The 144,179-nt window shown below is 38.0% G+C and overlaps 4 protein-coding genes and 1 long non-coding RNA gene across 11 annotated transcripts; 3 read left to right on the top strand and 2 right to left on the bottom strand.

Annotated features, from left to right (window-relative positions):
- Nucleotides 1-24,971: 24,971 nt before the first annotated feature.
- LOC131737044 (uncharacterized) lies at nt 24,972-31,022 on the bottom strand. The gene is made up of 3 exons (XR_009328617.1): nt 30,893-31,022; nt 27,896-28,006; nt 24,972-25,558 (listed from the first exon to the last, which is right to left on the bottom strand). It is a non-coding gene; the product is annotated as an uncharacterized LOC131737044 (long non-coding RNA).
- A 17,497-nt stretch (nt 31,023-48,519) lies between these two features.
- Nucleotides 48,520-76,194, top strand: LOC117400271 (protein LYRIC-like). Of its 4 annotated transcripts, none has more exons than XR_004544200.3 (13): nt 48,521-49,173; nt 50,113-50,208; nt 50,451-50,532; nt 50,664-50,819; nt 51,456-51,506; nt 55,352-55,519; nt 60,250-60,339; nt 61,125-61,249; nt 66,689-66,811; nt 67,276-67,389; nt 69,423-69,576; nt 71,966-72,059; nt 75,998-76,194. XR_004544200.3 is itself a non-coding variant. In XM_059022447.1 (13 exons), exons 2-13 carry the CDS (start codon nt 48,829-48,831, stop codon nt 76,066-76,068), a joined length of 1,575 nt encoding a protein of 524 aa, XP_058878430.1. In that variant the 5' UTR covers nt 48,523-48,663; nt 48,816-48,828; the 3' UTR covers nt 76,069-76,194. The 4 variants fall into 4 exon arrangements, 2 of the variants coding, with proteins under 2 accessions (XP_058878431.1, XP_058878430.1); XR_004544201.3 differs by having other exon boundaries at nt 71,966-72,114; XM_059022447.1 differs by lacking the exon at nt 71,966-72,059 and having other exon boundaries at nt 48,523-48,663; nt 48,816-49,173.
- A 13,545-nt stretch (nt 76,195-89,739) lies between these two features.
- Nucleotides 89,740-112,757, top strand: LOC117400023 (lysosomal-associated transmembrane protein 4B-like; the record flags this gene model as incomplete). The annotated part of the gene is made up of 8 exons (XM_059023423.1): nt 89,740-89,820; nt 94,091-94,187; nt 101,369-101,442; nt 101,596-101,647; nt 102,676-102,746; nt 103,092-103,190; nt 107,952-108,047; nt 112,680-112,757. Coding segments are annotated over 8 exons (648 nt in total), but the record flags the coding sequence as incomplete, so codon positions are not given.
- Nucleotides 112,758-114,272: 1,515 nt separating this feature from the next.
- On the top strand, nt 114,273-139,745 carry LOC117400021 (matrilin-2-like). Of its 4 annotated transcripts, XM_034920680.2 has the most exons (17): nt 114,273-114,444; nt 115,020-115,089; nt 118,308-118,462; nt 119,507-120,079; nt 121,186-121,308; nt 121,532-121,654; nt 122,010-122,132; nt 124,545-124,667; nt 125,872-125,994; nt 129,755-129,877; nt 130,280-130,402; nt 131,532-131,654; nt 133,251-133,373; nt 134,554-134,961; nt 135,452-135,604; nt 137,733-137,825; nt 138,935-139,745. In XM_034920680.2, the coding sequence occupies exons 3-17, from the start codon at nt 118,342-118,344 to the stop codon at nt 138,988-138,990; spliced, it is 2,511 nt and encodes an 836-aa protein (XP_034776571.2). In that variant the 5' UTR covers nt 114,273-114,444; nt 115,020-115,089; nt 118,308-118,341; the 3' UTR covers nt 138,991-139,745. The 4 variants fall into 4 exon arrangements, with proteins under 4 accessions (XP_034776571.2, XP_058878427.1, XP_058878428.1 ...); XM_059022444.1 differs by lacking the exons at nt 129,755-129,877; nt 130,280-130,402 and having other exon boundaries at nt 114,274-114,444; XM_059022445.1 differs by lacking the exons at nt 130,280-130,402; nt 131,532-131,654 and having other exon boundaries at nt 114,274-114,444.
- A 955-nt stretch (nt 139,746-140,700) lies between these two features.
- On the bottom strand, nt 140,701-143,583 carry LOC117399871 (large ribosomal subunit protein eL30). The gene is made up of 5 exons (XM_033999287.2): nt 143,477-143,583; nt 143,315-143,363; nt 142,385-142,530; nt 141,569-141,699; nt 140,701-140,801 (listed from the first exon to the last, which is right to left on the bottom strand). Exons 2-5 carry the CDS (start codon nt 143,333-143,335, stop codon nt 140,752-140,754), a joined length of 348 nt encoding a protein of 115 aa, XP_033855178.1. The 5' UTR covers nt 143,336-143,363; nt 143,477-143,583; the 3' UTR covers nt 140,701-140,751.
- Between the last annotated feature and the right edge of the window lie 596 nt (nt 143,584-144,179).

The following is a 144,179-nucleotide window of genomic DNA, read 5'->3' as shown; positions in this document are numbered from 1 at the left end:
ATGTGTATTAGTATGTGGGCACGGGTATTGCACAAACGTGCTGGGACGCAAGTGAATGATTAAGTAGTAATTGAATCCCAGCACAGTTGTATATATAGATGCATGAATAACTTAGGATTGGGTGTTCAGAGTGGAGAACAGGAGAGAACTAAACTAATAATAACAATTACTATTCGTGCTGGAGGACCAGCACGATACTGGTTGTGGGGTTAGTTCAATGTTTTTTGTTTGTCTGTTTATTTTGGCCAATGTGCCGTTTTGTTTTTTCGTGTGCAGTGTTTTGTTTTGTTCCTGTTTTTTTTTTTTTGTATTAATTTAGTCGTCGCCAATTTTTTTTTTCTTTTTTTTTTTTTTACCCCGGTTTTCACCCCAATTTAGCATGCCCAATTATTATCTGTATCCTCGGCTCACCGCTCGCAACCCCCCTGCCGACTCGGGAAACGGCGGCTGGAACACGCGTCCTCCGAAACGTGCTCCTGCCAAGCCGTCATTATTCGCACTGCAGATCCACAGCAATGCCACCAGACCTATAGTGCCGGAGGACAACACAGATCTGGCGGCTCCACTGCAGAACCACAGGCGCCCTATCGGCCACAGGGGTCACGGATGCGCAGTGAGCCGTGGATTACCCTGCCGACCTAAGCCCTCCCTACTCGGGCAGCGCTTAGGCCAATTGTGCGCCGCCCCCTAGGACAGGGATGGCGAACCTTTTTTAGCTGGAGTGCCCAAAGTTGGATTTTTTTTTTTGATATACGTCACTAAGTGCCAAGGGTGCCAATGATTAATTAGGGGTGTAAAAGATTATATGGCGGCTAAACGGTAACTTTTTAAAACAATATTTACTTTCCTTTTTTTGTAATTAAGTTTTTATTAAGCAAACATACCAAAAAAACAGCAATCCACAATACAAAATAATCAAGAACATTACATGAACTAGGACAGAACCCTTCCATCCGCCCTCATCCCCTCGCAACCTCCCCAAACCCTGAACCCCCCTCCCCCCTCTGTTGTCTGGACAGCAGGTGTGGGGGAACAATATTTACATTCCTATGACTAATGGGACTTCTGCTGCTGAATATCCCCTGACATTTTTTCAACCCGTGGTTCATAGTCAGTCATTTTTAGAGCAACACATGCAGTACTCATGTCATCTGTCAGCCTGTTGCGCATGTCTGATTTGATCAAATTCATGCCAGAAAAAAGCTGCTCACAAAAATATGATGAGCCAAAAAAAGTTAGAAGTGAAATTCCAAGAGTTTTCATTGCTTTGAAAGAATTTGGCAAAGAATTCCAGACTTTCAATATCTCATGTTCTGCACTTTCTGCTTTTTCCCCATCTACTCTGTCACACTCAATCTGCTGTAATGTTACATGCAGATCAGTGAATTTTCTTTTCCACACTGCACTTTCTTGAAATTCCAACAATTCCATTTCCAAACTTTCAAGTCCCAGCCATTCCAACTGGGAAATATTCAGCTGGTCAAACATGGCTGTGTCAGGACTGCTCATGAAAGACAGTGTTGCCTCCATGTTGCGGAACTGAATAAACCTGGCTGCAAATGCTTCTCTAGAAGCCCCCACGATTTTGGAAAACTGGTGGTAAACTTCCTGCAGATTACTGGGACTGTCTGCAAAGTGTGCAGATTTCTGCAAATGTGTTTTCAGGTTTGGGAAGTATTTGAGCTGTCCACAGTTAATGTCTCTTTCAAACACCTCTAACTTTCTTTCAAAAGCCCTGATATCCCCAAACATACTTTCAGCTGTTTTGCCAAAACCCTGCAATTTTTTGTTCACGTCATTAAAATGTTTGGTGAAGTCAGTGAAAAACATAAGGTTGTTAAGCCACACAATATCAGTGAGCTGTGGATAGTATTCCCCTTTTTCATCCATGAACAGCCTTATTTCATCTAAACAGGCCACAAATCTCTCCAGCACTCGTCCTCGGCTTAGCCACCTGACGTTATTATACATCAATAACGTTGAGTACTGTGACTGAACCTCATCAAGAAGCATCTGGAATTGGGGGAAATTTAGAGCTCGTGCCATGATGTAATTTACAATCTTTGTGACTATCTTAAGGATGTCATCCAGTTTCTTGCTGCTATCTCTAGCTGACAAGGCTTCCTGATGGATCAAACAGTGAAACTGGACAACTGGATGTTTTGCCTCCTGCACAAGGTACTGAATGAAACCTGATGTTGCACCAGCCATGCTAGGTGCACCATCAGTTGTAACAGAAACTACTTTTTCCAAGCTGATATTTTCAGCCAAAAATGCCCCTCTGACAGCATTAAAGATATCATTCCCTGTTGTCCTCCCTGGCAGAGATAACAGTTTCACTAATTCTTCCCGGATCTATTCACCACCTGCATAATGCACGATTACTGCTAACCTTGCATGGTTACTGACATCAGTACTTTCATCCAGACACAGTGAATAAAACTCTGACTTTTGCAACTCAGCGGTGAGCTGCTGGCTAACATCTTCAGCCATGCGCAGGATTCTGTCTTTGACAGTATTTCTACTGAGTGGCATATCTGTGATGCGCTGCACAATCTTATCCTTGTTAGGGAAGTCATGAAATAAAGAACCAGCACTAGCCAGCATGGCACTCTTGATATATCCACCATCGGACAAGGGTTTGCCATGCTTTGCAATGCAATGAGATAATTTGAAGCTTGCAGCCACCAAATGGTTTGTTTTTTTAAGATAATTACTAAAAACAAGAGTCTGGTTTTGATACCTCCTCACTGCCCTTTGAAGGAATTATTTCCTTTCACTCTCATTAAGATCTGTAATGTTTTTGTGGTTGGTGTCAAAATGGCGTTTTACACTTGAGGTTTGATAAACAACACTTTCATTACAAATAACACACAGCGCTTTCCCTTTACTGTCAACCATTCCAAATGTTTCTGTCCAACCCTCCTGGAAGGATCTACCACTATCTGTCTGAAGTTTAGCTTTTTTGATTGTGCTAATTTTCTTAACCTTCACTTCACTTTTCAGTTAACTGACGAGAATGTTTTTCTTCAGAAGCACGTTGAAACAGGTTGTCTTACTATCTCCCCAGAAGAGGTCTCTATACAACAGCAGCTTTCAGCATGAACAGCTATCCCACTATTGCAGATATTTGCTGGGTGCCATACCTAACAAAAAATGGCCACAGTTAATATTGTCCACCACATCCCCTCCCCCCATCCCATCCATATCCCCATCCCCATCATAACTGCCAGACCAAACATACACTCTCTCTCTCTTCAACCCCATCCCACTCCTGTTCCCCTTTATACTTCACTGAGCACTTAATGCTGGTCTCCCCTCACCTCCCATAATTTCCGCTTGTCCCTGAGAACTCGCAATCTGCTCTAAGCAATTCCCTTACATTCCCCATTCCCTGTCCCTAAGTACACTGCACATTCTAATCTACACTCACATGCTGTTCTTGCTGGACACTGCAGACGGGGAGCGTGGCTGTGGTAGAAGGCAGTGGAAGACTACTTCGCTGCAGACCAGTGGGAGGCAAAGTGAGGCAGCAAGACTGATTAAATTCAGACAAAAAATGAATAATTATGAATATGCATGTTCTTTCCGTCCCTAGATCCATTTTTGCTCACAGATTATATTATATTTTTTTGTAAATTTACAATAGTGATAGTGCACCTCACAGGGACCCATCAACTTTTGCATATGCCCCTCTATATATTTTGGACAATGACTCTTTAATCCTTATTCAAGTAAGATCAATCAATCTTAATTTTATATAGCGCCTTTCATAGTGGAACATCATCTCAAAGCACTTCACAGCTTGTAAAAGAATAACAGTGCATCATACAATAAATACATAATTTGAATATTATATTGCTAAACTACAGTAAAATACATAAATCACATTTCATGACGCATTAAGTTTAGAATTATAATGCTAAACATCAGTAAAAGCAACAATCACAGTGCATCATACAATAAATATCAGACTCAATTGGCGCGCTGCACCAGTAACCCTGGCCATAATTGCTTTGTTTTTTTTGTTTGCAGTTGCACAGTGGCAGCCATTACCGCTGTACCGTCATTTTTTACCAACTGTATATTTACTTACATAAAACATATCTACTTTTTTTACATTTTGTAAAATAAATATTTAAAAGATGAGTAACAGATAACATACTTATTAGAAAAAGATTTCTGTGGTGTCAAACTACCTTGAAAAAAAAGGAGTATCCACAAATGTACTCTGCATATCAGAGGCATAATTTATTTTGAGACGATTGTTTTTTGAGAATTTACAACCTGCTTTTCCCCACTGTATGAAGAGGGGTAACATACCACAGTATGACCCGTAATTAAGATTAAAATAGTATTTAAAAAACAAAAAAACAGTACATCAAACAAAGAATACATACAGTGCCTTGCGAAAGTATTCGGCTCCCTTGAACTTTGCGACCTTTTGCCACATTTCAGGCTTCAAACATAAAGATATGAAACTGTAATTTTTTTGTGAAGAATCAACAACAAGTGGGACACAATCATGAAGTGGAACGAAATTTATTGGATATTTCAAACTTTTTTAACAAATAAAAAACTGAAAAATTGGGCGTGCAAAATTATTCAGCCCCCTTAAGTTAATACTTTGTAGCGCCACCTTTTGCTGCGATTACAGCTGTAAGTCACTTGGGGTATGTCTCTATCAGTTTTGCACATCGAGAGACTGAAATTTTTGCCCATTCCTCCTTGCAAAACAGCTCGAGCTCAGTGAGGTTGGATGGAGAGCATTTGTGAACAGCAGTTTTCAGTTCTTTCCACAGATTTCCGATTGGATTCAGGTCTGGACTTTGACTTGGCCATTCTAACACCTGGATATGTTTATTTGTGAACCATTCCATTGTAGATTTTGCTTTATGTTTTGGATCATTGTCTTGTTGGAAGACAAATCTCCGTCCTAGTCTCAGGTCTTTTGCAGACTCCATCAGGTTTTCTTCCAGAATGGTCCTGTATTTGGCTCCATCCATCTTCCCATCAATTTTAACCATCTTCCCTGTCCCTGCTGAAGAAAAGCAGGCCCAAACCATGATGCTGCCACCACCATGTTTGACAGTGGGGATGGTGTGTTCAGGGTGATGAGCTGTGTTGCTTTTACGCCAAACATAACGTTTTGCATTGTTGCCAAAAAGTTCGATTTTGGTTTCATCTGACCAGAGCACCTTCTTCAACATGTTTGGTGTGTCTCCCAGGAGGCTTGTGGCAAACTGTAAACGACACTTTTTATGGATATCTATGGATATCTATGGATATTTATGCAGTATACGACTGATTGTTGTCCTATGGACAGAGTCTCCCACCTCAGCTGTAGATCTCTGCAGTTCATCCAGAGTGATCATGGGCCTCTTGGCTGCATATCTGATCAGTCTTCTCCTTGTATGAGCTGAAAGTTTAGAGGGACGGCCAGGTCTTGGTAGATTTGCAGTGGTCTGATACTCCTTCCATTTCAATATTATCGCTTGCACAGTGCTCCTTGGGATGTTTAAAGCTTGGGAAATCTTTTTGTATACAAATCCGGCTTTAAACTTCTCCACAACAGTATCTCGGACCTGCCTGGTGTGTTACTTGTTCTTCATGATGCTCTCTGCGCTTTAAACGGACCTCTGAGACTATCACAGTGCAGGTGCATTTATACGGAGACTTGATTACACACAGGAGGATTCTATTTATCATCATTAGTCATTTAGGTCAACATTGGATCATTCAGAGATCCTCACTGAACTTCTGGAGAGAGTTTGCTGCACTGAAAGTAAAGGGGCTGAATAATTTTGCACGCCCAATTTTTCAGTTTTTTATTTGTTAAAAAAGTTTGAAATATCCAATAAATTTCGTTCCACTTCATGATTGTGTCCCACTTGTTGTTGATTCTTCACAAAAAATTACAGTTTCATATCTTTATGTTTGAAGCCTGAAATGTGGCAAAAGGTCGCAAAGTTCAAGGGGGCCGAATACTTTCGCAAGGCACTGTAGTTTGAGATACGAGTATGTGACAGTGAAATATATTTCCGGTATGTATGACAAGGGAAAGGTTTGACAATCAAAACTGCGTGGGACATTTGCTTTAAAGTTCAATGCACAAATACACGTGTTGCCGCCAGTGACACCTGCAGACCTTGCACTGCACGTTAACATGTGTGCGAAAAGCTGTACATCTTTTTAGAAAAGACGTAAGCCAAAAGTGCTTGGTTATGTAATTTCAACCTATTTTAGGCTCGCAGACCCCCGACCCCGAGTGTAAAGTATGAAAGATTGTGGCCATTTCTCCATTTAGTACAGGAGATGACGCTCAGTAAAATGCTACGAGCATCAGGCTAACGATCCCTTCCTCCCCGCGTGTCCCGCTGACACATCCATAGCTGACCACAATTACATGGGACAGACTTACTGTTTTTGATCAGCTTTTTGTTCCCAGGGTACTTGAATAAAGCAGCTCAGCAGCATAAACAGCCAACCATGAACGTGTAGATTATAACGCCCACAGTTAGCACTGCTTAATTACTGGGGGCGGGGCCGTCCTTGCAAATCAAACTGACTGGCTTTCCAAAGTGCCACTCAGAGGGCGTGCAAAAAAAAATAAATAAAAAAAAGCAGATAGCTGCTCACTCGGCGTGCCAACAAATACGACTCTGCGTGCCACTCTGGGCACACGTGCCATAGGTTCGCTATCACTGCCCTAGGAACTCCCGGTCGGCTGTGACATAGCCTGGATTCGAACCTGCGATCTCCAGGCTATAGGGCACATCCTGCATGGAGCGCCTTTACTGGATGCACCACTCAGGAGCCCTTGTTCAACTGTTTTAGTTGTTTATTTATTAAAACACGCAAGCAGAGCATTCATTTCACTCGCAGTGCTGTGTGTTTCTTCCAGGTCTGACGTCACTGCACAAGCCAGCTTGCCACAAGCCAGCTTGCCATAAGCAGTGAAATAAGTTTGATGCCAGCTGGCTCTGATCTAAATGTTCTCATCTGTTAGAATGTTAATGCAGTTTGGCTGCTCATTGATACAGTACAAGAGCTAAGAAGCAGATGTCAGGCCAACATCTCTTTGATCCAGCTGCCCAGTGCTGCTGTTTTAGGAAACTGTCTCCGGTTTTGCTTTTCTTGCCAGCTGCATGATAAATTAAGGAGAAGAAGAAGAGCAAGTCCTGTCTTGTCAGGAGAGGTTGGCCATAGCTACACAAGATGATCTTTCAATGTTTTCCCACATGGAAGTGTGAAATCTTCAAAGGTGTCTTCCTGCCAGTAATATTAAGTGCTTCTTAGCAGCAGAGTGCCGGCCATCAGAAGGGATCAAACAGGGAACTGAGAAGGTGAAAGAATTGAAGAGAACCTCAGTAAAATCACATAAAAGGCAATGATTTGTTTGTTATAGGAATTTATGTGAGCAATTTTGGGATCAACTCAGGTATTTATATACAGTGAGGATCAGTAAAAAGGAGAGATAAACAAACACACTGAAATAAAAACTTGTAAACTTTCAATGTCAACTAGAAAAAAGTACAGTATGTACATTGTGAATAGGGGGAAGTTCAACATACAGTAAATTAATTCTTACTCTCTACGGCAATCCTTCTACAATCTACATGACAGAAAAGGTCGTCCTTTTGACTAGAACCACTAGACCAATCAGAAGATCTCCCATTATTATATCCATAAAAGGACCTTTTCTGGTCAGGATTAAGGAATTGAACAGTGTTTTTTAACCGTTTCCAACCCTGTTTTCCAGTGTGCCTTTCTGGCTCTTTGGTTTCAAACTCTCTCTTCTCTAGTTGGTCAGGCTGAGTTCTGGCAGGCACCTCCGTAAAAATATTTTTTTTTTCTTTTTAGCATTATAATTCATCACGCACTTAATAATACAGTACCTTGTCTCAAAACTAGCTGTTTTGTTTTTTTTTCCATATGATTTATTGTGCTTCAATGGGAAAAATAGTGCTTTGAACCAATAGCAATCTGGTGTTTACTACAGTTTGTAGGCCTTTCTGGACAGATGTAGAACTATGCAAAACATTTAAAAAATGTTTTCTTTTTTTTTATGTACGAACTTGTTTGGCAAATATTCCGGTACTTGAACATCGCCATGGTGTGGCGGAGTGTCCCGCCCCTATATATATGTGCACTGTTTATTATTATTTGTATTATTGTTTGCGGCGCGGATAAAAGCGCCGCGTATTTGTTATTGTTTTTATATTTTAAAAACCTTGTGAGGATGCGTGACTGATCAACTAGTGATTTATTTAGCTGGCTGACAGTCACGCATCCTTACTAAACTCGTGCAGACGGTGACCATCTCCCGAGTTAATTCATTGATTCATTGTTGCTAATCGGGAGATGGTCACTGTATATAAACCTCCAGCTCTCTACCCTCGGTGGGAGTGTATTAGGAGTGAGAGTGGAGAGAACGAGGAAAGAGAAAACAAAACTTACAAATAACTGCTAAACTGTTTACACCAGCACGATATTTATTTGTTTGGCCAACGTGCCCTTTTGTTTCTGTGTTGTTTGTTTAAATCTTTTGTTTATTCATTTAATAAATACGCTGAGCACCGAAGCATTCAGCTTTACCACCATCCATTCCTTGTTTTGGTTCCTGTTTCTGGTCCGTCATCGCAGCAACAGCTCGGCCACACATGGTTACTGTTGTGAATGAAAAACCTTTAGCTCAGCCTGGATGAATAAAAACATGATGGTGACATCACAATCGCCTGTCCAACCATATTTTCCAATGGAGCTGGACTCCTATTCATGAAAAGATTTCCACGGATCTCTAAGAACTGGAATAAATTATATTGTTACAAGAAAAAGGGATCCAAAAACACTGAAGTGGTTATATAAACATCACTAATGGTATTTCTGGATTTTATGCTAATAGAAGATTTTCCTCTACAACTAACTACCAACTAACTGTGTTGGGGGTTAATGTAGGCATGTTTGCAAATGCATTTCCAAAACGAAGTTCTCAAATGTATTTTTTTCCTTCAAGAAACTATTTACAACCATAAAAAAAGATTGTTTGCAAAGTTTGGGTCCACCCTCCCCTATCTCAAAACAATTACATTTTGATTGATTTATTTGTCATGTGGGCTTACCATGGCAGTTATTTGAAATTCAGTAAATCATTACTTTGATAGAAAAACTGAAGTGAAATGTGTCATGTTCTTATTTATGATTCATAGAAATGCTGGTATCCAGCTCCAAATCTTCATTCTAAAATAAAATTGATACTTTTGCTAGTACAATTTTAAACATCCCAATAAAACCTGACGCTGTACAAGAAATGTGAACACATAGGTACAGATAATATACTTGTTCTTGTTCATCCATAAGTAGGTGGTAGGATGTATTCACAATGGGATGTGGAACCTTTCCGTTTAAGGGAGGAAGATAATTGTATGTAAAATAGCTAAAAAATAATGTAATTGTATGTAAAAATAATGTGATATCTTGTAACAATTGCAAGTCGCCCTGGATAAGTGTGTCTGCTAAAAAATAAATAATAATAATAATAATAATAATAATAATAATAATAATAATAATAATAATAATAAAACACTATGAACATGTGTTTTAAATTAACCCCCTAAGTACCAAATTATTTTTTATTTGAAAACATGCTGTATTTATTTTGTTTGATACATTACATTGGACTTAACCTTTGAGATTAACACAGAGTAAGTTATCATAACAATATAGTTCAAGAGAGCATTTAAATAAAAAATGCTCCAAAAAAAGTAGCCTATCCTCAAATGGAGACACAGCTAAATATTACAAACATTTTATTTATTTATAGAAGGCCGTGTGGTCTGGTGGTCAAAGAAAAGTGCTGCTTGGAACCTTAGGAACATATGTTAATAAAGGTAAAAACATCTGATATGGCACCTCAATATAAGCACACACACACATACATTGAAGCAACTGTAATTTATTTCTTCCCATTCACAGCTGTCTACAAGGAATGTCTTTCTATCTGCACCAGATGGTTCTCAGTGGGCCAGCCCATGGCAGTGGGAACATCTGAACAAAGACCAGCTTTATGTCTCCAAATGGAGTGAGATATACAAAGTGGGTAGTGTCTGAAACCCAGCCTTTGCAGGTGCAGCTTCAGCCCACACATGAAATTCTCATCAGGAGCCAAGGAAATAGACCGCTCTAATTCATCTGTCACAAGAACCTGAAAGAGAAGACTACTGCCGCAGGCCAGGAAGTTTCACACACACCCTCATACACAGCATTCTTGTGTTTACAATAGGTACATGTCACATGAAGGGTTACGTCAATCCTGCTCTTTCCTTCTCTGCTGTTTTAATAATGTGACTAGGCTGAACTTAATGAAACCTTGTCATGTGTGACGGAAATACATAAAATGTCACTGATGCTCTGCGTTGTGTAAAAGTGTGTAGATTGGGTTAACACGATACTCCCAAGCTTGCTGGTCAGTTCAATGGCTCTTTATTTTGTCCTCCTGCAACGGAGTGAGATCTCCGTTGTCCAAGCAGTTTACTTTCACTTTTAACACACAGAAACAAAAGCATGACGTGAAATACAAGCTCTCTGCTAGACTATTGTTACAGAATTTCAAGCAATATTAACTAATAAATCATTGTTATCCCCTCTTACTCAAGGAACATGTCACAAATTATGCTTTCGTTGTTTACTATTTGGTCTGCGAGTCCTCCGTGCGAACGCCATTATCCTGAACACATATTTCAATCGCATTCACAAATGCGATATAACACATTATAACAATATCCCCGTCCCCAAAACACCTCAGCATGCCTTCGCTATATTAAATTACGTTCTCACCTGCAATTCATAAGGAGGGATGTTTAACAGGGCTTCTCATAATAGCACAGTACAGGAAAACACTGCACATAGCTTATACATTAACATTCTCGCAAGATCCCCTAAGTGAGATCTCGCACCCTCCAGCTAGCTACGGGGTCGTAAAGAAAACCAGACCTGGAATTAGAACGATAGGCTGGTAACTATAAATACAGCAGTAAACTATGCTGCCTACAACGAAGGTCCTGTACTGCTTCCCCACATGTCAGCATTCATATATTCAACTTAAACTACCCTTGTTACACTAACACTAACAAAAGGTTTTTCTAGAGGCCAGGAAAGATGGTGAGGGAAATGAACCACAGTCTATGCATGTAGAAATGGTTCTTCTCATCTCAGTTTTGGAAAATTAGGGACCTATACTGTGCAGGGGAGAAAACACCTTTTAGAATCTAGTGCGTTATTTTGTGAAATGCACAAAATACAGTTTATGCATATCCACATTTATTTTATTACTTTATAAGACATGGGGAAAAAAAAAAAAAAAACTCCTGGTAAATTCCACTTCAGTCTCAATGGGTTTTGTCCTGGTTAAATAAATAAATAAATAAATACACATACTGGGTCCTGTTTGGTCAAGTGAAAAGGCAAGACAGATCTTTTTTAAATGCTAATTAATTGCCAAACATATGGATCTCCTGTGAACCTTCTCCTGTGAGCGGTCACATAAATTGCAACAGTAACACATAGTACATGTAGTTTAACAACTGTTAAATGAATAATGTCAAATAATAGGGGTCAGTTGCAAACTGATTAATTATGTTAATTTACCGTCATTTACTTTCTTTTTTATAAGACATAAAAAAGTAATGAACTTATAATCTTATAAACATTGACTTTCCCTGTATGTTTGGATTTTAACAATGGTTGACTATGTTTGTGTTTCTATTGTCTCTAGCAGCTAATTATAAAAAGTGTGTCCTCTGCCTGGGTAGACCTCTTGTTTAGCTTAGTAGAGGGGGAATACAATAAAGTTATTTTTTAAATTTTTATTTATGTAGCAGGGCAGAGGATAGGACGCGAACCGGCAACCCTGTGCACAAAGCCAAACAGCTGGACTTGTCTGCATTTGTAGTGTTACCATTCAAGCCCATTCAAATGCAGCACACTGTTGCTGTCTACAGGGTGAAACAACTATAATATACATATATTCGTAGAAACTGATTAAATCAAAAAGATTGAAAAAGTCCATCAAGACTGTGGTACTAACAAGCACTGATGAGCTGACCTTTAGTTTTTAACATTGTCCAATGAACTTTATCTTAGAATAAGGCAAGCACGTGTTTTTCAACATTTGTGACTGTGGGGGGCTCCCGAGTGGCGCATCCAGTAAAGGCGCTCCTCTCAGGATGTGCCCTATAGCCTGGAGATCGCTGGTTCGAATCCAGGCTATGTCACAGCTGACCGTGACCGAGAGTTCCTAGGGGGCGGCGCACAATTGGCTGAGCGCTGCCCGGGTAGGGAGGGCTTAGGTCGGCAGGGTAATCCACGGCTCACCGCGCATCAGCGACCCCTGTGGCCGATAGGGCGCCTGTGGCTCTGCAGCGGAGCCGCCAGATCTGTGTTGTCCTCCGGCACTATAGGTCTGGTAGCATTGCTGTGGATCTGCAGTGCGAAAAATGACGGCTTGGAAGGAGCACGTTTCGGAGGACGCGTGTTTCAGCCTCCGTTTCCTGAGTCAGCGGGGGGGTTGCGAGCGGTGAGCCGGGGATACAGATAATAATTGGGCATGCTAAATTGGGGTGAAAACCGGGGGTAAAAATAATTGGCGACGACTAAATTATTAAAAAAAAACAAAAAACATTTGTGACTGTGGTGCCATTCAACTCACTGCTTAAATTGCATGAGACATAGATAAAACTGTTAGATAATTAGTGTTGTAGCAATTCCCATGCTACATAATGTGGGTGTAAGTCTCACCCACCTGTCCCTTTAATTAGGGTCAGTAGCCTGGCCAGGTTAAAACTTCATTTCCCATAGTTCCTTGCAACCACCCTCTGTTCATCCTCCATCCCCATTGGCTCATTCAGATTTCCACCCCTCCAATCTCAGAGCTCTTTAGTAGCCATCACTTGTATTAAAGCTGGCTAATCAGGCCTGAGGGAGACTCCCTTTCTCAGAGGAATCCATTAAACTACAGCATTTTCTCTACTTAAATTTCAGTGAATCCATTACCATCCTTAGATAATTCCAGTGCATCTGTTCATTTTCTTTTGTTGCTGCGCTTTGTCTAAACTGCTCTTTTTGTTTTCACTGTTACTTGTTTAAGTTTAGCTGTTTTTCTAGGTCTGTTTAGTGTTTGTTGTTTTATGTGTGACAGCCTCCATTTTTTCCTGATCCTCCTGATTTTTTCCAAACAACTGTTCACCATTCAACTCAACACTACTGGACAGTCTCAACAATTTCAACGTACTCAATGTTTTCAACCTTCTACAATCGCCATCATTTCGGGACACATTGCTGGACTGCCTTATTTGTGGGTGAGATATATATTTTTTTTGTTTGTTTTTTTTCTACTTTAATTTGATACTTTGTTTCCTGTATTTTTTCTGATACTTTATTTTGTTACTTTGTATGGATTTCAATTACCCTGCCATTACTGGACTTGTTGGGCCTACCTGTCATTCTCCCATCATTGCCACAGAGACTGTTAAATGTAATTGTTTCCACAAGACACTGTTTTCATCTGTATCTATTTATTTATCTTTTGCCTATCTGTGTGGGTTGTGTTTGTGAGTGTGGGTTTATTGGAGACCCTCCGGACACCATTCATTTCTACTTTGTGAAACTGTTTAGCCTTCTATTTGTCCCTACATACTTATCTGTACCATCTTATTTCTTACCTGTTACCTACAATTATTTGAATTCCTGTCTTATCATTATTCATTTAATTCAGTTGTTCATTTTTTCATTTGTTGACATTATTGTTCAGAATAATAAACCGGTTGTTCGTGAAATTGACACCTCTGACGTCCCTGCTTTTGATGTCTGTCACTCTTGCTGATTTATTTAGCTATAGGAATAGGGCCAGTAGTATCTCCTTAGGGAGGACAGTGCAACTGCTTCTCAGTTGTGCAGAGTGATCGTTGCAGTGTCATGAAGCATAATGTAAGAAATTAATATATTTACTGCCTCCTGTTGCCTGAAGTGGGTAAAAACATCCTGTCACTGTGTTCAAATGTCATCAAGTTTAAACTTTGCTTAGCAAAAGTTGCCAAGTGCATCACATATTAATGTGGGACCACATTGACAATGACTTTTCAATAAAGGTGGGTTATTTACTTATAGACATGTAAGTCAATATCTTTATCTATCAAACATTGCAATAAATGTAGAAATACTAAAAAGAAACTAGCACAATTCTGACAAATGCTTTGACGAGAATTCTTTCTTGTACATTGAACAAGACTGATATTGATAGCATGTAGAATTGAATCTCATAACTTCCCAAGGACAGATTTCAAAATCAGACCGGCTGGTATCTTTCCTAACACACTACAGTAGGTCAAGTTTCAATGAGGTGAAAAGAAAGTGACAACTTTATTTCACAGTATGTGGAACATCCATGCGATCTTTAATCAAATCCAGGTGAAATGTTACAAATGATACGCCATCACAAACTTTACAACCAATCAGATCAAAGGGTATATAGTGGAGGCAGTTGTACATGCATCATTCCATTTATATGTCACGCTTACATTTTTGCATTTTTATCCAATTGTCATGCAAATGGGTATTAACATTTGGCTTAAGTTATTCAGAGAATCAGATTTGGGGAATATAAGGGGGGCGTCTTTCTGTCCATCAACACTTTCATTTTTGTATATATTTGGACCATCGCTTATCAAATTGTCATGAAACTTGGTAATTCTTGTTCTGTACTACTCTGTACATAATGTTAATATATGTCATGGTCATCAACTGTTTTTTACTGAATTTGCACCCGAGGCATAATACAGTAATGTTACTGACATATTTGTTTCTTCAGTAGTACATCACACAAGCACAAAAAGAAAATCACTTAATATTCCAACGAGAGAAAAAACAGAATTACAGAATAATGAGTACTTTAAATAAGTCTTTCTGTATAAGGGAAGTTACAATTCCACAGGCATGCTTGTTAGTTTATTTTTCTGCAGAAATGTGAATACTGTCATGAAGGTTCAGACATTTATATTGATATCTTGCAGTAACGGAGGGTTTACACAGTTATCTGTAAACTTTTTATGAAATGCTGCCTAATGTATCATTTATGAAGGTTTTTATTTTCAAGCGCTGAAGAGCACTTTGAATTACAGGCGGTCTTGTGTATAGCAGTACACAATGTAATGAGCTGACATGTACTGGACTTACTGTTCAAAAGATGCTCAGATTTTTCTAGCCACTTTGAAGTTACCTCAGTTTTAAGTAAGCCGATTGCTATCATTCTGTATATGTCAGTGTTAGCAGGTCCCTTAACATCTCTTATCCATGACATACTGTGGGCAGGTTTACTAATCATAATGGACACACGTCACTGACCACTCTCCCTTCTCTCCCACGAAACCGCTACAACAAATAAACAGTGCTTTCTTGTATTCATAAAACATGTGTGAGACATCCACTGATTCTTTGATCAAAGTCAAAATACTCTAGATTCATAAAAGAAATGCCACTACAGTGTGTGAGCCTGTCTACCTCAGGCAATGGATGTGAGAAAGTATACGTGTAGGAAACATTTTGTGACTGATTATCAAAGGGAAAATGTGCTTTTGAATGATTCAGTGCTGAGGTTAGTTGCCATTGATTGGTACTCAATTGTAAAGGAAATGGCAGCTTTTCTTGTTAAAGGGAATGACTCTGAAATTCCAAGTTTGTAAACTTGCCTATATTGACGAGAAAGTTATGGCTTAAAGTAATTGTAGCTAAGAAAATACCTCCATGAATCTTAACTGTTTAATTTAATTTAATTATTTAAATACTGTACTACTATCATTTATTTATTGTCAAAGTTAACTGCTTTGGAACACAATTTCCAGCAGATGGGTTGTTTAAAGGCAAATTACATAGTCCTAAAAATATCACAAAGGTGAGCTTATTTTGCTATTAGAAAGAGGTTGGTGTCTCGGAGTTCAGGTTGCAGTTGGCTGCCCAGTAATTTAATTTAATGAATACGATAAGGTTTAGTTTTGTGTGTTTTCTTATATTTTTAGCACTTTAAGTTCCAGCCTTCCTCTGATGTTACTGTTTACAGCAGACCACAGCTAATTGACTAGAAACACTGCTGTTTTAGTTTTTCATTTAGTTTTATCTGTAGAGTGAACACCATATAATCTCCTTCATAATGCAGGTAATGAAGTGAATAACTATCCAGAAGAACTTCCCTTTGATGCAAAATCCACTGACGACCACAAATGAAGAGAGCGAGAATTGACTGCACAATTTATGATGAATTATCTCTACGGAATTCACACCATTTTACCAAAGGTTTCTCCACCTGCATGTAATCAATTTTTCATTCATCTAATTTCTATCCCCTTTTCCTTTCCTTCTTTTCTCACCCATTATTAGTAGTCTAATGATGCCTATTATATAATTCTCACAGGAGGAGGACTGCCCCTTCTAATTGATTTAAATATACCACCAAATACAGTTATTATAGTTTCTCTAGTGTCTTAATACAGTTACTGAAACTGTTATCAAAGATACCAAAACAGGTAACTCAAAAACCAAAACCCTCTTCTCATTTTAAAAACTATGAACAATTTTCACTTTAAGCACAAAAATGCAAACCCAGCTTTGCATATCACTCAATACAATGTTATATCTTTAACACAAGATTCACATGTGAGTGTCTCATTTTCAAAACATACATATCTGTTTGCAATTTAGAGCAATCGGTTCCAATTACATTGACTTAATATTCCACACGTTCAAATGAAAATTGCACAATTCTTCAATCATTCATCAGATCTTAATCATGAATAAAAGGAATTCCAGATGACCTCACACATGTTGTAGAGAAATGGAGCAGGTAGTAGAGGACAAACAAGCTGGTGCTCGTGGAAGACGCGGTAATCATGGTCACGGCGGTGGAGTTTGGCCTCAACATCAGAGACAGCCAAGATAAGTGCGACACCATGTCACTGTTTCTAATGAAATTCAGGCAACAATTGTTGACCATGTTGTGAATCATGGATTAACAATGAGAGAAGCTGGGCTTCATGTGCAACCAAATGTGAAACAATCAACAATTGCATCCATCATTCGTACCTTTAGAAATGAGAATAGGTAAATGAACTTTGCAGAATGTACAGTTTTGTACATAATTATTGTACTTATAACTTGTTTCATTTTTATAATACAGTAATTTACATGTGTTGACATTCCATCAATTTTCAGAATTGAAAGAATTCTTGAAGGCAATGACACATTTTACAACATTAATAATGTTTGCTTGTCCACAATTGACTGTGTTCTTAAAAAAAACATAGTATTCGAATGAAGCAAATCTACAGAGTTCCCTATGAAAGAAATAATGAAAGGATGAAAAACTTACAATATCAGTATGTATTTTATTACTGTAAAATCTATAATACAGTTTTTCTCAATGGCTAAAGCAAAATTCCAGAAACTATCTCAAAACAATTCTCAAAACAGTTAACGCAAACACCAAAACAGAGTTCCAATTTGCTAAGCTATTTATACATTTCACAGGTTTACATTCAAAATGCACAATTCTAAACCATATATTATTATTATTAGTTTATTTAGCAGACGCCTTTATCCAAGGTGACTTACAGAAACTAGGGTGTGTGAACTATGCATCAGCTGCAGAGTCACTTACAAATATGTCTCACCCGAAAGACGGAGCACAAGGAGGTTAAGTGACTTGCTCAGGGTCACACAATGAGTCAGTGGCTGAGGTGGGATTTCAACCGGGGACCTCCTGGTTACAAGCCCTTTTCTTTAACCACTGGACCACATAGCATCCTATTGCCTAAATACAACTGTTATACTTTAATACATTTTTCACATGTGAATATGTTTGCAAATTACATCAATCTCATTGCTGTTGCTAACAATCTCGTTAATTTAAACAACATTCTCCATGTGAAAATAATACATAGCTTAATTGAACAATCATTTATCAAATGGTAACGCTGTGACGAGGATGTGGATGTGGAAGTGGTGGTAGTCGTGGACGTGGACATGGTATTGGAGGCAGACAGCCTGGACTAGTGAGACAAAGGCATGCTGCTGTCTCAAATGAAATACGAGCAACTGTCATTGATCATGTCATAAACAGAGGCTTGACAATGAAAGCAGCTGGGTTGATAGTTCAACCAAACCTGAGACGCTCCATGGTTGCATCTCTCATCCGTACATTTCATACTGAGAATCGGTAAGTCAAGTGCATATTACAGAACATATATATATATATATATATATATATAATATATATTATATATATATATATATATATATATATATATATATATATATATATATATAGTATATACTGTAATTACTGTATGAGCATGTTTTGTGTCACATTAGCATTTCACAGTAAATAACCATTGTCTGCTTTTAGAATTGAAAGGAAATCGAATAGTGGTGGCCGTGGTCGTCTCCTCACTGAACTGCAAGAGTCGACAATAGTTGAGATGCCCGTGCCAGTAATGACATCGCCTTCGTGAAATACAGAGCAGGATTGCTGATGACGATGATGTATTTCATGGTGTGAATAATGTCAGCTTGTCAACCATTGATCGTGTTCTGAAGAGACACCAGGTTCGAATTAAACAAATCTATGCTGTACCTTTTGAAAGGAACAGTGAGAGAGTGAAGGAATTACGGTACCAATATGTACAAGTAAGTTGACTGCTTGTAATGACATTACAGCAGAAGAATGCTAAGCCTGGGTCCGTCACGCCAGATGATTCTTTCCAAGGCGCTTAGCCAGAAAGAACATTTGCTTTGAGTTTAAGTTTAATTTTGTAAATAGTACTGTATTTTGTGCCAATCAAATATGAACAATGCATTCTAAATTTAGTATACATTTCTTTAATGTTTGATTTTGTGAGTTTTATAATTGGGTGAAATATTTGGATTAAATAGAGGTATTTTCTTTAGCTTGAATACTTAAACACAAAAGCTGTAATTATTTATTGATTTGGTGCAAGCATTTGGTTGCAAGATGTATAATACGATTTATTTTGGAGAATTATGGAGCTTGATGCCAGCATTTCACCCCATGAATACATCTTTGTTGATGAGGCAGGTTTCAATTTATCAAAAAAGCGCAGAAGTGGCCGAAATGTCATCGGACAATGTGCTACCATCCACGTCCCTGGTCAGCGTGGAAGAAATGTCACTGTGCGCTGCCATTTCACATAACAGAGTTGTTTTCCACAGCCCTGCTATCCTGGTGACGGGGATATAGTCAATGTGTCTGAGCAGGATTTGTTTAAAATTTCAATACAATTGATCCTTAACAAGAAGACATTTAAACTAATTATCAGTCGAAATGCCAGCTACCAGAAATAAAAGTCTTGAGCATCAATTAACCTCCTAATTAGTGCATGTACTGTACATCCCACAACACACACAAACACATATACATCTTCCTCTCACACCTCTCACAAACACACAAGTAAACATTTCATACACAGGCAAATACATGTAGATGCAACCTTCTATCACTAACTTTAAGTGCTGGCTCTTCAGCTTCAGCATAATGACGCAGTACTTCAGAATCAGCAGTCTGGCCAGATTCTATTCATCACTGAGCTCTGATCCCACAGTAATGTTCAGCACATTATCGGAAAGCAATAGAGCTATTATAGCAGAAAATACAGCAGACAACAACAGACAACTTACCTAACAGTCCTTTACTACATGCAGAGAATTATTACAGTTCTTTTCAATCGCTAAAGCCCAGTTACTGATACTATCGGCACAATTCTCAAAACAGTTTCCACAAACACCAAAACGATTTGCGAAAACATTAAATACAATTGCAAAATGAAATGTCAACATTTATTCATAGATCTTGCAAAACCTAATGTTTCAATCAATTTTTCAAACATTTAGGTTCATATCGTTTAACTCTTCAACCAAAATAAAATAAAAAGCTTTCAATTGTAAATAGATCATGCAATTCAAAGGCTTACATTACCAAACAGAAAACCAGTATACACCAAACTTTTAATGTTTTTGTCATTTCTTGGGCACTATATTTAATCATTAATTTATCATTTTAAAAAATGATAAACTTGCATAATCAATGTCTGGTATTACAATTATATTTTAATTCGCTCGGCTCTGTCTGGCCACATCATTTCTTCTCTGTCGCAGTGGATCTTCTCCTCAGCCACCACGGGCAGCTGTTCTTTCAATCCTAAATAAATAAATAAATGGAATATTGATATACTAGTGTACAATCCATATGCACATTTCCTGTATAAAACAAAGTAGGAGCTGCATCAGCATGCAAGCTACAAACTCTATAAATACATGCAATAGGTTACATAAAATACTGCTATTCACATTTACCTATTCTCAGTTCGAAATGTACAAATTTTAGATGCAACTGTTGATCACCGCAGATTTGGTTCCACTGCCAGCCCTGCTTCCCTCGTTGTCACACCGTGGTTGATGACATGGTCCACAACTGTTGCTCGGATTTCATTTGTTACAGCAATATGCTATGGTCTCACCTGGGCTGATTGTCTCGTCGAACACCACGACCATGACCACGATCACCCCTCTGTCCACGTCTATGACCATGTCCATCAACTTGCCCACCTTCTCCTGCCTGCTCCATATTTCAGCACCATTTGTAACATCAACCTTGTATGCATAAGTGACATTTGATTATAGATTGATAAATTGTAAAATGTGCATTTCCATGTGTGAGCATTAATTGTGAGCAACAGCATAGAGATATATGTGTTTTGAAAACAAGACACTCACTTATGAAACTTGTATTAAAGTGATAGAATTGCATTAAGTGAACCATACAGATGGTTTAGAATTTTGCATTTTGTGTGTTAATCAGAGAAATGTGTTGGTAGTTTTGCAAATGAGGAATCAGTTTCACTGTTTGTCTTAACTGTTTTGAGAATTGTGCTAATAGTTTCAGGAATTTTGCTTTAGCAATTGAGAAAAATTGTAATTGCTTTTTTTTATATATATAATTTAGTAGTCGCAATTCGTTTTTTGTTGTATTCTCCCCAATTTAGTAGTGTCCAATTATTTTGTTTAGCTCAGCTCACCGCTACCACCCCTGCGCTGACTCTGGAGGGGCGAAGACGAACACACGCTGTCCTCTGAAGCATGTGCCATTAGCCGCCCACTTTTTTACACACTGCAGACTCACCATGCAGCCACCCAGAGCTACAGCGTCGGAGGACAATGCAGCCCTGGGCAGCTTACAGGCAAGCCCGCAGGCACCAGGCCAGACCACAGGGGTTGCTGGTACACGTTGAGCTGAGGACAACCTGGCCAACCTAACAATTCCTCCCCCCAAGGGGGCACTCGGCCAATTGTGCACCACCCCCTGGGAGCTCCTGTCATCGGTCAGCGACGTCCAGACTATAGGGCGCATCCTGCACTCTGTGCGAATGCTTTTACTGGATGCGCCACTCGGGAGCCATGTAATTGCTTTTTAACAAAGTAAAAATATGGCAATTGTATGCATATTGCATCTCACTTATTTACTGTTTTAAAAGATTAAATGTATCACCTACCAATGGGATTTAAAGGGTAAAAACATAATTTGAATCTTTTTTTGTAATTGTGAATTATTAAATCAACTTGTTACAGCATTCTACAAAAAATGAGAAGTGAAATTCAAAGAGTTTAATTTGTTTTTTCAAGTCAGCATTTTAAGTGTTTGCAGGCAGTTTTCAGATAGCTTTGCACTTGGTGGCCATGGCGAGTGAAGTCCCCGCCCTTCATAACCTTCTTGCCTGTCAGTGGCCAACCAGCTGCTTTCCCTTGTGACTGACATGCTTTGCATCCAGTCAGTTTCTTGACTTCAAAGACACTGCTGAGGTGAAACGACCTAGAAAGTGAAGCAGCAACATATTTTATAGAGTAGTACCAGAGGTCACATTTTAAAATGAAAATACGTTCCAAGCGTACAACTTTTGTCTTCCAAAATAGATAACTATTTTATTTAGCAAACAGAGTGAACAGCAACACTCACCAGCACTCATCTTAACTGACAGTCAGAGCACACCAGGAGAACTGTATTTGTATTTCTTATTAAACGAGCACCTTTGCGCTTTGAAATGGCAAATTCTGTGTCCGAGTCTCCCTTCCTGCTACACAACAGCATTGCCAGTGACTCCGTCCTGTCACACAATGTCAACTGACATAACTGCTTTATAAAATTGTAAGCTATAACATGTTTTTAGTAAACTTTTAATGATTAAAAACATGCTCTTTGGACCACCTATTACATTTCTAATGCAAAGCCGGACAGTATAAAGTTTTGTTTGTGTTGTTCAATACAACAAGGTAGCCTCTGGACAAACTGTGGACAGATAATATATTGACTCACTACCATCCAATGGAAACTGCATGTTGATTGTAAACATCCAAATTAAAGGCATGTAATGTATTAGCTAATCTGAAACCTTGCCAGTATTGGTATGGATTGATAAGATGACATCTTGTGATCCATCTTTCCAGTACAGAAACATAAATCTATGTGACCCCTCCAACAGCAGAATCTGATGCAATGGCTGGGTTGCTGATTTAGCTGAAGCCTTTCTGCTGGAATGTGCAGTAATTACTTGGGAAATTCCATGCATATCAAATGGCAGATAAACTCTGCACACCCATGGTTGTTCCAATGCATTCAATCTGGGGATGTAGATGATTCTATTTTTTCTTTATGTATATATATTTAAAGGATTTTATTGTGTTTCACAGTTTTAAAGTACTATTGATAAACACTGGGGGCCTAAACATTTGTTTTATCTTTTATCTAATCCTGATCTTTCATTTTATATATATGATTGTTGTAGTTCTGCTGGCTTACCTGGTATATGCTGACAGTCCACAAAAAAATCAAGAATGTAGTAAAATTTTAAAAAATGCCCTAGTCTGCAAATGTATGTGGTCACATGATGTGTCATGTGATCCCCTATACCTACAGTATATACCTACAGTGTGCAATGCTACATTACCATCAAGAGAATCTCTGAGGTACACCTGGAATGGCTAACTTTGCAGAAAACCCCTTTTGGAAGAGAAGGAAAATGAATTTGGAACTCCACTCACAAGCAGTTCAGAGCATCTTTGTCCCAGACTGCAACAGCATCTGGCAAACCAATCAAGGAACACTATATTGGGTGTTTAAACCAAAACAGACTCATTGCTGATCTGGCAGCTACAGTTCCTGAACTCAGGCCAAAGCACCTTAATACAAAGTACATCAACATTGAATAAAATCCATATATTTTAGTATATTTCAGTAATTGCAATAAAACCACTTAGGTAAGAAGAGGTAAGAGGATAACAGAAAACAATATGAAAATGTTATTTGAAGTTACTTACTCTTTAACCAAATGTTTATTATAGATAGATATTTTTTTTTTTTTTCCAAAAATGTAGTGTGTCCATTTCTTTTACCCCCGATTTTCTCCCCAATTTGGAATGTCCAATTATTTTTTTCCTTCACCGCAGCAATTTGATGGGTTCGATGTAGCGCTGAGAGGAGAAGCAGTCCCTGTCGGCTTTGCCTCCCTCACCCACAGGAGCGCCAGAGCCAATGCGACGCTCCCTTAGGAATCCCCAGCAAAGACCAGTGACCCCTCACACCCAGGACGCAAACCTGCGCTGTACGACTCACCCTGTACACCATGCCTCATTTATTCTACAGCTACAGCTATTCTACATGTTTTAGGAGGACTGTAACAGGGGAGATCTGTGCTGAATATCTGGCGCATGTGTCGTTCTGCAGGAGAGGGGCAGCAGCCTCGTAAGATCTGCCTGTCAATCATGGCAATGACACGGAGAGGTTGGGTGGAAGGTGTGTTGGCTTTCCCTCTCTCTGAGTGGTTGAGAGGCGGGCCTTGTGGAGGGTGCTCAGCCCATAAGAACTGCTCTTGGTTGTGCATTGGGGTGGCCATGACCGGGGAAACCCAGTGACGCTAGCTGAGGAGGCGAGCGTAAACAAACATCAGACAGGAACGCCAGTGGTAGAAGCTAGAGAATAAAATCAGGCAAGCACGGCTGAGGAAGACAGCCAGCCTTAAATAAACCTTTTTTGAAAATATATGGTTACGTACCGAGGGGATGTGTGTAGCAATAGGGGAACCTTGGCCATCCCAGTGCACAGCAAAGATTAGGACAGAGACCCGAGCTGACTGGCATAGCGGCAGTGGGGGCACTGTGTTAGCAGCACTTTTGTTTTGTAGTTTTATTACTGTCTTTTATTTTCCCTTTTTCTTTCTCCTTTGGTTTTCATTATTATTTTTGAGCACCTGTGAGTGCGCCTACATATACCTGTGTTGGTAACCTGTGGTCCTGATTACCGTTGCTGGTATACAGGCCACAGACAACAGCACCCTCTGCGTGCTAAAATAAATAAAAAAGAAAATAAATAAAACTGGGCACCCGTGAGGTGTTTTCAAGTACAATCTTCTGTCTCCCATGTCAGTGAATACCCCCACCCTTCCACAAGGACATCGAGGTGTTTTAACTCCTTTATGTGGTTAGTTCGTGTTCTGGCCTACATAACATATTCAGATAACTATTATACAATCAAGAAAAATCACACAGACTCTGTCTCATTTAGTGTTTAACAAATCTGTGTTATATATATATATATATATATATATATATATAGTTTTTATTTTTTATTTTACTCCTTTGATTTATTGTATGCTTAATAATATATCAGGAGGCTACAAGCCACATAAAATCCTAGCTCAAGGACAATCTGGGAAATCCAGTATCCTGTACAAATTATTAGCATCAATTTCATATAGTAAAAATGGTTACAAAATAAATGTTTGAGTTTATAGCACCCAAGGCTAAAATAGCAGCCAATATACCAACTCCTTATAACTAAATATAATATAAATCCTACTATTAATACATACACCAATACATGGAAGATACAGAAGCAAGATACATGCTTAAGTTCAGATTCTCACCTTAGTCAGTCAGATTTCTCAAGGCAGCACTGCAGAAGGTGGATCAGGTTTAGAGCTGATGCCATACTGCCATTTTGCTTGCTCTTTAATAGCAATTTTTCCCTGCTTTGTGTGTCATAAGGCTTAATTAAACTTAAAACATCTGGCTTTTTAGATAGCCCTTATCGCTAAAATTAATAATATGGTTACTGTCCAGTTTACTCCTTTAAGATTAATATTACATGCTCCCTATTTTTTTAAATCCCTAAAATATGTGAGGCAGTCTTTAAACTAACAATATTTTTGTGTATCATGCAGTTCCTTGTACTGAATCTATCTATCTATCGAGAGAGAGAGATTTTCTGATATACATCACCTGCTCAGTCAATTAGTCCTTCCTTGGGTTAAAATGTACTCCCCTCTTTGCAGATAAAGAACAGCAGCCCTTGTGTGACAGGGTGGCTGTGCGGTGACATCAGGTCAGAAGCAGGAAGGGAAAATACTGACACCAGGCAGTACTGCAGTTCAAAACAAAAGATGTGGTGGTGCTGTTTATTTAAATACAAAAAATAAATAAAAGGTTTTAACAAAAAGACTTGCTCACAGAGCGAAAATAAAAAGTTCAAACAAAACAAGTCCGTCCTCCTCTCAAAACACCCACCCGGAACTGAGAGTGCTGCAGGTTTATATGCAGGTTACCATCTCCCGATTTAGCAACAAATTAATCACTTAATTAATTCGGGAGATGGCCACCTTCTGCACAAGGTTTTTAAATTATTCCTGGCAGAGGACGAGCACCAATCTCGCTTCTGCCAGAACACGTTTTAAAAATAAAAACAAAACAAAACCAGCGGCGCTTCGCCGTCATATAAATACATAAATACAAAAACAAATAAATACAAAACAATAAATTGCAGAGGGGCGGAGGGAGAGACCCCATTCTAAAAATAAATAAACAAATCAATGTACAGGGCTCCTCGCCCTGTTACACCTTGCTTTTCAATTTTAAGTAGCTAGGCCTCAGCAAACTTGACGTTGCTAGCAAAAATCCCTCTTCCTGGCATTCTACAGCTAAATATCCGAGAGGCCCCACTTTCTAACTGGAGTTGCTTTTTATTAATAAGAAACTTCAACTGTAAGCACATTCTTAAATTTATTACATTAGATCATAATTCTGCTAGATTCAAGAGACTGTGCGTAAAGGTATTTCTACAGATAATGAGAGGCCCACATCTTAGTTTCAAGCAGCTACCAGTAATTAATGTTCATTCCTTTAAGAGGGGCACACAGGCAAGTTTTTTTTCTAACATTAGATCATTACCATTAGATCATTATAGTATTTCTGCTCACTTCCACATCTTTTAAAACACAGTACAGAATTATTACAATATTTTAACATTGTTACAGTTTCAAAGTCTTTTTAATCACATTCTTCCAGGGGGACTGAGTCTTGGTCAGGCTCTGCTCTTAGCACGTCTGTAAAGCCACTACATGATACTTTATCCATTTCTGCACATCACAGTCTTTAGGGCCTGATACCTGCAAAAAAACTCAAACCCTGTTAGCCGGGCTCCCATCTCTGCATTCTCTTCTCCATCATCAGTGGGGAAATTCCACAGAAGTTAAGCTGGTTCTATCGTAGAGCCATACATCTCTGCCGACTACATCTTTCACTCAAAAAGGTGCTTGCACCTTGTGCAAGGGAGGAAAGGTTTTAGGGTCACTCGTGACTACTTTGTAGTTTTCCATATAATGAAAAACTGACAAATTGAAAAATGTGACATTTCAAAATGTAATATGAAATACTGTACTACTATTATGGCTTCCAGTAGACTTGTCTCATTCTGTAGTTTCTTTGATCACTTGATGTTAAATAAAATATCTAAATTATGTTCATATAGCTTTTTTTATTCTTTTTTTTTAAATTATATCTCAATCCTAAAATTCTTGGTGATGCAAAACTTTTGGCCAGAGTTGTATATTTTAATCTATCCCAGCAATCCATCACAGACTTCATTGTTTGTCTTATATAGCCTCGCCGAACCAGGCCTTATACAACAACGAGTCTGTCTGTAAACAAAACCATAATGTTACATAAAGTATCTTTGAAACGTATGATTGAACTGCAACAGAGACCTTTACTGTACATTACTAAAACACTTGTTTTTCATTCCTTTCTTTCCCAATAACATGAATTCATTTCAGCATGCAGCTGCTAACTTTCTTTCTCTGTGTAGCCTAACACCACACACTTCCTCTTCTACATAAGGGAACATTCTACTGTTGGCATGAAGTTATGTTAAAAATCAGACAAGGTTTTTCTACTAAGAGAATGTTTACAACTAAAATAGAAATAGCATGGTATGATTGCAGTGCTATTATTCCTGAAATAAATTCACAACATGGGTTTACAACAAACCTCTGGGTGCTGTGCCAGGGGCTGTCATTTAATTGGAATTAAGAGGGACTACGCTAATATTTTGTATGTCATGCATCATGAGAACTGTGCTATTAATTAAACGTGCATTGCATTAAAGAGTGTATGGAAGGGTAGCGAGCGATCAAGGCTAGCGTAGGAATAGCAAAGGCAGGAGGATGGCGATAGCAGTTTAAAAACGCTTTTCACACACTTATTTTAACAAAAATAAATCATAAACAAATAAACAGAACAAAAAAGGAAATGAAGCACCCAAGTAAAGGCTAGATTTTGCATTGATCGGATTTAAACCCCATCACTGCTAAACTTAAATTCTAAATACAACAAACTTTATTTACAAAAACACAACACAATGTGTACTTGCATAGGGCCTTAGCCCTGCCACAGAGTGTTTAACTTTTAGTAAGGTTTTAGAATGATATTATAGAAATGTTTGAATTGTACTTACCTAATCTTGAATTTGATTAATTTTGACCCATGGACCGATGTCAGCTGTACCAAAGTGGCATTGGCCTACAGCCTCCAAGTGTTCCGTGCTTGGAACATGCATTTCCAAAATCTAGAAAAAGTACAGTACGATAACATCAAAAGAACCAAAAGCCATTGTAAACATAGCCAATGATTTATCTTTAAAAATAACCAGGTGGCACTATTGGAACTACTGTTTCAAAAGGACATCTGTCTGATTTTTAATGAGCTACAGATTTAGGAAGGGGGTGGAGTTTTCAGGTAGAAATCTAATGTTGTTCATTTTAATTTGTACATTGCAAAGAGGGAGACTGGGCTCAGATACAGTATTTACACCGTTACAGAAAAGTTACTAAAGGATACCATTACATTCCCAGTGTATTGCTATAAATAAACCACAGCACAACCATAAACAGCCAAACAATATTCTATAGTTGCCTTGATACAATGTTGCACTCTGGTACTGGTACAGCCATGGATAACAGCATGTATTTGTCATACCATTATGATATATCATGTATGAGAAATCAACCAATCACCAGAACATCTTATCCTGTTACAGATGTCATCCTGTGCTTAGAACACGTGGTACAGATCTATAGTTTAAATTCAATAACACAGTTTATGTTTAATAGTAATTATTGGATAAAAGCTTAATTTTTGTGATTTATAATATGTTAGTATGTCATGTGTCGAATGTCTCTTTTTCAATGTCGCTTGGTCTGCTTGACACCCTACTTATATGACAGGAGCCTTGGGCACCAGGTAATAGAAATAAATGGAAAATTCCTGTGTTAATTACTTGCAATTTAATATTTTGAGCTGTGGCCAGCAGCACAGCAAATTAAGAATCTGGAACAATGTGCATGTTGCAATGTTGCCAAAATCATTTTTGAGATGCAGACGATCTTAAGGTTCTAGTAAATTACTTATGAAAGAAAAGTTTCAAATAAGCATGGACAGGTCTCCTGTTAAAATGTTTAATCTAAGATTTTAGTGTAACTTAAGGTCAATTTTAATACAAACAGTTTGCTAAGAGGAATACGTGCATCGATATTGTATTACGATTTGCTCTATGAAACAGATACCGCTAAGAGGCTTAACATTATTATTGATTGTGTCCAGCGAGCAGCCTGTGATCAGCAGCTTTTGCTTGAAGGGTAATTCAGTTCAGAAGCGAAACAGACTGGAAAAGTAGTTTTAGACAACCGCTTACATAATGCAAGAAATGCAGTCTGGCATTTCAATAAAATATGTTGTTAATAGCTTTGCGTGTGTGTCTGGCCTTTTTTTGTCACATACACAGCTTTTTATTAAACTGAAATGATTAATTAACCTACTTCACTCTTTTAATTTAGTATTTAGGCCTAAGCATGTTTTTTTCCATGCCTCAATGAGCCACCGCAGACTTAGAAGTTGTCAACCTATACCAAGTTAATATTTTTAAACGTCAGGTCTGTTTCATTAATTGATAAAAAAAGTTAAGGCTAATAAAACATAGTCTGATTGAAACAAAATCCAGCATACTTCTATATTCTGATGATAAATCCTGGCAACGGATCAATAAATCGCACCACGCAATAAAGAAAAACCTATCCCTGACCATAATTTGTACCCTAATCCACCCATCTCCACATTCTAGTGCAAAAACATCTATCTAGAAAAATAATGAGGGATTCAGATGCAAATGGAGTCTGAATCACACCTAATGCATTTGTTAGTCAGCACTCCTCTCTAATGTTGCAAATTAAAACCTAGCAGGAAGCCCAAACACACAACTCTTCAAATAAAAGCTTTTACTGCTTTTCACCAAAATACTCTCCAAGCCTGCAGACTATCTCTTCTTACTCTTTAAAAGGATAGATATACCAATACTGTTGAAGCTGCCATATTTGCCTGCTGTTTTCTATCTTATCACTTTAAAGGGGTTTGAGACAATGCAATACTGTAATTAGTCATAGATCTCACCGATTGTGCACATCACGTATAGGTGTCCCATGTGCAGTTTTGATAGCACATGTTATTATAAAATATGATACCGTACAGGTTAAATTAAGCTCTCCGTTTGTGTGCCTTTCAGACTCTCATATACCCTTTAATTTCAAATTTAGAATAATCCTGAAAACAAATAATTAGTTTTTCTCCCCCTGAGGAGGTAACTGCAGGATTGGAAAAATGAGGGTTAGTATTTGGTCATTTGAGTTTATTGGTTATTTTACAGCTACATATTTTGATGTGACAGAACAATCTGTCTGCAGTGATTTGAAAATATCACCAAGGGAAGAGTTTAGTGTATGGTTGCAGGGTGCAATGATGCTACAAGAACATTTTAATCCAACAGTAAATCTTTGAAAATGTGACCCCACAGTAAAATGTTAACTTTCATAATGAACATTTATAAATGTTACTAAATTAATATTTATTTTTATATAACTTGCTCCAGAATGTGTTGTTCCTTGATAACATAAATCATATCTAATAAACAAAAATGTTTGTTTCTTTTGAAAATGGGACATTAAATATCTGTCCATCAGTGAGAATCCTTGCTGGTTGCTAGGTTACAGGTATCAGAAACTTCATGGATTTGATTGAAGCAACCGGAAATCAACCAGGTTGAGAGTGCACAAACCAAATTACGTTTTTAATATTCGTGGTATAAAGTATAAGTTAACATATTCCAGGCTGTTCAGTGCTATATTTATCTTTTTTTTTCATCACTGGCATACCCTGCAGACCGATATCAACGAATTTTGAACTGGGATTCTGACAGTGCAGATTATAAATACACACTGAAAGAATTCACTCTGGCCTGCAAAAACACACACACACCAAACCACCCCCCCCCCCCCCCAGACATTTAGGCAGAATAGAAAGCTGAGAAATAATTACACAGTTTGATACGAAATGAGAAGTGATACATTTTTAGAGATGTGTTCAATGGTACAAGTGGAAATTGGAATAATGACCCAAGAAATACCTTTGCAAGAGAAGCTGGGAGTTCATTCAGGAGCCAGACAACCAACCAACCATATCCCAGTTGTTGGAGGTGCTATATTCCAGATTAGATAACAAACACCCTGGCTAAATTCCAAAACAGAGAAAATAAAGAATTGTAGGAGGGATGAAACAGGGAAAATTGCTTGTGAAATCTGTATTTTAACAGGAAGATTTGTTTATAGCTACACTGCCATCTCCTGGTGTGAAATATCAAGATAGATCTCTACTGCTATTTATAAATTACATGTCTTGTTTCCAGATACTGGGGCATATTCAATTGATCTGAACAAAGGCAGATCTAAACACTACCGTTCTTAAAATAATTTTAAAAATCAAAAATCCCATAATGATTTCCTTCTGTTAAATTATGATAAATAAAAACACTGGAAGATTTCTGACTGAATGGTTTAGATTTGCCACTACTCAGATCAATTGAATAGAACCCACTGTAGGTTAACTGTGTATATTTTTATAATTATTTGTTTATTTTAGCAGAAACCTTTATCCAAGGCAACTTACAGAGACAGGTGTGTGAACTATTAATCAGCTGCTGAGTCACTTACAACAGACAGAGCAGGAGGTTAAGACAGTGAGTGAGCCGGGATTTGAAACGGAGACTTCCTGGTTACAAGCCCTTTTCTTTGGCCACCGGACCACAGCCTCATAGGGACATGGAAATAGAATGTACAGTATATCCCTGTTGCCATTTCAAACTCCTCTTGTAATATTTTTCCTGGTTAAAAAAAAAAGGTAGAAAGTTAAATTATATTTTCTTTTATGTTGAAGGAATTGCAGTAGGTTTTTTAATAGAAATATTTCACTTTTATAATTAAAAAATGTGAAAATGGAAGCAGTGGTGGTAAAATGGCAGGTGAAATTAATTAAAATTATTGTACCATGGACTAGACATAAGTAAGACATAATATATTACTATATATATATATATATATATATATATATATATATATATATATATATATATATATATATATATATATATATATATACTGTATATATATATATATATATATACTGTATATAACAAATATATAACATTTCATTCAGTATGTCAACAAACTTTTGACTGTCTTCTTCATGTTATTTGTTTTGAGATTGCTGTCTGTCTTCTGTTGATTATTACAATTTTATAGCAGCAGGAATTGTATATTGTTCATTTGTTCCCAAGTATGCTTTTGTGGAGCTGGGTGATGTAAGACAGAAACAGTGCCTGGTGTGGCTTGTTCCTAATAGCAACAAGACATAAATCTCCCCACAAAATAATCAAGGACTACTTGTCTCATATACAGTGGCTCTCAAAAGTATTCACCCCCCTTGGAATTTTCCACATTTTATTGTGTTACAACATGGAATCAAAATGGATTTAATTAGGAGTTTTTGCCACTGATCAACACAAAAAAAGTCCATAATGTCAAAGTGAAAAATAAAATCTACAAATTGTTCTAAATTAATTAATTACAAATACTTTTGAGAGCCACTGTATATATATCCAAGTGCTTCTATTAACAAAAAAACATACTTTGAATAAAAAGCTTTAATTCCAGGGTGTCATTTTGACAGTATTGATACTTCCATATTAAAATGATTAGTTTTTATTCTGTGTCTATCACAATCTGTGTCTGTAACTCTCCCTTAAACTAGAAACTCTCCTAGAAACACATAAACGTATCATGTAATTCCAGTTACATTTTACATTTGGCTTCATGTAAACAAATGGCTTTTTTAGTTTTGGTGTCATGTTATTTCATTGTTATGTTAATGGTATGTTATTGCCTTTCATCTGCATAATGAAAACATGTATCAGCTTGGCAGTCTGCCCGGAATAAGCATTGGCGAAGGAGGTGTATGTGTTTTTCATTTTCCTCAATAATTTATTTTTGATTATTGTATTTGTGAAGTATTTGTTAACACAGACTACGTATTAAATTCTTGTCGTGCCTTTGCCATTTTAATTTGAAAGTGTTTCTCTGTGTTGACAAAGTTGTTTTCGAACATTTTAGAGGTAAGAGTAAGAAAATAAGAACATAAGAAAGTTTACAAACGAGAGGAGGCCATTCAGCCCATCTTGCTCGTTTGGTTGTTAGTAACTTATTGATCCCAGAATCTCATAAAGCAGCTTCTTGAAGGATCCCAGAGTTTCAGCTTCAACAACATTACTGGGGAGTTGGTTCCAGACCCTCACAATTCTCTGTGTAAAAAAGTGCCTCCTATTTTCTGTTCTGAATGCCCCTTTATCTAATCTCCATTTGTGACCCCTGGTCCTTGTTTCTTTTTTCAGGTCAAAGAAGACCCCTGGGCCGACATTGTCTATGCCTTTTAGGATTTTGAATGTTTGAATCACATCACCGCATAGTCTTCTTTGTTCAAGACTGAATAGATTCAATTCTTTTAGCCTGTCTGCATACGACATGCCTTTTAAACCCGGGATAATTCTGGTCGCTCTTCTTTGCACTCTTTCTAGAGCAGCAATATCCTTTATGTAACGAGGTGACCAGAACTGAACACAATATTCTAGGTGAGATCTTACTAATGCATTGTAAAGTTTTAACATTACTTCCCTTGATTTAAATTCAACACTTCTCACAATATATCCAAGCATCTTGTTGGCCTTTTTTATAGCTTCCCCACATTGTCTGAGTCAACATAAACTCCTAGGTCTTTTTCATAGTTCCCTTCTTCAATTTCAGTATCTCCCATATGATATTTATAATGCACATTTATATTGCCTGCATGCAATACTTTACACTTTTCTCTATTAAATTTGCCATGTGTCTGCCCAGTTCTGAATGCTGTCTAGATTTGAATAACCTTTGCTGCTGCAACAGTGTTTGCCACTCCTCCTATTTTTGTGTCGTCTGCAAATTTAACGAGTTTGCTTACTATACCAGAATCTAAATCATTACTATAGATCAGGAATAGCAGAGGACCTAATACTGATCCCTGTGGTACACCACTGGTTACCTCGCTCCATTTTGAGGTTTCTCCTCTAATCAGTACTTTCTGTTTTCTAGATGTTAACCACTCCCTAATCCATGTGCATGCATTTCCTTGAATCCCTGCTGCGTTCAGTTTGAGAATTAATCTTTTATGCGGGACTTTGTCAAAAACTTTCTGGAAATCTAAATAAACCATGTTGTATGCTTTGCAATTATCCATTTTCAATGTTGCATCCTCAAAAAAGTAATGTAGGTTAGTTAAACATGATCTCCCTTTCCTAAAACCATGCTGACTGTCTCCAAGGATATTGTTACCATACAGGTCATTTTCCATTTTGGATCTTATTATAGTTTCCATAAGTTTATATATAATAGAAGTCAGGCTTATTGGTCTGTAGTTACCTGGTTCGGTTTTGTCTCCCTTTTTGTGGATCGGTATTACGTTTGCTATTTTCTGTCGGTACAACCCCTGTGTCAAGAGACTGTTGCATGATCTTGGTTAGCGGTTTGTAAATAACTTCTTTCATTTCTTTGAGTACTATTGGGAGGATCTCATCTGGCCCAGGGGATTTGTTTATTTTTAAGAGCTCCTAGTCCCTTCATCACTTCTGCCTCTGTTATGCTAAAGTTATTTAAAATTGGATAAGAACAGGTCGACATGTGGGGCATGTTGTCTGTGTCCTCCTTTGTAAAAACCTGTGAAAAGTAATCATTTAATATATTTGCTATTTTTTTTTTCTTCATCTATTATTTTGCCATTTGTGTCTCTTAGACATTTAACCTCCTCTTTGGATGTTCTCTTGCTGTTATAATATTGAAAAAACATTTTGGAATTGGTTCTAGCCCCCTTAGCAATAGTGATTTCTATCTCTCTCTTGGCCTTTCTAACTTCCTTTTTGACTTGGGTTTGCAGTTCTAACTACTCTTTCTGTGTACTTTGTTTTTGGTCCCTTTTAAATGCTCTGTAAAGTGCCTTTTTCCACTGAATATTTTTAATTGATCTATTAAACCATTTTGGCCATTTTGTTTTAGATTTAGATTTGTCTACTTTTGGGATATAATTGTTTTGCACATCTAGTATTACATTTTTAAAAACAGCCATCCTTTTTCTGTGGATGTTCTCTCTATTTTACTCCAATCTACTTCTGTTAGTCTCTGTTTCATACCTCCATAGTTTGCTTTTCTAAAATTGTAAACCTTAGCTTTAGTCATTACTTTTGGGGTTTTAAAAAATACTTCAAATGAGACCATGTTGTGGTCTGAGTTTGCCAATGGCTCTCTGACCTCTGTTTTAGTTATTCTGTCTTCATTATTTGAAAAGACTAAGTCAAGGCATGCCTCCCGTCTAGTCGGTGCCTTGACAAATTGCGTTAGGAAGCAGTCATTTGTCATTTCCACCATTTCAATTTTGTCCATCGTGCTCCCCACCGGGTTCTCCCATTTTATACAGGGGAAGTTGAAATCCCCCATTAGTATGGCTTCTCCTTTTCTACACACATTTCGAATGTCATTGTATAACAGATTATTTTGCTCAGCCACCTTATCCTTTGTTGTCAACTTTAACATTAATTTAGTGCAACCTCATATATCAAGCAGCAAGTCTGCATATTGTACAACCTGAAAATACAAGTTTAACTTGTTTAACAAAATACATGAACTTGTTATACTTATTTACATCTGTTCATTGTACAGTAACAACAAATATGCAAAGTGTACTTTAAACCCTCAAGCTGATGGGGGTGCAGAAAATGGAAGCAGGGAACAATTAAATACAGTACTTCATTGTCCATTAGAATAGAGCCGTGTTACCCTTTGATGTGTGAAAGTGTGAAATTGGTTTTTAGTGTTATCTCATACCATGGGTCTACTACATACACCTCCATGTTCCGAGAAGGAAAATAAAATGTTTGTTCACCACTATTCAGAAACACCACAGAAATGTCATAAAAAAAGGTATGCGGCCAGCCAAGCATTTAAATGTATGGACTGCAGGAAGTACAATAATAATAATTTGTGGAGGAATACAGATTAGCTAGTTTACCAGTGCTGTGATGTTATTTTACTGCTCATCTGACTGTCAGGTCTTCACATTCTTGAAGATGATCTTTTCAACAGCTCAACATACTTTCTACAATGTCTTATAACCTTAAAGCCCTGTCCTCTATTACAAAATCTGGTCACGCTTTATTTGAAGAGTCGTTTTTTTGTTAATAAACATGTTAATGTACATTTTTTATTTTCTGTTAACTGTTAGTTAATAATATTTAATAGGCCAGCTAAAACTGCAAACACCAGCGCCCTGTGGATGATCAATACCCAGTCGATCATATGCTTGAAATCGGTTCAAATTGTTACTGTAGTAATGTTTAGCAAATTAAATCAGTTTTTTTATTAACCCTAACCTTAACCCTAACCCTTAGCTAAAAATTAACAATGTTTGTTAACAGTTAATAAACTAAAAAAACGGCCCTTAAAATAAAGTGTGACCTAAAATCCTAGTATTTTTTTGAGACTAACAACAGATTACAGTTAACAAGGTTTGTTTGTTTTTTTTTTCCTGGTGGAGCTAGGCTAAAGATTTGTGCAAAAGGTAAAATTGTGTTATTTGTTGTGACTGTAGTGGTTAGGGAAGACTTGGTTTGGGAACTATTTGCAGAAGCTTGGTGCTATGACTCATAGAGCACAGTGGCACATTCGCATGATTGGGCAGGGCAGTGTCAATTAAGTCCCTGGCTTGCTCAGTCATTTGTTTTGGGTTATGTAACTAGTGAGTGAATGGAGGAGTTTGTGCTCAGTTTGTAGCCGGGAGCAGCTGGGCATGTAAAAGAAGGGGAAGGGGAACATACTGTTTTGAAGCCAGTAATCAGAATTGGAGAAGATTTGAAGATGGTGTGAAAGAACATTCAAAGCCAAGGTAAGACTAGGGCCTTAAAAGTGTTCCACCCTTCTAAATGTAAACAGGATACATGAACTCTTGTGCAAGGTTTCATCACAGCTGTAGCCAGCAATTGAATACAATGGTTTTCCAGATTGCAGAAGTGTAATATAGTTAGTTAATAGCACCACCTAAAATACATTACATATTGCGTCTTATGTGTCCAGGTCCTAATAAATTAAACTCCAATTTTAGCTTCATGTTTAAGCATAACTGAACATCAGCCTTTATTCTTTTCAATAAAGCTGTTACTTACTCTTATGACTTTGGATGGTCTTTTGTATTTTAATAAATGATGATTATGTAGAAACCACCAGTATTTCTTACCCCTGCTGGGGGATAACCTTGAGCACGTCTAAGTGCTGCCTTAGATCAAGTTAAAAGCACCTACTCCTCTAACAGCCTGCCTGCAGGCTATTGAAAAGTCAGCACGCTGTCTGAAAGACATAAATGTGGATACTTAATTAACACCTGGGTGGAAACATCAAGGTCCTGGTCTATAGCCCAGATCTTCAGTTCTGAATCCAGACGAGTATTGCTTGTTGAAGAGGTTGGTAAAAAGTAGACAGTCCTCAAGTATTGAACAGCTGAAACTGATCTCTTCAGATGAGTGCCAGATGATAATCAGATTTGTGCAAATAGCTTGTAAAGTACATGCTGTGACAAGTACTTAAGAGCAAGACTTTTCTTTTTTACCCAAACATATTATTCATAATTTTAGTTAATTTACAAATGTTAATACCATATTTAATTATCCAGGGACAGTACATTCAGAAAAAAAAATTGAGCATCAGAAACCACAGGGTGTCATGCTTATGGGCACCACTGTAAATATCCACCAAACCCAGTTTTATTTTAACAACATTTCCTACCTGCAAGATCTGGTCTGGTCTATCGACAGTGTGTACAGGCAGCTCTCAAACACTGACACCAACAACAACAATATATATATATATATATATATATATATATATATATATATATATATATATATATATATATATATAGGTAGTGTACAAAAAAATGGAAACACCTGGGTAAATGAGGGACACCAAGTATATTGAAAGCAAGGGCTTCCACACAGGTGTGACTCATGTGTTAATTAAGCAAATAACATCCCAGCATGCTTAGAGTCATGTATAAAAATGCTGGACAGGCCTGGTTGCCTATAATTATGGCTAGCATGGCTGCAAGAGGAGACCTCAGTGACTTTGAAAGAGGGGTGATTGTTGGGGCGCGTTTGGCAGGAGCTTCAGTGACCAAGACAGCTCAACTTGCTGATGTTTCACGAGCAACGGTGTCTAAGGTGATGTCGGCATGGAACTCCAAGGGAAAGACATCATCAGCAAAGGGCAACAGTGGGCGGAAGCGCATACTCCAGGATCGTAATATCCGTGCGTTAATTTGTGCATTAATATATATATATATATATATATATATATATATATATGTACCTTTTCCTGATTATAGGGAAGTCTCACTTCCCCTTTTTAACAATGTACCATGCAAATTGGGTATATTTAATTAGTGATCTGTGATGATTCCACTCCCTATGTTTCCGGTTCTTGTGTGGACCTCTGTCCTCTGGTATAGTAAGATAGAGAACTATTGTCTTGGCTTTAAAAAAACTTTAGTGGTAAAAGCTAACCCAAACTATGGGACCATGAACAAAGAACAATAATATGTTTAACCCCTGATTGACAAACATTATATAAGTATTAATGAGACATTGCATCTCTATAAAGCTGTACAAGTTGCTATATAAAAGTTTTTTTGTTTTGTGTATAACTAGGTGGGATTGCTGATTAATCAGAAGTTCCCACTTTGTTTGGGAAAGGCCTTCACTCCACAGAGGAGAGGACAGACCACCATGTATACTCTGTTTCAACTTGTGCACTGCTCTGGCCTGGTTCTCCTCCTACCTCTCCAACCGCACTTACCAGGTAACCTGGCGTGGAGCAACCTCCACACCTCACCCTCTCTTAACTGGAGTCCCCCAAGGGTCAGTCTTGGGTCCTCTCCTGTTCTCTCTCTACACCCGCTCCCTGGGCCCCCTCATCGCATCCTATGGTTTCTCATACCATTTCTATGCTGATGATGCTCAGATTTTCCTCTCCTTCCCCACCTCTGACTCCACCATCTCCTCCCGTATCTCTACCTGTCTGTCTGCTATTTCCTCCTGGATGCACTCGCATCACCTCAAACTCAACCTCTCTAAATCTGACCTCCTTTTCTTTCCCTCCTCCTCCCCCTCCTCTGATCTCTCCATCTCTGTTCCTCTGGAATCTACCACACTCTCTCCCTCTTCCTCAGCTAAGAACCTTGGAGTCACCCTGGACCCCTGCCTCTCTTATTCCCAGCACATCTCCACTCTGGCACGCACTTGCCGATTCTTCCTGAGCAACATCCGAAGAATCCGACCCTTCCTCACCAACTATGCTACCCAGCTCCTGGTCCAGGCCCTGGTACTCTCCCGCCTAGACCACTGCAACTCCCTCCTGGCTGGCCTCCCTGCGTCCGCCACCCGTCCGCTCCAGCTCATCCAGAACTCTGCTGCCCGCCTGGTGTTCTCTCTGCCTCGCTTCGCCCACGCTACTCCACTACTCCGCTCGCTCCACTGGCTCTCGATCACCGCTCGCATCCAGTTCAAGACTCTTGTACTAGCCTACAGATGCCTTGACCAGTCTGCACCCAGCTACCTCCAGACCCTCATCTCTCCCTACACCCCCACTCGACCTCTCCGCTCCGCCTGCACTAGAAGACTAGCTCTACCACCGCTACGCTCCCCTGCCTCCAAAGCCCGCTCCTTCTCCACCCTTGCTCCGCAGTGGTGGAATGACCTTCCTACAGATGTCAGGACTGCCCAGTCCCTGACCACATTCCGGCGCCTCCTTAAGACTCACCTCTTCAAAGAGCACCTGTAGAACTCCTCTGTTTGTATCCTGGGACACTATCACCCTTCATGTAAATGTGCTTTATTTTGCTCTTATCTGCCCCCTATTTTACTGCATTTAATCCTGTACTTCAGAATACTGTAATCTGCCAAGTTTTTAACCTGTAGTACTTTGTATTTACTCACATCCTGATGTAACTATCACTATTTAATCATATCCTGATGTAACTATCACTATTACCTGCTGTATTATTGAATTGTGGTTTGTCAAACTTGTACTTTACTTGAACAAAAGTTATTGTATTTCTTGCTCTTATTGTATTACTTGTATTGTAACGCTTGAAATGTTTTTGCTTACGATTGTAAGTCGCCCTGGATAAGGGTGTCTGCTAAGAAATGAATAATAATAATAATTAGTAGCTCAGGTATTTTACAAGTTCATATAAAGCCCCTTTCACACTGGCACTTCTACCTGGGTCTGGACCCAGGTCCTGGCTTCCCGGGCCACAATCCCATGTAGTGTGAAACCAGGTACCTGGGTCGTACCTGGGTCCCAGCAACTAACTTCAGGATGTGGGTTGACATGCTTTGACCCAGGTTGAGTGAGACAAAATGCATGACAGCCGACGAAATAACAAACAGCCACGACTGCATGAAGGTTTTAATTCCGCAAGGAATGTTTTTGTTTATTCTGTTTTGCCATATTTTTGTTGCTTGAGACACACCATGAGCCAGATCTCAGCAGGGATGAAGAAACATTTGCTCTAATCAACATTTGGGCCTAGGGTTCAATCCAGAGAAGCTTGGGTGGAAGCGTCTGTAAGCTGCTCCCGGTGCATTGATACGCGTGTTGTTTACTTGCGTCTGTCACACAGGTCAACCCTGCCAGTGTGAAAGGTGCTTAAGATGTAGATGTCTAATATCATATGCTCAAATAACACATACTTACAGCCTGACCTCAACTGAATCAGTGGTTCAGCTTGGCGACAGGCAGCTGTCTCTTAGGACCAAACTATACTGTGTCACGTTTTCACAGGAAAACGCTATTTGGAATACCAATAAGAAGGAATGGCTGGTGAACCAATTTTTGGAATAACTGACCCACACCATGAAAGTAAAAATGAATCATTCCAAGAATGAAAACTAATTTAGGTGCTTAGCTTTGCCTGTTTAAAAGCACAAAGCTGCCAGGGATGAACCTTTGTAGACTGCAGGGCAATGAGCATATTTTATTAAATACAAGTGGTTAACTATCTTTAACAAATAGGACATGTCTAGAATACACAGTCATTGCATGGGGTTTGCACTGTTCAATAAAAAACAATACGTGGTCAATTATAATAAACAAAGTGCAGTGCTACAATCGTGGAGACGGGGCTTACTTAAAAAAAAAAAAAAAAAAAAAAAAAACTACTTTAAAAACTGCCCGTCTCCAGCACTCCTCTAAAACCCTAATGCCTTTAAAATAGTAATTTCTAAAACAGTTAAACACACACACACACACGGAGGGAGACAGGAAGCACAGCAGGAGCCTCGCTCTAAATGTCGGGAACTTTTACACCAGGTGCTCAGCTTCATTAAATCAAAAGGTGATAAATCAAAACGTGATCACCGTAATTAAAATGTTAATAAAAGGTGCCTAAAGAAAGTGAAGTGGATCACCCCGTTACATTAAGATAATATAAAATATATGTTTTGTTGGGACCAGGAAGTGGTCAAGTTAACATACTTCTGGATAATTAGCATTTTGGCCTCAAACCGGGTTCTCTGACGCATGATTATCTGGAAGTGTGGATGCGGTAAACTAACCCAATACAAGCCAAGTGGAAGCTGTAAGGGCAGAGAGGGAGGAAGAGAGATGTAAAATGGAACACAGAGAAAGGAAGACACCTGGTTATTTATTATTATTTTTTATTATTAGTCTGTGCTGGGGGGTTTCCCTCCTCTTGAACTTTAGTTTCTAAACTTACTGTTTTATTATGCTTATTAAACTAGTGTGTGTGTGTTTTAGTTGGAGTTATTTATATTACCGTATTACTTCAAATTAATGCCGCCCTCAAATTATTGCCTCACTCAGATATCAGCTTTTTAATAGATGCCGCCCTCGAATAAACGCCGCTCTCAGTAAAGGTATTTTTTTTCTACCCCTGCTCAAAAAATAAAGAAACGCGCAACTCTGCCTATGTACATGACACTGCCGAAGAGACTGCAACCTCAATCCAGCATGTAATACAAACTAATGTACACCCACCTTAGTAAGCAAATGTTATTTTATAGTACAGTCCCGACAGACAACCCAAGATGAACTACTTACAGCACAGCAGTCCATCACATCCCTTGTTTTCCAGCAGAGTTCAGTGCCAACACAGCAGGGGATTAAACAAGGGCTGTCTGTTTACCGAGTCGTCAGCTTGGATGGTGAAAACTTAAACTCAGAGGAACTAGAACTTTGCCAGTCACTCTAAGCACTATCCGAAAGCTGGCTGAAGATATCTTCTTGTAGGGGGTTTAGTTGTTTTGTTTTTTTATTAAATTGGAATTTTACTCAGTCCTGTATAATTATATATATATATATATATATATATATATATATATATATATATATATATATATATATATATATATATATATACAGTACTGTGCAAAAGTTTTAGGCAGGTGTGAAAAAATGCTGTAAAGTAAGAATGCTTTCAAAAATAGACATGTTAATAGATTATATTTATCAATTAACTAAATGCAAAGTGAGTGAACAGAAGAAAAATCTAAATCAAATCCATATTTGGTGTGACCACCCTTTGCCTTCAAAACAGCATCAATTCTGCGTCTCCGTCCCCCACTCAACTCAGCCTAGCTTACTTACCGGTACATCAGCGTTTCTTTCTTTCTATTGTGCTTGAGATCCCCAGCCAGAATCTTTCTGTCTCAACCACAGCCAGTTGCTGCTCCTCTCTGCTGCTTCAGATAAGTTCTTCACTGTGCGACGCAACTCTTGGTCACTGAATCCGATGTCTCTGAGAAACCGGATTGTAGAGTGTGCCACAAATCCTCGACAACCCACCTCGACTGGGTAAACCCAGACTCTCCATCCGCGCTGTTCCGCTTCAGTAGCTAGTTGAGCATACCGCAGTTTCTTCCTCTCATACGCCTCATCTATAGCATCCTCCCATGGCACTGTTAACTCTACCAGGTGAACAAGGCGTGCTGATCCAGACCACAAGACAATATCTGGTCGAAGGTTAGTGGTGGCAATCTCAGGTGGAAAAATAAGCCGTTGACCAACATCTGCCAGCATTTCCTGACGTATGAACTGATTAAAGCTTCCAGCTTCTCTACTGCTGTGTGTGTGTGTATATATGTCGTTGCCCTCGTCTTCCTTCCTTTTTAAATCTATATTTCAGCTGGCCTCTTGCTGCTCTAAGCAACTCTGGGTTCTTTTTTAAGAACTCATGAAAGTCTGCACAGGACATATTGAAGTTCAATTGCACCTGCAGCTCTGCTTTCACAACACTATCACTCAGTTTGTTTCTGTCCTTGCTCCACAGTTGTGCCATTAAACTGAAAACTATCTTGCAGTAGGAATTGGATACAGGAATGGAAAGTGCGAAAGAGACCAATTTCAACATTTGGCTGTCACCACTCTCTGGCATTTGTCTGAAAACCTCCAACCATCTCTGATCTATTTTCTGCTCCTTTGAGACAATCTCTTCTCCTGATTGCTGTAAAACACAGTAGTCATCATACAGCTTGTCAATGTCAGAGTGCTGTAACAAGAGTCTCAAAATCGGATCATTTCACATCATTGTCGAGTGAGACCACTGCCATTTGTTTGAAAAACGATGTTTTGAAATCATACCATTTCTCCAGGTATTCAATGTACCTCGTCAATGTCTTATCCGTTTCCTCTCTAAATTTTCTGTTGCCAGATGGGGAGATGTTGCCCAAAATGACTTGGGCTGATCTTCCATAGAATTTGTCCTCTCTTCTCTTTAGTTTGTGGATTTTTTTTTTTTAAGAAAGTTTACAAACAAGAGGAGGCCAGTAGCTTATTGATCCCAGAATCTCATCAAGCAGATTCTTGAAGGATCCCAGGGTGTCAGCTTCAACAACATTTGTCAGCTTCAACAACATTACATGATTACATGACATTTGCACCCCACTTGTATCAGTCGGTTATTAAGCTGTTTGAGTTTCTGATAGACTGACCTGCGTTTCCCAAAGTTCACAGAGGCATTGTCAGACATGTAAGAAGACACATTGTTAATGCTGAGACCATTCTCTTGTAGAATATTGGAGATCCGTGTTGCAATTGCCTCACTTGTCTCGTTATTGTTGTTGTAAAAATCAAGCAAGCCATGTTTAATTCCCTCTGTCGCAGAAAAGTAACGCACAGTTAAGGGGAAGAATTTCTTATTTCCCTTGTTGGAGGCGTCAGACCCAACTGAAAAAAATGTGCACCATCCAAGTCCTTAAGCAGAAGCACTTGCGATTTTGGTGCCAAAACACTCTGTCTGTTATGCTGGTTGCTTTTGTCCGTCCACAAGACATTTTTCTTGCAATTTCAGAATCAGGTAAAATTCTTGAAAGCATTTTGTTTGCAGTCTTGGCTTGCATAACTTAAATGGTGCAAAATACTGTGGTAAACTTGTCCCACTTCAGCCGCAGTCACCAGATTTTCTTGGGATGAGTTTCTTTTGGTAAAAAAAGATGTGATTTGTGGCGTTCTTTTCTGTTTCTCTGATTCCTTGTGTTTTGTGCTCTCTGCGTGTCTGGTCAGCGCTCCTCTTCCCTCGTATTTCACCGAAAACCCTTGACTACATAGAATGCTTTCTGCTGTAACCGTGTCGATTTTGCGAAGCCAATTTTTGAATGCATTTTCTTTGCACCATTTGTCGTTAAAACAGCAAAAATACTTTTTTTCTTTTTCACTGTGCTACTGTTCAAATGCCCCTCGCCACCATTCATGATTTTTTTTGTAACTGTTAACTAAATAGCTGTTGTAATGTTTCTAATGCTCTGCAACGGCAACGTTCATGAGTGTGATGATAGTACTACCGGTTTAGATTACTGTGACGGTGTGGTGGGGTGGAACAGACGTCACAGAGTCACTGATACAGGTGCAAATACTCCAATACCAACAATGGTAAAGGGTGTACTTTATTAAAGGGGAACACAGTCCAAAGCAACAAAAATATAAATCATAGGTTCCAATAGAGCGAGTCCCTCTCAGCTCTTTTGGTGCACTTTTGGGGTGGTGAAAATTGCAGGTGCTGAAGTGTCCAGTTCAGTTGTGCAAAGTGTGTGATGTCCAAGATAAAAGTGCTGGCAGTAGTGCGGCAGCTCCTTGGCATCAGGGATCACTCTGACACCAGTCCTGATAATAAACCAAAAACACATAGCAAACGCACACACGCACGCACAGCTCAGCAACCCAGGTTCAGTGTTACCTCAAAGGCCCTGCACTTACAAAATGACAGCCCTTATATCCTAGGAGACTCCACCCCATGATCAGCGCAATTCGGCACACCTGCCAGTTGTCTAATGCAGCACAGCTGATCACAGTAATCTTGTCCCCTAATATGGTCATTCCGCCCTGCACTAAGATGGCCGACTTCCTTTTCCGCCCCTCTCTCCAAGTCAGCCCATCTCTGTACAGGCGTGCAAGTACCTCTGCTTAGCGCCCTCTTGGGTCGGGAGGGAGATTTGCAGCTCAGATCCTCACACTCCCTGTCACAATTACGTATTGTAGTGTTTCAGGGGAACAAACAAGAGCCAGACTACCACAGCTAGATCTCATTCAGATGTTTATTCATTTAACGTTAGGACCACTCAACACAGCCCCAAGTTGCTCGCAGGCAGCTCCTAAATAGAGATCCCCTCACACAAGGCTTACACACACAAGGGCACATTTACATACACACTGACCAATTGCTCAGATTCTCGGTCCCGCGCAAGCAGCTGACCGGCAGAACCGAACACAAATCACAGTATAGCACAGACCACATCTACATACAGCTGCACCGTGCACGTGACACCCCAGGGTGACACACAAACGACGGGAAAGACAGGACATCACACGTGCACACACACACTTAGCACAGATCGATACAGTATTGTCATTACGCTGCCAAGGGAAAGAAAAGCTCAATTAGATGACACCGTTATGTTTTAACAATGAATGAACTTCTGTATGAATTACGTGCATTCATTATATTAATTAATTGCTTTTAATAGTCACCGGGAGATCGATTCCGATTCCGGTAGACTCCTGGCCAATCCTGGAGGGTTGGAAACCCTATACGCTAACCGTATTTAGCACTTTTAAGCCGTTTTAAAGGCATAGTGTGGACAGGTCTAAGTGTAGTCTTCGGTTTCTTTCTTGGTTCTCTTAGTCCCACTTCTTTCTGGCTCACTTTTGCTGTTTCTTCTCCAATTATCTTTCTGTTCTTCAGCTCTCTTTCGGCTAACACCACACCATTCGTCTCAGCAGCTCGCTACTTATCCACCTGCCCAGGCCACACCCCCGGTGCACCAGTCACCAATCCCAAGCATGCATGGCTTCCTGCTCTCGATCCTTTGATTGTTGCAACATCTTATCCCCTGATTTGTGAAAACAATGTTACAATCAGGTCCTGTTTGCACGACAAGCCAAGCTGCTGATTTGTGGCAATTTTCCAATCTCTGGCATCCCTGAGCACCTGCTGCAGTTGAGCCTTTGACTCTGTACAATAATAATAATAATAATAATAATAATAATAATAATAATAATAATACAATACAAATTTCACTTATATAGCGCTTTTCATGCAAGCATTCCAGGGTGCTTTACAAAAGAAATATAAAAAATCATGTGTCTAATATATAATCCAGCTACAAATAAACAGACCCAAACAAATATGTTTTGAAACAGAATTCAGATGCAATTGTGCAATTCAAGATGCAATTGTGCTAGCATTCCTGATATGAATTGGGAGCAAGTTCCAAAGACGAGGGACATTATAACTAAATGCCCTAGCTCCAACAAAGTTATATATATATATATATATATATATATATATATATATATATATATATATATATATATATATACAGCTCTGGAAAAAATTAAGAGACCACTGCAAAATTATCAGTTTCTCTGGTTTTACTATTTATAGGTATGTGTTTGGGTAAAATGAACATTTTTGTTTTATTCTATAAACTACTGACAACATTTCTCCCAAATTCCAAATAAAAATATTGTCATTTAGAGCATTTATTTGCAGAAAATGACAACTGGTCAAAATAACAAAAAAGATGCAGTGTTGTCAGACCTCGAATAATGCAAAGAAAATAAGTTCATATTCATTTTTAAACAACACAATACTAATGTTTTAACTTAGGAAGAGTTCAGAAATCAATATTTGGTGGAATAACCCTGATTTTCAAGCACAGCTTTCATGCGTCTTGGCATGCTCTCCACCAGTCTTTCACATTGATGTTGGGTGACTTTATGCCACTCCTGGCGCAAAAATTCAAGCAGCTCGGCTTTGCTTGATGGCTTGTGACCATCCATCTTCCTCTTGATCACATTCCAGAGGTTTTCAATGGGGTTCAGGTCTGGAGATTGGGCTGGCCATGACAGGGTCTTGATCTGGTGGTCCTCCATCCACACCTTGATTGACCTGGCTGTGTGGCATGGAGCATTGTCCTGCTGGAAAAACCAATCCTCAGAGTTGGGGAACATTGTCAGAGCAGAAGGAAGCAAGTTTTCTTCCAGGACAACCTTGTACTTGGCTTGATTCATGCCAAAGCTGCTGTGAAAGACTGCTGGAGAGCATGCCAAGACGCATGAAAGCTGTGCTTGAAAATCAGGGTTATTTCACCAAATATTGATTTCTGAACTCTTCCTAAGTTAAAACATTAGTATTGTGTTGTTTAAAAATGAATATGAACTTATTTTCTTTGCATTATTCGAGGTCTGACAACACTGCATCTTTTTTGTTATTTTGACCAGTTGTCATTTTCTGCAAATAAATGCTCTAAATGACAATATTTTTATTTGGAATTTGGGAGAAATGTTGTCAGTAGTTTATAGAATAAAACAAAAATGTTCATTTTACCCAAACACATACCTAAAAATAGTAAAACCAGAGAAACTGATAATTTTGCAGTGGTCTCTTAATTTTTTCCAGAGCTGTATATATATATCTATATATATCTATATATATATATATATATATATATATATATATATATATATATATATATATATATAAATTGTGACAGCCATTTTGATAGTTACATTTATCGCAGCAACTTCTGCTTTGCAAACCCGAAGCGGGTTTGGTTGCTGATGACATATGAGATCAATGTGTTCACCCATTTTCAAGAAGCACATTTTGAAAGGTTTTTCCAAAAAATGCGTTCAGCCTTCCATCTTGGTTGATGCAAGACCGCAATTTTTTGCATCTGAACTGTAATCTACACTGGATGACACCTACAAGTTTCATGTTGATTGGTTACACCGCGTGCAAACAGGAGCAGTTTGAAGTTGACGGAATAATAATAACACATACTTTTATAAGTATACCATAAATACTATAGCTAAACCACTGTTGAACAAGTTTAACGTACGGTATATGTAAACTTCTCTGATCTTAAATGCACGTGTGGTTTGAAGTTTGTTCAGACAGCCTGCTGCTCCTAATTATTTGTCTAGTCTACTGTGTCCGATTTCTCTCTTTCTCTCTCTCATTTGCGTTTCCATCAAGAGCCTTCCAAAGATTCCCCTTCAAATCCCATCCCATCCATTTTAATGATGACGTTGCACTAATCTGTGAACGAGAGTTTAAGCAGCCTCTCGAGTGGTTTCACGCATTCCTTGTTTAGCTGAAGGCAACATAGCGCAACTTTCGCTTCAGTGTTGGTCATACAAACATGTTGAAAGGAGGAACGGGTGGTATTTAAAACGCGTTGAACAAGCCCGATAAAAAGTAGTTCGCTTTCTTTTTGGTTAATCTATTGTTACAGTCTGTGTCGTATATCATTAATAGCTGTGTCTTGTTTTTCTGACGAGGATGTTGTCAAATTGATCCCCCTCCCCTTTTGGTGTATGTTACTTTATCCTTCCCTCTGTGTCTATCAGTTTCAGTGTTAAAATGGCAGCAAGATGGCAGGACATAGCGGCTCAGCATGCCGATGTGATATCTAGCCATCTGCGAGAGCTGCTATCCACTGGTCTGGACCTGCTGCATTCCAAACTCGGGGTGGACCTGGGGCTGAAGCCCGAACAGTACCCGTCCTGGGTTCTGTTGCTGACGGCCTTCATCGGGTTGCTGGTGATCGTGGTCGTGTGGGCCGCGGCCTGCGTCGGGCTTTGCGCTGGGAGAAAGCGGGGGGCCAGAGCCAGCGACACTGGGAGCCATGCCACAAAAACATCGACAAGCAAGAGTGTAAAAGGAGAAGAGCAAAAGAAAAAGAACAAGAAAAAAACGGTTGAAAAGGTAAGGCTGACTAGTTCGATATATTTTTTTGTATGACACCAAGTAACACATCGCTTGAACGAGAAACAGCACATCGATATTTGCGACCCTTGTACCGTTATTAAGAAATTACGTGGTTTTGATGATTTGCTTGTTCATGCTTTATTTTTAACAAACCAATACATTTAGCTAAGTTAGTATGTGGCAGGTAGCGGTATGCCATATCGTTGCGGTAGGACAGAGGAGATGGTTTTATTCCAGATGTCAGTCATGTTTATTTTAGTGAAATTAAAGTCCTGTTTATTTGTTATACAAAGTGCAAAATAAATGACAGTATTTAGTTACTTATATTGCGGTGCAATAGGCGGTTGAACTCGTGCAGAGGATTGTGCTGGTATACCACGTCACTGCTGTAATTTTAAAATACGTGTCGCTTTGGATTCACAAATCGTAGTTAGTACAGAAAATGAAAGTGTTTTCGTGGTGTGTTTTTTTTTTTTTTTTTTTTTTTTTTTAACTTTACAATATGCATAAGCTAGTTATTTAGCAATATATTTATGCTGAACTGGTTAGACACGTCAACAAAACAATACCAAGGAAAATAAGATATTGACTTGAATACCTATAAAATAACTAGCTAGTCTTCTATTGTACATTTTATAGCACGTTATTTACCCCAAAGCAACCTCATTGATTAAAAAACAAATGTATTATACAATGTTTATTCTAGGGAAATTTTTTTTTTCCAGTCCATGGAGTTTGACTGAATTGATTTGCTCTCATTTAAAGTATAATTTAGAAGAAAGATCAAACCATACAAGTCAAAATCCTAAGACCAGTTCATCATTTCACATTCTGAGCAGTTATTTATCCAAATAATAAAACATGTAAAACGTAAAATAGTAATATTTTGCCTGAAGCGTTGTAGTTCATCCTAATGGTGAATATTTCCACCTACAGAAACCTCAGAATGGATGCACAATACTTGAACTGCAAGAAGATTATGTAAAAGCTACCAGTGAGATTTTGAAACAATCAGAAATGAAGGTTGAAAAGGTTTGTTTGTTTGTTTTAATAAATTGCAACAGGAAAGAGTACATATTGTTAGTAATGGGGGGGGGGGGGGGGGTAAAATCCAGGTAAAAATGCTTTCTTTTTAAATTCTCAACACAGTTGTATCAAGTCTTCAAGTTCCTGCGTGTGTGTCAGATTATTTTTAAAATCACCTTACTACACCCCCCCCCAAAAAAAATCAGTCTAATCCTTGATATACACATTCTGTTCTTAATCTTTGGTAGCAAATAAAGAAGACCAAGAAGACAAAAGCAGGAGTAAAACAAGCCCTTCATATCTCTTCTGGTGGAAAAGAACCTGAGGATGGTATGGAATAAGTATATTCTATCTAGTTTGAATAGTATCTTCACACACACAGACAGGAACTCTTCATGTTTCAGGTTTGCCAGACTGTAAGAAGTGCCTGTTTTGTACATTCTTAATCTTTGTCTGACTAGGTGCATGGGAAACTAAGATCAGTAACCGGGAGAAGAAGCAGCAGCGAAGGAGAGACAAAGTGACTGAGGATTCCAGTCTTCCTGAAACACAAGGAATTGTTGCTACAGAACACCCCACATCACTTGCCTCAGTTCCAGTTCTTAGGAAGATCAAAGGTAATAGGCTTATTTTATTATGATGCAGCTATTTGATCAATAGATCCACACTTTAACACAGTGTAATTGTTCTTGCATAACACAAATTGAGTGTTGTCTAGGACATTTCCCGGCATGCTTTTGGGGAATGGAACAGTCCCAAATGATGTACATGGTTTCTATAAATACCATTACCTGTGTACTAGAAGCATATTGTGGTCTCATGTGAGTTGTTTGTTGTGGGAACGTGTTTGTTTAGCCAAGACTTTACTACTTAAACTGGATGGCTAAGGTCTGGTAAACTGTAATTTTATCATATATGTGCACTGCAAATAAATCAGCATACCCATATTACACACTATTTCTAGTTATTCTTTTATAACAGGGGGAAGTCTGACAATATATTGCTTTAAGAAGATATTGCCTTTAATGTCTAACACGCATCCATTAATACACTGGCACAGCAATCGCTGTTCCTGTAAACTTATATAACAAATTCCTTTAAAATTATTTTTAAAAAACCTATTTGGAGATAGGCAATATTTTATTTAATGCTCTCCATGAAATTCTATACCATAAGAACTATGTTTCAGAAGAAGCACTAGTTCAAATTTCAGCTAAATAGCTAAATGATTTCTTATTCTTTTTTTTACTTAGGGGAACCTGTTCGTATGAAGCCAAGAAAAGGAGAGGCCATAATATCTCAGGGTAAGAGATGAAATCTATTCATTTTCACACTACATTTACTGTTAATTCTTCTTTCTTATTTTCACATCAGGCAAAGAATGACCCATATGGAACAGAGTTTGTTTTCTGCCTTAACCCTTAGCGGTCCATTTATTCAGCGCGTCAGGTCCAATTTATTTTCACACGCGCAGTTTATTTTAGACACACTGTTTAAAAGTATTTTTTTCACAGTAAAACAGGTTTAAAAGGCCCTGCATAACAACAAAGCACTCGCTAGGCATCTCCAGCCCCGCCCCACCCTTTCGTTCGCTATAGCTTTCACCTATGTAAGAAATAAATAATAAGTCGTTGTACATACCGATCAATCATCTCCTGATCACTCGTTTTATCACCAAACAATCCTCAATAATGCGATCCAAGTCATTATTTTATTACTGTAACATCTCAAAAAAGCTCTGCAAATGTCTGTGTTCTCTGTGCACAGCCAGCTTGTTTACTTACGGCCGCCCCGTTATCTGATACCAGGGCCATGTATGACTATTCGTGAGATACGCCTGTTATTTTTTTTTTTTTTTTTCGACTTGTCTCGGCTGCTGTCGCTCCCACTCGGCCATTGAATGGTTTTCTCGGCTTTTTCCGGAGAAAAAACGACTAGAAACCTGTTTTTTGCGTTTCTATAATGATGTCGGACAGGGTCCGACAATGGACCTGATAGGAATAATTGCAATGTCGGACCAGGTCCGACAATGGACCGCAAAGGGTTAGCCATCTTGTTTACTTACGACCGCCCCGTTATCTGATACCAGGGCCATGTATGACTATTCGTGAGATACGCCTGTTATTTTTTTTTTTTTTTTTCGACTTGTCTCGGCTGCTGTCGCTCCCACTCGGCCATTGAATGGTTTTCTCGGCTTTTTCCGGAGAAAAAACGACTAGAAACCTGTTTTTTGCGTTTCTATAATGATGTCGGACAGGGTCCGACAATGGACCGCAAAGGGTTAATGAGATATGCACCTTTTTTTTTTTTTTTGTTCCCCCCCCCCCCCCCGGCTTCTCTAGGCTTCTATCGGTCTCACTTGAATAGTTGTTTTTTCTCCGGAAAAAGCAGAGAGAACCATTCAAGTGAGATTTTCCGACCACACGTAACACCTCGGTTTTCTAGGTGCCTAATAAAGCCATCTTATGAGAATCGTTGTTCAAGATAAAAAGGAAGTCTGTTAAACTTTCATGTTTGGTAATTTTCTTAATTCTATAAATAGGGGCGTTTTTTGAGATACTGACAGCACTTTCAACTGAAAAAAATAATGTTTTTAACTTTAAGGATTGCAGGTTGCATTCAATATTAGGAAAATGCATTTAATAATATTAGCAAGTACGGTTGCTGTCCATTGTCGGACCTGGTCCGACGTTGTAAAAAATCCCATTCCAGTCTGATGTCAGACATCGCAAAAAAACCTGTTTTAACAGGTCATGTGTCGGTTCTGAGCAGAGAAAGCTGACAGAGGGTGATCCCCAATCGTCTCTGATCAGAAAGAAGAGACGGAGAAAAGCGAATAGAACAGAGGAGCACAGACAAAACTGGAGCAAGCAGAGAAAGACTGAGGCAGCCTGAAGAACTTGCAAAGATGATGGAGGAAGAAGTCGGTGACTATTAAAGTAGTTTAGATGAAGATTTCAAAGAATCCAGGGAAGAAGAAATTAATTTCTCAAAGTGACGAGTCAGAGGAGGAAAATGAAGAAAGCATCACGACGAGCCAGGCGTGGGGTGGAGACGCACACCTGTAAGCGCGTATGGTTTTGTGATAGATAGGGGTCTGCTTTGAAAAGTATCACACACTGGATACTTAGATAAATCTGTGAATAGCATGTACATAGTTATATTTGTTCTATAATTGTTGTTGGTTCAAATGTGTGCACTTTCTTTTGTATTTTGCAATTCTCAAATATAGTTATAAAATACATATTATTTTTGGTTTATATTTTTCACTTGTTTTCTTTGTTAGGGGTGTCTTATTGATTTTACAATATGTTTGGAATCTGAGTGATTTGCTCTAAAATCACTAACTCAACAAAACAAAATAATTGTAGTGATTTTTTGGGGGGGCATTTTTTTCTACCCTCACCTCATATAAGGGTGAATAGATGAAAAATAGTTTTTGGTTATTTTCTTTTTCCACTTGTTTTCTTTTATGGGTTTACAGTAAGTTTGGAACCTGAGTGATTGCTCTAAAGTCACTAACCTAAGCAAGACCAATAATTGTGATTTTATATTTATATTTATATATATATATATATATATATATATATATATATATATATATATATATATATATATATATATATATAATTATATATATATATATATATATACACAAACCTTTTTTTTTTTTTTTTTACGGTTTTATTTTGCAATGTTCCCCTCATATAAATAGTAAAAAAAATGAATAAAAACTTGTTTTTTGTTGAAAGAATTGGTATTATTCTTTCCTCGGAGTATCACTTAGATTTATATAGTGATTTGAAACATGTTTTACATAAAGTCCTTTTAATTCAATTTGAACAGCACATGGTCTAAAGTGTTATTTTGTTCCCCCAAATATTAAATAAGAACTGACCAGCATGACAGGGTCAAAATAATTGGACTGCAAAGGGTTAAAAAACAGAGCAATACATCAATAGCTGCCATCTTTCAATATGCCTTACAGGATATTGTAAACATCCGGTTCACACACCATATAAACAAACTGAACTGGCTTGAAAACTGCATTGTGAACACAAACATACTCGGTCCTGCCATCATTATGGTCAAAATGATCACTTTTTCCCCTTTATACACATACCTCTTGTATTGCTATAAAACTTTCATTTTTAAAAATGAAAGTGTTTGCCTGGGTTTGTAAAAATATTTAGTCAGAAACATAACTTCTTGGTATCTCAGCAGGCCCTTAGATGAAACCACACGTTCGTCACTCCCCTGGGGCATGTTTTACACAACACGTGACACACATAGGTCCTTTTTCTGATGAGAATTAGACTCCAAGTCTTTCATGTAAGGAAGGTTTCCAAGTGTGTTTGGCTGTATGATTCTACATATGTCTGACTAACATTATCCTGCAAGATCGCAGTAATTTGGCAAACAATAAAAATAAAAAATTTTGTATTGCAGTGTATCTGTATAACCGGTGTATCGCTGCAACCCTAATATGAAGAAACAAAATTACCTTTCCATTTTTCCAGTTCTATTGTGAAATTAACTGATGGATTTTACAGAATATACAGTGTGTATATATATATATATATATATATATTCTTGTTATTTAGTCGTTGCCAATGATTTTTACCCCAGTTTTCTCCCCAATTTGGAATCTGCAGTTGTGTTATTATTAATTTATTAATCCCTGTTCACCGCTGCAACCCCCCTGGCGACTCGGGAAACGGAGGCTGAAACACACGTCCTCCGAAATGTGTTCATGCTAAGCTGTCATTTTTCGCACTGCGGATCCACAGCGAAGCCACCAGACCTATAGTGCCGGAGGACAACACAGATCTGAATGGCTCCACTGCAGACTCGCAGGCGCCCTATATCATTGCCGTCACGGTCGGCAATGACATAGCCTGGATTCGAACCTGCTATCTCCAGGCTATTGGGCGCATCCTGCACTGCACGCGGAGCGCCTTTACTAGATGCGCCATTCGCAAGCCCCGAAAACATTGATTTTAATGAAGCTGAGTCATCTGCATTAGAACTTTTGCAAAAGAAATGTAATGTTACAGAACGAGAAAAACAAACATAAAAAGGGTAATGCTTTGTGAATTCACTCCATTGGACTAATTAACTGTTAGGTTGCTGTTTTTTCTTGTTGCAGTGTCAGCCAGCTGGAATGAAGCCCCTACAGTGAATGGAGGTGGGTGGAATGACATGGCTATGAAACTTCCCACTCAGATGTCCGGAGGAGATGGCGAGACCTGGACAACGATCACAAAAGCTGCTGCTAAAAGAAACCCAGAGCCAGCTTGGGGTCAGGAACTAGAAGGTACCACTAGGATGACAAAGGGTTGGGTAGAGCTTTTTAAGCATGACCTGCAGTGAACTGATAGTGGTACCTTATTAACAATAATAATTTGGTCAAAAAGATATATATTTTGAAATGTTTCCAAATGATTAAGTGTTCTAGAGTAAAATGTATGGTGTACACTTTTAACACCATGTATCTCTGAATTTAAACATTCAGAAACGGATCTTGGTAATAAATCAAATCCTAATGCAACAGTGAGAGATAAAAGGGGTGAAGAATAATCCTCTTTGATTGAAGTGAGTTGGAGTATACCCTATTACAATAAGTAATGGGGCTACCAAGTAATATGAATGCAATAATGATCAGGAAGCTGTAATGAATAAGGGATTTGTCGTTTTAATATAATGCACTTTTCATTGTCCCTAAACACTCATTTGTTTGTTTTTTAAACAACACAAGAGCTTATGGTTGATGATAAAAAATAAAACACACAGAAACACCTTGGCTGTTACTAGACCCTTGTAGTAATATGGATAAGCCCAAATTGTTTTTGAAAAATGGAGGCATTCAATTAATATTATGCATGCTCTTAAAAAAAACACAAACAAAAAATCCTAAATGATTTAAATATATAAAAGGAAAATATGCTTAGGATATCTGTATGAAACAGCTGTTTTATTTAACTGTCGGGCCTTTATACACTATATGCAAATAAGTAGTAACTTAAGTTCATAACATCATTGTTCTATATACAGGCTAACTTCTCTATAACGAACCCCCACGGGACCTGGAGAAATGCTTGTTTTATCAGGGCGTTCACTATAATAGGGTTTGGCATTTTTCTGTATCGGAATAATGACAAAACTGCAAATTTGAATGTAACATCTATATATAGTACATTTATGAAGATACCTTCACATTGATCAACATTTAAACGGTATTGTGACGAGGTACTCATGTCACTTGTGGTTAATCGCTTTGCAAGACAGAGACATGGGAGTTGAGTTGAACCGCCGCCACAGGCGCGCAGGATTTATTAAACACAAAACAGAAAGTAAACAAACGGGTCATGTGACGCTACCAATGATGGTAACGTACAGAAGACTGTACAAAAGGCAAAAGTAAAACACAATACTAAAACTACAAATAAAATGTGCCACACAGGGTTAGCGCTAGCCTTACTGAACGAGGCGTCCAGCTCCAGGAACCTGCTACACTACGTAACCCTCGCTATAAATTACTTGGGATCAATATACCCAAAGCCTACTTATGAGCTGGTGTTCTTACGACGAGTCCTGCTTCTTCATACGGCCTTGGCTGGGCATTGCCTTCACAAGTACCGTGTTGCAGTTTCAGGGTTGCATAGCTGTAGTTCCTGTAGAGCGGGCGCTCTCCTCCTGAGTGTACGCAGTGCCCCTCTGTGTAGCATGGCTCTGCAGTCGCCCAGAACGATACCCACCGGATGTTTTTATGCTGACGGACATTCGAGACATAACCTAGCAGGCAGCAAGTCTCAATCGAGCGCCCGTCTGTAAACAATCATTTGATCAAACATAATCACTCCAAAAAGCACACAAAACAAACCCGTTTCCATATATAAATTACACCAACACTAATTTCCCCCTGTGGAGGGCAATCGCCCTGCTACAGGTATTTTAAAAGAAAACAGTAAAGGAATGAAAAAGAAAAGAATATACACTTAAATGCTGAATACAGTAATTACATGTGCTTTCTCTTGAAAAAACTATCCAGCGTTGATTGCTCCTCACGCCCGTTGCCTGGTTGCAGTTTGTGTGAAGATGACGGACAGGCAACAATTGCATTCATCACGCATGCTTCGTGCTACAATAGGTCATCTTTGACTTGGCGTTATCGTTGAATTAGTCAACCATGGTCTTTGTTTTCACTGAGAAAATAACACACTTGACACCGGAGAAAGTTCAATGTCAGTCAGTACTGAGATCGTTGTATCCGGGTCGATCCTGTACGTGATTGTTCTAACAGGGCTAATTTGCATTGAAAAAATCGGTTCTTGCTGTTGGGATCGTTAAACAGGTGTTCGTTATAAGAAGGGTTCGTTATAGTGAAGTTAACGTGTAATTGATCACCAATAGCAGAAATCCTTACACCACCTTATTCATCTGAAACAAGATCTGGATTATTCCTTCTAGTTTGGTGCAAAAATGATAAATGGTGCAGTGATATATTTTTTTGGTGTAATTTGCTGTGTTAGTTAAACACCCTTCTCTTTCAATTCGTTGTGGCTTGTAGGATATAAGCCTTACAATTCTTAATTGATAAAGCATTTCGGCAAGGGGGGGTTTATAAGACACGCAATTCTGTTTTGTCCAGGTACTTGGAGTGGATGGAAGGATGAATCCAACTTCCTACTCTACTGGTACTTCTCTTTTTGGAGATTATGTTTTTAATATTGACTAGAAACATTTTTTAAGACCCTATAGTCACTATTAAAAAGTGATTTCTGATTTAAAAAAAAAAAAAAAAAAAAAAGACTTTTTTACCTGATAAATAAACGCATGTCACACATCCATTCAGACAGGAACTTGGGTGTCTTGCAAACAATACACACATTAATACAGTAGAAAATTCTAAAAACCATTTGGTTGCTAAGAGCATTTGGTTCAACTGTTTAAAACATAACTCTGTATATATTCCTATTCATTCTTTGAGATTTAAACAATTCAAAACTTTTAGTTGTTCCAAAAAGCTGTTTTAAATCAAATGGATCCAGAGCTTTGTGTTGTGTGCCTCGGTTGTGGAACTCTATTCCAGTTACCATTAGGCGGGTTGAAATATTGGATTCTTTTAAGTCTAAATTGAAAAACGTATTTTTTGAATGACCTTTTATGTAATTGATTGTAACTGGAGTGTATTATACATATGAGCGGTCTTGTTTTGTTAAACTCTGTACAGTGCTCTGGGATGCCATGGCTTGAAGGGTGCTATATTTAAAATAAGTAAATGATATTGTATTAAATTACATGATTTGCAAATAGTGTACAAATAGATGTAGCAAGATAAATCCACAGTTGCCTCAGTTGAACCCTCGATGAACCTCCTTGCTATTGTCATGAAACTGTTCAATATAATGGCAGATTGTGCTTAACAAATAGGATGTACATTGTGATAAAGCAGTACTGTGTTGGCACATTATGGCACGCTTATCTAATACAGTGTTGTGATTTAGAAAGTCTTGGATAAATTAACAAACACTGTTTGTTCCATTTATACCAGCACAATCACCAACAAGTAGCAGAATTGGAATGTATTATTTCTGAAAGCAAAACGGGTTCCATTATAGAACTAAATTAATTTGTTCAGTTCCCTTTGAACATAGAGCAAAAAGTTAAGGATATATTTAAAAAAATTCTATTGTTTCAAAACTAGTAAAAAGCAAATCCGAAGGTGTACCTTATTTGTTTCTTACTAGATTATAACAATACCCCCCCCCCCCCCAATGTGACACAAGAACACAGAGACATTTATTTTCCCAGTGCTGTTGTCCCACTGTTCCCAGTAAATACATCTCAAAATAGCTGTGTTTGGATTTTTTTTTTTTTTAATATCTGAAGACAACAATAATAGGATAGCGAGTTGTGTGCAGAACAGACTCGATGCTACAATAAATCCAACTATGAACTGCGTAAAAAAAAAAGGTTGAATCCTTATTATTATTATTATTATTATTATTATTATTATTATTGTTTGTATTTTAGAGTACATGTAGCCTGTACAGTTACCAGATTAACATTCACCGTAAGTAATACTTTGCAGTTGGTTTCAGGCTGACAAAACTGTAATAAATGTAGGGGTATTTATTATTCGTAAGAAAATAGTTTTAACCAGGCAAATTATTGTTCAAATGCAGCATCGATGCGCGGCTAGTTACATAACTGCAATGTCTCTGCTCCGTCTACAGTATAAAAATTCACATTATATATTTTTTCTACAAAAGTGTTTTTACTAGTACAAATACAAAGTGTTATTTTTGTGTGACTGTTGTATAAATTGCTGTCAAGCACACAATATTATCCTACGTTATTCTTTGTATTCATTTTCTGAAGTAAATACAACAAGTAAACAATACCTGTTCGTTTTTGTCATAAATACAACAAATAAACGATATCTGTTAATTGTTTAACATTTATAATTATAAAAGTTTAAATATATGTCTTGTTCTAGTAGTTCACAATAGCTTACCTACACTGTCTGTTTATTATCGGTATCGGACGATATGGGCAGATAACCCCTACCATATAGTTATTGTGTTTCTATATGTTGTCAGTTACCACCAATAACTTTCTACAATAAGAGTACATTTAAAACCAATCAGAAATTGGTAGGACTTCAACTAGAACCAAGGTCCAGAACCTTACTGAAAAGCAATTTTAAGTGTTTTTTATTGTCATATGTTGAATAGCTGTCTGTTAGAGACTGCTAACTTTAATTTATACATGTATGAACTCTTCTTAAATGTTTTAGAAAACACACAAAGATGTATTATTTTTATTACGTGTAGTTTTATAATTGGGCCACTAGGTAGAGCTATTTAATTTAAATAGGTGAATCTTGGAAACCCTCATGTAATTTAAAATGCCTAAGTTTCATGTCTATTAAAGGTCGATATATACTGTACTAGCATCTACTTTAAAAACTGCTGCTGTAATGGATATAAATAAATGTATTTTCCTTCTTTATTTCTGACTGTGTGTTTTGTATTGCTTTAGGTCCTGGAGAAGCAGGTCCTCGGACTACAATTGCTGATCTGCAGTTGGAAAGCAGCCGAGCAAAAATTGACGATCAGTGGTCTGGCACAAGTAAGTAGCTTAACAGCCAAAAAACTATTGACACTTCTTCAAATCAGATTTATAAAATTTTAAGCAACTTTTTAGTCAAATGAGGTATTCTTTTTAGTCAAGTGAGGTATGCTGAAATGATCAGTAACATCAGACTTGATCCAGAATTGTTGTTATAGCATTCATTTATACTAATGATTTACTTCTGCATTAAATACCTACTTTTTTTTTTTTTTTGTAATTATTATTTATTATTATTTATTTCTTAGCAGACGCCCTTATCCAGGGCGACTTACAATCGTAAGCAAAAACATTTCAAGCGTTACAATACAAGTACTGAGAATCATTTTTATGAACGCTGACCTAGGATTTAAACCTTTCTTGGTCCCTTCCCCAATATCCAATAGACTTCAGTGCCCACCGATTTTGTTCTACATTCCATATGGTGTAACATTCACAAACTGAGGGGTTGCTTGGTGTCGAGACAGTTTTGTAACAGGATTTGCCCCTGGTATGTTGGTAATATTTTCTGTGTGTGAAGAATTTATCAGATTGGAGAATATTTAAGAACAATTCTTTAATAATAGTTCTCTTCTTTTGTAAGCTGGGTCATAAAATGCAAAAAAATAAATGTGTACTAGTAATATAATTTTGCAGCCCGACAGAAATCTCAAATTGGTTGTAGAAAATGTTAGTCAAGCCATAAATTACCTAACAGTATGTATTTTATGTTTGTAAACTCTCATTTTACAGGTCAAAAAAAGAATGAAGCAGAAACCAATAACTTTAAATGTTCTGTGTTTAAGATGGACTTTCAACAGAAGATCCCAGCTCTGACTGGAATGCTCCTACTGAAGAGTGGGGAAACTGGGACGAGCAGAAAGTCTTGCCACTTCCTCAGCTTGTGGGGCCAGCTACAGAGGTTCAGAAGGTGAGCATGAGGAGCCTTTAAAATAGTGTTTGTGTGATGAAGCTAATGCTATCCAGATTAAGCGTAACAATTTATTAAGTCAGTCGGATGTATGACAGTCACCTGTAAAACCAGTACTGTATGTACAAGTATGCACCATGACCTACATCCACTGCATGCACAAAACTAAAAAAAATTGAACTTTGACACAGGCCTCTAACTCTCATACCCCCACATTCTGAAATTTTCAATAAATAAAGCTAAATAAAGTATTGCATAAGTTTTACTTAGCTTACAGTTTTTTCCAAAAGCTTTTAAGTTGATGTACATCACTTTTTTATTTAATTCCGAGAGAGCCATTGAACTTTTCACAGAACTCAACCCAGGCATCTTCCCCTTTCTTTACTGAAACATTCTGTTCATTTGATCTTTTAAAAAAATTTACCAAAATGTTTATCTATCAGTTCCAAAAATATGTTTCTCAAATGATGAAAAGTTTAATCTATTTGGCTTGTTGAAGCTTCTTAACCTTTCCAACGCAAAACAGAGATCAGTGTTTGCTGTGTCCCACTCAGTTTTCTCACAAGCTCTTGGCCATTTAACTCCAGGCTTGTGCCTGTTGAGGTTCTTTTCTCTCTTATGCTGTTTTGTCTGACCAGGTTCACAAGGATCATTAGGTTCATCACCAGCTGTATCCATGCAAGTCCTCCTCACATCTAGGACAGGGGTGTTGATATCCTGCAAACTGTGGTTTCCTTCCTGTCGCTGGATTTCATTCGACTGACTTTGTAAGAAGTTCTGCTCAATGCAAGGTCCTTCTCCCTTCTCCCATAAGCATTTCATTCGCCCTTGACGAATCTTCAATCTCCTGACCGTTGTCGCCTTGCTCCAGCTGCAGACACAAACGTGGAGTTCCATGTCTTTGCTAACTGAAGATCTTGAACTAGTCTTTTGTGAAGGACTCTCCATTCTCATATCCGTTTCCATTCCTCAGTCATTAACCGTGTTGTCCAATGGGGGGACACACATCTGACTAAAATGCAAAATAAAATAATTTCCTCTCTATAACGTACATATAGTGAAGCAAAAATGTAACTTTCCGTGAATTAACCATGCATAAAGCGGCATGTAATCAACTCTATGGCTGGCTAAACGGCGGTCGGGAGTTCAGTTCGAAGTGATAGACAAGCAAATCAAGTGCGAGAAGAGCGGGTCGGAAGAGGGAATGGGCTTGCCCCAGGTTCAGCTGCCGAAGCGGGGCTGAAGCTCCTCTTGCAGCAAAAAAGTAAATACATTAGGAAAGATAACCATGTAATAGGCCTAATATTTATTTAGTTATAAAACAAATGCTGAAATAAGATGTCTGTGTTATAAAGTGCCAGCGCAGCTTTTCTTCAGTTCAGATACTGTATCAAAAGGGAGAGACAGAAACGGAAGTTAGTCTGAGAAGTTGTTTGTAGTTTGAACAACACCGGTATTGTATTTACTGTAGAAATATTGCATGAATCACTAGTATAGGGAATTGGGGAACATGCTGTAGGAGCATTATAACCGAGGGCCTTATAGCGAGGGAGCACTGTATATAATAAGTAAAATTCATAGGAATTAATATTTCCTTATGCTTGAACTGACCTAAACGTGTGTTTTTTTGTGTGTTGTTTTTTTTTTTACATTTAAATGTGGTGTACACAAATAACACCTAATCAGAAATCTAGGACAACCTTAAAACATAATCCCAGATTAACTAAATTTAGTTTAGCACTAAACACTTCTCTTTTTTTTTTTTTTTTTTTTTTTAAATCCTGGCTGGTGCAATCAACCCTCAATAATTAAAGCTAAATACTGTCCTTCGGAAGTTCCATCACAATTGGAAAAGTGGGTCATCTATTGGTCTATCTGTTACCAGGATGGTGGGGTGTAATACAGTTGTCTGTTTTTAAAATACAAACAAAACGGCTACCCAGGATATCTGCTTTCTCTCTAATTCAGTTAAATGGTGAATGGTTTACTGCTGTATTTCATCAGACTGTACTCATGTGTCTTTTCAATGTTGGATTATATCCAAAGCATTTTAGCAGGGAGCAGCTCCCCTGCCTTTCTTCTCAGCATGGCCTGTCATTGTGTACTACTCTCTTCTGCATTCCAGGGCTCAGCAGAATGTGTCTACAGAGGATCTCCAATTCAGCCTGTTCTAGTTTATCATCTTTTTACATCTCCCAAAACCTAGGAATGTCCCTTGAGACATTAAATTGCCCTCCCAGAGGGTTCACCCTGCTGTTAAGGAAAGTCAGGAGGGAAATGCAGCTGTGGCCTGAAAGCTCATTTGTTAAGACTATATTTTTAGTCTACTGGCACTGCATTGCCATGGTGCATCCAGTATTTTGTTTATGCAATCCCTTTTCTTTGGGTTTATGCCAACATCATTGATGTCTTAATAGCATGTCTGGTTTTGTGCTCAGGTGTTTGCCGTCATGCAAAACGCAGCTCCTGTTTTTTTAAGCAAGCTATTAAGACCCTGCCTTATGGACCCTAGTAGAAAAAATATATTAATTGTTTACTCTGTCAATGCTCTTGCTCTTGTCCTCTAGACCAGGTGTTTGTCAGTACTAATAACGAAGAACACTGAAATCTGAATTTGGTTGGCTTTTTTCCTTTAGAATTTCATTTAGCTGTTATTACAGAGTATGTACAGTTGACTGTATAAATAGAAGGTCTTAAACAAGTGAAACCTGCAATCAGCCGACAGACTGTATTTTAGACAAATGACTTGATAAAGACCTTCCCCATAAAGCAGAGCAGCCAAATCGTAGCCGTTGGCATTAGCAGCTACTACGGCGAAGGGGTATAATACTACGATTTTTATTAAATAAATAAATGATGGATAGTCCCTGAATGTTTGTGAAATATTATTTCAATACCATGTGTCTGTTTTCCTTTTAATTTTTTTTAACGAATTAATGGTTCTTAAATAATACTGTATTTCACTGACAGTTTATCGTGGCATTTTAACTGACATACTAAAAGCTATTGAGTTGCTTGGTAGCAGTTTAGGGGTCCTTCAGAAACCACTGCTCAGATGTCACCGTGCTATCATTTTCAATCGCATGTTTACTTGGTTGCTTGTCAGTAAGGCTGTGTAAGTCACAGTGGACATGGATTCAGTGATTTCAGTAGAGAACATTGAACTTTACCAACACACCTTAACAAAAAAAAAAAAAAACTTTCATGGTTTAGCTAATGATGTTGAACTAGCTCGGTTGCTTTACTTTGCAATGTAGCTGTTCACACTTTGGATTTTTTTCAGCGCTGTCAATTGATTTAAACGTACATGCAGGTGCAACTCTACTGCCCGATTTTGTCAAGCTGAAGCTGCATTTTTCAATGTCTTTGACCCAAATCAAGCGAAGTATCTCGGCATAGCTGAGAAAGCAGTGTTCTTGAGGCCATTCTACTGTTTGAAGATAACTGTGTAGCACAGTGTGAATATCGTGCTTACTACGAAATTGTCAGTGAAATAAAATGCAACGTTTACCAGTTCTGGAAAAACATGGAAACGAGATTCCCAACTGTGATCAAGTGGCTTGTAGTGGTGACGTCACAGACCAGAAACAGGAACCAAAACAAGGAATGGTGGTGGTGAAACTGCAGCACTACAGTGCTCAGTGTATTTATTAAATAATAAATAAGCAAAAGGTTTAAACAAACACAAAACCAAAAGGCGCGTTGGCCAAACAAATAAACAAGCATCATGCTGGTGTAAAAACCAGCACGCTTAGCAGTTGTTTTTACTTTCTCTATCTCTCCACAAAACCTGTCTCGCCTCTGACACTCTCTGTCTTGCGCAGATAGCTGCCGGCTTTTATATTCTGGCCGAGGGGTTAACTAGCTGTTAATTAATTAATACCCCTCGGCCACAGTCTGCACAAGTTTAGTAAGGATGCGTGACTGTCAGCTAGTTAAATAATCAGTAGCTGATCAGTCACGCATCCTCACAAGGTTTTTAAAATACAAAAACAATAACAGATAATGGCGGCAGCTTTTAACCGCGCCACAAACAATAATACAAATAATAATAAAACAGTGCACATATATATAGGGGCGGGACACTGCCTCACCAACTCTTGCTGTAATCATTTTCTGCATTAAAAAAAATGTACTTCGGGATGACCGGCACTCCAGAAAGGCATCAAACACGTACAAACAAACCAAAACCTAAAATAACTGCATACTACCACAGCAGAAGCACCAGATGCACACAGTCTTTCAACTTCTAATGTTATTTTTAAAGGTATGTAAAACCTACAGTTTTTGTTTGCAGTCCTGTAGAAACCCCACCAAATGTGATGTAAAACGAACATTTTTGTTTATAGTTGTATACGCTGTGAAGCTTACCGATTTTTACAGTATTAAAACTTGAACCTGATGTGAAAACCATAATAAATACATTTAGATTAATTTTCCTCTTTTCCTACATCTACAGACAGACACATTTTGTCTTTATGTAGGTACTGTATATTGTATTTATAAAAAAAATAAATAAAAAAAATTCAATTTTCATGCCCGTGACTTCACACACCATTTCCCCCATCCTCTTGTGATTTTGAACAAATTTGCTGTGACTGCTGCGTGATTTTTGGTAGAAATTTTAGTGACCAAATCCCAGCCTTACCAGTTAAGAGGAATCACAAATCAAACAAAAAATGTCACTCTCCTCAATCAGAAAGATTTGAGGTTGGCTTGTCAGAAATATCGAGAGGAATTTACCACAGAATGGTCATTCATTAAAAGAAGTTGAGTGTCTGAATCTCACATCTACTGTGAATACTGCCAGATAGACTTCTCAGTGACTGTCATGACTGTATCACTCACATAGGTATGAAGAAACACCAGCAATAAGCAAAATCTGACACTCCCCATTACTGTATATTTGCGCAAATGGGTTTTGACGTTTAACTCGCTTTAAATAAAGAATTATTGGATACTACACAGCATTCTGTGTTTTGATAGTTGCAGAGTAGTAAAAATGTAAATAAAAAAAAAAATCTGTTTTGAGGTGTTATCTTTATAAAGTTTTGAGGTTGAATATTTCAGTCCAGTTTGTTAGCACTTACTCTTCATTTCTAGTATTTAAATCCAGAATAAATAGAATTGCAAATTTAAAAAAAAATCAGTCTTGAAGTATTTTTATCGGGATTAATTTCTAAATGCCATGCGTTTTACAATTATGGATTGAACAGCAGAAATTAGGGCATTGCCTTGCTAGACCCTAAGAACATTTTAATTTCTAGAGCTAGCAGCCCCTGGCCTTATAAATAAATAAATAAATACATAATCTTTTACTGTATTTCCGCTACTGTGAAACTATTTTCTACTTTAATAAGTTGGCATCTCTGATAAAGGTAGTTTGTCTTTGATCACAGCAGCAAAAGTGAGCACATAAAGGTGTCTTTATGAATTTAGGTATCGGATGAGAAAGAAAAGGTGGACTCTGCTGCTGCTGCTGCTGCTGCTGCTGCAAGTGGAAAATCAAAAAAGAAAAAAAAGAAAAAGAAGCAAGGAGAGGATAGCAGTGCTCCTGTCCAGGTAACAAATATTTAAATAATGTGTCTGAGTATTTTATCCTGCCCTTGAGGACTACCCATTGGAAATAGTTCCAAGCAACAGCAGCCAGATACATTCCATGGTGGTTTTCATTACTATTTATGCTTTTAAATTAAAATCTATTTTCTGGGGAAGTAATTACTTTGACGTGTGAAACAAATAAATGTCAGCAAATTGTTTACAATTATTGCAATTTGTTTTCTAGAAACGTAAATATATGTGCGTTTTCATCCTGAACAATTTTAAATGGACAGTGAAATTTACATTTATTGGTGTGAACGTTTTTGATGCTGGGTCCTTGAATGCGTCCACATAAATCAATTATGGGTCATGTTACAATATATGTAATCCCTACAAAGATTGAGGAGCACATAGCATCTAAGCAATTGCAAACTTTTAACAATATAATGTTTTTAATTAAATTCTATCTCATTTGTTTTCTTAAGGAAACTGGGGAGCCTGAAAAGGAGCCTTCATCTGAATTGGAGGTGCCCAACTCTGAGCCGGAAATGGCTCTGCCTGAAGAGGCTACACCTACTATTGAACTAGTGAAGGTTGAGGTGAATTTCCATTTGTAATGCTTAGTGTTATTGACTTAATTTCTCCCTAACAGCACAGACAATCCGTACACTAATTGCTGTATAGCATAAATTCTGGGAACAAGTACGCTCTATTAACCCTTTGCTGCCTATGCAGAATGACCATATTTGGTCATGAATATGAACACTTTATGTTTAAGCGCTTCTAGTTTTGGAACCTTAAATCAGAAATTAAACCCCAATACATCTACAGAAAAGCATTAAGTAGATCTTTCCAGTGATGTCCATTTATTTATTTATATGTGCTACACTTCCCAAAAAATTATTGAAAAATGTAAAATAATAAAAAATTTAAAAACTGCTAATTTCAACCTCTTTCCAAGTTTTATGTAAAAAAAAAAAAAGAAATGTAGCTTCACAATTCCTCAAGGATTTCAAATCTGAAATCAGAATTGAAATATATTGTACAATTGCAGAGCTGCATAAGGTTTTACAATGCATAGCATTTTAGAAAAATCATAATTATAAACAAACACCCAAGATATTAAGTACAAAAGTGTTTTTTTTTTTTTTTAAAGAAGCAATACAAATATTGGTCTTATTCAAAACTTTTATATGAAGGTTTTTATTTTCAAAACTAGAATAAGTAAAATCAGACTGAAAACCTTTTATTGCAAAACATTTATATTTTATAACACAACAAATAAAGTTTTATGAATGTTATAACATTTTATACAAGATAATGGTCAGTAAACTATTTACAGTAAATTGTCTTACAGAAAGACAATTTACTGTAATTGTCTGGGACTCCTCCAGATCATCATCGTTCTTATCCTCCTGCAGCAGCAGCACTTCATCAAGGAGGTCCTCCGTGGCGTCCATGCCCTTTTGGTCCAAGGAGGATCCTGATCTCCTTCTCAGTCAGGGCCCTCCTCCTCTTCAGTGACTGAATCAGATGCTGGAACTGCTTCTTGTCTCCATCCATACCCTGGCATACACACAAAAAAACATTAAAATAAATACAAATTATTAATAATAGTAATAATGATTGTCTATCCATTTTCACACACAGAAAGTAAATTAAAAATAATAATAAAAAAATAAGTTAAACTAATGATAAAATACATAGCTAAAGAATAATATTGGCTTTTACACACATACACAGAAAGTAAAAGTAAACTAATAATAATGACTAAATATAAATAACGTATCTGTACTTTACACACAAAGTAAAAGTAAACTAATAATAAAATACAAAGCTAACTAATAATAATAAAGACTAAAGCTAAATGACGTCTCTGTCCTTTACACATATATACAAAGTAAAAGTACACTAATAATAAAATACAGTTAAATAATAACTACAGCTAAATAACGTCTCTGTCCTTTACACACATACACAAAGTAAAATAATAATAATAATAATAATAATAATAATAAATGACTACAGCTAAATAATGAATCTTCGTCCTAAAACATGGGAAAAGTAAACAAATAATAAAATACATAGCTAGCTAATAAATATTCGATATCTAGTTAGGCATCACATTTGCCCAAGTCAATCTCCTGAGGAAAAACAAGTTAAAAGTAAAAAAAAAAAAAAAAAAAAAAAGTAAAATAACGTATATAAATAAAACTAAGAAATTAGAAAAAAATTAAATAAAAATTGATGCTGTTAAAGTAGTTTAAAATAAAACTTAAAAAAAGCGAATTATTTCAAATACTTACTGTTTATATGATGTGTGTTGCTTAGCACTCTCTTGCAATTGTAGAACCGTCGTAATGGCGCCGGCAGTGACTCGTCAAAAAAATATTATGTCTGACCCACACAAACAAAAAACAAGATTGCTGGTTGGACGGCTGAGATGTGACATGTTTTGTCATCGATCAAATATGATCGTTTTTAAAGCGCGTTGGCAGCAAGGGGTTAAATGTGATTTTCAAAGTGATTTATTGTATATATAACATTTGTGATGTGGCTTGTATATTTTAAACCTTTCCTTAATTGATTTTTTTTTTTTTTTTTTTTTTTTTTTTTTTTTCTTCATCTGAAGTTGGAGCGACCAGACCCAGTCATGACAGAGCCACCTGTAACTGTATTTGACAGTACTTGTAAGAATATCGCTTCACAAGTGCCACAGAGGCTACTGGAGCCAGAACCTCCAGTTTCCACTACTAAACAAAGCAACGTGCCTTCACTTTCACAGAGTAAGTAGTAATCACAAGCCTTGCAATACAATTTATCAGTCCTGTTTCAGACTCAAATGTGTCAAGAACTGGTGCTCCATGCTGTTCTGAATGCACATGACAAGGATATTAACAAGACTCTGTGTTTGTATTGTATAAAACTATTCTGACAAGAAATACTTTAACCCTTTGCTGTCCTATGTCGGACCTGGTCCGACATTGCAATTATTCCTTTCAGGTCCAATGTCGGACCCTGTCCGACATCATCAAAAAGACGCAAAAAACGGGTTTTTAGTCGTTTTTTCTCCGGAAAAAGCCGAGAAAGCCATTCAATGGCCGAGTGGGAGCAACAGGAGCCAAGACGAGCCTAAAAAAAAAAAAAGGGTGTATCTCATGAATAGTCATACTTGCCCCTGGCATCTGATAATGGAGGCCATAAGGAAACAAGCTGGCTGTGACTGCATCAGCGCTTAGAGAATATCACGGACATTTGCAGAGCTTTTTTCAGATGTTACAGTAATAAAATAATGACTTGGATCGCATTTTTGAGGCGCTTGGTGATAAAATGAGTGATCAGGAGATGATTGATCGGTATGTACGACTATTATTATTATTATTATTATTTATTATTTATTTCTTAGCGTGAAAGCTATAGCGAACGAAAGGGTGGGGCGGGGCTGGAGATGCCTAGTGAGTGCTTTGTTGATATGCAGGGCCTTTTAAACCCTGTTTGACTGGGGAAATAAATACTTTTAAACAGCGCATCTAAAATTAACTGCGGGGTGTGAAAATAAATTGGACCTGACGCGCACTTAATAAATTGACTGCAAAGGGTTAAGATAGAGCATGCTATTTACAAATAGATACTGCAGTAGGTATCTGATTTAACCCTTTGCGGTCCATTTATTCAGTGCCTGTCAGGTGCGTCGGGTCTAATTTATTTTTACACAAGCTGTTTATTTTACACGCACTGTTTAAAAGTAATTTTATTCACAGTAAAACAGGTTTAAAAGGCACTGCATATCAAAAGGACACTCAGTAATGCATCTCCAGCCCTGCCCCACTTCTTGTTCGCTGTATATCGCATATCTCTTCATAGTAGTGCATACTGGTAAATCATCTCCTGATCACTCGATTTATAACCAAACTCCTCATTAATGCTATCCAAGTCTTTATTTTATTACTATGACATCTCAAAAAGCTTGGCAAATGTCCCAGATTTTATTTGCGCGCTAGATGTGGAAGCAGCTATCTTGTTTGTTTATGTTTGTGGTGAAGGGACTATGCATATTTCTCAGATCCGCCTCCGTGGTTTTTTTTTTTTTTTTAAATCTTTTTTCTGCTTTTTCCCGAGAAAAAAAATGTCTAGCGACCTGTGTGATGCCTTTTTGATGATGTCGGACCTGGTCCAACATAGGACCGCAAAGGGTTAATTCCACTATACATTAGTTACTGTAACATGACAGAAGCAGAGATTCCTACAACGTTTGTGGCTGGTGTGCAAGGAATGCTTCAGTACAGAATGTAAACATAGGTATATTTCAGAGAAATTAATTTGTGTCTTCTGATTTGAAGAGTAATCCGCCTCATGTATATATTATAAATATTTTTATTTGCTTTTGGTACTGTAAAAAAGTACTATACTGCCATCCACTTGGTAAAGTCTGTATCCATGTCAGTTACTGTGCGAGCAGATTTCATGGGTGAAAGAGGTTTAGTCTGTAGATGGAATTCCGTCAAAATGGTCCCCTAGGATTTGTGTCAAAATGCCCAAAAAATTTGGGGGGCGGGGGGGCTATATTTATCGTGGAAAACCTCAAATGTTTTCGCACATGCTTTATTTTTGTGACCTTTTAGTATATTATTCTCCTGTTGAACTGTAAGTTGCTTGAGACCATAGACACCTAACCCATAGGGCACAGGGGAGGCAAACCTGTATATTTTGCCACTCTACACACTTTTATGTTTTGTTATGGTTTTGCCTTACATTTTTTAAAATGTAAAAAAGTCACTCAGATGACAACAAAGTCCAACATTGATAAAAACACAATAAAACGCACCCTACACGAACATTGGAAACTACAAAAAATTATTTAATTAAATATAGGCTAGGTATTTTTTTTTGTTGTTATTCTCAATTATATTAATTGGTGGGGAAAAAAAGGCAAGCGATAACTGGACAGTTATTTATGTATTTTTTTTAAATAAGGAAATGTGTAGGTTCATGTTGCTGCGGGGTCATGAATGGGTTTAAGTTCAACAACAACTAAATATGTTACTGTTATTAAGAACTAGTAATAATCTGAAGCAGTGGTATTTCAAAATCACAGAAACCTGTTTTTACTTTAGTGAAGTAGGCTAGAATGTTGTTGTTTTTTTTCATTAAAAACTTCTTCTTTATTGATTTCAGCTTTCATATTGAAGCTTGTTGTGTAGGCTACTACTCATACAATCAAACCAAGCAGGAATTTGCTTGCACCGTTTTAAGACGTTTTTCAAGTCAAGTAAGCTTGCTTGTTTGTGTATAAAACACGTCAATAGTGTTATCTTACTTTAAAGGTATGTACTGGAAATCACAAGGTATTTAAAATATGCTTGCTTATACTTTCCCCATCGTTCTGTGCACCATCAGCCCTTGTTAAAGATATAAAATATTGTACCCGATCCAAAGGAAATGTAAAACTTGCCCAAATATTTAAAGTGAAAAATATAAATATTTAAAAACTAGCAAGAAATGACTTGGTTGCACTAGCAGCAGTTAAATTATTAAGTTATTATTATGGGCAAACTTTGCCCTCTCTAACTCAATGGACCATATTTAGAAGCAAGCACAAAGGCAACTAGACAATTTCTTTGAGGAATAACACCATTTTAATGGTATACAACAAGAAAACTCTTCACTGGTCCTTTCTGCAACTAAGTTTTATACTGCTGAAATGGTTTTATTCAGCAAGTCTTTTTTTATAGTAAACCGGTGCTTCTGTCATAGCAAGTATTTTGAACTGCCTTACTTAGGGAGTAATTACCTTAAAAAGAACACTACTTGCTTTTATTTGTTTGTTTTACATGTTCCTTTTAATAAACTACATGTGGGAATTCTAGGTGTGCAGAGACAGTATTGTAGGGCTACTGATTTTCCATTCTTCGGAATAGCAAATCTTTAAAAAATGGCCAATTCAATTATTTTTATCAACTTATTAATTTTCAATAAGACACTTTGTTGTAATACTAAAGCACCTGAAGACACTTCAAACCTGTCAATGTTTATAGACATCACTTGGCTCATTGCTGGCATTGAAAGGCAGGAAAACCTACAAATTATATTACAACAGTTCAGAAAACAAATGTCCAGCACTGTTGAGAATCATAATTACAACCTTCCATTTTACTGGCACTACAATAACCAGTTACAATAAGACAACAATAGGATAGCAGAGTTGTGTGAAGCAGAACAGACTTGATGCTACATTAAATCCAATGGTGAACTGTGAGTATAATATTATTCTGATGCTTTTAAAAAAAGAAATGTCGGTTGAATCCTAAATAACATTATTATTATTATTATTATTATTATTATACAATGTACTTCAAAATGACATTTTGTAATTTTTGTTCATCTTGCGTAATCTACATTGGTTGTGGGTGTATTCAGTGAAATTATGAAGTAGAAATTGATTACTATGCCGTCTTAAGTAACAGATTCAAGTTTGACTGATTTTTGTAACTGGACATTTAATACTTTTTTTTCGATTTAAGTGAACAATTTAAGTTGTACTAATACAATTAACAAAATACAAATTTAACATTAATACAAATTTAACAAAAGTTGTTGCAGTTGACATTGCGTAGACTACATTTCTTTTGTACTGTACAGTATAGGTAGAAGTTTATAATATGCAGTGTTTGACAGCAAGTGGCTATAAAAGTTAATGTCACATTATATATTTTTCTACAGAAGTGTCTTTACTAGTACAAATGCAAAATGTTTTTTTGTGTGACTTTGTTGTAAAACAAATTGCTGACAAGCACACTAAATACTATGGTATTCTTTGTATTTATTTTCTGAAATAAATGCAACAAGTAAACAATACCTGTTCATTTGTCATAAATACAACAATAAACGATATCTGTTCATTCTTTAACATTTATAATTATAAAACAGTTTAAATATAGGCCCTGTGTCTTGTTCTAGTAGTTTACAGTAGCTTACCTGCACTTTCTATTATCGGTATCGGCCGATATGGGTAGATAACATTAGCTAGTGATATCAGCCAAGAAAATCGGTATCCGTGCATCCCTAGTTTTTATTGCTTTTCTTGCATTCTCTTATTAATATTTGTCAGTGTTTTTATTCATGTCAAGCACTTTGCGGCAATTTATTGTAAAAGGCCCTATAATAAAAATAAAGTATTATTATTATTATTATTATTATTATTATTATTATTATGAGGATTTATTTTGTTTTTGTTGTTGTAGACTATAAAAGGTGTAAATTAAATTAGAAATGCCAATTACATATTTCAGGTATAGCCTATAAAAGCTTAATTTCTCCGCACATCCATACGAAGGCAATCATGGCCAGTAGCCGTGTATTAAATTATACAATGGAGCAAAACATTTCATAGAGTGTATAAAAGATTTTATTGAAACTGGAGGATGGCTGAAAGGATTCCACAGCAATTCTGCAGCACACAACTGCATGGAATACACTGTAAGCAGAATTAATGCTGCCTTCCCTGAGAGGCAACCAGGTACAGCAGCAACTTTTAAAGAATCTGTGGAAGAGGCTGAAAGTAGAGAGACTGGAAAGTTGTACTGAAATTATTTTTTATAAAGCCTACGTTAAGTTGAATAAGTTAAATAAGAACTGGATTTGTTGCAAACGTTTTGACATTTCTTTCCCCCAGATTTCAAATCATTTTATATAATTTTTGCTTATGAATAGTTCAGTTTCATAAGTTGGCAATACATTTTGGGATTTCATATTTGTTCTAGTTGGTACAATACCAGAAGTCTTAGTCTACAGAAATTGCTGGACTAACTTCGTAATGTGTTTTAGTATCCTAGCAGTGGTTCCCAACCCTGGTCCTGAGAACCCCCTGTGTCTGCTGGTTTTCATTCCAACTGAGCTCTCACTTACTTAACTAGTCCCTTAATTGAACTGATAATTTCCTTAATTAGACCTTTTGTAATTGTTTTCAGCTCTTAAACAGTTGCAGATTTCAAGTTAGCCTTAACATTATATAAGTACAGTGCTCCCAGTTTATAAATCTGTTGTCGGGAGCCATAGTTAAGAGACTCTGCTGTAATCACAGTCTCTTAACAGATCCATCTGGGAAAATTACAAATTGTAAGTGAAGTAATTTCTGAATTTATTTTTTTTACAAAGTCAAGTTCAAATTTGCTTCTGAAAGTGGTCCAGAATGGCTCGGAATGCATCTGAGAGCATGTACAACCCCTAACCAAAAGATTGGTTTTGCCCCAGGCGTTTCAGTCAAAATTATCATTGGTCACTTTTTCACCCATGAGAATGGATTGAGTCTATTGAAAACAGAGTAGCTCGCATTATATTTAATCTTTTTAAATATTATTTCGTGAAGGACATTTTCACTCGTGAATTAATAAAATGATCTATATGCTTTTAAGCAGTTTCTGTATTATGCCGGTGATGTCAGAATTTCAGTATGGGAAATTGATTGATCTTAGATCTCTTTTCAAATTTTTTTTTTCTGAAATATTTTTTCACCCACATGCTGTATGTCGTTAAACAGGTTATGTTTTTGTGATTTATGGTTTTGGAGGAAATGGCACAAAGCCCAGCGACTATTAACAGATGTGTGTTTTTTCTGTCTGAATGGCTTTTCCAGCTTCTCTGATTTTATGTGCATGGTTCACTACCTTTATATCCGGCTGGACTTTAACTGTTTCTGTATTCTACTTTATCCAGCAAAGTGAATGAAAAGTAGCATACATTATGTTAAGGTCCATTGTGTGATCTATACTGGAAGACTAATTATGTGAAAATAAAAAAATCCTGTTTCAGAACTTTTTATTTACTTTTTATTAAAACATTTAGCCAATGTGAAACAATTATGCCAAGTAAAGGTGTTATCCTACAAATGAGATATATATATATATAATCAGAAAAGTACATCCTTGACCGTACAATCATATTGCACATTTGATAAGCAATATATAAATAAACAGAAAAGTACATCCTTGACCATACAATCATATTGCACATTTGATAAGCAAGTCGTGTCTGTGCATGCCAAGTTGCTGCTTTAAGAAAAGGTTGATTTTTGTATACGTTCTGATTTTAGAAAGGAGTCATAATTGAAGTTCATGGGATGATGTTTTTTTATTGGTGTTTTTATATTTAAAGTATGTGTATTAAATATGTATAGATGTTACTTGATTCTGTTTGATTTCTTTTTTTCAGCAAAATCTGAAGAGAACTGGGAGTCACCAAAGCAAGTTCAAAAGAAGAAGAAAGCAAGAAGGGAAACATGAGTTTTAACTAGATTTAAGTTTAAGAATATGCAAAATGATTTTGAAGAAATTCATGTTTATGCAATAATTTGAAAGTGTGCAGAATTTTATACAAATTGACTGTACATTAAAAAAAAAAAATCAAAACTGAACAGACATGGTCTTGACTACCTAAATTGCATATAAAAGCAAGTCGCTGTATAATTCACATCTAAACAATGCTGCAGTGTTTTGAAGATATATGTGTGGCATTAGGAAGGATGAATAATTGGATAAATTCAGATGTACATGGTTAATCTCATTCATTTGAGATACGGTTGGCCACAGGGTTAGAAATGTTTTTAATGCATAAAATGTCAAGGAAGGACAGTTCTCCAACTGTTAGGTATTGCGTCACATATTGCACCTGGTTTGGCAATCCAGAAACTAATGGTATTCCAGTAACTAATGCTTCTGAATGCAGATGGCTAAATGTATAGCCAGCATCTAGTAACTGGCTATGTATAGTGCTTGGTTACTAAGTTAAACAACACATTACTGATTTGCTGCTTGTTTTTCTAGTGGTTTACCAATAGGTATGTATTACATACCATGCTTACACTCTGATAATATCCTCCCATCCCACCAACCTGGTCCATTGAATTGATAAGACGGTATAGTTTAATGTTTGCTTTATAATATTTGGAAAAAGCCAAGCCATATGTAAATTAAGCAAGGCCTATTCTTCAATTTAAGAATACAGTGGGTCTGCTGTAGAATATACAATTATTTTAGTTGTGAGTTTTATTCACAAGACCATTTTAGAATGTAAGCCTTTCCTTCCTTTTGCTGTTTATCTAGTGCAATATGTGGTTTTTTTTTTGTTTTTGTTTTTTGTATAGGTGGGGTAGTTCGGGTCAAAAATACAGTATCAGGAATTAAATTCTATTGCCTTAATCTGTAGTATGTAGTGTATGCATTTAGGGAATACTAAGTTTTTTTGTTTTTTTTTTGGTATAAAGAATTTTTATGAAATATTTGGCGGGGGGTGGGGGGATCTCCAGCTCGATATGAACTAAATTGAAATTGATGGACACTGTGATACATTAAAATGAACTGGCAGATTTTTTTTTATTTTTTATTCCAAACCTAGTGCATGCTATGACATGAACACTGTAAATAGCCTTTACCAAACTTCTATGCTTCCAATATGGAACATAAACACCAATCTAAGGTTATACCTGTTGCTATATGCAGGATATTCATTCTGAGGTTTTAAAATGCTTTGTTAGAGAGAGAGAATCAACATGTAAGATCTGTACAAGTGTCCTGTAACTACTTTCAATGCAGTTTTGTCAAAGTGTACGGCATGGGAGTAATCTTGTGTAAGCTTCAGAAAACCTGCCTTATTAACTATCGTGTTTTCTTTTCCTAATTAATAATTATGACAATTTAAGCAGATGTATTTATACCTGTTCTGGGACATGTCAACCTTGTGTTTAAAGGTTTGTCAAATACAATTATATTTCTAAGTTGATTTGTTTAAATAAATTGAGCAACTTGATAATATTGGCATATCATTTGTATTTGATGCTAGTTTTCTAGAAATAAACATTTAGTTAGTGTACAACATTGTCAGGCATACATTGAAAGCCATGCACGCCACTAAAATTGCTCAGCTATTACAATTCACTGAGCGTTACAGCTCCTGTCTTCTTTATTGTATATATTATAAGATTCTGGCTGGGGACAGGTAAGTAAGCTGGGCTGAGTTGAGTGGGGGACGGAGGGGGGTGATGCTGGGACGCCAGAATCACCGTCGAGCCCTCTTGAGGTGTCGTGGGCTAGTCGACGAAACACTGAGGATGGAAGGTGCCCACTTGAAAACCCCAGAGATGTACCCTACTTAGCTCAATCCAGACGGTTGTCATGCTGATGCGCTGGGGAGGCCGCACTTTGGTTGATCCCCGGAGCCAGCATCGCAGCCGTTGTGTGTGCTGATGCGCCAGGGAGGCAAAATAAGCTGATCCCTGGAGCCAGCATTACACTTCAGCCATTAACACCAGACAGAAGGATATCTACATCATCATATGGAAGGAAACGTAAATGGATGGAGACGCATATGGATCACATTAGTTTACTGTAAAGCTACGTCTTAGTTGGTGCTTATCTTAGCGAGAGCCGAGTTCAAATCAGCATGAAGTTTTAACATCTACTCTCGTGTAATGGAAATCATGAAGATCTGGATACGTCCAGTGACTGCTGTGAATAGTGCAGCTGGCAACAAGGGAAAGACCTTGTGACAGCCTGGAGAGACAGCTGACAGGAGGAAAGAGACCCCATTGGGGCTGGTAAGGGTTAGCTACCCTTGTCGGCAGTATCCAGCTCTGTGTTTACAGGATGCTGGAGACACCCGCCCAAGGCTTCTAAGAAATTAAAGAGAAAAATACCCCTAGAGTCTGCGAGAGCGGGGGCGGAAGATGACTCAACGTTGGACAACACGGTTAACGACTTAGGAACGGAAACGGATATGAGTATGGAGAGTACTTCACAAAAGACTAGTTCAAGATCTGCAGTTAACAAAGACATGGAACTCCAGGTTTGTGTCTGCGGCTGGAGCAAGGCGACAACGGTCAGGGGTTTGAAGATTCATCAAGGGAGAATGAAATGCTTGAGGGAGAAGGGACAAGGGCCTCGCATTGATCAGTACTTCTTACGAAGTCAGTCAAGTCAGTCGAATGAAATCCAGCGACAGGAAGCAAACCACAGTTCGCAGGATATCAGCACCCCTGTCATAGATGTGAGGAGGACTTGCATGGACACAGTTAGTGATGAACCTAATGATCCTTGTGAACCCGGTCAGACAAACCAGCATAAGAGAGAAAAGAACCTCAACGGGCACAAGCCTGGAGTTAAATGGCCAAGAGCTTGTGAGAAAACTGCATGGGACACAGTAAACACAGATCTCTGCGTTGCATTGGAAAGATTAAGTGGAACAGTTGAAAAGAAGCTGGATAAATTTGGGGACATCATCTACGCATATGGAAGTGAGAGGTTTGGAGTTGAAAAAAGGAAGGAAAAAGTACAAACTATTCCTGGAAAGTCTAGACAGCAGCAGGAGATTGAACGCTTAGTTAGAGAAAGGAGACAGCTGAGGAACCAATGGAGAAGAGCAGAACAAAGTCAGAAGGAGGGACTCAATCTCTTACAAAGGGTCATAAAAGATAAGCTTGCAACATTGCGCAGAGCTGAGCGCCTACGGAAACGCTACAAAAAGAAGGAGCGTGCGAGAGCTAACTTTTATAAAGACCCATTCAAATTTGTAAAGAAGTTATTCACCAGTGAGAAGAATGGCACACTAAAAGCATCTAAGGTTGAACTGGAGAGATATTTGGAGGAAACACATACAGATTTAAAAAGGCAGGAGCCTATGTCAATTCCGTCAGACATCCCACCTATCAATCCACCAGAATACCAAATGGAGGACTGTGCACCTAAGTGGAAAGAAATAGAGCAAGCTGTGAAAAAAGCAAGGGCTTCATCATCTCCAGGGCCTAATGGAGTTCCGTACAGAGTGTACAAGAGTGCTTCAGGAGTTCTACGAATTCTGTGGAAATTGATGAAAGTGGCATGGGAAAAACAGGTTGTACCAAGAGCATGGCGCCGAGCAGGTGGAGTCTTTATACCTAAAGAAAAAGATTCTACAAGCATCAGTCAGTTTCGTCCTATTTCCCTATTAAACGTAGAAGGCAAGATTTTCTTCAGCATTATTGCTCAGAGATTGTCAGCTTACCTATTAAAGAACTGCTTCATTGACACTTCAATACAAAAAGCGGGCATTCCAGGTTTCCCAGGTTGCTTAGAACACATCAATGTGATCTGGCAACAAATTCAATCAGCTAAAAAGGAGAGGAAGGAGCTCCATGTGACATTCCTGGATTTGGCTAATGCATATGGTTCAGTGCCACATGAACTACTTTGGGCAGCATTTGATTTTTTCAGTGTACCGATGACAATAACAAATTTAGTGAAAGCCTATTTTGGAGATTTGCAATTCAGTTTTTCAACTTCAGAATTCAGCACTACATGGCAATGCCTAGAGGTTGGAATAATGGCAGGATGCACCATTTCTCCACTGGCTTTTACCATGGCAATGGAAGTAATCATTAGGGCATCAAAATGGGTAGTAGGAGGAGAGCGCTTGGCTTCTGGAATGCGACTACCACCAATTCGAGCATACATGGATGACATGACAACCATGACTACAACAGTAGCCTGCACTAATCGATTATTGGGCAAATTAACCAATAACATTGAATGGGCACGAATGCAATTCAAGCCCACTAAATCAAGGAGCATCTCTATAATTAAAGGCAAAGTAGTAGATAAAACATTCTTCATTAATGGTGAGGCAATACCAACAGTGTCTGAGAAGCCAGTGAAGAGTCTTGGGAGATGGTACGACGGGGATCTAAAGGACACAGTTCGTGTGGGAGAAGTTAGACAACAAGCAGTGGAAGGGTTGAAGAGCATAGACAGCTGCGCTCTACCAGGTAAACTAAAACTCTGGTGCTTTCAGTTTGGTCTACTGCCGAGGTTGCTGTGGCCACTGACTGTGTACGAGGTTTCTTTGACAACAGTAGAGAAGCTGGAAGCTTTAATCAGTTCATACATCAGGAAATGGTTGGGAGTTCCACGCTGCCTCAGCAGAGTGGGACTTTATGGTAAAGGAATACTGCAGCTACCAGTCTCTGCTCTAACCGAGGAGTTTAAGTGCGCCAAGGTCAGATTGGAAATGACATTAGTAGAGTCACGCGATAAATGCGTAAGGGAGGCAGCACCTGTGTTGAAAACTGGAAGAAAGTGGGCGGCAAAGAAAGCTGTGGAAGATGCAAAGGCTGCCCTTCGAATTGGTGATATCATGGGGCAAGTTCAGCATGGAAGAGGGGGTCTTGGTTTCAGTTCAACTCCTCCTACATGGCACAAGGCGGCCCCAGCTCAAAGAAGGAAGCTGGTAGTCAACGAGGTGCAAAAGCAGGAGGAGAGGATGAGGTGTATAAAGGCCATTTCCCAGGCCAAACAGGGAGAATGGATGAGATGGGAGAGTGTGGAACAACGCAAGATTGGCTGGCAAGACCTATGGTCAATGGAACAGAGCAGGATCAGTTTCCTCATCAGGTCAACATATGATGTTCTCCCATCACCACAGAACCTAAACCTCTGGGTAGGAGAGGATCCCTCATGTCCTTTGTGTTCATCACCTGCAACATTAAGGCACATTTTGACAGGATGTAAGGTGGCTCTTAGCCAAGGACGGTTTACTTGGCGCCATGACCAGGTGCTGCGATGTTTGGCCTTAGCATTGGAAGACAAGCGTAACATGACCAATAAGTTGCCACCTGTTCCATCAAAACATTACACACAAAAGACAACATTCCTCCGCCCAGGAGAGCAACCACCAAGAAAAGGTGTTAAAACCAATCCTCGCCCAGGACAACTGGAAGCTGCTAGAGACTGGAATATGCTGGCAGATGTTGGTCAACGGCTTATTTTTCCACCTGAGATTGCCACCATTAACCTTCGACCAGATATTGTCTTGTGGTCTGGATCAGCACGCCTTGTTCACCTGGTAGAGTTAACAGTGCCATGGGAGGATGCTGTAGATGAGGCGTATGAGAGGAAGAAACTGTGGTATGCTGAACTAGCCACTGAAGCGGAACAGCGAGGATGGAGAGTTCGGGTTTACCCAGTGGAAGTGGGTTGTCGAGGATTTGTGGCACACTCTACAACCCGGTTTCTCAGAGACGTCGGATTCAGTGGCCAAGAGTTGCGTCGCACAGTGAAGAACTTATCTGAAGCAGCAGAGAGGAGCAGCAACTGGCTGTGGTTGAGACGGAAAGATTCTGGCTGGGGACAGGTAAGTAAGCTGGGCTGAGTTGAGTGGGGGACGGAGGGGGGTGATGCTGGGACGCCAGAATCACCGTCGAGCCCTCTTGAGGTGTCGTGGGCTAGTCGACGAAACACTGAGGATGGAAGGTGCCCACTTGAAAACCCCAGAGATGTACCCTACTTAGCTCAATCCAGACGGTTGTCATGCTGATGCGCTGGGGAGGCCGCACTTTGGTTGATCCCCGGAGCCAGCATCGCAGCCGTTGTGTGTGCTGATGCGCCAGGGAGGCAAAATAAGCTGATCCCTGGAGCCAGCATTACACTTCAGCCATTACACCAGACAGAAGGATATCTACATCATCATATGGAAGGAAACGTAAATGGATGGAGACGCATATGGATCACATTAGTTTACTGTAAAGCTACGTCTTAGTTGGTGCTTATCTTGGCGAGAGCCGAGTTCAAATCAGCATGAAGTTTTAACATCTACTCTCGTGTAATGGAAATCTTTTGGGTTTTAGTTGCTTACGGAGATGGTGGGTGGGATCTGTGCAGTTACCCACACTTACTATTGCTACTGATTCCCATTTTGACGATGAGGAAGGTCAAAAAATGAAAAACAGCTTGTAGGTTCCTGATAAGAAAAGGAACATTTGTACAGAACATCTTACTGTGTGTGGTGTTCATCATACCATGGTCTTTAAAGACCTAAATTATGGAAACTTGATTTATAAAACTTAAATACCAAGTAGCTCTTTTGCAGTCAAAGGAAAAATTAAATCTTAATGGTTGAAAATATTTCCCCTGCACTTGAAAACACTAGGCAACCTGGCTTCAACATTGAATCTGGAAAAACGGAATTACTTTGATATGTCCTCTGTGTATAACACAGATTATAATCTTGTAGTTGGGTTGTCTAGACAGATTTCTAGGGCAATGTGTAGAAAGGCATCAAGTGATTATTTTCTATGAAGTGTACATTGTCCTTTATTAACTGACAAAAAAGACTTGCAAGAAATGTTACATATTGTTATCTGATACAATATTTGATACAGCAGAGATTGGTGATTTGTTTGATAAATAAAAGGATGATTACCGTGTGATTAAATAAATACACAGCTGTAGGCCAAAAAAGCCTTTATTGACACCCCATTTATTCATGTGCTGCTGAAACATGTGGCTGCATTTTATAATCGATTAAAAACATTGTGATATCCTTGGATAAACACCATGGTAAAGGTGAACTTAAATGAGGAGAGCTAATTGTATAGGATGGCAATATGCCTGCAGAGATATCTTTTGCTTTGGTCACATACTTAATGTGCTAGCATGAGCACAAAACCCAACCATTGCTACTACTGTATAGTTTCAGATCTTTTAATTGAATTGGCAATAAAAGTTGCTGCTGCAGCAGCTTTGACAGGTTTCTTAATTCTCTCTCCACATGCTGGGCATGCTTGGTGCTGGTGATCTGTCAGACTGCTCAGTCAATAAACTATGTTGGGTTTTACTGCTGAAATATGGGAACAGTGCTTGGTTAGTAACTTAATCGGGGAAATCTTTACGAACTGAACAGAACAAAAATAATACAATTCCCAATTATGAGAATCTTTTAAGGAAGGTCCAAAGAAAATATAATGGTTTGGTTCAGGAAAAATAAGCTGAAATCTGCAAAATGTTTACTTCATGGATCATTTCTTGACGTTATTTCAAACGTAGGAACTTGCAATAGACAAAGGCTGTGGTATTCCCGTAGTAGAAAGGTAAAATTCTCAAATTCTAATGTCCCTCCTGAGCGGTCCTTAAACACAATTATCAGTGCGAACCAAAACATGTTGATTCTGTGTTGTCCCTCTTGCAGTGTCATTAATTTCTACCAGTTTTCACAACTCCCTATATATAACATTGCTGTGCTGTGATTTATATTGGTACCTGGCTAATGAGGACCATCATTTTCTGTTTTTTATAAATAGGCAGAAACTGCACGGCCTAAAGGACAGATTTAAAAAAACAAAGGACAGAACATCTACTGATTGCTCCATGGAATTAACGTGTTTTACAAAAACCCAGAGAATTAGTTTAAACCCTGGCAGTGTATCACATTGTAAGGTTTGTTAGGAAATTACCCATTGGGGAAAGCATTTGAGTCCTACCTGATCCCCCCCCCCCCCCCCCCCGTTTTCATTTAATTTTTGGTTCCCTTTAATATAAGCATTCAGATCATTAAACCACATCCTGCACATGTCTGCTTTTTTCCCTTCAAGTCCCCTGTATTAGCAGGAGATACTTTAAACTGCATACACTATGCACGTGTCAAAAAAAAAGAAAATCTCCCAACATCCCCTTCAGGCCCAAGGATCACAAATGCTTTCATGTCCCTCATGAGGACTAGTACCTGACAGCATGTGTGGCCCTTCATGTCAAGATTTAGGTGCATTGTACAGAACTCATGGCACCTACATGAAATCCGAATCATACCTTGCAGTGCTGTTAGTCTCACGCCTATCATCTACTTTATGTTCAAACTGTTGCACGACAGGTACAATAAGAGGAGGCAGTTTGTGTTTTTGTGATCATAAAATTACCAAAGGTGGTAAATTTGAATCCAGGTAAGTGGCTACCATATCAGAAGAGGTCAAAGTCACCCAACAAATTTCCAGATTGTATGTTATACCTACTTGGCTTAACATGTTCCTAATTAGACATAGTTGTGGAAGAATAAGAAATGGTTTTCCAGTTGCAGTCTAGTATGCTGCTGTATAGACACATGTCCACAATGTGATGTTGCAGTGAAGTAGCCTATGTAACAGGACTATCTGTATGCTGTGGGTTTTGACAGACAACAAAGCACGTCATTAACAGAAGGTTGGTTTAAGACAGAAAGAAGCCATTAAAGGGATGTGGCCAATTTCACCCTGAAGGCGAGTTGACCAAGTAAGTACAACACTGCCTGTAAACATGGGCTTACAAACAGATTTCTTTAAAAGTGTTCTTCAAATATCATGCATTAAAATAAAAAATGTATTTTTACTATAATGTGTCTTTTAAAACTGCACATTTAAAACCTATACTGTATAATAAATGGAAGTGTACAACAGATACGATTTAATCTAATTGGCTTTAAACCCAACACTGGATTAGATTCTTGAAGCTAAAAAAACAAACAAAAAAAAAACACAATAAAGTGACCCAACCAGAAGTATGCACCTCGGATATTTAAGGTTTTTTTACATTTTCTTGTTTAGTTTTAGAATTCTAATGGGTTGTTTTCTAATGATACTTTAGATTAAATAGCTGAGATAATTTAGCCTGTTGCTTAAAGGTCTATCACACTTTAACAACATAAAAAGTGGTGTTATAGCAACCCAGTTACTTGGCTCCCTGGTGTGCCCTGGAACTGACCATCTGTTGCGAGGTTAACCATTTACAGTATGCACCATTTTGAAAAATGTAAAGTCCTCACTGCTCACTAATATTTCAAGTTCACCATTCTGAGCTACAGACTAATGAAGAAGAAACAATGAAGTGCAGTTAATTAATACAAAACTTCAGCACGGAAATAAAACAAGCATGCAAACGAAGCATTGTGCGATTTACACTGTATTAAACATTCGCCTGTCCTATAAGAAAATAAGAAATCCTGCAAAACCTGCACCAGGGTGTGATGCAGGTCCTCACTGATTTGTTCTTCAGCCAAGGGGCTATGAGGGCCAACTTCAACTCCAGTGTATCTTCAAACTTCATGAACAGATCCCTTCAACTTGTTTTCCTAATGTGCTTCTAGAGGATCTGTTCTTACAAATGCAGACTGCATAGCAAAAGCGTCCCTGCAGATTTGCCACTCCTGCCGTGATGTACCACTCTTGTTTTTCAGTCGTGTGCCGCTGTGTGTGGTGCTTTTGTGATTCATTCTTGGGCCCTATTCACAAAGCTTTAATGACTGTTCTAAAGACTAAGTACTGTTTATGTTTTATACAATTATTTATAAATATTCTTCCACCCTTTGCAAATGAAAATAAACTATAGACTTATTTTATGAACATAAATTTGATTGAAATATTCAAAATCAGCCCTTAGCATAATATTCCTCGAACTCTTGTATAAGGTTGTCTGAGTAAATGTGCATTGCAATTTTATGGTTATACTATGCATTTATGATAGTTGATCATGCTTTGACATGTTGTTTTTTAATTGTGATATACCAATTGATTAACATCTCAATGGGTCTTCTAATACAGCTGCTGGGTTTTGATTTAATGAAACAGGATTAAAACTACTGGAGCCCCCAGTTACGTACGTAACCCCGCTTCTCTGCTAAGGCCATCACTCAGGACTCCTCCTCTGAGCCAAAGAGAGAGATATGGGAACTGGGTTCAGTAGGTTATAATAAGTTGAAATACGAATGGTCAGCTTCCCTATCAAGTCTGAGTAGCTGTGTACAATTCAGTCCATTTAACTAGTTAAACTGGTGTACAAATTAAAATCACACGAATAACTTGAAGCATTAGATTACAAAGCGATACCTCCACTCTACAAATGCTATATGCGTAATACAGTAGAGAAATGTAACTTCTTATAACAAGAGTTGAATATACAAATGAACACAAGTGCAATACAAATAACAGATTTTATTCCACCAGAACAGTGAAGGAAAAAAAAAGTTGGTTAATGGCAGTAAATATCATAAATAATAAATGCTTCCTCTCACACTTCACTCAATAATAATAATAATAATCAGTGAAGTGCAACATGCAGGTTGTATTCACATCAAAGCAATGTATTAGATGAAATAAAAGTCACTTGTCACCTTCTTTAAACAAAACCAGCAGAGTGCTGCAGTCAGCTCGAACTCTGAGTCAATGTAAACGTTGCTTTCTCCTGGTAATCAGAAGTGGAACAAAATTGTTTTCAATATTTACATTTATAAGTCCCGATCAAATAAATATATATACAGTGCAGTCCCGAACTAAACTATTTTTTCCAAGTTGTGGAGAATGTCCCCACAATAAATACAGTTGTTTTTTTTGACTACTGTAACAATTACATTAATGATTTAGATTCTGGTATAGTAAGGAAACTTGTTAAATTTGCAGACGACACAAAAATAGGAGGAGTGGCAAACACTGTTGCAGCAGCAAAGGTCATTCAAAATGATCTAGACAGCATTCAGAACTGGGCAGACACATGGCAAATGAAATTTAATAGAGAAAAGTGTAAAGTATTGCATGCAGGCAATAAAAATGTGCATTATAAATATCAAATGGGAGATACTGAAATTGAAGAAGGGAACTATGAAAAAGACCTAGGAGTTTATGTTGACTCAGAAATGTCTTCATCTAGACAATGTGGGGAAGCTATAAAAAAGGCCAACAAGATGCTTGGATATAGTGTGAGAAATGTTGAATTTAAATCAGGGGAAGTAATGTTAAAACTTTACAATGCATTAGTAAGACCTCACCTAGAATATTGTGTTCAGGTCTGGTCACCTCATTACAAAAAGGATATTGCTGCTCTAGAAAGAGTGCAAAGAAGAGCAACCAGAATTATCCTGGGTTTAAAAGGCATGTCGTACGCAGACAGGCTAAAAGAATTGAATCTATTCAGTCTTGAACAAAGAAGACTATGCGGTGATCTGATTCAAATATTCAAAATCCTGAAAGGTATAGACAGTGTCGGCCCAGGGGTCTTCTTTGACCTGAAAAAAGAAACAAGGACCAGGGGTCACAAATGGAGATAAGATAAAGGGGCATTCAGAACAGAAATTAGGAGGCACTTTTTTACACAGAGAATTGTGAGGGTCTGGAACCAACTCCCCAGTAATGTTGTTGAAGCTGAAACCCTGGGATCCTTCAAGAAGCTGCTTTATGAGATTCTGTGATCAATAAGCTACTAACAACCAAACGAGCAAGGTGGGCTGAATGGCCTCCTCTCATTTGTGAACATTCTTATATTCTTATGTTCTTAATTTTTTATATATATATACAGTCACCTCCAAAATTATTGGCACCATTGATAAAGATGAGCAAAAAAGGCTGTATAAAATAAACAACACAGGTTATTAGCTATATTTTATACTCAATTGAATCTATATATGGGAAAACCATATTCTTTTATTCTAATACAATTGCTCAGAGAAAAAGTTTTTTGTTATTAACAAGTAATAAAATGTTTTCTCAAAAAGATAGGTGTCAGAATTATTGGCACCCCTAAAGATTCTTATAAATAAAATCAAACAAAATTAAATCTGCATTAACATTCTACTTCTTTAAATTCATCTCAGTCTTGAGGAACTGTATTGTGGCCTTCCATGGCTTCCTGTTTCACTGGGGTATAAAAATAAGGTAACACACATATGAAATCCATTTGTCATCCATCACCATGAAAAGAGACAAATGGTTGTTGACCTTCATAAATCAGGCAATGGGTACAAAATAACAGCTAAAAAACGAAATATACCACTTACCACTATTAGGGCAATAATTAAGAAGTTCAGAACCACTGGAACAATGGTAAACTTGCCTGGTAGAGGATGCAAGTGTATCTTGCCCCCACACACAATGAAGCAGATGGTTCGGGAGGCAAAGGGAAATCTAAGGGCCAAAGTTGGAGAATTACAGAACTTGGTTGCATCTTGGGGTCACCAAGTCTCCAAATCTACAATTAGACACCACCTCCATGCCAATAGGCTATTTGGAAGGGTTGCCAGAAAAAAGCCTTTATTGAGAGCAACCAACAAATGTAAGAGCCTGGAGTTTGCTAAACGGCATTGGCACTTCGATTGGAACCGGGTGCTATGGTCAGATGAGACGAAAATAGAGATCTTTGGCCACGCACACCAGCGGTGGGTTTGGCGTAGAAAGAAGGATGCGTGTGCAGAAAAGAACCTCATACCTACTGTAAAATATGATGGTGGGTCTTTGATGTCATGGGGCTGTTTTGTTTCCACTGGTCCTGGGGCCCTTGTTAAGGTCAACGGCATCATGAACTCTACCCAGTACCAGGACATTTTAGCCAAAAACCTGGTTGCCTCTGCCAGGAGGCTGAAACTTGGCGGCAAGTGGATCTTCCAGCAAGACAATGACCCCAAGCACACATCAAAATCCACAAAGAAATGGTTAATTGCCCACAAAATCAACATTTTGAAATGGCCATCTCAGTCTCAGACTTGAACCCCATTGAAAACCTGTGGTTTCAATTGAAGAGGGCAGTCCATAAGCGCAGACCGAAGGATATCAAGGATCTGAAAAGATTATGTATGGAGGAATGGTCTAAGATCCCTCACAATGTGTTCTCCAATCTCATTAAACATTATAGAAAAAGACTCAGTGCCATTATCCTTGCAAGGGGAGGGTGCACAAAGTACTGAAAACAAGGGTGCCAATAATTGTGACACTTCATTTTTTTTTTGGAAATAAATTTATGATTTGAGAAATGTGTAATTTTCGTTGATTCCATTGAATCATTAATAGTCTTTTTTTCTCATCTTTATCAAGGGTGCCAATAATTTTAGAGGTGACTGTATATATAATTTAATCTACCCAGACACCAAAGCTATCAGACCTCTTAGGTCATCAATGATATCACAGTCTGTGATGCTTGTTTAAGGCCGCTGCCGGTCACATCTTCCTGACATGTTTGACAATTCGAACAGAGATACAATGCTTTACACAGAAGGACGTCAGGCATTGAAAACACCAAAAGGATTGAGGACAGTTCCGACTAAATGTGTGATTGATGAAATATATTATCACACTGTACGGTAAATATATAGTTCTTTATTTTGTAGATACATTTATTCCACTAAATACTAAACTGTGATTTCCCCGTGGCTGGGATCGCTGTTACTCTAGCAGCTGCTGTTTGTGCTGCTATGTCCAGATTGGGACTATCACTCTGGGGGAGTTGGTATATTATTATTATTATTTATTTATTTCTTAGCAGACGCCCTTATCCGTGGCGACTTACAGTCGTAAACAAATACATTTCAAGAATCACAGTAGCATGGTGAGTATGCTCCATGATGTAAAAAATACTGTACTCTCAACTGCAAGATTGCAATTTTTCAAACGCAATAAAATGCATCTGCCTAAAAAATATATTTCGAAATGCAGTTCATCTTTAAACTGTATGGTTACAAACGTAACAGATGTTTTGCATTTGTTTCATACATGTAGTTGCCAACCTTGTGAATTGAAATAACAGCAGATATAAAATAGACACCTTCTTTTACTGTGTTCTGTACTAATAGTATAGGCTACGGATGGCTAAATGTGCAATTCCATACATAAATATACCAGTGCATGTGTGGTGCCAGCTGGGAGCACTACTGTATTTCAGATTAAGGGCGCTTTCACACCTAGTTCGTTTGACCCTTTGAATGTGGATTGAAGTGGGGTTCGGTTCGTTTGGAGTAATATGTGAAACCTCTGAGAACCAAGTAATCATGCCCATCAAACCATGTGAACCGGGATTGCTTGAAATGGTGGCCTCGGTTTGCTTGGAAGGTACGTTTACCACTCGTTTCAACTTTTTGCAATGTGATACACAACGTGTTCTAGTTCACTTGGAAACGAACCGCTCAAACAGTGAAGCAAATCGTGGAAGTGACGTACTTCAGCAAGCATCAAGGCAAGTCGGTGCGTTCACGGAGATCATTCTGCGCAGGTTCTGTGCAGAATCTGACCAATTTAGCCAATGATCTTCTAAGAATGATCTCCATGAACGCACCAATTGGCTAAATTGGTCAGATTCTGCACAGAATCTGCGCAGAATGATCTCTGTGAACGCACCCACAGTTTCCCATTGTCTCACAAACACAATGCAGGGCTTGTCAAAAAACAGACACATACACACCAGACAAGAACACCATAATGTCACATACACAACAGAATCTCAACAAAAAAAAAAAAAATACTATGGGGCTGATTTACCAACTGGCGTAACCCGGGCTGTTCAATGAAATGGATCTAATAGTGTTTGAGATTTAATTACTGTTGCAGCTAGCGTGTTCTCTAAGCATAATAGCAAAGTTGTTGTCACAAGCAAAGAAAAATATGAAATGATAATTGAATAATGATTTAGCACATACATTACAGTCTGGCTTTATTATAATTTATTATAATTGTGCCATATACACAAATATGTGTGCCAAGACAAAGCGATACTGTCTGTACAGATATGCTTCTCCAATTTCATTGCAAATGTGGAGCTTTCTGATGAAAACCTCTGCCTGATTGCAACTTTGCAAGCCTCAATTATCCTGACATATATTTGATGAAAATAGTCTTTGGGGTTACTGAAGTTGTGAGGAGAGCTTCCATCGTTGAGCCGTCTCGGTGGCTTGCGTTTTCTCAGAAGTGTAGGATCTTATAAATACAGACTTTTGCCTTATCTACTGTCGTTTCCCAAAGGTAATTGTATGAGTCGGTGCGCATCCCACTCAACACCTCTTGCAGCAGGTCAACTTTCTTGAGAACGCTCGACAATGACACATTTGGGCTGAATTTTTGCGTTAGCTTCTTCTAAAAGACCCATGGCTTTTACAAGAACTGTTACTGTAAAGTATGTTGAGAAAGATTGAAGTTGCTTCGAGAATCCACTGCATTTTCAGCCTAAATTCATCCAGGCAGTTCATCATGGCCTTGTAGCTGTTGAGCAACGATTTTATGCTGCTGATCCTCAGTGTCCATCTTGCTGGGCACAGTGAGCCTAAAGAAAGCTCCCCTTCACTCTGAAACTCTTTGAATGCTGCCATATGCTTTGGTGACTCCCTGATAGCATTAATGAGATCTTTCACCATCAAAAAACAATCACGACACGCTGGGATATTTTGTAGGGCATCCTGAGTGGCAAGATTAAGGGAATGTACAGCACAGTGATCAAATCCTGCTCTCGACTCTCATTCTTTCACTCTGGCTTGGACCCCTGTAAATTTACCAGATACATTACTGGCTCTGTCGTAACATTGTCCCCGGCAATCAGAAAAAAGGCAAATCAAACCTGAGAAGCATATCTTCCACAATTTTGAAAAGAGAAGCAGCATCAGTTGTGTCAGTTTGGTAAAAACCCATAAACTCTTTATAAATCTCCCAGTCTTCATTCAAAAAGAACCTTAAAGAAAAAACTTACTTGTTCTTTTCTTGACAAATCCATAGTCTCATCCATCACAATGGCTTAAAACTTAGAGGCCTTATCTTTTGCACATTTTTTTGTAGCACTGACATTGCCATTGTTTAGTTTATCTCGTTAACAACATCATGTGACAGCCACTTGTATTTTGTGCGACAAAGCCACTGTTTTAATTCCTCCGAATATGTACTGCGTAGCAGCAAGAGCTGCATCAGGGGGAGCTCCTGAGTGGCACATCCAGTAAAGGCACTCTGCATGGAGCGCAGAATGCGTCCTATAGCCTGGAGGTCACCGGTTCGAGTCCAGGCTATTCCACTGCCAACCATGGACGAGAGCTCCCAGGGGATGGCGCACAATTGGTCAAGTGTCGCCCATGTGGGGAGGGCTTAGGTTGGCCAGGGTGTCCTTGGCTCACCATGCACCAGCAACCCCTGTAGACTGGCCGGGCGCCTACGGGCTTGCCTGTAAGCTGCCCAGAGCTGCGTTGTGCTCTGACACTGTAGCTCTGAGGTGGCTGCATGGCAGGCCTGCAGAGTGAAAAAAAGCGGTCGGCTGACAGCACACGTTTCCGAGGACAGCGTGTTTTCCTCTTCGCCGCTCCTGTGTCAGCGTGGGGGTGGTAGCAGTGAACGGAGCCTAAAATAATACAAAAAAATTAATTGTTCCTGAATATTGGTAGAGCACGGGCACCACATATAACTCATGCCCAGCAAATCATTTAAATGTATGGATGAGGCCAGAGTAAATGCTACTGTTTATCACCAACATCAGTTTAATTTATTTTAAATGAACAGTTTATCCAAGGGTGAAGGGCAAACTCTGCTTGCCTTTTGAATTTAACAAGAAGTCATTATAAGAACACGTAATGCAATTAATCCAATCTTATTAAGGAGAAGACGATATGGTTACATGACAGCTGTGGAGTGTTTACCATTCCTAGCATTAGCTGACAGCTCTTTGTTGTTCATGACTTAGCTTTTAGTTTCTATTCAGAGGAGCTGTCCAGCAGGTCAGCTGCTGTGAAGCTTGTTTTTCTTTTTTTCCCTACACCTCTGTGTTAATTTGTGTTTCTGTGGAAGAATTTGGTACAGATTCCAATTGTTGTAATTCACAACCCCAAAATATCTCTGCACAGATATTTTTGTATTTTTGTTTTACAAAAATGTTGCCAACAACTTGAGCGAGCTTAAGAGACCGTGCATTTTATTATTTAATGTGGTTATAGTTTTGTAAAATTGCTGTTTTCTTCATTCAAAAAAATGTAAATAAAAAAAAAAATAAAGACTTGTTCCATAGACCAAAATGCGAGCAGCAAAACTAGTCGCACACTGGTAGCATGTTTTCAAAGGAAAACAAATGTTGATGTTATCCTTATATTTTTATCTGAAACCTCCAGAGTTCCTAAGCACATTGGACTTAAAACATACAGTGGTCCTCAGTTGTTGTAGTGGGTGTTACATTCAGGTTACAATTATTTGTGGTCTGACATCAAAGTGGAACTAGGAAGAGCTACAACAAAAGGATCTGGTTGCTACAAAGCATGTTAAACATTATCAGTATGTCTTAGCTTTTCCAAATTAAACTGAACTAAACCAGCTTTTTTTACTATATATATATATATATATATATATATATATATATATATATATATATTCAAATTAAGTTGCACATGAGGTTGAATATTCCACATTGTTGTTTCAAATAAGATTCTTATCAATTTTAAAGTAAATGTGGTGCATAGCATTGTAGATTTACCAAGTTCACACACTGGGATATCAGGAATCGTGGTAGGGGGCGCTGTGCTCTTGGATCAGGGTTCTTTGAATACAGGTTTTTAATGATGGTGGGGTTTTCTTTAGAGATGGTTTATTAGTTTCATTTTTCAAAACACTGTTTAACCCTTTATTAACTCTTAACAAAACAGTCCTTGAAAAACATCCCTTAGTTTCTAAAGGAAAGTGGTACTGATGTTCCCAAGCTGATGAACTTGTCATTATTGTATTTATTTATTGATTTATTTATTTATTTATGTATTTCATGTTTTCAGATTATCAATGCAGTGGTGCTGCTCATTCTACTTTCTGCCCTCAGCGACCCTGACCAGTATCATATAACAACTGCTGAACTAGGCAATGAATTTGATTGAATTTAATGCAAGTAAGTCGTTAGGATCGATCTATATATATATTGTAAGATAGTGTAGTCCGGGGAGAAAACTACACCTCCCAGAAGGACATGGGTTGAAAAACCCTAATTTAATTGTTCATTTTTGTTAATTATCCCTGCACCTGGCTATCATTGTAAATTACAGCCAGGTGCAGGGTACTTAAGGAGAGCAGTCAGTCTGCTCAGGGCTGCTGCTGTGTGAAAAGCCCGACTGTGAGTCGTTAAAAGGGAAAAAAGGTACTGTGTGTACGATTCTCACTGTGTTTTTGTAAGGACGGGGAAACAGCTTAGCTGTCCCGTGTTAGACAGGGTGTTTCTGTAATTTAGTTAGCACTCCACAGTGGAGCTAGGTATTTGTTTATATTTGTTTAATTTTGTGTTTGTCTAAGAATAAAAGAAAATTAGCGCGACCACGCTGCAAAAAAAATCAAGTTCCTGTGTTTGGGTCAATTTAAAGGGGAAAAAGCCTGTGTGGCAAGCGTCTCCCTTACAATATATATCTACAGGTATATATATATATATATATATATATATATATATATATATATATATATATATATATGCACACACACACACACACACACATACAGTACCAACAACAAATTATTTACAGAAAGACTAGGAGTGGTGATTGTACTGCCCATTTTTCCTCACTCAGGCCTTTTACTTACTAATATCTTGATATCGCTGAATAATCGTCTCTTGAAAAAATATGCAAAATATTTTTATAAGCAAGACTTTCACAAGTAGAATGGTACCCCAAAATGTTCTCCTTTTTCTAGGAAAGCAGTACAACTGGGGATGGGGAGTTTGTTGCCGGATAACTTCACTCAGACTGCTTGCTCACTAAATATCTTGGTGTCCCTGAATAGATAATTGTCTCCTCTTTAAAAATTTGTTAAGGATTGTAATGAAAAAACCATCTCACAAGTTTAGTGGTTCCCTAAATATGATTCATTTAGTAACAATGATTGACTAGGTGGAGCTGGGACAATATTCAATGTAGTGTCCTGGGCAGTCCTTAGCCAGAAACCTATTTTTCAGGGTAAAATGAAGAGACAATGTCATAGCAGAGCAGGGAGGGGGTTAAAATTCTCCCTGCCAAACACATGTGCAAATGTGTGTTAATTGTTTAATTGCATCCTTTAATAGTTAATTGTTTTGGCAGTTGGCAATTATTGTAAAACAGCGCCAGCTCAGGGCTGCTGAGTACAAGGAAACAGGAAGGTGTGTGCCCTGCTGCTGAGTAGTCACAAACTGTGTGTACTACTGTAACAACTCCCCGATCACGGAAGCGTACAGACACACTACAAGCAGCACACACCTGCCTTTAATTCCAAAACATCACAAGATGTAGAGCGACTACGCCAGTTCAGTGCTATAAGGCACAAAACATATCTAAACATGTAGGAACAAGGTCGCCAAGAAAATCACACCAATATATTTTAGCAGACGTTTGTTTATTGTAAACTTCCAATAGCAACACGTGGTTTAAAACGATACTGGTATAAAAAGACAACAACTCTATTCACCTATAAACAGGTAAAAAGATTTCAAGCAGTTAAAACAAGGTTCACATTAATTAGGTAATTTATTGTGCAAATGCAAAAACGCTGCTACCCAGCAATAAAGTGGAGATACACATTCAAAGACACGGTAAAACTGTCAAAATAAAACAATAATACCACGGTACAAAAGTGCACTTCTTTCAAGCATTTCAGTTTAATTTGTTCTGTGGAACTTGTTGATTATTACTCTGATTGTGGACTCCATAGTTCTTTGATTCTGTTCTGTAGCTATTTCCTTTTTATGTAGTTTGCTACAAGTGCTTTTCTCAATAGATGTTGGAAAACCTGACTCTCTTTTTCTTGCTATTGACTTTATAATGCAGCTTGGTTACTGTGTACTATTTGTTAATTAGTTCTAGTAATTGTTTTACAGACTTTTTATGTACAGGTGTGTCACAAAGACGGCCAGAGTGGGTTGCGTCAGACCAGAAAGGAATTCAAACACAGACAGAGACGGTGGTGATGATGACCTGAGTGCAATGGCTGCACTCAGCGTTTAATAACAAAATAAAAGGTTTAAACAACGGAATACAAAACAGGACACGGCACTTGACGCCAAAATAAACAGACAGACAAAACGACTGACACTAAACAAACGGTGCACGGAGACAAACAAACACGGTGAGAACAAACACTTATCTTCCACGTTTTTACTTTCTAGTTTCTCCTCTCTCTCTCTCACCCGTTCTCCTCTTCCGAACACCCAACCACAAGTGACTAAAACGTGCATCTATATATACTGTTGTGCTGGGATTCAATTACTAATTAATTACTCACTTGAATCCCAGCACGTGAATTCATTACGTGCAACCCCGTGCCACACATTATACACATTTTATCTGCACGTGAAGTGATGTGCCACCCTCGTGCCTAAATATAATTATACACTTTAAACACATGTGAAACACAGACCCGTTTATATCCCGTGTACCAATCTATACACCAACATTAACATACGCACGCATACATACATACACAGAACACACAAATGCACACAGGGGCGGGGCACTTTGCCACATATACCCCCCCTTGTGCGCAGCACACATGGCCTCAACGGCCACCTCCCCCCTTAAAATACCCAGCAGTCCAGGCCAAAGTCTCGGGCTGGGAAGGGAGGCTTCAGTGGGCCCATGGCTGGAAATGCTGTCAGCTCCCCTGCCGGTAGTGGCACGGCTGACAGCATGCTGGTCCCGTCCTGCAGCGAAAAAGCTGCGGGGGCAGGTGGTCCCCTGACCTCCCCCTTCTTCGTAGCCGGCAGCTCTCTCCTGTGGGGCTCTGGCCACAAGAACTCCTGCAGCGAAACTGCTGCTGGGGAAAGTGGTCTCCAGACCTCCTCCCCCTTCTTCGTGGCCGGCAGCTCCCCTTTCTGGGGCTCCGGCCACCGTACTCCCTGTGGAGGTACGGGCAGCAGAGGCAGCTCCTGCTCCTCTGCTCCGGGCGGTGGTGGAGGCAGAGGCAGCTCCAGCTCCTCTGCTCCTGGCGGTGGTGGAGGCAGAGGCAGCTCCAGCTCCTCTGCTCCTGGCGGTGGTGGAGGCAGAGGCAGCTCCAGCTCCTCTGCTCCTGGCGGTGGTGGAGGCAGAGGCAGCTCCAGCTCCTCTGCTCCTGGCGGTGGTGGAACCAGCAGGCATTCACCCTCTGCTGGTGGAGGTGGGAGGGGCCAGCAGTCCTCCCACTGCGGTGGAGGTGGAACCAGCAGGTATTCACCCTCTGCTGGTGGAGGTGGGACCAGCAGGTATTCACCCTCTGCTGGTGGAGGTGGGAGGGGCAAGCAGTCCTCCCACTGCGGTGGAGGTGGAACCAGCAGGTATTCACCCTCTGCTGGTGGAGGTGGGAGGGGCAAGCAGTCCTCCCACTGCGGTGGAGGTGGAACCAGCAGGTATTCACCCTCTGCTGGTGGAGGTGGCGGAGGTAGAGGCGATGGGGCTGATGCTGGCCACTCAGAGGGAGGCTGTGGCGGTGCTGGCTCCCTCTGCTGTGGCGGCTGGGCATGTGCGCGCCATGCTGCCTTCAGCAGCATAGCTAGAGGCTGCTGGGGGACAGCAGCATCCTGCCCTTCTCCCCCCAAAAATTTTTCAGGGGGTTGAGCCTGTAACTCCTCCCCTTCTGGCTCTTGGGACGGCACCAGCAGGTATTCACCCTCTGCTGGTGGAGGTGGGACCAGCAGGCATTCTCCCTCTGCTGGCAGCTTGGGTCCGACGGCTGTGGAAGCCCCGACTTCCTTCTTTTTGGGCTGTGGACGCACCGACTCCTCCCTTTTGGGCTGTGGACGCACCGACTCCTCCCTTTTGGGCTGTGGACGCACCGACTCCTCCCTTTTGGGCTGTGGACGCACCGACTCCTCCCTTTTGGGCTGTGGACGTTCGGGCTCCCCCCACTCAGGCGTAGGACGTTCGGGCTCCTCCCACTCAGGCGTAGGACGTTCGGGCTCCTCCCACTCAGGCGTAGGACGTTCGGGCTCCTCCCACTCAGGCGTAGGACGTTCGGGCTCCTCCCGCTTGGGCTGTGGACGCTCAGGCTCCTCCCACTTGGGCTGTGGACGCTCAGGCTCCTCCCACTTGGGCTGTGGACGCTCAGGCTCCTCCCATTTGGGCTGTGGACGCTCAGGCTCCTCCCGCTTGGGCTGTGGACGCTCAGGCTCCTCCCGCTTGGGCTGTGGAGGCAAAACCAGCAGGCATTCACCCTCTGCTGGTGGAGATGGGGACAGCAGGTACTCACCCTCTGCTGGTGGAGATGGGGACAGCAGGTACTCCTCTGCTGGTGGTCCTGCTACCTGGGCTGCTGTTCCGTTTATGGTTGCCTCCAGGTAGCTGAGGACAAACTCCACACCTTCCTCCAAGGTGTTTGGGGTGTGTTCCTCCTGATATGCCTCCCATCTCTCACAGTCCATCATCCACAGGGCCCGGACGACTATGGGCAGAGACTGGGCCTCCAGCCCAGCATTCTCCAGGAACCAGCCCCGCAGTTTGATGGCGTCTTCTGCCATTGACTTGTTTTTTTTTCCCCCCAAAACAATATTTGTAATTTTTTTTTTTTTTTTTTTTTTTTTTAATCCAGACCCCTCCTGGTCTGACGCTTGGAGGCGCGGTTATCCCACGATGACACCACGTGTCACAAAGACGGCCAGAGTGGGTTGCGTCAGACCAGAAAGGAATTCAAACACAGACAGAGATGGTGGTGATGATGAGCTGAGTGCAATGGCTGCACTCAGCGTTTAATAACAAAATAAAAGGTTTAAACAACGGAATACAAAACAGGACACGGCACTTGACGCCAAAATAAACAGACAGACAAAACGACTGACACTAAACAAACGGTGCACATCCATGTTGCAGTATATCCTTTAAAAAAAAAAAAAGTACTGGACAGAGCTTCTCATGATGGCATTTTTAATTAAGAAATTTCCAATATGTTAGTTTAAAAGTCTAAATATGTTTAATCCTACAGTTTAAACATTTAGAAGATTAAACGTAATCTAATATCTCTACTGAGAGGTCATCAATATCGGACGAATGGCAAGACCAAGATTGTTGTATTCTAATACACAGAAGTTTGATCAAGACTTGGCCTTGCCAGTAATGTGATATAGATGACTGAACCAGAGTGTGGATTAAGAATTAATCTGGTATCTGTGAATTTGCGCTGGCACTAGTGATTTATTTTAGAAGTGACCGTTCTAATTCCTAAGAGATGAACCAGCCTGAGGATCGCCTGTCTTTGGCATTACTAGGATTATGTCAGAGCTTGGCCTGTGGTGTAAGCTTTGTAATATCTGTCAAATCACAGACCCTGTAGTGGGATACCTGTCCAGATGGGGAGGATTCAAGGGTGAGATTATTTTTGTCTAAAGGTGGTTTGATTGCATAAAGGGAACAAACTGTACACATCAGAACATGTCCCAAGTTTCAACATTTTACTAGAATGTCTGTCTCTTAAATTTTACTATTGAGTTCAGTGCCAAGTTTGGTCATTTTGGACCACAGTCTCACAATCAACATATAGCAAGCAATACCAGTGTTTAAATATACAGACTAATCAGCTTGTAACTAACTTTGGCATTGTCTTTAGGAGGCTTAAACAGCGTTAGCCATTAGATATGCCTGTGTAAGTGCACATATATACACTACAGGCCAAACATTTGGAATCAACACATGATTTGCAGATTGTCTGGGGTTGGGGAATTTATTACCCATTTGTCCTCAATCAGACGACTTGCGTACTAAATATATTGGTGCCCCTGAATAGATACTCGTCTCCTCTTTAAAAAAATAAAATAAATTATATATATATATATATATATATATATATATATATATATATATATATATATATATATATATATATATATATATATAATATTTTAGTAAGCAATCTGTCCCACATGTACAGTGGTGTTCCATAATATGATCCACTTACTACCAATGCAGAATGCCCTAAAAAATAGGCTTTTGACTAATGACTGCCAAGGACAACACTAGATTGAATAATATACCAGTCTTGGCAGTCTTAGACACTAGTATATAGTACAAATGTTCCACCCAGTCGTTCAGCATTGGTAGTAAATGGATCACATTTGGGGTACCACTGTACTTGTGAGACGGCTTGCTCTTTAAAATCTTTCGTATATTTAAGAGGAGACAATTATCTATTCAGGGATACCAGGATATTTAGTGAGCAAATAGGCTGAGTGAAGGTATCAGGTAATAGACTTCCCGTCCTACAAAAAGGGGTTCTGTTCTAGAAACATTGAACAAATTATGACATTTAACCACCCTTGGAGATATAATTTTCAGTAATAATAGCACGGCAATCGTAGAGTGCTACATTTATTTTTGTTGTAAGTGTACACAATGATGTAACTTTTACCAGTGTATGCTGACCTGATTTTAGTCTTTTGCACAACTTTTAAACTGTCTAAAAAGAAAAATGGTTTCTTCAAGAACTACTAACTGAATCTGTGGTTTTTCTTTCACTTTCCTTAGAAAATTGTGGAACTGTAGTGTTGGACAAGCTGTTATCTCTGATCAAACTCAACAGAGAAATACTTATCCCGGTTTCCACACCCCTACACAGTGGTTTGTTGAGTTCATTATTAAGAGAGTGGAAGCACTTGACATTCCACATCCTAAATCACAGCTCCTATAATTCTCAACAAAGTGAACCACAGATTTGAGGAGTTGATAATACATTTGAACAGCAACTGTGAAATACAAATGCTCTTTCAGGACCTCAAAAGTCTCTTGACATTTTCAGAAAATTGTTTAATTTTAAAGTGTCCTTTTGAGATATTGAAAGCTAATGCTTGTATATCACAGTTAATCTAATAAACACTATCAATTCTTCAAATGTACCATCATGTATACCTAGATAAAGGTATTTTTACTACTGAAAAAGCTTTGCTGTTGCATACCACAGTTTAATGCTTTGTGAACTGAACCAAAAGGGTCAAGCATTAAGCAAGCAAAGTCTATTAATAGAACCAAGTCTAAATAAAAAGACATGCACACTTAAACCTAATCACGTAAACTTGCTGACATTTATATATATATATATATATATATATATATATATATATATATGCTTTTTTGTTTCAGATATTTGCATCGTTACTGCCATATCCCTCCTTATGATATTCATCTGCGGAATGGCAACATACGGTGCACACAAGGTAACAGAATATTGGCTTCTTCAAATATTTTCATAAAAATAAATGTAATAACTCTTTTGACTCAGACTCAGGTTTATTTAAGCTATTTCTTTTTCTTAGTCTTCATCATAAATGTTTCATTAACTTGATCTGATATTTCTTTTGCTTTTATAGCAACATGCTGCCTGGATCATTCCATTCTTCTGCTACCAGATCTTTGACATGTTAGCCCGCGTGGTTCAGGGGGCGTGGAGCAGGGGGCTTCTAATTTTCTAATTTCCTGTAATTAGTATCTATTTTCTATTTAAGCCCTGATCACTTGCACCTTTGCTGTCTAGTGTTTTTCGTTTTCCTCCTCCTCCCCTCCACCTTTCATACATGCCTTCGCATCGGTTGTCTCTGGGGGGCAAGTGAGTCTCACTTCCCCGACCTCAGGGCTAGGCATCCGCCTCCCTTACCTTCAGGGGGGTTCTCACTATGTGAGTCAGAGCAGACCCCCGGCCATACTCTGTCCTGTCGCAGCTCCTGCGCTTATCTTGCCTCACTCGAGGCTCTGTTCTCTTCTGCCTTTCTTTCAGGATGTGGCCCTCGTGCTCGAGTCCCATACTAACCTCTATGCTTTGTCCTTATTTCAGGTCCCAGGCAACGTGACGTCTCGGCCAATCGCGGGTTTAACGAGTGCCCCTTTACAGAAGTCTCAGATGCTGGGTACCTCTCTCTCGTCTCCTCTCGAGGGGCGGCTCCCCGAGTCATAACCGTCATGTGTTTTCGGTTGCTGGGTCCTCTGCCCCTGGGATGTGTCGGCATCGTCGCCCTCAGTCAGCGACCTCTTTTCTATCCTGTCTTCGGTTGCTGGGTCCTTCGCCCCTGAGATGTGTCGGCATCATCGCCCTAAGTCAGCGACCATCTTTTCTATCCTGTCTTCAGTTGCTGGGTCCTTCGCCCCTGAGATGTGTCGGCATCGTCTCCCTCAGTCAGTGACCACTTTTCTGTCCTGTCTTCGGTTGCTGGGTCCTTCGCCCCTGGGATGTGTCGGCATCGTCGCCCTCAGTCAGTGACCACTTTTCTGTCCTGTCTTCGGTTGCTGGGTTCTCTGCCCCTGGGATGTGTTGGTATTGTCGCCTTCAGTCAGCGACTATCTTTTCTATCCTGTTTTGGTTGCTGGGTCCTCTACCCTTGGGATGTGTCGGCATCGTCGCCCTCAGTCAGTGACCAATTTCTATCCTACTAACTGCTCCTTTCTGCTTCTCCCTACCCTTAACACCTTGGTTTCAATTAGTGTTGTTGTATATCCTACTGCAATTCAGGACTACCTCCAACAGTTGGTAAGTAGAAAAACACCATAAAAGAACACAAACAAAAGATTTTCTAAAAACGTAACAACCCTCCCACCAATCCTACAGTGTTCTTATTAGACATGCCATTTATCAGTGTGCACCCTGCATTGCACAGTTGGCTTCCAGACTCTACAAGAAACATCTGCAACGCTAATATTTTCGACATGAACTTGTGTAAAACAGCTTTTGTAAAAAAAAAACGGAAATCCGTACTTTTTAATACATTACCTGTATCCCACTTTATTGGCCATTCAACTTCATGGACAGTTTAGCGGATTGTTTAAGTAAAGGATAGTATGTTTGTATTGACATTTTTTAGTTTTTCTTCCTTAGCCTGGTAATTTCCCATTTAAAGAAGAGATTATGTCAATGAATGCCACATGCCTGGTTCTGATTGTGCTGATGTCCATTGGGGTCATTCTGACATTTAAGGTGAATCCTCATGACAGAAGGAAGGAATCGCTGTCCTCTCTCATTGTAGTTGGGGTCATCCAGGACATTGGAATTTCACCATCCATATCTGTTACTTTGGATAAACCGTTTTAATTAACTCCTTGTGGTCACCATCCTTGGCATAACATTAAAAATAAATAGGGCTGTGAATTTTGGGGGGTTTTATTTTTGATTTGGTCTGCCCACTCTGCCAGTGTTTTGTTCCGTTTTTTAATAATGATGAAAATCTGTTTCTTTCGGGGATACAAATTGAACACCACTCAAATACACAAAATGTAGGTTTCTAACACTCATTATTAAAAACATCTATCATACAGAATTCTAATTATAAAAAGATTAACGTACTATGTAGAAGTGCAGCTGTCTGCCGAGTAGGATTGAAGAAAGAAAACCCAGGTCCTATTGCAAACTGAAATACTGCATGCAGATACCACGCAGATAAACTAGGTAGATGTGTAACTTTTCTCAAGAATTGCAACTCTCCAGTACTTGCATACAATTTCTGTCTTTCCTTTTATGGTTTCTTAAACCAAGCCCTAATTTTCCTTTACATACTGGTGAACTGATGTTGTTTACCACCCCATTGTGTAGCTTCACAAAACACATGTTTAGGTTTTCAAACCAACATTAAGCACACCTGTGTTCCAATCATGCACAGAGGTACTGTACCAACTGCACAGGGCAAAAATGATGATTGGAGCATTACAATGCTTTCCATACTGGTGGCCCTGTTTATGAAGAAACCTCCACGATTAATAAATTAACATTACATTTCCGTGTTTTATCGGCACAAAAAAATAGTGATGGGGAGGGGTGTGGGTTATAGGTTATTATTGGTCAAAACGAAAAGTGCAAGCCCTAAAAATAGCACAATTAATATCCAGGGATGTAGTTTGAGGAATTGCTGGAGATTACAAATGGAAAGGTGAGACCAGATAATATTTACCATGTTTATATTTCATTTTGCAGAAATAAGAAGATGATTTGTCTTTATTTGTTTATTCATTTTAACACAAAATTGCCCTAAAATAACTACAGTAAAAACTGTCATGGTCACCTGCTGTTCCTAGCCGAAAAGAAAAATACTACAGATGCCCCTTGAATAAGCAAGTATGTGTGGCCAAGTCCCTGTAATAATCATCCACCAGTTCAAGACAGAGGAGGTTTGTACTAGTTTTGCAATGGAAGAATGATTTATATTATTTGTATAAAAGGGCATTGGGAATATGTTCTTACAACTTCAGAATATGTGGTAAACATTAAAGTCTAATGGATTTTATAGTGTTCATATTTTTTATTATATATATTTTTTAAGGTAATGGTAGCCATTTATACAATTGTTCTGCAGTGTTGGTCTTGGCTGCTATTATCTAGGCCCCTGGAATCATCATTAGAAATGATAGAACTATTTCAGGTCCTACTATGCAGTAATATTTTTTTGTTTGTTTTAAATCTAGGGACCTGCATGTAGGTTTTGACTTGTTTATACTGGTGTTGGCACCATGGGAGAACCATGAAAATCAGCAAGGGAAGAGCAAATCTTGACCTAATTAGTGGACCATTCATCTCCGGACTTGATAAGTTTAAGTTAATGGAGGTTATATTTCAAGAGCCGTCTGTCCAAACTTGATGAAACTTTACAAGGACATCATTCTTTACAGCAAACTGCTTTTTTAATAGCACTGACAGAAAGCAATGCTTTTGTCTATTTGTTTTGATGAAACTATGCATGGATATTTGATTAGGTTTATTCATTGTTGGTACAGTATCACAGTACTGACCTCATTTTGAGATCACTATTCAGTACTAAGCTTCTTAAGTGGCAACACTGTGAAACGTCTCATATCCAATTTACATAATGGACTGAACCAATTACCCTCCCTCCCACCCAAAGATGCAGCTGAATAAAAAATATATATCCCCTGTCACTCATTTTTCATGTTTAAATCAGTTTGTGGTGTAGTGTTGACAACTGACGTTTTCTAAAGAGGATTGTAAATGTTCGTTATTCCAACCTTTTTACAAATCAATTTCTACCCCAGTCCTGACAGGGTCACGGGGATGTGTGGTGTTCCACTGTATAAATGCTTATAAAGAATTGCAATGGATTGTAGTGCCGGACAATTACATTTAATTCCAGTTTTAACAGGAGCAGCTTTATTTGTAACGGGTAAACTGCCATTCTAAGTGCCCTCATATTTATGTAGCCTGTCATCGCGTGCCACCAGTATAAAAAAAGTATTTTTTCCCCCTTGTGGATTTCCATTTCATGTGCTAAGTTGCTGGTATGTTGGTTTCCCCTGAGACCTGCGAAACCCCTCCAGTGAGACAGGTTCAGTATTACAGATGGTGTTGTATTTGGCAAGGCTTTGCTGCCACTGCCGGGAATGTGCTGATTGGAGATGTCATAGAATACTGAGAGCCTGTTTATCTGACACGTGAAATCTCTCTGTCTTAATTCTGTATAAGCTTTTAGAATTTTCTCAGGGTTTGTGTTTAAAGCATGTGTGGTGAGCAGACAGCAATGGTTTAGGTTTTAAAAATAATAAATACCTCTGCATTGTTGAATTGTTTAATTGACTTAATGAACTGTCTAACATAATTGAAATAGATTTTCTTAACCTTACAGATGAATGGGGTTTGCAATCGATAGTAAACGTTATAATTATTATTTGTTGTTGTTGTTGTTGTTGTTTTGTATTACATAACCTTAAGAAAGATCAAACTAAATAGCCAAGGTAATTCATAGTCATAAATGAGCAAATGTATCTTTTTTTATAGCACACATTTGTTTCCATAATGAAGTGGATTGTTGCAATTTTGTGCAAAGGAAAGGAAAATAGTACTTAATACCATATAAAAATGACAATATTAAACAATTACTGAACAGTGACAGCTTCAAGTGTGCACAATATGGATAATTATAATAATAAATGTAATTATGTTCTAGGTTTACTAGAAGGTTGTACTGTCGTGTTATAATGATTAGATTAGACTTTGTTAATTATATACAGACGTGCTCAAATTTGTTGGTACCCTTACAGCTCATTGAAATAATGCTTCATTCCTCCTGAAAAGTGATGAAATTAAAAGCTATTTTATCATGTATACTTGCATGCCTTTGGTATGTCATAGAATAAAGCAAAGAAGCTGTGAAAAGAGATGAATTATTGCTTATTCTACAAAGATATTCTAAAATGGCCTGGACACATTTGTTGGTACCCCTTAGAAAAGGTAATAAATAATTGGATTATAGTGATATTTCAAACTAATTAGTTTCTTTAATTAGTATCACACATGTCTCCAATCTTGTAATCAGTCATTCAGCCTATTTAAATGGAGAAAAGTAGTCACTGTGCTGTTTGGTATCATTGTGTGCACCACACTGAACATGGACCAGAGAAAGCAAAGGAGAGAGTTGTCTGAGGAGGTCAGAAAGAAAATAATAGACAAGCATGGTAAAGGTAAAGGCTACAAGACCATCTCCAAGCAGCTTGATGTTCCTGTGACAACAGTTGCAAATATTATTAAGAAGTTTAAGCTCCATGGAACTGTAGCCAACCTCCCTGGGCGCGGCCGCAAGAGGAAAATCGACCCCAGATTGAACAGAAGGATAGTGCGAATGGTAGAAAAAGAACCAAGGATAACTGCCAAAGAGATACAAGCTGAACTCCAAGGTGAAGGTACGTCAGTTTCTGATCGCACCATCCGTTGCTTTTTGAGTGAAAGTGGGCTCCATGGAAGAAGACCCAGGAGGACTCCACTTTTGAAAGAAAAACATAAAAAAGCCAGACTGGAATTTGCTAAAATGCATATTGACAAGCCACAATCCTTCTGGGAGAATGTCCTTTGGACAGATGAGTCAAAACTGGAGCTTTTTGGCAAGTCACATCAGCTCTATGTTCACAGACAAAAAAATGAAGCTTTCAAAGAAAAGAACACCATACCTACAGTGAAACATGGAGGAGGCTCGGTTATGTTTTGGGGCTGCTTTGCTGCACCTGGCACAGGGTGCCTTGAATCTGTGCAGGGCACAATGAAATCTCAAGACTATCAAGGCATTCTGGAGCGAAACGTACTGCCCGGTGTCAGAAAGCTCTGTCTCAGTCGCAGGTCATGGGTCCTCCAACAGGATAATGACCCAAAACACACAGCTAAAAGCACCCAAGAATGGATAAGAACAAAACATTGGACTATTCTGAAGTGGCCTTCTATGAGTCCTGATCTGAATCCTATCGAACATCTATGGAAAGAGCACCCATCAAACCTGAGACAGCTGGAGCAGTTTGCTCAGGAAGAGTGGGCCAAACTACCTGTTAACAGGTGCAGAAGTCTCATTGAGAGCTACAGAAAATGTTTGATTGCAGTGATTGCCTCTAAAGGTTGTGCAACAAAATATTAGGTTAGTGGTACCATCATTTTTGTCCATGCCATTTTCATTTGTTTTATTATTTACAATATTATGTTGAATAATAAATCAAAAGCAAAGTCTGATTTCTATTAAATATGGAATAAACAATGGTGGATGCCAATTACTTTGGTCAGTTTCAAGTTATTTCAGAGAAAATTGTGCATTCTTCATTTTTTGTGGAGGGGTACCAACAAATTTGAGCACGTCTGTATTTGTTGTAATGAGAGAGAGAGAGAGAGAGAGAGAGAGAGAGAGAGAGAGAGAGAGAGAGAGAGAGAGAGAGAACCTTTAATCAATTGTAATGCAAATGCCTTCCCCTTTTCCCCCAGGCTTACCTGATTGCCTGTGTGTGGAACTGCTACCAGTATGTTAGTGGCAGGGGCTCTGCAGATGCCTTGGTGTACATGACTACTAATGATACTATGGTAAGTGTGGTCCACAAGACAGAGACTGTCGTACCAGAGCAGCCCTGCTAGCCACCGGCCATGCCTTGTGCAGTGGAAATGAAGTATTTCTTTTTTGTGAGGCCTAAGGCTGCCATGTTTAAATTTTTTGTAAACAGTAAACTACCTGTAGTAAACTTAACGGTATAATTTAAACAATGTTTAAAATGACCTGTAAATTGGAAGTTATGAATGACTTCACAATTACTGCAGTACTAAGCAGTGCTGTACGTGGCAGCCTTAGTGAAGCTAAAGTTTGACGGCCTGGTTCTGGAACTGCCCTGTAAAATGATCAGTAGAAACGCACCGGTCCTGGGGCTTCACAGTGCACTTCTGTCAGTAGAAACTGGGCAACAGACCACTGCTACAGCTTTCAAGCATTTGGCAAACCATCTCCTGTATCCCTGCTTGACACTCCCTAGCCCACTCATTGTTGGAATGTGGGAAAAGTCACTTTGCCCTTTTGGAGATTCCAGGTTAGGCAAAAAGGAAAACAAAAGTCATGTTTTTAAGAGGATGGAAGTATTAGACTCCACATTGGCTATTGGACCAGGGGATCCACACTGGTGAAGTCATTAGCTTGGCTACTTTGGTCTATGTAAGCTTAACTCGTTCTGTTTGCATCCCTCTTATTTCATACATATGCTAAAGACTTCCATGGCTTCTAACAAAGTGCCAGTACATAACATCTTCAACACTAAATCTAAGATTAGCGGTCTGTGTTTTGAACACATTTACAGGCACAGTATGCTACATGAAATATGGCCCAAAAATAGGAGAGGAAGGGCTGTTTTGTTAATCATGGGCTACCTAACACCACAACACATGCTGGGAAGCTTCCAGTCAACAAGAAGTATTTAGATTTCCACTGTTGCATTTTTGAAAAAACAGATCACCTTACATTGCAACTGTGGCATTCAAAGCAACCCCTTAATAGATTATATTACAGGGTGGCTTTCAATGCATGTTCATGAACTACTGACCCCAGCAGTGCAGAAGAAAGGAAGTGACATTCTTACTCCAGATGTTATGCATTAACATTAATGATGGTGACATAAAGTTTTAACACTAACACCTACACTGTCCTAGTCATGTGGGTATTAGTCTAAAGAAGGAATTTGCATTATACATTGCTGACCTGTTTAATGTATTGTTGATCCAATATTATAGTCTGGGAGATGCCAGAGTCTTACTACTGTTGTGTGAGGAAACTACCAACCTCATAGCAAAATTTGCATCTAATTTAATTTAATCTAGATTCCTGTTGCTTTTCTAAAACTTATCTGTCACAGGTTTTACAGTATCATATTGCATTGGTTTGAATACATTTCTTTCTTAAAATATTCATAATCACCCTTAATGACCCCCTGACTTCCACCTGTGACCCAAAATGTGTTCCATGTTCGGGTCATGTGACTTTTCTTTTGCTTTCTGGATGACACAAGACCAGACACTTTGAGATATTGACTTCATACGCAATACACAACTGTATTCTGTAATTCTCTAGGCCAAGTTTGATTGTGGCTATGATACAAGGTATTGTAACCTGTTTGTGGCAGTCATTTTACAAAGCTGCAGTCACTGTACTGTCAGTAGTCTCATATTAAGTCAGAACCCTAAATGGTCATTGTGATGTTTTCAGGATTATAAATGTGTTGGTGCTCTATTTGTCCTGGTTCTGACCCAATATGGCTGCCACGTTAAGGTTGTGTTACTTTTTAGGTCTCTGCATGATAGAAACAGCACACTTTAAGCTATTGGCTTCATATTTGGTAGACAAACATATTCTGTGATTCAAGTCAATCAAGTTCTATTACAGACACTTTCCATAAGAATATCTGGCCTTATGAATAAAGAGACCTATTGCTTAGTATCCTCTATTTTTTAAACTGCTACCCGTCCAGCTGTTTTCATAGCTTCTTTTTCCTTATCCCCAAGGCTTGTGATGATTTTACAAAGTTTTCCTTCAATCCATAATGTTTTCTTAATAGGATTTTTCATTGGGAGCCAATAACAGCAACAACAGAATTTTAAAAGGGATATTGTAAGGCAGGATTGCCTGTCTGAGACTTACCCGCAAGCTACTTGGTCTATATTTAGTTTGAGTGCTACATATGCTTGTGTTTTGGTGGCAGCACCATAGGAAGATGATGAAAAGACATACGGATACATTGTTTTAAAAAGAAAAGCGGGCTTTGATCTTTATTTAAAAGTAAACGTCTGCCAACTAAAGGGCTCAGAGTGGCGCATCCGGTAAAGACACTCCACCTATAGCCTGGAGGTCGCCGGTTTGAGTCCAGGCTATTCCACTGACAACCGTGGACGAGAGCTCCCAGGTGGCGGCGTTGGGCTTAGGTCGGCCAGGGTGTCCTCGGCTCACCTCGCACCAGTGACCCCTGTGGACTGACCGGGCGCCAGCGGGCGTGCCTGTACGTTGCCGAGAGCTGCGTGGTCCTCCGACATTGTAGCTCTGAGGTGGCTGCATGGCAGGCCTGCAGAGTAAAAAGAAGTGGACGGCTGACGACGCACGTTTCGGAGGACGTGTATGTCCATCTTCGTCTCTCCTGAGTCAGCACGGGTGGCAGCGGTGGGCCGGTTGAAATAAAAATAATTAGGCATTTCAAACTGGGGAGAAAATCACAAAGATAATTAGCGATTCCAAATTTAAAAAGTAAGAAGAAAACAGTATAAACACATTTTGATGTATTTCTTTTTTTTATATCAGGATTTCCTCTTTTTTTTCCCCAAAAAAATGTCCCAACTGGTATTACTTTACACCCCAGCTTCACAATACACGTTAAGGTTAAATATATCAATTAATTGATTTTTTTTGTTGTTTAATGGCACAATAAGTATTTATTATTTAAATGTTTTTATTTTTAAAAAGGAGTTAAATTAAATAATGGAGTACACACCGCCCCAACAATGCTTTACCAGTATTAAAGAGTTTTGTTAGAGCAGTTTAAGCCTTGACAAATGTCAGTACCTTTTGCAACTTGGGCTCCTTCTAACATAGTATAATTAAACGTGAGTTATTTGGACTAGTTAGTGACAAGCAAATTACTTTGCAAGCTGTGGCAACGAACAGTCATTTCCAAGATTTGCATCTGTGCTGGGCTTAAAGAAAAACAACTTTGCTTCGACACATGCTTGGGATACTTGGACTGTAACACTAGTCATACCACAGGTTTTGTTTTTTGTTGTTTTTTATATGGGAGGCTCATAGTTTAGGGTTATCCAACCATAAGGACAACAAGACGGCTGATCCATAACAGGTTCTCATATCCCTGCTGTGTAAATAAGTGAGCTGCAATGGTTTGTAATGGAAGTCTGCAGAGATGAAAACAGACTGATCTTCCATTTCCTGCTGTGGAAGCACACAGGGATTCACACAATGTTGAGATTGCAAACATTGTACCACAAGGATTGCTCTTGTTTCATAAGTTACTGTATTTGAGCTATGTAAATACTGTAAATACACTGCCAGCACTGTATTTACCAGCACATACATGCTTTAGGACTATGGTGCTTGGTATAAAGTAATATATTTTAAACTGTATTTGACATGGAAAGCATGGGCTCTCTGACATTACTTTACAGAATCATATTTCTGTTTACTTCGTGTCTGAAATCCATCCATCTGCATTATGATGTACCGTGATTAAATACTGTTTTTTGTAGAATTTAGTTAAATAGAATATTACTCTCCTTGAATCCTTTATCGTGAAGCAACTATATTTAATTTTAAATACATTTTAGCTACATTATTACAAAGTCTATAATAAAGAATATGCTATAACTCCACAGTCAATTGTTTAAATACATTTATTTAAGATTAATTGCAAAAGCAGATGGTTATCTGTTTGGAAATCCAGGCAGGTATTTGGAGTATTTGGTTGTTTTTGTCAAAGAAGGAGAACCGTTACTGTTCATGGTGTTTTTTTTTTTTTAACTTTTTATTTCAAGGTCTGATAAAGTTGTTGAGGCCTTACGTAGATTGCCCATACCAGGAATGCCAAATATATATTAAGTGAAAGATTTAACGTTGTACTACAGAAGGAACTATACTTTATGTGGTACATATCAGGAAAAGGATAGAGGATAATGGTTTGTGATCTAAATGCAGGCTACACACCAGCTATTCACACTAATTACAGTTTTTGAAAACTTATGGACTGGGTATAGGGTAAAATGTAGTCATGGTATTGGTATGGATACAAGCTTTTCATTCAAATAGTCTTTTAAAAACCTTCTTTAAATACCTCATTGGTTAGAACTCTGTGAATATGGTTCTCTTATTTAATAAGACAGGATTTAATTATCTAGAATGTTAATGCTTCTCATGCCACTTAATTACATGATGTATGATACAATTGTTTTTGGTTAAAAACTCAGATCAAGCCATATCTGAGTCAATGCCATATAGTGAAATAAATTAGATTACTAGTTTCACTGGTAATAATTGGTTTCCCCAAAAATAGATACAATTGCAGTTCATTATCAGTACAAGTTAAAAGAAACTTGCTACCATAATTTCACAGACCAACAGTTATTATTGTTAAATGGCTTTTCATACTTTGATATAAATAAGTTATTTTTTGTTTTTGTTTGTAGATACTGTTGCCACCATATGACGAATCAATGACTGTCCCTGCCAAGTATCCCCCCCCCCCCCCTTATGTCTCTGCTTGAAAAGTGAAGGAAATCAACTATAGGGAACAATCTTACTTACCCGTTCTGTCGTTTTATTGAAGCAGCATAGTTTATCATTCTGACAATGAACCGCTACTGCATCTGGCTGTTTGTAGATTACCTTTCTGTATAATTTGATCATGTTTCTCTATTGCTTTGTTGTCTAGGCCATCTTTAATATACAGATTTAATTGGTTGATTGAGTTGTCGGTATTTGTTTTGGACTAATAAAGCCTTGGAAAGTTGCAGAATGTGTGTGTGTTTTTTTATAATGCAAAAAATGTCAAAACATATTCACAAAGCCTTTACCACCATGCTAGTTTGCACCCTTTTTTGTGTTATTTATTAGATTCTTTGTAACATCAATGTTTTCTTTTCTTTTTCGAAATAAATGGTGCATGCTTTGTGAATATGGCAAATCTACCACAAAGGTGTTGATTTTTTGTTTAATGAAAAATCTGCATTGCTTCCTCAGCTGATTCCAGAGGTGCAATGTGGTTGGATGAGCACAATTACATTCAGAATCCTATGATTTCAAACTGCTTCTTAAAATCGTTGTAGTCCGTGGAAGCAAAGGTTCCTCCTATGGTATTCGGCACGTCCTACTCACACCAAAGTGCCTTTTCTTTTAAATACTTGTTTGGGTCAAACCAGCTTGATACATTGCAGGGATTGTGTTTTTGCTTTCTTGTAAGATGCCACTTTGGTGGAGTGTAAAATAGTGCAAAATAGTTTAGATGCCGACATATCAGCAGGTTTTGGAATCAACACAATAATTTTCTTTATAAATGGAGAACCTCCATCCCTTATTACCCTTAAAACACATACAATTCAAACTAACTTGATTCTAAACTGCAATCTAGTGATGAATGGTGATGCTTCTTTTGAATGTGGAAAACATATGAAAATAAACACACATGTAAAGTCATTTCTTTCACTAAGAACAGGAGGTTTACTTAAAACTCAGATTTGATCCCGGTAGACCATCTGTAAAATCATTTACAATGAAATAAAGAGCTAAATTGTTTGGTTCAATTCCCTTAGCTGGTGAAACTTACAGAATATTTCCATTTGTAATATAATTTTTTGACATTTACATTGACTTAAAATGTGAATGACTAAAAGTAAAATGATACAAACAACTGTATATTTTACTTTAAGCTAACATTAAGTTGTTCATTTTAAATAGAATTAGATTTTAGCACCCTGCAGATTGTTTATCCAGTCACCTCCAACATTTAAGATTTTCCTCTTCCTGCTGTCCAGAATTCATTTAAATAACTATTTCTTTTGGCCTATGTGTCTAATTAAAGTCATGATTCGTGTTTCCAGGTATAAATAATTTCTTGGGGCTCCTGCTGGAAACTATAACATTGCACATGGTATGGTGGTTGACAATGTCTTCATTGTAAGACAGGTGTTTTTTCAAGATGATGATTTAGATTTTTGTGCTACAAAGTTGTCCTGGCTGGAAGATTTTTCCATAAATTGCGGCTCCACTATTGTTTGGGTTCAGTCTGGATACTGTATTCGAATCTCCTTCAGTCACTCTTGCCTCATACTAGCTGGCAAATCAACAAAACAAGTTATTCATTTATGTGAGAATATCAAACCACTGTCAGCAGTGCAAAGGGAATAAAAGCCCCTTCGTTTTTCAAAGCAGCCACTTTTGCAGTTTCATCCAAAGGTAAGTAAATAAAAAATTTGATTTTGATGTAACATATCCAAGAGAAAGAAAAGCAGTATACAGGTCCCCACATTAAATGGCATAGCCTTATTAAATAACTTAATATTTATGGGACAGCAGCAAGGAAATATGTTTACAAGGTTATGTGTTTTTTGGGGGGTTTTTGGTATTACAACAATGGGTACCAGTAACTGAATTAGAAACATAGTTTTATGTTGGTTCTTGGTGAGTGTATAATATAATTATTGTAATCTATGTCTAACTGTTTATGGTATCTGTTTGATGTAAACCAATTGCAAATGCAATAAGGTATCTTTATAAATGCAAAGCAGTCACTCCGCTATTGAGAAGCTTGACGGTTGTCTCTAGATACTGTGAAAGCAAGTGGAAGTCTTTCCTATAGGCACTAAGTCCTGTAAAATGGTAATGATGGAAATGTTTGAAATTTAGAGAATGGGAGGCGGATGCCTTCACGCCAGCAGACCCATGAGATATATAACCCACTGGCATTCCAAGCACGAATACAAGAGAGTCTTGTTCACTTCACATTTATTCCCATATTATTTTCCCTGCAGGTGAGAACCCTCTTACTCTGTTGGACACTCACCCTTTTCATTTCTGGATATTTTTTTTGTTTAAAAAAAGGTAAATATTTTTTTTCTACTTACATTTGCATCATTTTCCTTGGGAGTTTATTTTTCTGATAAAAAAAAAAAAACGTATTGCTGCTATTGTGTCGAGGTCATTTTTTTCTTGGTGTTTATTGATGATTTTTGTTGGTGTTTTTTTTGTGTGTTTTCAGTCATACTTCCCTCCTTAAAATATATTTTAAGAATGTATTTCAGGCTCTGAAAAATGTATGGTATATCATCCTAACACAGTTTATGTGTAAAATATATAAGTGGCAAATAACGTATTCAGAGAATCACTTTTTTGATAGACATTTAGCATGAAATATGTAAATATATATTGACCGTTTTTTTGAAAGACAGTCTAAGCTTTTTAACACCTGTTAAACCTCATTTGACATTTTGGCTCCCGAACTTGTTGGACTGTAGTTCACCTGCACTTTTGCTGCAATTGAACTGAGCAGCTGAGCTGCAATTGTATTGGCATGCAGCTTTCCCTACTAATTTAGTAAGCCATTTAAAGATCTACAACAAAAAAAAAATGAATTTAATTGGCTAATCATTTATTTTTATTCCACTCAAAGCGTAGCTCCCCAAGGTTTAAATGGCTTTGTATTTTTTTTCCAGTTTTTTTTTATTTATTTTTTTATCCCTTATTCATTTATATAGCTCTAGTCCAGTAGGGATAACACATGGTGTTATGTTGCTTGGAACTTTTTACTGCAGTCAAATAATATAAAACATATATGTTTAAGACAATAAATATATAGACTTGTCAACAATCATGATTTTTTTGGTTTTGGTTTTGGTTTTTTACAGCTAAGTTTTATCCTACTTTAAAAATCAACTTTGTCAAACGAATGACAAATGAAAAGCTTGTGTAGAAACAGTATTACAGAAGAAAGGTTTAATTCATATTTTGGTTTCATTTTATTGATCATCTTAATTGTAATTGTTCCCACCAGTCCAAATTGTTGGACAATAGCCAACAACCACAGCCTATATACAATATATACCGAGCATCAAAAGAAACTTATCACTATTATAACATATTTATTTTCGAAAATAAAATAAGGTATATAAATGATGGACATTGAGAAAATGTTTCTGGTTTCTTTTTAACCACTCGATCATTCATCCTTGACCATGACACACTTGAGTGACTATGACTGAAGCATATGCACTTAATCACTTAATTGATTGGACACTGGATATGGAGTGATTTCAGCTGTAGAATTGCAAGCTTGAATAAAAGCAATAAAGAAAATTACAGAAAAAAACAATAGGCCACATCTGTCAAGAGAGCAGCGCCTTCGTGCAATCGGCACGTTGGAGGCTGGACTAGGGCAGCGTACTGTGGCTCGCTGTCTTGGGTGCTCGCAGCCAGCAATTTCAAACCTGGCAAGACGGTATAACCAGACACACTCTGTCAATGACAGGGCAGAAGCTGGGAGACCAAGAGTCACAACACCTGCCCAAGATCGACAGATCATTTTGCAGCATCTTCGTGATGTCAATTGTTAATCAGCACAATAAAAGGTCACTGCACCTACTCTAAAACAGAGTTTGTAATTTTTCAATCACATCTAGTGAATTATTATTATTATTATTATTATTATTATTATTATTATTATTATTATTATTATACTACCAAGTTTATAACCAGGTGGTCAGGTACTCGTTCTACTATTATGAATGGGAAGACTTTCAAAAGATGTATATATTGGTTAGCTGGGTTTAAGTAAGGATCTAAGGAATAAATGACACACAGTGCTTTACGAGCAGAGCCTTGGCACCTGGGTGGTGTTGTAAATCAAGACACACTGTTTCTTTAACCTAACCTGTGTGGAAAGGGGTCATTGATAGACCTTACGTTGCCACACTGGTCTACAGTCCTGCCACAAAGTAAGCAAGCAGCCAGAGAACATTAGTCTTGTGCAGTGGGGTATTCATTTCCTCCAGGAATTCCTGACTCCTTATAACCAGTATAACTCATAGATTGCTATGTTTACAGAAGCTACTGTTGTGTAAAAGAGGCTATAAAATGCATACTAGCGTTGGAGCATGCAGACTAAATCAGGGTTTATTGATCTCCTAAGGCAGAGGAAGGTAACTAATAAGATGCCTTTGTCCCTTTTTGGTGTTAAGCTATTTTCTGTGAGTTGACAGCTTTTTTTTTGGGTCTGTTTTCCTGTTAATGCAACTCAGTCAGAGTAATTCACCAAGACTGGAATGAAGCCAAATATACAGTCAGGAGACTAGATGCAGGGTACACCAATGCTTGCTGGAGGGTAGTGTATTTATTTAGAGTCAATAAACATCAAATACATATTGTGAGCATTTCACAGAATACGCTAACCAAAATGTATTTCATTCACAATTAAACATAATTTAAAACAGTTTCAGAAATGAAGTCAAGTAGACCATGCTCTGGCTAATGTCAGACAAACACATGCAGTTTGTTGTGTGGGGAATGTTAACATACATATACAGTAGGGGTATCAAAGCCAGACCTTAAAAAAACTTAATGCATGACTTATTTAATATAAGTACAAGAAAATGATGCTATAATCACATATTCTGCAGTTAAACCTGTTTAATATTTTTCTACATGTACCTAATACTCGGATATTTAAGAGGGCCCTATGTTTTAACTCAAGATTTAATAATACTAAAGAGAATGTAGAATACTTCCATGAATATCATACTTAAAGTACATTTCCAAAACAAAATAAAAAATAACTCAGTTAAGCTTTTTTAATTTAATTTTGTCCTATCTAAAAAGGTAATTGAATTGAGTGCTTAGATAACATCCTTCTTTATTGGCATCACCTTTCATCAGAATCCATTGTCTTCATAATTATGTAACCTTGGTTCACCTTCTTCCTTTAGCTGGAAAAGTTTAGGTGCACCTCATAAAATCATCCGTTTGCTTTGATAACCTCCCACACCACACTGCTCCATAAACTCTATTTGCTTATATACACCCAGTAAACATTTCCCCTCATAAGTGACATAGCCATTCTGAAGTTGGATGGAATGAGTGGTATGTCAGATCAAAGTGTGTGTGTCTGTTGGTGGGGGGTCCACTATTTAAAAGGTCTATCTGAGAACAGTAGGTAGCCAGCTTGTTTCAAGACACTTATGTGCTCTGGCATTAGGACTGCACACTGTATCTCTGGAATTGGCTGCATTATCATTGCATGTTTTTTTTTTCTTTTTCTTCTGTGCCAGTGTAAATTGACCAGACTGTCTGTTTTCCGTGGAAATGAAGGCAGCTCTAATCAGCCTTGTTTTGCTCCTGCTTTTTCAAACTATTCTGTCTCAAGCAAGAGAGAAGCAGCACCAAAGAAGAAGAGATGATGCAGCACTACAGTCAAATTTACTGGGTAAGTGAAATATAAGTTAATGAGGTAGTTTAAGAAGAGTGTCAACCAGGTGTACTAGGCTTAGAGGGCTGTCTTAAGGGACCGGGCTCTGTGTTTATACAAGTAAATAAACTGAATAAATAAAAAACACTATACCATTACATAGCGGATTGCAATACAGTATGTTTTCAAAACATTCTGATGGAATTGCGAATACCTAGCAATAATGCAGTTAAGCATTACATAACAATTACAAACTGCTCCAGATATTCTGTAACAGTCTTTGTCATTTTACATTATTTTTAAACATATTTGCGCATCACTTGATAAAGGTGATTATTAAGTGGGTTAAAACTAATCTAAAGATATATAAATATAGGTATTGTTTCTCTTATTGCAATAGGAAATACTCTCCATAAGTAAAGTATGAGTGCTCGAAAAGACAGCACAGAACTATAATTGACATCCTCTGAATATTGCATGCACTTTACTGGGCTGTATACCAACCCAATCTCATTTCTGTGCAGTCCAGCCATAGTGATTTATATGAAGTCCTAAACCATTGTATATAGCAGCCCAGTACTGACTATATTGTTGCCATGGTAATCTAAATAGGCACTTTTAAGCTGCTGTTTACCCATTTAGCTAAATAGATATTACTTACACATACATTGAATTAATTAATTGATCTAATATCTCTGGGTTCACTTTTCTTGTAAACTCCAGCTTAAAGCTGTTTAAATAAGACACATTAAACATAGGTTTGCATTTTAAAGTGAGCATTGTGTTATCTTAAAAATAAGTCTGGTGCTAGAATACCGTACATTTCATTAGATATTTGTGATAAAAACATCTTTTAAGTGTCCTGTTTGCGAAATTGGTTAGTTGGTTTTGTCATAACAGCATTTTGTTGTTTGCTTGAAATGATAAAAATGTCAATTTAAAAGAAAAATGTGCAACCATTATTCAAGGTCATGTTTTATTTTCATTGTTATGTGTGTTTCAAAATAATGTTTTTGTCTGTAGAAATGATCATACCATTTTACTGTACCGTTTTCTTTATAGAAAGCCCATGTAAAGGAAAACCTCTAGACTTCGTTTTCATCATTGACAGTTCCCGTTCTGTGCGCCCTCACGACTATGAGAAAGTCAAGACGTTCATCATTAACATCCTGAAATTCCTGGATGTTGGCCCTGACACCACCAGAGTGGGCCTCATCCAGTATGGCAGTGTCGTCCAAAGCGAGTTCTCCTTGAAGACCTATAAGAGGAAAGCAGACATAGAGAAAGCTGTCCAGAATATGATCCACTTGGCCACTGGCACAATGACCGGCCTTGCTATCCAGTACACAATGAACATAGCCTTCTCAGAGTCTGAGGGGGCGCGGCCACTGGACATGAACATTCCGCGCATTGCCATGATTGTGACTGACGGCAGGCCCCAGGACACAGTAGAGGAGGTGTCAGGCCAGGCCAGAGATTCTGGCATAAAGATTTTTGCCATAGGTGTGGGGAGAGTGGACATGAGTACACTGCGTGCCATTGGGAGCGAGCCTCACGAAGAGCATGTGTTCCTGGTGGCCAATTTCAGCCAGATTGAGACACTGACCTCAGTGTTCCAATCCAAACTGTGTGGCGGTAAGAGATTGTAGTTGATACCAGTTAGAGAAGGCTGGGCTCCTATGTTAACTCCAGACGTGCCCAAGCCACAGTGTTCTGAGCATATAGTATCTTTTACCATTCTAGCAACTGATTGTTTATATTGACTACAGCAAATCAAACCTATATTCATCATGATTCTGTTTTCTACCTGATGAACCAGTTACTTTCTGCTCATAAAATTGGAAAATTATATCAATACAGAACATGCACAAAAATGAACAATGTAAAATATTTGGGGATAATTATTTGTGCATTTGGACATTTTTCAAGACAAAGGGCCCTAGCCTTGAAGTAACATCAGGTGTAAGGTTAGCTTGATAAGTGTGAACAAAAAAAACATCTTTCATGAGTCAAAATTTAAATGGTTTGTGAATGTTAAATATCCAACATAAACCTTAAGAAAATATGACCAATTGATTTTTTTTATTGGATAGCAACATTAACTTGACCAAGAGAATAATAGAATACAGCTGTGTATAACATTTAAAGCCAGTTTTGGAAAGTGCTTTATGCGGAATACACTTATCAATGTAAACACATCTATACCATAGTTACTGGAATTGTGCTAACTGACTAAACCAAGAAATGAAATAATCTTTAAATAATTATCCTGCCCTCTTCATCCTGGACGCACAGGTATACAACATAGAAATACCAGACTCTTTTAAGGCTATTTAAAACATAGATTGTTAAAGGCATAAAGTACAACTCCTTGACATCACAGACAATGGAACAGACTCTAGAATCAAACTGACATGAACTGAAGCACTTGATCTGGGGGTTTATAAGATTATTGCAGCCCTTACTTACTGGATTCTTTGGGTTTAGAAAAGTAGCTGCACAGAAAACACTGCATAAAACAAGTCTTGCAGAAGATTAAACTTATTGAAACCTGTTTTAATGCTCCATGAGGCTGCATATCTAAATCCTGACACTGAGTAAATACTTAAAATAAGGTTTTCAGACAAAAAAAACTGTTGTTTAGTATAAATCAAATATGTTGCTGTGCATTGGGCACTAGAGTTTTAGAAAGAGTAGTACAGTAGCAGATTCACTTTAAACAAGACCAGACCCTTTTTCAGGAACCAACCTGTGTACTGATGTTGATCATGGATGTGCTCACATCTGCATCAGTACCACCGGCTCCTATGTGTGTAAGTGTAGGAAGGGATACACTCTGAACCCCGATGGCAAGACCTGCAGTGGTAAGTTTATTTTAGAATTCCTTAGCCTATGAAATCCTGTTATCTGATCTCTTTATCCTTAAAATGCTGGCCCATTTAAACAGACGTATCAGTGGTAGTTAAGCATTCCTGCATTCCAGGATTCCAGGTTTTGTTTACCAGACGTGAAAGACAATAACCAGAAGAATGTAGCACATTGAGGGAGGCTGTGGTATAGTTTTAATATTGTTAGTTGTTTTTTCAGCTGAGGATTTTTGTGCTTTGGAGCTGCATGGCTGTCAGCATTTGTGCGTGAATGTCCCAGGTTCCTATGTGTGCCGTTGCTACGATGGCTACCAGCTAAACAATGACAAGAGGACATGCAGCAGTGAGTGTGGTGTTTTTACACAGTTTAACAACAAACAGGGGGATGGGGCGCATGTGTAATTTATCTCATGAGGGGTTTCCTTTTTGGGCAAATATTTGAAATACATAAATAAATATGTAAATAGGTCACATAAATGGACTTCTGGCTAATGCCTTGGCGCCATGTTTTTTGTAATTGTAAAATCTACACTCCATAAGTGAACAGAGCTCCTTTTTTTCAATAAGATGTATCTCTACTCTATAGCAAAGCAAGTGATTTTGAATCGGTTTTGTGTGTTTACATACTCAAAGGCCAAGCAAAACTTGCAGCACACACGCAGTTCCCGTTTAAACTGATCTCAACACTGTCATTGTAGGAATTGATTTCTGTGACCTGGGTAACCACGGGTGTCAACATGACTGTGTTACCACAGCCAACTCCTATGTGTGTAGCTGTCGCAGAGGCTTCGTTCTTAATCCTGATGGGAAGAGCTGTAGGAGTGAGTATCTACAACTTCAGTGTCACACATTACACACCAGGGCTGCTGTGCAGGGTTACTCGATCTGACTTCTTTTGTGTCACCAACATAAGAATTTTGTTTGTTTAATAATGTCAGAATGTATTGCTCACAACTCCTATACTAAAGTATAAAAACAAAACGCACAGATGCCCTCATGGTAAACAATCCTTGATTTAATTATTTGTTTATCAGCTAACCAACTTTATCTGTAATATCCGTTATGCTACTTCATATTGTTTTACAGCATCCTGCAGCTGATTGGCACATGACACACAATATTAAAAAGCAATGGCTTTAAAATGATCAACTGTTTTGTTTAAACGAGATATAAAAGGATCACAGTATAAAATCACCATAGTAACTATTTATAAAAGTAAACAGATGGTGAGGGGGTTCTTTCACTTCGGCATTGTGGAGTCATGACTGGACTGTTTTCTAGATACAGCTGATTTTAGCTAAAGTTCTGAAAATGCTGGTTCTAAAGCCATATGACTGCGCTTTATGATACAGTGTCTTAAAAACTCCTGAAACAAATACAAGCCCCAATATCTGTATACCTCAAGGATTGCTGAGTTGCAGTGTCTTTGTGTGAGGTTTGTGTTGTGTCTTGGTACAGTTCATTCTTCTCTCCAAACAGGTGTCGTAGATCACTGCCACGTGAAATTAAAAAAGTCGGCTACGTAAAATGTCTTAATGTTTTGGCAATCCTCCCCCCTCAGGAGAAGACAGCTGTACTCTGGGTGACCATGGCTGTGAGCATGAGTGTGTTAACACTGCAGATTCCTTTGTCTGTCGCTGTCACAGTGGCTTTGTTCTTAATCCAGACAGGAAAAGTGATTCAAAGGGAGCATAAAAAGTCCTGCACTTATTGACATTGACATAAAGTTTTCTTGTTGATCCCTTGCACGTTTTCACAAAGGCATAACGTGCAGGAACCTTGGAGGCTTGGCAGTTTTTTTTCTATAGGACAGAAATTCATTTTTAGTTTCTTTATTGCATTCTTTCCCTCCTGTTCTGGTCCCACTAAAAAGAAAATGCATTGGCAGTTCGAGATGGAAGTAGATGAAAAAACAAAACTCTCTACATTTGTATAAAGTTTGTATAAAACAAAAACTATTTTGTTTAGAAAATGAAGGGATGGAGCATGTATCATTGTCACAAAGACGGCCGGAGTGGGTGGTGTCAGACCAGAGCCAGGAAATAAACAGAGACTTGGGGTTTTGGTGAAGCTGAGCGCGTGATCGCGCTCAGCATTTAATAAACAGAACAGAAAATAAAAAGTTTGAAACAGAAACACAAAACAGGACACGGCACTGGTAGCCAAAATAAACAGGTAGACAAAACGGACAGACACTAACAAACAGGGACGAACAAACACGGTGAGAAACACTTATTCTTCTTCTTCTTCTTCTTCTTGTTATTATTTTTATCTCCTCTCTCTCCCGTTCTTTCGCCCTGAACACCCAACCCTGACTGAATGAAATGTGCATCTATTTATACTATTGTGCTGGGATTCAATTACTAATTAATTATTCACTTGAATCCCAGCACGTGAATTAATTCTGTGCAACCCCGTGCTCACATATTACATTTAACCAGCACGTGAAGTGATTTGTGCCCTCCTCGTGCCTAAATACAAATCTACACTTTTTAAATACACGTGAAACACAGACCCGTTTATATCCCGTGTACCAATCTATACACCAACATTAACACACGCAACATACAACACATAACACACAAATGCACACAGGGGCGGGGCACATTGCCACAATCATGCATCAAATAAAGTGGTGGTCTGTTTTTTCCCTAATAATGGTGGTTACCTTGACAGGTTAAAAATGTACAAATAACTAAAGATGTATTTTTATGAGATACATGCAGTACCATTGATTTTTATAAATCTAAGAACATGAAGAACAGGTTTTCCGGATCAAATACATTTTTGTATGGCTGGCAATACATGGCTATGCACTAGATGGTGCTGGATCTTACTTTTATTACGACACTTTTACTGAGATATATATATATATATATATATATATATATATATATATATATATATACACACAAGCAATTTCTATACCAACCGACTGCAAACATCATCATCATAAACATCATAAAAAGAGGCAGTCATTTTATTTATTTATCAATCTGGGCTTGTCTTTTAATATAAAGCACTGCACTTCATGCATATATGCTTAGTATAGTTCATTTCAGAAGAATTTTACAATCATTTTGAATTTATTGTAAAATGTAAATACTAATCTAGCTATGAATTGCTAAGACTGCTTTGTTTCTTATATTTGTATAGCTCCTTAACGCATGCAAGCTGAAAAATATGGTACTGCAGTAACATTTCCCCATGCTCACTAATGTTGCTTACTGCAGAGACTGACCCCTGTGCTTTGGGTAACCATGGCTGTGAACACGAGTGTGTCAACACTGAAGACTCCTTTATCTGTAGATGCCATGCAGGATACACACTGAATCCTGATGGCAAAACTTGCAAAAGTAAGTTCTCCCTACGATGCTTCACCCATGTGGCTTCTAAATAAATAGACAACAAATTGTCGTGAACAGTTAATATATTACATTTAAAAATATATATGATGACGGAAGTTTCAGGGGATGAAATGATTAGCTAGTTTCAAGAACCAGTGCAATGGAGGATCTGTGTACCGGTACTTCAGAATTTGTTTTAACACACATGGCATTTTGCTATTATTTACTTTTAAATATGCATACTGGATAAACAGGCATAGCATGTTGTTGATAAAAGTAATTATTTTAATTGTTTGAAAACCCAAGGTTAAACTTCGGACATTCTTTATAATAGATTTTAAAAGATTTTGACAAACAGCAAACTTGGTTTGATTAATCAAAACAGGCTTTGTCTTTAACAAAATATTCTTTAAATTGGGAATTGGGTCCATAACACCTTAAGCATGTTGGTTTTGTCAGCCAACATTTTAATATTTGCTAAGGATACAGACAGTTTGTGTAGTGTCAAGGCTTGATGATATTTATCCTGACCTCAATTGACTACAGAGTGTCTGCTGTGTTTTGACATACAGCAGCGTTGATTGTTTTGTTGTTACACAAGGTTCTTATACAATGATGTAGGGCTAAATTAGGACTGAATGATCAGTGCCAGGGTCTTTAATGAATACTATATTTAGCACATCAACCCTTACCGTGTTAGAACTGTAACTTACTGTACAGTTGCTATAGTCTTGAATCTGCTGTGGACATTGCTGCTATAGAGAATGGAATTGATGTTAAGAGTATGGCAGTGCATAAGAAAGCATGGTAGATGTGCATCAATGAGTACACGTTTAATGACTTAAGCTACATTAATGATGATACAGTAATATTAAACTGCTGTTACAGTGTAGATTGTAGATTCAAAAATATGAGTAGGCATTAAAACTGCAGGAAATGTGATGATCCATGTGGGCCACAGTGAATAAAAAAACGAAAGTACAATTTGTTTAAAGAATAATGTTTTTGTCCTAATGATGCTTGTTACTTATGAACGACACAGTATGATTTTGCTTTATTTTTGCATATTTCCATCGTCTGCCCCAAGCCTCCCTACATATAAATGCATTTGCTTGTTTAACCATTCCATATTTATGAATATTTATGACTTCAGTAGGAAAACACTAATGCTTTTAATCCGCGATTGGCTGCTCATTAATGTTGCCTACTGCAGAGACTGACGCCTGTGCTTTGGGTAACCATGGCTGTGAACACGAGTGTGTCAACACTGAAGACTCCTTTATCTGTAGATGCCGTGCAGGATACACCCTGAACCGTGATGGCAAAACTTGCAAAAGTAAGTTTAATACACTATATAAATATTCCAAGTGTCAGACACACACCAGTCAATAACACCCTGAGGAAGCCTTTCTAATCCAAAGCTCCTTTCACACTGGCTTGCTCTGCCCGGGTTGGACCCTACCCGGTGTCATGTGAGCCGGCTACGTGATTTCACAGGATTATGACCCGGGTAGCCAGAACCGGGGTCAGGACCCGGGTAGGAGCGCCAGTGTGAAAGGGGCTTAATTATTGTGGTAAACTAACACTGGGTAGTACACTTGTCTTCTACTAGCGTTTTAATTGAACCTTGTGGTCATTGTAAAATGTGTATTTTAGTTACAACTTTGATCAAGAGACATCATTAAAGCTGAGCAAATTATTGATTACAGCTTTAATAATGTTACAGCAATAGGGCCTGCTCCTGGCACTGGTGGAGGGTGGAGGGTGGAGGGTGGAGGGCGGAGGGCGTCTCTGGTTCTGCAGACATTATGTTGGATCTGGAGGCACCCACTTCCCCTCTGGTTTGCTCACCTACACCCAGGGGGGGACCTGAACAAGGTGTCTGTTCTTCACCCCAATAGGTGGAGATCACTGGGTATCTGTTAGATCTGAGGTCAGGGTTTCTTCATCTGTGTATAACCAAAACCCGCCATTAATAACAGATGTAATGCTCTCATTAATCATAACAAACATGAAATTACTTCTGGAGAAATGCTCTTAGTTAGTGACTCTATTGTTAAAAATGTCAACACAGAATTTATGAACACAAGATAACTGTTAAATGTTTTCCAGGTGCTAGAGTTCTTGATATTGCTGCTCAGATGGAAAATCTAGCTGAAAACCATAAACAAGTGTCCACTGTTATTGTAGATGTAGGCACTAACAATATTAGATTTAGAGAGTCCGAGACACTCAAGAATCAATTAAAATCACTTTGTCTGAAAGTAAAACAATTAGGTGTACAACAGAAAGTATATTTCGGGCCCTCTACCTCTTGTTAGGAGTGGTTGTGAAGGAGGGTTAGGAGGGGTTGTGAAGCTTTCTCTCGATAACTGGCTGGCAGACTGGTGTGCCTCAGATTTCTGCATCCAAAAAGGAGGGGTTCGATCAGATTGGCAGAAAATACAGAGAATTATCATAAAAACCTTTGACTGAATTTCACGAACTTGAAACAGTTCCCTGCTGTCAATTTCCTTCTACTTCCTGGGGTTTATGTTCAGAGAATTTAATTAAAGTTAATGCAAAGTTCCCCTATGATAACTTAAGTAAGTCTGTACTGACCATTCTTCGTTTGGCTTTACTAAATACAAGATCTCTGGGTAATAAATCTGTCTTAATTAACGACTTCATTTTGGTATCAAATTTAGATATTTTAACTTTAGTTGAGACGTGGCTGAAGTAGGATGAGAAGCACTGTTAGCAGAGGCCTGTCCGACAGGGTTCTCCTTCTATTGGAGGTGGTGGGATTGCTACCCATTTTTGGTCTTAATCATGAGAACATAGAAGGTTGTTCATCATTTGAAATTTTATCATTTGTGGTTTGTGCAAAATTCCTATTCGGGTTGCAGTTATTTATGCCCCCCCTGAAAACCATAAACAAGTGTCCCCCCCCCCCCCCCCCCCCCCCCCCAGACTCGACTCTCTTTTTTATCAGAGTTTGGTGAGTTTTTATTAACACTAGCTGTCACACATGATAAGATTGTGTTTTTGATATACATGTTGATGTACACAATACATTTTATGATATTACTTAAATCCCTTGGTTTCATATTCATCGCCATACACTAGATTTAGTTATTTCTTGTGGTCTAAATATTCAGAACTTGTCCATCGTTGATCTCATGGCTTCAGACCACTCTGCTATTATTTTTGAAGTATTATTATCCGACTCTATGAAATTCCCGGCACGTTGTATTAAAATTAGATCTCTTAATTCATACCAGTACCTGGAAGCAAAAAATTCAGAAAAAAAAACACGGGTGGTAGAGCATTCATCTATAAGGCCCTAAATTATGGAATGACCTACCTAGCCCTGTAAGGAAAGCTCCCAATGTTGCTGCCTTTAAAACAAGATTAAAAACACATTTTTATAATGTAGTTTATATATCTTTAAATGTTCTTACCCTGGTTATGCTACACTTAACTCCCACACTCAAAAATAGAAAATTCTGCAAACATTTTTTGTCATTAAGCTTTAATAGGTAATTTTAAGAAAAATAAAGTGAGGAAAATACAGAAATTATTAATTTATTTATGAAATATAGGTGAAAATAATACTGCGTATTACCTTTCAATTCAGGTGGTGAAAGTTGGATGTAGCAGCCACTAGAGGGTGTGAAACAAAGGTGTTGAAATAATAGTAACAGTTTAGGGTTAGGTTTAGGGGCAGGGGTTAGATTTAGGGGTTTTAGGAGTTAGGTGTAAGTCGCATGGACAAATAAATGGTGTTGCTAGTAACTGTAAATTAGGTAAGGTGAATGATGGCGTAAAATGACGTTTAGTTCAATTAGTTCTGTTGAAGGGGAAAAAAGAAGGATTTAAAAATATGATTTGCCACATTTGTCAAAGATATCCCGTTTAAGATAGTTGTTGTTGTTTTGTTTTTTCTAGAGTTGTTTTTTGTTTTTTGTTTTTTGTTTGGGTGCTTAAAAAATGAAGCTACAAGAGCCGTAGTTGTTATGTATAACACAGCTAGCTGTCTTGTGTATGTATTATAATGGAATTGTTATATTTTCCGCATTTTTGTTTTCTTTATATTAATATAATAAAGGTCAAGGATGAGAAATCTGGTAGAATTTTGTGTTTTTGAGTGTGTGAGTTAAGGGTACCGTATCCCTCACCCTTTGTTTCTTGTTTTACTGTTTGACCATTTTCTTTTTATTCGGTTGTTCATTTTTACTGCTAATTGTTACTTTTTGTAATATTTATTGATGTTTGTATCCTTGTAAAGCTCTCTGTGGTGATCTATCGTGAAAGGCCCTATATAAAATAAAGATTGACTGACTGATTGAAGCCTAAACAGCCATCGCTTCTCTAACACTGAGCCTTAAAATTTCACTTTTGAATTACACATTTAAACTTTATTGGGACAAAACCAAGCATGACAAAAGGGTAGCTGGTTAAACCAACCTCCTAGGTCTTCTCAGATTATCCTGATTATCACAGTTGAATTATTACTGTTAATATACAAATCATTACTTCCAGTATGAAATGCTATTGTTATTTTGCAATGTGTGTTGTCCTTCACATTGGAGTAGCATTGTCTGTTAGTCCTTTTTTAAGCTGCAGGGGATATTCTGGCAGTGTTTTAAAACTGCGCCGCTAGAAAATAAGTAGATCCCTGCCATAAAGCAGTTCAACCTATCCTGACAGTGCTTTTCATTTACTTGAGCTGTTTACAGCCTTGGCTGGAGTCCCAACACAGGCCATTGTCACTAATTAATGTAACAATCCCAATGAGGACGTTACAAAGGATAACAATTGTCTTGAGGGCTCTCTTAGCAATAGGCATGCTGGGATAGTTTAATTTTTTCCATACTCAATGACCTTATGATGGGGGATACGAACACAAAGCAGTTGTATCACCCCCTTCCTATTTTCTGAGAGGTGCAACACCGTTCTTGAAATTAGTTCTTTTTTTTTCTTAAATCTGTGATATTTCTGGGTTTATAACTGTAATTATTTGTTTCACTTTTCAGTTATACTTTAAAATAAGTTGCTCCATAACTAGTGTCGTTCTCACAGTTGCTTTTGCTGACTAATGCTGCTTACTGCAGAGACTGACCGCTGTGCTTTGGATAACCATGGCTGTGAACACGAGTGTGTCAACACTGAAGACTCCTTTATCTGTAGATGTTATACAGGGTATATTCTAAACTCTGATGAAAAAACTTGCAGAAGTAAGTTTTTATAAAGACACCTTCATTCTTCTGTCTTACATGTTACTTGGCTATTTTATGTCATTTATTTTGTTTCAAATATGGCTACATTTATAAGTCATTGTTGATTGTATTAAATATGTTCTCTTTGAAAAATAACATACACAATTTAATATAGCTTAGAATGGTCTTTAGCCTATAAATGGGAAGTAATTTATTGTAAATCATGGTACTTTTCCTATAATGGTTAAAAACCACTTGCTCAGTATGAAGTCAAGTAAAGTTGAATAGTTATAACCAGCAATAAACTAACACATTATTGGCTGTTAAGATAATGTACCTTTTCTTTGTCTGCACTAAATGCAAATGACAGTTATTTGTTAATCATGGCTTATCTCTGCTTATTAACACAATGCAATACAGGTGTGGAACACTGTGCTGCGAATGACCATGGCTGCGAGCATGCGTGTCTCAACACTGACGAGTCCTTTATCTGTCAGTGCTATGAGGGATATATCCTTAATGATGATTTAAAAACCTGCAGCAGTAAGTCGTTTGGATTATTTTTATTTTTCTGTTAAAGAATATGTTTTACACTGGCGACAGCCAGATCAGTGGAATAAAAAAAAAGAGCAGACTTGATTCATTTCATGCAATGTTATTGGCAACACGGATTTTAAAGCTAAAAAGGTACTCCCTCCTCCCGGAAATAGAAGACAAGTACTTTGTTTAAATTGACAACGTAATTTGCTTCTTGGTATGTCTGCAGAGGCTGTTAATTTGCTTTAAATCCGTTTGAAAAGGGTTGAATGTACATGTGCTGCTTATGTGGGAGTGCAGAGTGAATTTTTCTAGCTGGCAGGGCTTCCCAACCCTGGTACTGGGGACCCCATGTGTCTTCTTTTTACTTCAATTTAGCTATAACATTTTATAAGTAACTTGAACTCTGCAGCTTTTTAGGAGCTGAGACCAAATAAAAAGGTTGAATTAAGCTAATTGTTAGCTTAAATAAGGGCCTAGTTAAGTAATTGAGAGCTCAGTTGGAATGAAAACCAGAAGACACATGGGGTCCCCAGGACCAGCGTTGGGAAGCCCTGCTAGCAGCTTCATTAAAAACTCATTATGTATCGTTTGGTACCACCACTTTGTCGATTAGTGACCCAGCGACTTATGCCTTTCAGCTCAGCCCTGTCCTACCTGAGGTAATCTATCCCATGGTTCTCAGTAAAGATGGAGAGGATTTGAATGCAATATAATGAAAATGACATGTTTTTACATGTGGTGATGTAGCAGAGAACACAGAGTTGTGGTATTAACTCGGCTATTTACTTACTTAGAAGAGACAAGTAACCAATAACCGTTTACAGATATCATCAGTATAATTTGTTTGAATTCATTGTTACATTAGAACTACAGAATAACTGCAGTTTTATAATGTTAGAATATGACATTTTATGCATAAACTTTCAATGGATGAAAAATATTTTTTTGTGAATAATAAAAAGCTAGGTAGGGTGACAATGACGTGATGAAGCAATGCTTATGGTGCCTCATGGCCTTTTCTGGAACGGTGGAGCGGCTTGCTATTGCTGCACATTGTGCCTCATAACCCCGCTAACATCATGAATGGCTTTATTTATTTGTTCTTTCCTTTGGCTGATGTATCATGCTACAGGAATGGATTACTGTGCTTTGATTGACAATGGTTGTGAGCATTTGTGTTTGAACACGGAGGACTCCTATATCTGTCAGTGCTTTGAAGGATATACTCTTAATGATGACAGGAAAACGTGTAGAAGTAAGTCCTTACCCTCAGAGAAGGGTTCAAGTGTTTGCTTACTTAAACATTGTTCTTTAGAAACAGGGTATGCAATTAATCCTTTTTGTCCCGGCGTAGATCGGATGACCTTCGCTCTCAGATGATCCTGTTTAAAGAAACAAAACAAAACAATAAAAAAAAACTTAATCCTTGATTATTACATTGTTTTTCAAAATCCAGAGAGGGTATATATATATATATATATATATATATATATATATATATATATATATATATATATATATATATTGGGATCCCAGATTAAGGGTTGTCCTTATAACTGTGTATTAAAGTATACAGGAACATAGCACAGCAAAATGTGGTAAATCTGAGGTAAGGTAAAGTATGGTAAAATCCATGGTCAAGTTTCACAATGGTAACTATGGGCCCTATTTACAAAACGTTATGGACTGTTTTAAAGATTTTTATTTTGTTAGACTGTTTTTTTTTTTTTTTAAGCTCATTTAAAAATGATTAAATCAAGTTTGTGTTCGTAAAACACTTTTCAAAGTGTTTTATAGAGGGTTGTTAGTTTATTCTCTGTTTACCTAAGTCTGTTTACCTAAGAGAATGTTAAAGAGTAAGTAGCAGTGTTACACGTCCCCACGTGTTGCTACAACTGTTTAAATAACATACCTGTCATTTATCTTTTCATTGTTAACCTCCTGACAACTTTTCACACTTATAACTATAAATTGGTTTCAAAGCTCTTTTCAAAATGTCCACTCTAGTGCACTAGGGTTTGAGATCTGTTCTCTAAATCACTGCAGGATGAGCGATTTAAAAAATAAAATAAAATAAAAAAACATAACAAGTGCTCTGTTCTGTACCACATCACCGATCCTTATTGCTGTGCTACCTGTTTTACAATATGGGCAATAATCCTTAAACTATCAGTACACAAGAGCGGACATTTTGAAAGCTTTGAAACAGACTTTAAAGTTATAAGTGTGAGAAGTTGTCAGGAGATAAGCAATGAAAAGAAAAATGACAGGTATGTTATTTAAACAGTTGTAGCTGCATGTGAGGATGTGTAACGCTATATTTTTTCAGAACCCTGTACTTACTCTTTAAAACCCTTCATAAAAACATTTCTAAAAAACATGCCTTGAAACAGTCCTTACTGTTTTTAAAATAAAGCCCTATAATAGTCTGTAGAAACATTTTTTATATATAATTGAAAGATTGTCATAATTAACTAGAACAGTAAAAATAAGGTAAGAGCACATTCAGCTTGGTAATAATTAATGTGTGTGACAATCCAGTGTTTATATTTTTAAACTATTTCTATTATTATTTTGACCATGTAGTCTTGATTGATTGTATTAGATCAAATTGCTGTGTTTATCATAGCACGGACTTGGATGGAGATCAGAATAAAACTCTGTTTAAACAGATAACTAAAACATCTTTAATATTTATATAATATAAAATAAACCGGAAATAATCTTCAACTACATCAATCATTTCTAACGAGAAGAGGTGTGTAAAAATTTTAAACAGAGATTTAAAACATGATAAACTTGTTATAAAGCGGACTTTAAATATCTTTTTAACTGACCGGACTCCACTCAGGTAGGGACATCTGCAGCACGGTTGAGCATGGCTGTGAGCAGCTGTGCGTCAACACTGACGGCTCCTACATCTGCAAGTGTTTGGAAAGATACACGCTGAGTGAAGATGGAAAGAGATGCAAAAGTAAGTGGAAATGCGCCATCGTATTATTATTATTTTGTATGGTGTCATGTTTTACTATATTATTCAAAATAAATCAGAAGAACTAAGTAGTAGGTATTATGCATTGCTTGACAGTTGAAGTGAATGGGCATAGCTGATGGTAGTCACTGTACTGCTTGTTTATAGATCATAGGGGTGATACTATTCACGCAGCACAGAGAAATACAGGAAACACAATTATTTATTGTATCATAATGCAGTGTTTGAATCTGGTTTTGGTCACAAGCAAAAGCCATGTTTCCACCTGCCACTGGGACAGACTTATTTGTATTTTTTCTAATGTAATGAACCCTAAAAGCAGGTTTTAACCCTTCGACTGCACAAGAGAAGTGTGTTAGCATAAGCAGAGGGCTTTGACTATATTATTAGGGAAATATTGGAGGTCTGATACTTGTATACTATGATAATTATATTTGTCTGGCTGAAGATTGTAGACTTCAGATAGAACCGTCGGCATACCCAGCATGGTATTTGAACAAGATGTGATTGAATTTACAGACTGGTTTCATGACTGAGAAGGAGGCATGGCAGGTTGAGTTATGTGGTCTCAATAGTGAACAGTAGTCATCAACACACTTTGTGGTAGTAACAAAGAGAGAGGCCAATAATTGGTTAGGAATGGAGGGCTGTCCCTTTCAGGGAATGCTGGTGGAGCAGCATGAGTCTGCAGGGCTGTGAACTCCTATAGTTACAAAACATGTTCTTGTTGCCAAATCAGGAACGTCTCAATGTGTGACATGTAAAGTATTCATATAAGACATTATAAACTCTAGAATCCTGTAAAATTCTTTTTAAACTATTAGTATTACATACCTCAAATATACAGGATTTACTAAATATTATGGCATATGTATATGGCATATGTATGTTTATATGTATCTTTAGCACATTTCTTACAATAATAAGTATATATATATATATATATATATATATATATATATATATATATATATATATATTTTTTTTTTTTAAGAATAGGTTAATAAGTGACCTGATTAACGAGTCACTTGTTAACCTATTTGAGTTAAAGAGTATAATAAAAGAAAAATTGCAGTATGATTGAAAATCCGTTTAACATTTTTCAATTAAGTGCATTATTATTGCCCTATAAATAGACGACCCTCCTGTCTTGCCTCTGCAGGATGCGCTGATGGAGTTATTGACTTGGTGTTTGTTATTGATGGATCAAAAAGCCTTGGGCCTGATAACTTTGAGCTGGTGAAGCAGTTTGTCAAAGGGATCATAGATTCTCTGGACATCTCCCCAACGACCACCAGGGTGGGTTTGCTGCAGTACTCTACCAAAGTGCGGTCCGAGTTCACACTAGCACAGTTCAGCTCTGTGAAGGATGTTAACGAAGCAGTGTCCCAAATAAAGTACATGGGCAGGGGCTCAATGACCGGCAGCGCCCTGAAGCACATGCTTGAGACCAGCTTTACTGAAGCAGAAGGGGCACGGCCGGCATCAGTGCCCAAAGTGACCATTGTATTTACTGACGGACGCTCGCAGGACGATGTCTCAGAATGGTCAACTAAAGCACAGAAAAATGGTAATTGACAATTCACTACAACTGAAGAGGCGTCTAGTATTTACTGTATCCTTAGTCTGTTTAAAACATACGCTTACACTGCAGTTAGAATTGAAAATTTCTTGATAGTTTACAATGCAAAACAAAATATTTTAACAGCTATATAGCCTCCAGTTCAGTTAAATAGAACAGTTCATGATAATTTAAGGCTTATTTGAACAATGAGCAGCCTAGAATTTTCTATTTTGGAAAACAGATTTTGCTACAGAATTCTACCCTCTTCCATGTAAGAATTAAAGCCAGTAATCACTGAGGAAAAATAGCGTATCCCAATTAAATACCAGGCTGCCAATGGTTGCTTTATACCCCAGTGACAGCATTATGGCAGGGATGTCTAATTATTTGTCCAAACCGTCTTCTTTTAAAACACAACTTAACTGTGAGTTGTATTGGACAATAGTTAACCATTATATGTTCATGTTTTATAATCATTTGTATCCCTGTCCCTCAGGTATAACCATGTATGCAGTAGGAGTCGGCAAAGCAATTGAAGATGAGCTGAGACAAATTGCATCCAAGCCACAGGATAAGCATTTGTATTATGCTGAAGATTTTAGCAAAATGGGTGAAATTGCAGATAAGCTAAAATCACGGATCTGTGAAGGTACCTCATGCATGAAGTTCATAACAAGAAAGCCACGCCAGCATGCTAGCATAAGCATGAAGTGTGAAAAGATCTCTGGAACACCAAAGCATGGATTGTGATGTTACAATGCTGAATGCAGTGATAGAAAATAAAACTATTTTGTCTGTGGTATTGCACTTTTGTTTAGATAAATCTTTCTATAATAATATTAATACATATTTTGTGAACTAACCCCCCATAAAAGGCAGGTAAAAAGCTGGTTCACGTCAGTTAAAAAAGAAATACAATATTCCAAGTAACTAAATGAGTAACAATAAAAGCACGGTAATGCAGTTTAAAAAGATGTGCATGCTCCTTCTTTATGTATATGTATATGTGTGTTCAGAAGTTGTGGAATAGCTGTTTTGGCTAGTTTTGCAACAGCGGATCTCTTGATCCCATAAAAATATATATATATTTTTATAGCCAAACTTCTTTATGTACCTCTTTTTAGTAGTAAGCAGATCTACAGAGTTTCGGCAGTAAGCCAGTATATACTAAAGTAGTTTTTCCATATGGTGTTTACTGGTATTCTTTTGGTACTGCAGAATCTGACATTCTGGTCTGATAATAAATGCTGTTTGTATGTAATCTGCTTACAGTTCCCAGAATTAATAATTTATTGTTGGATGTACAAAAGGTTTACCATTCTATCAATCAGATGATACGTTGTATTAGTGTAAGACTGCAGTTTGTAGCTTGAAAATAAACAGTGATCTTTGTAATAGGTGTTTTTTCGCCCTCTGCTGGTAGTTTAGAGTATTTCAATATAGCCCAAATGTTTGTCTATGTTTCGGTAATAATATGAATCTAATTTTATGATTTATCACCTTATTGCTAAATGTCTGAAATTATGAAGAAATAGATTGCTTCTCATACCAGTTAACCTTATGATTTATTGGTAAATGCTCAGAGGTATATCATCAAATAATTTATTTATTCCTGCTTATAAATTGTCAATTAACAAAATAATCATTAACGTCAAACAATATATGTATTTCTGCCAAGTGTGCGCTGACCCCTGGCCGATCCCGTCGGCAAAGGAAATATCCTCGCGACGTCCAGACTCAAGGCAGACCCTGCACTCCACGTGAAGCGCCTTTATTGAATGCGTCATTAAGGAGTCCTTACACCATAACTTTTAAATGTCCTCCAATATATTTATTTCTGCATACACATTTTTCCGTTAAAATACCAATGAGCTTACAGTAATGCACAATTGAGCAATTTAAACTAGTTCAACATGGTACTGAACTGCTGTGATCCACTTATGTAAAACAATTCACAATGGTGTTGAAGGATATTGTACTCCAAATACGTAGTACTCTTTTCAACAATCACTGGTTATTATGACAAAACGACACAAAGACAGGCAGTGAAGCCTTGCAATGCAGTTTTTGTTGGAACACTTTTTGTTGCACATAGCCTTACATCGTTTGAACCCTTACCCACCAAAAACAGATTGCTTTAAAACAATTTCCCTGTCATGTTGGCAACTGCATATATACGCGAAAGCGATTAGAAAGACATTCGGTCATTAGCCAAAAGCACTTGGTTATTCTTGAGATTTACCGGTAAATGTCCGAAGTAAAAAGTTAACATGTTTATTTATTTACCAGTAAATCTTAAGATTTCCCAATATTCGGACTTCAACCATAACATATACACTGGTTTATATTAAATGGTTATTGTCCCTCAGCTGTGTGTGTGTGTGTCTGTCTGTCTATCTATCTATCTGTCTATCTAGCTAGCTAGCTAGCAAGCAACAAGGCTGATTGAGCATCACAGGTAAACTCTGAAAGTCCTTGCTAAAACAAATTAAGAGCCACATATTAGTATATTCAAAATCGTTTCGAGCCACTGGTCAATACTTTTCAGACTTACATAAAAGTAATTGAAAACCCTTCTTTAGCAGTCATGTAGGTCACATAACATGTATAGTCTTGTATTCTGTTACCATTTTAACCATTTTTAACATGTAACATGGCTTTTCTCACGTATGAAGCAATACATTTTAATTGTTAGAGGTGACAACTTTATTCAAAGGTCAATGTACTGCACTCTTGAAACTTATCCTTTAATTGTGCTGTTTTCAACAATTTTACAGAAAAACCATCCCTGGAGGACCAGTGCAAGTGTGAAAACGTGATAGACTTCCAGAACCAAGCCAACGAGCAGATGAGGAAGCTGACCCAGAGGCATATCCTTTAAAGGTGTTCTTGTGTGAAACAATCAGGGAAACAGTGGTGAACAATGACAGGTGTCCATGAATATTACATTGTTTAATACAGTAGCTTCTAACATGCAGTACTGGAGTTTTAAGAAAATGTTTATACGTTTAATCATCCTAACATGGCTATTAGAAAGTGTGTAGGAAAATACTGTAAAGCTCCAGAAGAGTGATGTTGGTGTGCATCAGGAACTAGGCAAACCGAATATCCAGAGGACCCACTAAATCATCACTTTTTGGATGCAAACAGAGAATCACAGAGCAAGTATCAAATATGAGTAACTATCAACCTATTGTTTGTTCTAGCTAAGGTCCTTGACTCACCAGTTAATGTACAGTTAAAGCACTATTTGAATTCTAATAACATTCTTAGTAAACTGCAGTCTGGTTTTATATCTAATCATGGTACTGTGAAAGCAATCCTAAATGTTATGGATGGTATTACCTTGGCCTTGGATAAAAAAAGAGGTATGCCCATATGTGTTCATATGTGTTTGACACAATGACAAATAAACTTCAGGGAGAACTGAAATGTAGTATTTTGATATATTTAAAGGAGTTTAAACAAAACATTGACATCTACGCAGCAGGGTCGTGTTTTTCTTTTGGCCGATGGTCCTAAATTGCATTTTGTAAACTGATTAACTTGTTTGTATTGGTTATGGGGTTTTTGTTTTAGTTCATCTTATTGACCAGGTCCCCCTTGAAAAGGTGCTTCCTATAAATAAAGGTTAAATAAAAAATGTGATATAAAAAGTAGATATGAAGTCTGATAGTGCTCTAACAAGAGTAGCAGTAGGGTCTATTTTAATGATTTCACCATCTTAATTTCACTGTCCTTGAACAGGATTAAGATAGTGTAAAGGATGGACACCACAGTTAAGTTTTTAAAACAGCCTACAGTATCTTACAATTCAAAATTCCATGGAATGCCTGCTGAAATGTATACAGGATTCCAAATAGTTGGAAATAAGCTAAGGGGGTGGTAACTAATTGCATATTATAGTCCCTGTATTTCATAATATAGAACATTTAATAGATATGAATGCTCTCATTTTATTTTCTTAACCTTTGAATACTGGAAGTCATGTCAAGAAAAGTGGAGGCTCTGGAGAATCGCTTGGGATACAAATGAAGAAAAAAAAAACAAGAAAGCAAAAAATATATTTTTACATATGAGAATTATTTTCTATGATTGTAGTAAAATACATATACAGCATTTTTAGATGGATCATTTAGTGTTCTGCCTTTTATTTAAATGCATCAATGACTATGCCAGGACATTAATAGCAAATATTTAATGTTATTATGTGATATTTACCTAGTTGCCACTGTTTTTAATCATTCAAAACTTCTAGCACCCACAACGGAGATAAAACCCAAAAGTGCAAATTGATTTTATAAGATGGATCACTACACAATAAGTATACTGATAAAATGCCATAGTATGCCTCTTACTTGGTTAATATTACCAATATAAACTGACTGAGCAGCAGTTTGAATATAGAATACTGTAGTATTGAACCTAAACTGTACATTTATTTATTTAAAACACATTTTGTAGGACTAAGTACACCAAATCTGCTTTTGCGCGTGATAAAAAAAAAATATATAATAAAAAAGTTACTTTAAGATGGTCCATGTAAGCACATCATTTTGGTTTGGCAGAAAAACAAAACCAACTCTCCCATTGTATTTTTTTTTTTTTTTTTTAAATGTGGAACCAGAGATATTTACCCAGTAAAACTGAAGTGTTTACTTTTTTTGGGGGTGGTGGTGGTGGGGGTTTTGCGGGCAACAGGTGACAATGTGACTGTTCACTCCCTTTAAATGTAATTCATGTTACAAGCTGTTTTATATATCTGAACATTAAAAAGCATTTGCTAAACAGCATGGTTTCAGCTCAAGGTAACTGACTTCAATGAAAAAAAAAAAAAAAAAAAAAGCAACTTGCTTTCTATTTTGTGTGCTTCACTTCTTTGGATTTATACACAAATGATTCTCTTCCATATAACAAGGATATTTAATACAAATAAAAAACCAGACATGTTCGTTTGAACACCAACTTTCCTTTTCATTTCTATTTATGTAAACCTGTATCTGCAAACGTGATGTCTGTCTTGCTAACACCGATATAGCATTATATTACTTAGTGTCAATAACATTGATAGATTGCACTGGCAATCAGAAAAGTGTCACACTGCTGCATCAGATCAGTGTTAAATCCCCAAATATTTTTCAGAATACGATGAAACACCCCCCTTTGGTAAAATTAACATGAAGACAGTTTCTTCTGCAAGCCAAATGGGACACAAAGATGCTAATTTAACAACTGACACATCTTGTTGCATTTAATTCAAAACCTCATTGGTGGATCAACCTCTAGAAATGTTCCATTTTGAAATGTTACTTTGTGCCTCGACCTTTACATCTTTTGCTGGCCCATATATCATACAATCCATCTCAATTTTGCCATGTCTTTTGTTGTTTAAGCCATTGAGTAATTTCTGGAAGACTGCCACCTCATTGGTTAACTATAGTGCACTGTGAATTGAATACATGTCAATCTAAACTAAATGCATTTAAAAACAAATGCTACAGAAAGTTTTAGGGTAAACCAGAACTTTGTACTTGATGGCTTAACATTTAAAATACTGTTGCTTCTTACCATGCCTATTGCTAAATAATGTCACTTTTTATAAAAGAAAAAATATTACATTTATATTCTTAGGACTGACAACATAGTATACTTTCATTTAAAGAAACAGCTTAAAAAAAACCAAAAAAAAACTTGGAAGCCGTTTCACAGCAACTAGAACTTTTCAAATGAACGTACAAGACAAAATTTCTTTCACCACATTTATTTATAACAAGAATCGGGGGGAAAAAGGTGGATTTACTTCTCGCCTGTCTGCTCTGGCATGCTTCTGATGATGTCAGAATCGCCTGTTAAGATACAAAGGTAACATTAACACGTTTATTTGCATACATTTTTAAAACTCATGCAGTATAGACATCTTTCCCCTCCACCATAAAAATTACTTTAGAAATAAACTCAAAATGCAGTGCTCTGGTAAGGTGCTACACATGTCTTTCAGATTTTGTTTAAGTGCAATTAAGAAACCAAAAGGTCTTCTGACCCTTTAAAATGTAATTCACGACATGTTTTACGTCAAACCACATTTTTTTTTGTATAAGGTATTCAAATCTTATCAGCAGAAAAATAAAAACAGAACAGGCACAAAACCAGTTATGTGGACACACTGAAGGATTTTTTTTTTTTTTTTTTTTTTTTTTTTATCTACGGAATGTCTAGCCACGATTAGATCGTTGATAGATCCAACAGGTGAGAATATGCCTGTATGCTTTATACAGGCCAGCATTCTCTATACACCACCTAACAGCTATAATACCTTCCTACAGCTCTGACAATTACTTCCATGTGCACAAAAAACACATTTTATTTTTTAAGTTAACTGTCCAGGGAAAGTTTCACTTTCAGTATACATAATTTTCTTAATATTCTTGGACACCTGCCTGGAGGTATCAAATGAAATATTAAACCTAATTTGTTCATTTTCCCAGGAAAGTTAACTTAAATGCCTCACTTTAGGGCATGCGTGCAAGTAGGCATCTTTACTAATGCAATTATGAATCAAACTTACTTTCAAAAAGGTAGCGTGAAGAACCATTATACAAAATTACAAACTTACCAGGATCGATGATAGCCAGTGTGCATACTCGGAAGTATTTACCACAGGCTGTGCCAAGCTCAATGTTGTTTCCACTGTAATGATGTACGCCAGTCTTGGCCAACATTGCATAGTATTCAATCTCGGATTTCCTAAACAAAATAATTTAGTATGAGCAAAAATGTACTTTGGCTCAGCATTTCCAAAAACATACATGCAAGTAGCCATTATACAGAGAATACTAAACAACCTTTTTGGTTCTTCAATCTTTGTAAACAGCATCACTGACAAGGATATTTTCATCATAAATCAGTTGCAATGTAAAGTCTCTTTCACACTGGCATGCTCTACCCGGGTCAGGCGGGTTGGCTACGTGATTTCACACTGCTTTTGATAAAGCAGGGTTAACCTGGTTGACAGACGCAAGTAAACAATGCGCTTATCAATGCCCCGGAAGCAGCTTGTTGCAGACACTTCCATCCAAACTTCTCTGGATTGAGCCACCGACCCAAATGTTGATTAGAGCAAATGTTTCTACATCCCTGCTGCAATCTGGCTCATGATGTGTCTCAACAAAAATACGGCTAAACAGAATAAACAAAAATGTTTATTGCAGAAGTGAAACCTTCACACAGACGTGGCTGTTTGTTATTTTGTCCACCATCATGTATTTTGTCTCGCTCAACCAGGGTCAAAGTGTGTTAACCCACATCCCGTGGTGGGTCGCTGGGAATCGGGTACGACCCAAGTACATGGTTTGACACTACGTGGATTATGACCCGGGTAGCCAGAAACCGGGTAGGAGTGACAGTGTGAAAGGGACTTTAGTCTGCTTACCTCAAGGCAGGGGTGTTGTTGGCCAGAATTACCAGCTTGGCCTTGCCCTGTCGGATCATCTTCAAAGTCTGCTTGTAGCCCAGCACATATTTACCACTTTTCATAACAAGCTGGAGTCTTGAGTTGATAGACTCCAAAGACTTTTTCTGTGAATAATAAAAAGTACAAAAAGGATTATTTTCGATTATTCTTTTGATCTGTTTTGGTATAGGAAGTGTGCTTCATAACAAAGCACAATTACTAAGAGACCTGATTGTGAAAGCTGCCTGCACATGGTTTAGAAATTCAACTACACGTGGGTGATCTAAATTAAATCTAACCAGGTATACTTACAGGTTTGCTGTTCATTTAACCCATAGCTATTTAATGGCTATTTTCTCAAATTGTGTAAAATACTGGTACTTGACATACATACATACATATAAAGCGTGTAATTTAAATCGATTTACATAGGACGCTTAACATCCCCCAAAAATCATTAACAGCAAAAGTCAGAAATTACCCATTGAATAGCAAGCACCAGTTATGTAGCCTCCTTTAAGCAGCACTCATTCAGTATCCTTCCGTTGTCATTTGATTTGCTGTTTTTAATGTTAAACTGGCATAGACATCCAATTTACTCTAAACAAGGTGCTCAAGCAAAACGTTTTGCTTACTGCTAAACTACAGTACATTTCCCTAACAAGAGGTTCATATATGACCGACCATACGACTAATAACTTTGTTATTTATATACAAATACACTTGTATTACCTTATAATATATTAACATTTCCCGAACATTTTACTCGCTTGCTATAGAATAATGTTTATGTTAACACGTTACAAAGTAACATTTCTACAAAATAACAGAGTTTCCCCTCACACGAGGCCTGTCATCAAAGCCTCCACGTGAACTTGTCTCCCAACACACACCGGCCACAGTACTCACCGTTTTCTTTGCGGCCACCATTTTCGCTGTTCGCTCCGGTCTGGCCAACCTAAACACAAAAACGCATTGGTGAGCATCTTATCTTTGAAAATTAATAGGCATAGACCCTCTGCGGGCTTTAATGTCCACATAGTTTATCAGAAAACACAGAGCACAACTCACCACAGATGTAACTGAAAAATGGCCGAAAAGAGAAAGGAAAGATTTCCCACAATGCAAAGATTTTAGCTCGAGAGGAGTCGCTCTCGCGAGAAAGCGTGTGACTGAAAAAGAGTAATGTAAAACCATACTCACGTGATGAGGATGGTAGCATTTCAGGAAAAAAAAAAACTAAAATAAAACAAAAGTTGCGTCTAAAGCTTGAAATTGAAAATATAATGTAGTAAAAAAAAAAAAAAAAATGTCTTCGTTAACTCTGCTTCTGAGTTTGTTCATATCACCTTTTACATACCTGCCGACATTTGGAAACTGTTGAGCGGGACGCTCAGGGCGTGAGGTGAGGTGAGGTGAGGTGAGGGGGGGTCATACGCATCATACACATGGGAGGTCATACGCAAAAAAACTCATTATCATATAATAGACGTAATAGCCTAAAAGGATAGGTAATAGCCTCAAATGAGGTGAGACCTTTGACAGCTTTCACGGGTCAACCAAGGTCAGGTGATTAGTGTTACCAGACACCCAGGAAAACTCTTTTAACTTTAGGTTTTTTTGTCCTTGTCGTAAACAGTAAAATTGTTAAATAGTCCCAGTTTTGCTATTAAAACTGTACAAAACTGTAGCAGTGTGCTCAGCAAGTTAACAGCAGACTAATTTATTACATTGTGATTTTGTTAGTGCCTGACACACTGTTATAACCATCCAT

The sequence above is a fragment of the Acipenser ruthenus genome, chromosome 4 (genome assembly GCF_902713425.1).
Source record: "Acipenser ruthenus chromosome 4, fAciRut3.2 maternal haplotype, whole genome shotgun sequence".
In the NCBI taxonomy this organism is placed as follows: Eukaryota; Metazoa; Chordata; class Actinopteri; order Acipenseriformes; family Acipenseridae; genus Acipenser; species Acipenser ruthenus.
The sequence above is the reverse complement of the archived record's forward strand: the minus strand, read 5'-3'. Positions and strand labels throughout refer to the sequence as shown.

Excerpts from the sequence above, each read along its gene's own strand:
- LOC117400021 (XM_034920680.2), top strand. The coding sequence starts at position 118,342 with ATGAAGGCAGCTCTAATCAGCCTTGTTTTGCTCCTGCTTTTTCAAACT. Across the intron at positions 124,668-125,871 it reads TGATGGCAAAACTTGCAAAA|AGACTGACGCCTGTGCTTTG; the intron begins GTAAGTTCTCCC and ends TGCCTACTGCAG. Across the intron at positions 135,605-137,732 it reads AAAATCACGGATCTGTGAAG|AAAAACCATCCCTGGAGGAC; the intron begins GTACCTCATGCA and ends ACAATTTTACAG.
- LOC117400271 (XM_059022447.1), top strand. The coding sequence starts at position 48,829 with ATGGCAGCAAGATGGCAGGACATAGCGGCTCAGCATGCCGATGTGATA. Across the intron at positions 50,820-51,455 it reads AGTTCTTAGGAAGATCAAAG|GGGAACCTGTTCGTATGAAG; the intron begins GTAATAGGCTTA and ends TTTTTTACTTAG. Across the intron at positions 55,520-60,249 it reads TTGGGGTCAGGAACTAGAAG|GTCCTGGAGAAGCAGGTCCT; the intron begins GTACCACTAGGA and ends GTATTGCTTTAG.
- LOC117399871 (XM_033999287.2), bottom strand. The coding sequence starts at position 143,335 with ATGGTGGCCGCAAAGAAAACG. Across the intron at positions 141,700-142,384 it reads AACAACACCCCTGCCTTGAG|GAAATCCGAGATTGAATACT; the intron begins GTAAGCAGACTA and ends TATTTTGTTTAG. Across the intron at positions 140,802-141,568 it reads ACTGGCTATCATCGATCCTG|GCGATTCTGACATCATCAGA; the intron begins GTAAGTTTGTAA and ends GTATCTTAACAG.